Source organism: Bos taurus, chromosome 5, assembly GCF_002263795.3.
Source record: "Bos taurus isolate L1 Dominette 01449 registration number 42190680 breed Hereford chromosome 5, ARS-UCD2.0, whole genome shotgun sequence".
NCBI lineage: Eukaryota > Metazoa > Chordata > Mammalia > Artiodactyla > Bovidae > Bos > Bos taurus.
In genome coordinates this window covers 74,551,763-74,667,685 of record NC_037332.1, presented here as the reverse complement: position 1 = coordinate 74,667,685, position 115,923 = coordinate 74,551,763, and the positions used below count along the sequence as shown (strand labels likewise).

The 115,923-nt window shown below is 46.4% G+C and overlaps 4 protein-coding genes, 1 long non-coding RNA gene and 1 pseudogene across 22 annotated transcripts; 3 read left to right on the top strand and 3 right to left on the bottom strand.

Annotated features, from left to right (window-relative positions):
* Positions 1-1,505: 1,505 nt before the first annotated feature.
* On the bottom strand, positions 1,506-6,941 carry LOC619179 (apolipoprotein L2; the record flags this gene model as incomplete). The annotated part of the gene is given in 3 exon segments (XM_015471192.3): positions 1,506-3,359; positions 3,361-3,666; positions 6,823-6,941. Coding segments are annotated over 3 exon segments (978 nt in total), but the record flags the coding sequence as incomplete, so codon positions are not given.
* LOC101906044 (zeta-crystallin-like) lies at positions 6,939-8,301 on the top strand (annotated as a pseudogene).
* A 19,719-nt stretch (positions 8,302-28,020) lies between these two features.
* Positions 28,021-45,663, top strand: LOC112446726 (apolipoprotein L3). The gene is made up of 2 exons (XM_059887271.1): positions 28,021-28,025; positions 43,339-45,663. The coding sequence occupies exons 1-2, from the start codon at positions 28,021-28,023 to the stop codon at positions 44,144-44,146; spliced, it is 813 nt and encodes a 270-aa protein (XP_059743254.1). The 3' UTR covers positions 44,147-45,663.
* A 6,917-nt stretch (positions 45,664-52,580) lies between these two features.
* LOC132345318 (uncharacterized) lies at positions 52,581-56,073 on the top strand. The gene is made up of 2 exons (XR_009494601.1): positions 52,581-52,755; positions 54,065-56,073. It is a non-coding gene; the product is annotated as an uncharacterized lncRNA (long non-coding RNA).
* LOC505078 (apolipoprotein L, 3) lies at positions 55,216-80,056 on the bottom strand. 17 transcript variants are annotated; one of them, XM_059886160.1, is made up of 13 exons: positions 79,956-80,056; positions 77,967-78,119; positions 77,644-77,767; positions 76,863-76,976; positions 74,450-74,558; positions 73,000-73,126; positions 70,347-70,470; positions 67,518-67,654; positions 67,086-67,185; positions 65,094-67,007; positions 61,708-64,898; positions 60,265-60,391; positions 55,216-57,831 (listed from the first exon to the last, which is right to left on the bottom strand). In XM_059886160.1, the coding sequence occupies exons 11-13, from the start codon at positions 61,736-61,738 to the stop codon at positions 57,003-57,005; spliced, it is 987 nt and encodes a 328-aa protein (XP_059742143.1). In that variant the 5' UTR covers positions 61,739-64,898; positions 65,094-67,007; positions 67,086-67,185; positions 67,518-67,654; positions 70,347-70,470; positions 73,000-73,126; positions 74,450-74,558; positions 76,863-76,976; positions 77,644-77,767; positions 77,967-78,119; positions 79,956-80,056; the 3' UTR covers positions 55,216-57,002. The 17 variants fall into 17 exon arrangements, with proteins under 17 accessions (XP_059742143.1, XP_010803630.1, XP_059742142.1 ...); XM_010805328.3 differs by having other exon boundaries at positions 61,708-61,816; positions 62,812-62,930; positions 64,775-64,898; ... (2 more) ...; positions 67,518-73,126; positions 74,450-76,976; XM_059886159.1 differs by having other exon boundaries at positions 65,094-65,247; positions 67,086-67,188; positions 67,518-70,470.
* Positions 80,057-82,309: 2,253 nt separating this feature from the next.
* Positions 82,310-106,283, bottom strand: LOC510193 (apolipoprotein L, 3-like). 2 transcript variants are annotated; one of them, XM_005206812.5, is made up of 5 exons: positions 106,083-106,283; positions 96,219-96,329; positions 90,522-90,630; positions 88,966-89,092; positions 82,310-85,336 (listed from the first exon to the last, which is right to left on the bottom strand). In XM_005206812.5, exons 3-5 carry the CDS (start codon positions 90,550-90,552, stop codon positions 84,529-84,531), a joined length of 966 nt encoding a protein of 321 aa, XP_005206869.1. In that variant the 5' UTR covers positions 90,553-90,630; positions 96,219-96,329; positions 106,083-106,283; the 3' UTR covers positions 82,310-84,528. The 2 variants fall into 2 exon arrangements, with proteins under 2 accessions (XP_005206869.1, NP_001093803.1); NM_001100333.1 differs by having other exon boundaries at positions 106,193-106,231.
* Positions 106,284-115,923: the final 9,640 nt, after the last annotated feature.

Sequence of the window (115,923 nt, the reverse complement as noted above, 5' to 3'; positions counted from 1 at the left end):
ACCTTCTCTCACACCTGCACACAAGCCCTCTACTCTCAATCACCCTTGAGTGACCCGTGTCCATTCTGGTCCCCGGGGCTGGAGGAGGAGTATCTCCATGCTCAGCCCAAGTCAGACGACACGGGCTCCCCTGGATGTCCCATGGGCTACGTCTGTTTGCCCCAGGCTTGTTGATCTCCTTGACACACCCTGACGTTCCTTGATATGTTTCAGACAACTGGTTTCATTTTTCTTTCTTTCTTTTTTGTTTTTTCCAAATCAACCTCTGTTACTGCACAACGTCTGGAATTTCATGGGAATTTCCAGATCAGCGCACTGATCTCTCAGTGCACTCCGGACCCAAACAGCACCTTGCAGTTTGTTAGATGTTCCATCCACTGTGTTGTCATCACCACTGAGGCCACCACCATTATCCTCACCATCGTCATCAAGAAGTCACTGCCTGAAGATCTACATAGACCATTCTTCGTGAAGACATACAGATGGCCAACAGGAATAGTAAAGATGCTCAACATTGCTAATAATTAGAAAAATGATAATCAAAACTACAATAAGGTATCACCCCCTACCAGTCAGAAGGGCCATTGTCTAAAAGTCTACAAATAAACAATTTTGGAGAATATGTGGAGAAAAGGGAAGCCTCCTGCACTGCTGTTGGGAATGTAAATTGGGGCAGCCGCTATGGAAAACAGTATGGAAGTTTCTTAAAAACTAAAAATAGAACTATCGTGTGATCCAGCAATCCCACTTCAGGGCATATATCTGGAAAAGACAAAAGCTCCAATTCATAAAGATACATGCACCTCAGTGTTCCTCCTCCTGCTGCTGCTGCTGCTGCTAAGTCACGTCAGTCGTGTCTGACTCTGTGCCACCCCATAGATGGCAGCCCACGAGGCTCCCCCATCTCTGGGATTCTCCAGGCAAGAACACTGGAGTGGGTTGCCATTGCCTTGTCCATCAGTGTTCCTAGCAGCACTATATACAGTAGAAAGACATGGTAATAACTCAATCTCTGCCAACAGACATAGGGATAAAGACAATGTGGCATGTACATGCAATGGAATATCGCTCAGCCATAAAAAGAATGAAATAATGCCATTTGTAGTAACATGTACGGATCTAGAGGTGATCATACTAAGTGAAGTAAGTCAGGCAGAGAAGACAGATATATAATATCACTTATATGGAGAACCTGAAAAACAGCACAGGGAGTACCTTGGTGGTCTAGTGTTTAGAATTTGGTGTTTTTACTGCTATGAAATTGAAAGTGAAAGTCGCTTAGTTGTGTCCGACTCTTTTTATCCCATGGACTATATAGTCGGTGGAATTCTCCAAGCCAGAATACTGGAATGGGTAGCCTTTCCCTTGTCCAGGGGATCTTCCCAACCCAGGAATCAAACCCAGGTTTCCCGCATTGCAGGTGGCTTCTTTACCAGCTGAGTCACCAGGGAAGCCCTTTCATTCCCTGGTCAGGGGACTGAGATCCCAAAAGCTGCTTGGCATGGCCAAAAAAAAGAGAAGAAGAATACAAACGAACTTATTAACAAATCAAAACAGACTCAGAGTCACAGAAAACAAATTTATTGTTTCCAAAGGGGGAGGGGGTACATTAGGAGTATAGGATTAAAAGATGCACATAACCATACATAAAATAGATTTTAAAAAACCCTCAAGAACTTAATGTATAGCACAGGGGAAAATATTCAGTATCTTGTAATAATCTGTAATGAAAAAATTAAAAAGAACAGATATATACAGAGATACATGATAACTGAAACATTTTGCTGTATATCTGAAACAAATACAATATTGTAAATCAACTGTACTTCAATTAAAGAAGCAAGCAAAAGAAGTCACTGGCTAATTACGATAAGCTGCTGAGATCAAAGGTGAGTTGAAGCTGGAGAAGTAGGGCTAGAGACCACCACCAGGGGGAGACTCTTCTTGCTGGGGCATCAGACCTTGGTGAGGGTGATAGAGGAGCCCCTGCTACTTCTCCTGGATTCCAACAATCCTGACTCTCTGACTTTCTCTCATCTTCTACCCGTTCATGTTCCTGGTCTTTCATTGCTAGTTCCCCTGCTGCTGCTGCTGCTAAGTCACTTCAGTCATGTCCGACTCTGTGCGACCCCATAGATGGCAGCCCACCAGGCTCGCCCGTCCCTGGGTTTCTCCAGGCAAGAACACTAGACTGGGTTGCCATTTCCTTCTCCAATGCATGAGAGTGAAAAGTGAAAGTGAGGTCGCTCAGTCCTGTCCGACTCCCAGCGACCCCATGGACTGCAGCCTACCAGGCTCCTCCATCCACGGGATTTTCCAGGCAAGAGTACTGGAGTGGGGTCCCTGCCTCTCCCTTTATTCTGCCCCCAGTGACTTCTTTAGTTCAAAATAAGTGGTTTCTGATGGGAAGGGTTTGGGGGGAGAATGGATACATGTATGTGTATGGCTGAGTCCCTTCACTGTTCACCTGAAAGTATCACAACATTGTTGATTGGCTATTCCTCAATACAAAATAACATTTCATAGTATGAAGGAAGAAAGTGGTCTCTCTCCCCCACCCCCCACCCTTCTCTAGTTCCCCCTCTTCCCTCAATCCAGGCTCCAGGCTCCTTCCTTCACTCTCCCTGAGCCATCACCAACATCCAGCCCTCCCCTGCTGTGCTCAGCTGCAGAAACCCTAAATTCCTGATACTCAGCTCCAAAAATTTTCTCTCCCTCTCCTTTTTTTCTCTAACAAGATACCTCTGCACCTTGACCCATGTTTATCCTGGTTCCTGCACTGTCCTCGGGGTGGCTGAGTCAGGCCCTACTGCAGAAGTTCATACATCTTGTTGAGCTCCTGCAAATTCCTCTCCAGCTCCGTGGCCAACTGCCTCAGGTTTTCAGCAGGTTCTGCCTTTGCACCATTACGCAAGTGCATTGACTCCTTCACTAGGAAGCCCACATCCACCAGGAGGAAGACACCTGTGGTGGCTGCACCCATGATCTGGGCTCCTGTGACAGCTGCCGGAGCCATGGTAACGGAACAGGCCTTCTTTACCAGCCGGGTGCCTGGGACTACGATTTTCCCAGGGCCCAAGTAGTCGCCTACATTGGCTGCAAATTCAGGGTTGTCTTTGCCTGTTTCCATGGCACGCATATTTTTTTGAATGTGTCGCACAGCTTTTGCCAATTTCTCTGTTGTATCAACAGTTCAGGGGTTGCTCCTGAGTACCTCTAGGAGCACCTTCCATTTCTTGACGCCAGTTGACATCAGGCTACTGGCTTCAGTTTCGGCTGCTGACCTGCTTGCGTTTTCCTTGTAGCCGGTGGACGCAGTTGTCACGGCAGCTGCTGCTCCCAGCCCTAACCCAGCGGCCGAGAATGCCAGACTGCCCCCCCATCACGGGTGCCAGAGCCAGGCCAAGGAGGGTCCAGGCGCCAGATACAGCGCCAGCGGTGTGGGCCGCCATGTTGGAGACGGTGTGCTCCTTGTGGTTCTTGACAACCTTGTCTGCGAGCTTGTGGAGCTTTCCCATGCGCTCCTCCAGCTGCTGCTTCACCCGAGGAAACTTCTTCAGAAACCGCCTCCTGTCCAGCTGCCATTCTGTGAGCGTTTCCTGGTCCTTCCCTATCAAGTCTCCTTTCAATTCGTTTAGATATTTGTGTAGTGCAACCACGTCTTTCCTATAACAATGAAGGTCAAGGGATTAGAAAGGCAGTTTGCTTGTCTGCAAAATAGGTTCCATAATGTCTATTCTGCATAAATATGGATTTAGCATTATAAATTTATTAGAAAAGAATTTTAAAAATGTAAAATTTTCTCTTTCAACACAGGTTTTGTACCTTTTAGATCCTTCATATACTTATTCAATCCTGAAAAGAAAGAAAGAAAAGAAAGTGAAGTCGTCAGTCGTGTCCGACTCTTTGCGACCCCATGGACTGTGGTCTGCCTGGCTCCTCTGTCCATGGGGTTTCCCAGGCAAGAGTACTGGATACGGTTGCCATTTCCTTCTCCAGGGGATCTTATCGACCCAGGGATTGAACCCAGGTCTCCCGCATTGCGGGCAGACTCTTTACCATCTGAGCCACCAGAGAAGCCCCGTTTAATCCTGGAACAGATAAACAAATGTCACCTTAGGATACTGGTAAGTGAAGAGAGGTATTTGACGGAATTCCCTGGTGGTCCAGAGTTTAGGACTCTGCACCCTTACTGCCCAGGATGTGACTCAATCCCTGATTGTGAAACTAGGATCCCACAAACCATGTGGCTCATCCAAAAAGAAAAAATAGATGGTAAAGACGCCTCAGAGACAGGTCAACATCATCACTTCCAAAGAGTTGGTAAGCTGGGAACTCCACAAATAAAGAAGAGTGGGATTGGAGCAGAAAACTTGTATTCAAGGGCCTCAGTGTATAGTGAGGAGTCAACATTTCTTTGCCCTTGGCTACAGGGAAGTAGTCCCTAAGCCCTAGAATATTCTGGCTGATATGAATGTCCTAGTCTGCCTGGGCCTCTTGCCACTGGACAGTCTGATGAGATGTATGATGGGGCCTCTGGGTCATGTGGTACCAGTTCTGACCTCTGAAGGAGCCGGACTCTAGGAATTAGTCTGACCTCTGGGAGGCTCTGGAGACCACAAGTCAGGATAATTTGTTTTTAAATGGGTGTGTGTCCCTGGCAGGCAGTGTTCCGTGTGACCTGCCACTCACTGAGTTCCAGAACAATGATGCATCCTGGGGACAACTGAAGCTTCGGGTGTGAAATCCACCCAGACTCTGCCCTGTGACTGATGGAAACCCACAGGCTTCCCGTAATACACTGGGATCAGGATGGCTCTCAGTGAGTCCTGTCTGCTCTATAGGGAATTCTCAAACCTGAGGGTGTTTTTTGGGATCCCCTAAATTTACCATTGGTTCAAATGAAAGCATAGTCCTGGGCACTGTGCCCTCACCCTTTGCAGATTGGCTGTCTCTGTGACTTAGAATTTGTAGAAAAAACAACAACAACCCCAAAGTCAGAACTAGAAGGCACCATATCAGTCATGTAGTCTACCATCTGCTGTCTTCTAAGGCTTGTGCCCTTGACCTTACCAGCAGAAGGTCCCTAAGTCCATCCACTGCCCCAACTGCCTGGAAATCAGGAGATGTGTTGCTGGTTCCCCTGGTCTCTGCAGCCCACCTCACTGACTCCTGACCCAGCACCCAGCACCTCTGACCTCTCAGGGGTCATATGTTAATTTGTGACAGCCTAATGAGCCTGCCGGAGAAGGCAATGGCACCCCACTCCAGTACTTTTGCCTAGAAGATCCCATGGACGGAGGAGCCTGGTAGGCTGCAGTCCATGGGGTTGCTAGAATCAGACACGACTAAGCGACTTCACTTTCACTTTTCACTTTCATGCATTGGAGAAGGAAATGGCAACCCACTCCAGTGTTCTTGCCTGGAGAATACCAGGGACGGGGGAGCCTGGTGGGCTGCCATCTATGGGGTCGCACAGAGTCGGACACGACTGAAGTGACTTAGCAATGAGCCTGCACCCCAAGGTCATGTGGAACTTTGTGGATCCTCTAAAGATTCAAGAGACGTGAAGAAACATCCATCTGAATGGCTGAGCCTGAAGAGACCAGTACTTGCACAGCTGGTGGAGGAAGTGTTTTCCTCTTCAGTGGGGATGCATGAGGCTCCTCAGAATTCCTCAAATGACACATAATCACAGCCACTCACTGTGACCCTGGAGGGCTCACTGAGCCATGTGGCCTTCCACTGTCAGGGTGTCTCCATGTAAATTAGAAGAGGGTCCCAGATGGAGTGAGGAGCCAGGTCCCAGGCAGGGTGTGCAGACATAGTCACCCAGGGCTCTCTAGTCCAGCATGAGAGGATCCCGTCAGGGAGGGAAGAAATGCCCCTCCTCCCACTCACGGGACCTCTGTTAGAGTCACAGCCCCTTCAGTTCTGTGTCCTTAGGGCCCACCCTCCTCACTCTAGTCCTGGTCCTGCTGCCCAAGCCTGCCTACTAGTCTTCCAACCTGGACTTTCTGCTCCACCCTGACCCTGGGTCTGATCCTGGTTCAGGCCTCCCTGGTCCTTGCTTCCCCACCTCTGACCCTATAGTTCACTCTGAGGCCATGAACATAGTCCATCAGACTAAATTGCTATTCCCATTGGACAGAGGCAAGTCTGAGACTCTAACATATAAGCACAGAGCCCCAGAGTTGGGCAGCGCTAGATCCAGGATCCCACCAGCTCCAACCAGTTCCTCTCTAGCCTTTCTGCCTTATGGGCCAGCAGGATCCTGCTGATTGGTTTGATACAATTGTTTGGTACAGTTCCTAAGATGGGGAATAGAAAGGCTCTAGGCAGAAGCCTGAGTAATACAAACGATGGCATCAGGATGTTCTGACTTGCCCCAAAGGAAATTCTGCTTGATTTTCATCACCAGAAAGAAGACTCTTGACCCCTGTCTTTTCCCAACAAGTTTTAAAAATGTTAATATTGACCGAACACCTACTCTGTGTCAGTCAGTATGGGATGTTCGTTGCATGCATAATCTCAGTGTCCTCACAATTTAACTGAACAGATGAAGAAACTAAAGCAGAGAGTAGTTCCGTAACACGTCCAAGGTCAATAACCTGCCCCTTCCTTGCAGGTTTCATCTTTTCTCCATTCAAGGTTGTTCACTGCCAGCAAATGACATGGAGGAAACATTCCTCATGAGATGCTGAGAAGGAACGTCCTCAGCCCCACCATATGGTCCTGCTTGGGGAGGTGTGCCTGCCAGGAGGAAACTAGCCTGGTGCTTCGGCGTGTGGGTGACCTTCCTGACACATCTGTGCAGGTTACCTGGACAAACTAGCCTCAGCCTCAATTTTATTCAGGAATTCAGTCAGCAGGAGTAGCAGTTCCTCTCTGCTCAGTTTGTCCCAGAGATACTCAGCGACATACTCAAAAAAGATCTCAGTATCTAGATGAAAGGAAAGGGAATAAGGTTAGAACTTGTGAAGTGAAAAAGGGAAAGCGTTTGTCGCCCAGCGGTCTTTGATTTTTTGGGACCGCGTGGACTGTAGCCCGCCAGGCTCCTCTGTCCATGGAATTCTTCAGGCAAAAATACTGGAGTGGGTATCCATTCCCTCCTCCAGGGGATCTTCCCGACCCAGGGATCAAATACAGGCCTCCTCTGTTGCAGGCAGATTCTTTACTGTCTGAGTCACCAGGAAAGCCCAGAAAAATGTGTGGTGGATAATAAATGGTATTGAGTAGCTTTTTTTTTTTTTTTAACCCTGTGGAATCTGAGGGAGGGCTTGCAGATTTTGATTTTGCAGCCTAGAACAGGTATCTAGATCACTATGGTGACAGGACAGAAGTTGGTGAGAGCTATTTGAGTTTTTGAATTTGGTGGACCCGAAGTGCTGAAACTCCATTTGGATGTTGCTGTATCAATTCTGAAAGACCACCAGGTTCTAACAAAGTCCAAGCATGTGGTATAAACCCAGTGGATGCATATATCCGCTCTGGCACTCACAGTATAAAATTATTTCTACCTTATACTCCTAGCTGAGATGTGGCTGGGATAGTAGAACTGCTGGAGAGAATATATCTGCTTTCAAGAAAGGTGACATTCACTACCAGGACGATCTCTGGGGGCTACACCAAGTTTGCTCTGGCAGCCCATCACACTATTCACACGTTGCCAGAAAAACTGGACTTTAAACAAGAAGCTACCATCAGCATCTCATGTTTTACTGCTATCGAGTCTGCTCCCCAGTGTCCGTGTGAAAGCTGGAGAAAGTGTTCTTGGGCAGGTGGAGGAGCTGGAAGAGCAGCATGGCAAATGGTTAGAGCTTATGGCTTAAAGATTTTGGGCACAGCTACTACTGAGGAAGGACAAAAGATTGCTTTCCAAAATGGAGCCCACGAAGTGTTTAATCACAAAGAAGCTAATAATATTGATAAAACTAAGAAATCTGTTGGTGAAAAAAGAGTTGACGTGATTATTGAAATGTTTGCTAATGTCAAACTTAGTGAAGATTTAAATTTTTTGTCACGTGGAGGACGAGTAATAGTTGTTGGCCGCAGAGGTCCTATTGAAATAAACCCACAGGATCCATGACAAAGGAATATAGCACAAAAGGAGTAACTCTCCATTCATCCTCCAAGGAGGGATGTCAGCAGTTTGCAAGCAGCCCTCCAAGCTGGAATGGAAATTGGTTGGTTGAGACCAGTAATAGGCCTTGGGTATTCACTGGAGAAGGCAGCCCAGGCTCATGAAAATATCATTCATAGCTGTGGGGCTATGGGAAAATGATTCTTCTCTTAAAATGATTAATCCTTGCATTGATTTCCTGTGTAATGAGAGGTTTCTTACCTCAGTTTTGAGTACACTGTGTTTGCTTTGCTTAGCATTCATTTGATTCAGTGAGTTTCTTCTATTTAAAAAAATATTTCTTTTTAGCAATCATAGGCATTGGAGTGTAGTTTATTTTATAGCTGGCAATATTCTTTATGCCTTCGACCTCTCATCAGGGAGTCATCATAGTGGGAAATAGGATGTTAGTGGTCACTTGGCATTGGAGGACATTGCAGAAATTCCTAACCGATGCTTATCATTAATTCCATACTTTTGACTAAAACATGCTAATTTAAAAGAGGACTGCTTGATTTCCAAGCCTACTTCTCCTTATAAAGTTTCTTTAGTCTCTGATTAGCCCACAACTATATTGGACTCTTTGACGATTCTCTGAACTAAATAAGACCTCTTTTCCAAACTAATCTCATCTATAGCTACAAGTCTCTCAGAGGGGCAAGATAAACAATGTCCAGAGAAATCTGTTAGCTTTCCAATTTTCCCCAATATTTTATGCTCTTCACTAGGTTAAGGATTGATTACCAGTGATCCATGTACTCTGTGAGGACAGCAGCCTTATCTCTGGGATGATATGATACTAGGAGCACAGTTGGGCTTCCTAGGTGGCGCTGGTGGTAAAGAACCTGCCTGACAGTGCAGAAGATGTAGGAGATGCGGGTTGGATCCCTGGGTCGGGAAGATCCCCTGGAGAAGGGAATGGCAACCCACTCCAGTATTCTTGCCTGGAGAATTCCATGGGCAGAGGACGCTGATGGGTTATAGTCCATGGGGTCACAAAGAGTGAGACGTGACTGAAAGGACTTAGCACATCCTTTGCATTGTTTCCAAATATATATGTATTGATTGGTTCAAATTCAAAGTAAATTTAAAATTATTTCTTTGTGCGACAGGGACCATATATTTTTGTTTAAATTAATAAACAAATTTGATGCCTTAAGGATGATCTGCTTTGGTTATCATAACATGGTATCTGCAATAAATTCTACAGCACATTAAAAAAAATGGTATTTAGTACATATTAGTTAAAATTCATTTTCTTGAGCAGCGATCACCTGGGCACTCTTGGCAGAGTAACCTGGGGTTATGGATGGAATTGTTTTCCCTCCACCCCCCAATTCATATGTTGAAGATCTAACCCCCTGGTGACTATATTTGAAGACTGGGCCTTTAAGGAGGTAATTATGGTAAAATGAGGTCATAAGTGTGGGGCCCTAATCCAATAAGTTAAATGTCTTTATTAGAAAAGAAGACACCAGAGTCTCTCTCTATTCCTTCCCTCTCCCCCAGAGGAAAGGCCATGTGAGGACAGAGAGAAAAGGCAGTTAGAATTTACACAACAGGTGGAGAGGTCTCACCAGAAACCACCACTACCTTGATTTTGGACTTCCAAACCTCCAGAAATAATGATCTAATCCTGGAATTTAGGTGTCTTCAGGAATCTACAATTTTAAACCTTCAGAAAGAGAAGGAGGGCTTCCCAGGAGATGCAGTGGTAAAAATTCGCCTGCCAATGCAGGAAGGAGATGCAAGAGTCATGCGTTAGATCCTTGGGTTGGAAATATCCTCTGGAGTAGGAGATGGCAACCCACTCCAGCATTCTTGCCTGGAAAATCCCAAGAACAGAGGAGCCTGGCAGACAACAGTCCATGAGGCCATAAAGATTTGGACACAACTGAACAACTGAGCCCCCACACACACACACAAAGAGAAGGAATACAAGGGATGTGTTTTGTTAGTTACTACTTGTAGCAGAGACTGGCAGCACCCATAAATGACTGCTTTCATGTTTTGGCAGTGAAACAAAAGAATATTCACATTAAATGCGATAAAGAATGTAATGACAATAAATAGCTTCAGATCAGTACAGAGCAAGACCACTGCTCAAATGAGTTACCAAAATCCCTGTGTGATTTCAGGGATCAAGAGGTTATGGAATTGCTCAGTGTTAGTTGCTCAGTCCTGTCTAACTCTTTGTGACCCCATGGACAGTAGCCTTCAAGTCTCCCCTATCCCTGAAATTCTCCTGGCAAGAATACTGGAGTGGGTTGCAATTTCCTTCTTCAGAGGATCTTCCCGACCCAGGAATCGAACCTGGGTCTTCTGCATTGCAGGCAGATTCTTTTACAGTCTGAGCCACCACGGAAGCCCAGGGATTATGGAATTGTAGGTAAGACATAGGCAACTAGGATATATATATATATATATATATATATATATATATGGAGGGTGGGGCTGGGTCACAATGTGAGATGTGTTTCCTGGTACATGCACACACAGATACATTATTCTTATTTCACAGATGAGGAAAGTGAGACTCAGACAGGATAAGGGACAGCCCCAGGCCAGTGAGCAGAAAGCTCAGAGGTGGAATCTAAGCTCAAGTATCAGACACTTCTTGGATATGACTTGAATCCTCCTTATTTTAAACTCCTGTGATTTCTTCACTCTACCATACAGTACACCTAGAGGGACTTTTGCGAGTGATTTTTGGTGGTGAGCACACTGCAGCATATACAGAAGTAGAAACATAATGTTGTATACATGAAACTTATAGAATGTTATAGACCAATGCTACTTAATTTTTAAAAAGGTTTGAAGCCACCTGCCGTTGAGTAAGACTACCATGTGAGAGGCTTCATCTTGCTGATCAGAGACACTCAGGATGGGCAGTGAAGGGGTGGAGGCAGATGTGATCCTGTGTAAAACCCCATCACCCCTCCCCTCTTGGTGGGAGGTGGCAAAAGTCAGACTGGGGTTCAGTTCAGTGTCCACTGATCCTTGCAGAGTGGCTGGGCAGGTGGCAGGGCAAGAGCTGGATGGAAGGTGTCTGTGGTGATGCCCCAGGGTCTTGGAGCAGGAGGAGGCTCAAGCCAAGGGAGAGGGCAGGAGGAGCTCCAGGGATGCTGGGGGACCCCCCCTTGCTGCCCTGCCTGGCCTTGGGGACTCCCTCTGCTGTCCCCCTCACCATGGGCTATCCTGGCCTCACTTCTGAGTCACTTGCTAGAGGGCAGTGGGGGAGGAAGTGAGCACCTAGCAAGTGGCTCCCCAAGGAGAGGGCTGGAAAGAGGCTCTGTGGACACACTCCCATTGGGGTACTCCACATGGCCCCCCTGAGGGGCTCCAGGATGCTTATCCATCCTCTTCTTGGTTCTTGATTCCTCTGTAGGTTAACTCTGCCTGGAGGAACCACCCTCAATTCTGGGTCACATGTAGGAACTGGCCAGAAAAGAGGCAGCTGCCTACCTGAGCAGTCTCCGAGGTTTTCTGAGCTCATGATGGCAGCAGCGGGGTCTCAGAGATCTCCTGTCAGCTCCTTGTCTGCATCAGGCTGGAAGGAGGTGTGACCTCACCCTTGGGGAACATAAAACAGATTGTGGGCTCGATCACGAGTCAGCAGTGCCTGCAGGGAGCAGGGGGTGGTGAGGTCTCTGGTGAGTTCCCCTGGGCCGGCCACCAGTGCCACGGGGAGTTTAACGCACTGTGGTTCTCTGTCCCCTGGGCTCTGCAGGTCACTAGTTAAGGAAAGTTACTCATCCCCACCCACACACACTCCCCCCAAGTCAGAGTCCTGCTCTCCTGTTGGGGCACAGGGAGAAGGTAATCAGACAGGGGACACCCATCTGCAAAGTTAGCAGAGCAATAAAACCAGAGACAAGACCAGATAGGAAGGAATAATCTGGAAATTACGTGAGGCCAGGAACACTTGTGTTTACTAATTGGTAATAACTAATATTGATCCATTGTCTAGATTTGCAGGCTCCTGAAGCTCACCTGAACTTACATCAGCCGAAGTTTTCAAGCTGATTCCAGAACCTGGGCTTGTACCCAGTCTTTCTGATCTAAATCCCAGGTTTGTGATGATTATGCTCTACTCCCTTTAATATACAAAGATATTTATTTGTGGATATATGTTTATCAGTTAAATGAGTGCTTTCATTCCAAAATAATGTCTTGCTCTCTGTGCTTAATTCTCTGCCTTGATAAAGTTGCTGGTGATACAGCTCCCACAGTCCACGCCCTCCTTGCTTCTGCAAGAGCCTTTATCCCACAAAGGCCTGGAGTCCCATCGCCCCCACCCCACTTCCTGTATCCCTGCCCTGAGTGGCTGAGGACCCCAATGGTGCTCTGTCCCTCTGCTGTCCTCCCCTGACTACTGGACTTTAGGTTGTTTCTAATTCCTTATGCAAATAATAGTGTAAAGAACATTCTCCTTGTATAAAACTATGTTTGAGACTGTTCCCTTAAGCTATATCTAAGAGTGGGATATAGCTAGATAGCTATCTAGGATGTAGGATATAGAATCTAGGATATAGCTATCTAGGCTAGACCATAAGGCATCAGCACCTAAAAAATATTCATACCTAGAGACACACTGTTATGCAAAGAAATTGCAGCAATTTATGCTCACACTCATGATATATAAGGGCATCCATCCTTTCAGACTTTCCCATTCTCAGTGTTCCTCAAAAAAAAGAGCAGTTCAGATTTTTATATATAAAAAATCTATTTTGGTTCTGCTTGTGATTATCTTGCCATGGGAGATGAGGAAGGAAAGCAAATGTTGATGACATTTAACTACTGTTTGAAGAAAGCAAAAGAGCCTTTGTCAACTACTCCTCCTGAGACCTGCCTGAAATGACAGTAGAGATACTTACAGTTATAATACCAGCTACTGATAAGAGTGATTTGTGTTTGCGGTCTTTGCTTTGCAATGGTATTTGCTCTAAAACTTTACAAATGACAATTTGTATTTTATTCTATTAGCCTTTGAGAGTGTAGCATTATATCCTCATTTACAAATAAGGAAGCTGAAATACAGATGTTACATGACTCACCCAAGGTCTTGCCCCTGGAACAGCTCCACCCGACAATCTGGGCTCAAGAACCCATAGCCTGCCTCTCCTCCCTCTGCTGCTAATAAAAACAAGCATGGGGGCAACGGGAGACCAGAGGCTTCAACAAATGTCTGAAGACTCACTGGACGGAGAAGTGATAGCTGAGTGAAGAGGAGCGCAGTGGAGGGAGAGAAACAGGGAGCGTTCACAGGAGAGAAGAACGGTCTGCTGGGCAAAGCCCCAGAGGGAGCAAGATGAGAGGGAGGAAGAGGGGAGAGCAGGGAGCAAGTTTACCAACATCATGGCCCATCCCATATTCACAGTAGCCTTCACTCTTCACCAGACTTTTCAGAAAGCTACTTGAGAATGAGTTGCAGGAAAAAAATAGATTATGTGCTTGTTTAATTATGGAGGAAGGTAAAGGATACCCATGAGAGAGATTAGACGTGGGATGCAGGAATCAGGAACATCAACCCAGAGGAAAGGGAATCCAAGGATCCCAGCTGGGCACGCAGCAGAACTAGAGAGAAACCAGTCCAGAATGGGATAAAAAGTCCAGAGTCTTTGGGGAAAGGGGACTCAGTATCACATGAGGCACAGTTGGAAAGAAATGGAAAAAATGTTGAAGATAAACAGTACAAGGGGTGAAAATGAAGCCAATTAGAAACATCAGGAAAAACTAAAGCTATGCCAAAAATCATGTGCAGCTATAAGGTACAAGTTAGCTCTAAAAACATACTAAAATAACACAAAAATCTAAATTCTAAACTCATGTCCATTGAGTTGGTGGTGCCATCCAACCATCTCATCCTCCGTCATCCCTTCTTCTCCTGCCCTCAATCTGTCCCAGCATCAGGGTCTTTTCAAATGAGTCAGCTCTCCACATCAGGTGGCCAAAGTATTGGAGTTCCAACTTCAACATCAGTCCTTCCAATGAACACCCAGGACTGATCTCCTTTAGGATGGACTGGTTGGATCTCCTTGCAGTCCTACAGACTCTCAAGAGTCTTCTCCAACATCACAGTTGAAAAGCATCAATTTTTCAGTGCTCAACTTTCTTTACAGTCCAACTCTCACATCCATGCATGACTACTGGAAAAACCATAGCTTTGACTAGACGGACCTTTGTTGGCAAAGTAATGTCTCTGCTTTTTAATATGCTGTCTAGGTTGGTCATAACTTTCCTTCCAAGAAGTAAGCGTCTTTTAATTTCATGGCTGCAATCACCATCTGTAGTGATTTTGGAGCCCAGAAAAATAAAGTCGACCGCAGTTTCCACTGTTTCCCCATCTATTTGCCATGAAGTGATGGGACCAGATGCCATGATCTTAGTTTTCTGAATGTTGAGATTTAAGCCAACTTTTTCACTCTCCTCTTTTACTTTCATCAAAGGTTTTTTAGTTCCTCTTCACTTTCTGCCATAAGGGTGGTGTCATCTGCATATCTGAGGTTATGGATATTTCTCCCAGCAATCTTAATTCAAGCTTGTGCTTCTTCAGCCCAGAATTTCTCATGATGTACTCTGCATAGAAGTTAAATAAGCAGGGTGACAATATACAGCCTTAGTATATTTGTATATCTGAAAAGTACAGCTTTCCGGATTTGGAACCAGTCTGTTGTTTCATGTTAAGTTCTAACTGTTTCTTCCTGACCAGAATTTTCAGGAGGCAGGTCAAGTGGTCTGGTATTCCCATCTCTTGAAGAATTTTCCAGTTTGTTGTGATCCACACAGTCAAAATCTTTGGCATAGTCAATAAAGCAGAAGTAGATGTTTTTCTGGAACTCTCTTGCTTTTTCAATGATCCAACAGATGTTGGCAATTTGATCTCTGGTTTCTCTGCCTTTTCTAAATCCAGCTTGAACATCTGGAGGTTCGTGGTTCATGTACTGTTGAAGCCTGGCTTGGAGAATTTTGAGCGTTGCTTTGCTAGCATGAGAGATGACTGCAATTGTGCGGTAGTTTGAACGTTCCTTTGCATTGCCTTTCTTCGAGATTGCAATGAAAACCGACCTTTTCCAGTCCAGTATGAAAAGGCAAAATATAGGACACTGAAAGGTGAACTCCCCAGGTCGGTAGGTACCCAATATGCTACTGGAGATCAGTGGAGAAATAACTCCAGAAAGAATTAAGAGATGGAGCCAAAGCAACAACACCACCCAGTTGTGGATGTGACGGGTGATGGAAATAAAGTGTGATGCTATAAAGAGCGATATTGAGTAGGAACCTGGAAGTAGGGTTTATGAATCAAGGCACATTGTAAGTGGTCAAACAGGAGATGGCAAGAGTGAATATCTATATTTTATGAATCAGCGAACTAAAATGGACTGGAATGGGTGAATTTAACTCAGAGGACCATTATATCTACTACTGTGGGCAAGAATCCTTTAGAAGAAATGAGTAGCCATCATAGTCCACAAGAGTCTGAAATGCAGTACTCTGCTTTTTAATATGCTGTCTGGTTTGGTCATAACTTTTCTTCCAAGGAGGAAGCGTCTTTTAATTTCATGGCTGCAGTCACCATCTGCAGTGATTTTGGAGCCCAGAAAAATAAAGTCGACCGCAGTTTCCACTGTTTCCCCATCTATTTGCCATGAAGTGATGGGACCAGATGCCATGATCTTAGATTTCTGAATGTTGAGATTTAAGCCAACTTTTTCACTCTCCTCTTTTACTTTCATCAAAGGTTTTTTAGTTCCTCTTCACTTTCTGCCATAAGGGTGGTGTCATCTGCATATCTGAGGCTATTGATATTTCTCCCAGCAATCTTTATTCCAACTGAGCTTTATCCAGCCTAGCATTTCCCATGGTGTACTCTGCTTATAAGTTAAATAAGCAGTTAAATAAAAACTAAAGAGATCTCTTGATGAAAGTGAAAGAGGAGACTGGAAAAGTTGGCTTAAAACTCAACTTTCAGAAAACTAAGATCATGGCATCTGGTCCCATCACTTCATGGCAAGTAGATGGGGAAACAGTGGAAACAGTGACAGATTTCATTTTCTTGGGCTCCAAAATCACTGCAGATGGTGACTGCAGCCATGAAATTAAAAGATGCTTCCTCCTTGGAAGAAAAGTATGACCAAACTAGAAAGCATATTAAAAAGCAGAGACATTACTTTGCCAACAAAGGTCCGTCTAGGCAAAGATATGGTTTTTCCAGTAGTCATGCATGGATGTGAGAGTTGGACTATAAAGAAAGCTGAGCGCTGAAGAACTGATTCTTTTGAACTGTGGTGTTGGAGAAGACTCTTCAGAGTTCGTTGGACTGAAAGGAGATCCAACCAGTCCATGCTAAAGCAAATCAATCCTGATTATTCATTGGAAGGACTGATGCTGAAGCTGAAACTCCAATACTTTGATTACCTGATGCAAAGAACTGATTCATTGGAAAAGATCCTGATTCTGGGAAAGATTGAAGGCAGGAGGAAAAGGGAACGACAGAGGATGAGATGTTTGGATGGCATCACCGACTCAGTGACATGAGTTTGAGTGAACTCTGGGAGTTGGCGATGGACAGGGAGGCCTGGTGTGCTGCAGTCCATGGGGTCGCAAAGAGTTGGACATGACTGAGTGACTGAAGTGAACTGAACTGAAGCAGGGTGACAGTATACAGCCTTAAAGTACTGCTTTCCAATTTTGAACCAGTCCATTGTTCCACGTCCGGTTCTAACTGCTGCTTCTTCACTTGCATACAGGTTTCTCAGGAGGCAGGTAAGGTAATAATAATTTTGAATAATTGAATAATTATTTTTGAATAATCTAAAAATTTTCCACAGATTGCTGTGTTCCACACAGTCAAAGGCTTTAGCATAGTCAATGAAGCAGAAGTAGATGTTTTACTGGAATTCTGGAATTCTCTATGACTTAAAAGATGTTGGTAATTTGATCTCTGGTGCCTCTCTGCCTTTTATAAATCCAGCTTGTACATCTGAAAGTTCTTGGCTCATGTACTGCTGAAGCCTAGCTTGAAGGGTTTGAACATTACCTTGCTAGCATGTGATATGAGTACAGTTATGTAGTCGTTTGAACATTCTTTGACATTGCTCTTCTTTGGGATTGGAATGGAAACTGATCTTTTTCAGTCCTGTGGCTACTGCTGAGTTTTCCAGGTTTGTTGACATATTGAGTACAGCACTTAGCAGCAGCATCTTTTAGGATTTGAACTCGTGAGAGGGTTAACATCAGGTAGGAAGGCCAGGGGTCCCCAAGCAGCAGGAAGAAATAAACTGCAAGTGGCAGATATTTTTTTATTCTTTAACACAAAATTAAAGGAGGCTCCTCTAATCATGTGTTGCCATGAGGACACTTGGTTCTGAACTTAGTGTCAGAACTTAACCTTGGGCTACTAATGGCTCAGCAAGCCAATGCGTTTTTCTCTTGGAAATGTGTTCCTTAAGCTATGCTAACCAAACTATGTATTTGCTTTGGAATCTGCTTTTCTTCACATTGATTCCCCCTAAGACTAACCTTTTCTCAAACTTTGAGCTGATAATGGCTCAGCAAACCAGTATGTCTTACTAATGGCAATATTTTTCTTAAGCTATATTAATGAGACTATGTATTTGCTTGGAAATCTGCCTTTCTTCAAGATGCATGTCAATTGTTTTATGGCTGGAGATGACTCCCCTTGTGCCATCCTATCTCAAAATGTATGTTGTGGGAGAGGAGCCTGGTGCAACACTCTCTGTCTGAGGCATTTCTTTTATCTGATAGCAGCTTGCTATCAGGTACACAATGCCCTGCTAAAAACTAGCAAGGGGTCACTCTTTCTGCCCTTTCTGATGTCTATGTTAGAAGCTTTCTCTATCCCTTTTACATGTTAATAAAACTTTGCTACACAAAAGCTTCAAGTGATCAAGTCTCATCTCTGGCCCTGGATCGAAATCCTCTCCTCCAGAGGCCAAGAAGCTGGGTGTCGTTAAAGGGTCACAGCCACAACCTTTCAATAGCTCAGCTGGAATTCCATCACCTCCACTAACCTTGTTTGTAGTAATGCTTCCTAAGGCCCACTTCACTTCATACTACAGGATGTCCAGCTCTAGGTGAATGATCAAACCATTGTGGTTATCTGGGTTAAGACCTTTTTTGTATAGTTCTTCTGTGTATTCTTTTTTTTTAATTTAATTTAATTAATTTATTATTTTTTTATCTTCTGTGTATTCTTGCAACCTCTTCTTAATATCTTCTGCTGCTGTTAGGACCATACCACTTCTGTCCTTTATTGTGCCCATTTTTGCGTGAAATATTCTCTTTGGTATCTCTAATTTTCTTGCAGAAATCTCTAGTCTTTCCCAGTCTATGTTCTCCTCTTTTTTTTTTTTTGCATGGTTTGTTTAAGAAAGCTTTATATCTCTTTTCTGTTTTTTGGAACTCTGCACTCAGATGGGTGTATCTTTGCTTTTCTCCTTTGTCTTTTGCTTCTCTTCTTTTCACAGCTATTTGTAAGTTCTCCTCAGACAACTAGTTCCCTTTTTTGCATTTCTTTTTCTTGGGGATGGTTTTCATCACTGCCTCCTGTACAATGTTATGAACCTCCATCCATAGCTCTTCAGAGAGTCGTCTATCAGATCTAACCCCTTGAATCTACTTGTCACTTTCACTGTATAATTGTAAGTAAGGGATTTGATTTAGGTCATATCTGAATGGCCTAGTGGTTTTCCCTACTCTTTTCAACTTAAGTCCGAATTTTGCAATAAGGAGCTCGTGATCTGAGCCCCAGTCAGCTCCAGGTCTTGTTTTTGCTGACTGTATAGAGCTTCTCCATCTTCAGCTGCAAAGAATATAATCAATCTGATTTCAGTGAAATGTTACCTGTCCTTGGAGGGCCAGCTCCGAAGCCTTCTTCCTCTACTGCCTCCCCCCACTTTCTCTCCAGGCAAGATTCCCCTGGAATCTTGCACTTCCCTGATTGTGACTCTGTTTGTGTTGAGTTTCTTCAGCTCCCAGCACTGGGCAGGGGCCCTTTCTCTTCTCTGCTCTTCCTCCTGCTCCAGAGCCTCCAGGGCACCCTCCAACCTCCTGAACACAGTCTGGCTAAAACACGAGGTGTGGGACCTGTTACTGGGACATGAAACAACCAGCTTCTTGAAGACACAGCACAACCCTTGTTTTCCCTATGGTGCAGTAATTCTATTTGCTTTCCTTGTCTGTCTGGACGAAAAGCTCTTTCTGACAGACTCTGCTATCAGATTTCTGAGCATTTCCATTTACAGGCATTCCCCTGAAGAAGGAATTCATAAGGCCTGGACTCCATCTTAGGCCTGTTCTCCATCTTAGGCCTGTTCATGCTGAGCATGCTCAGCCACCTTTCCAATGGACTCTGAACTCTGTGTTTAGTGCCTATGAAAACAACAACAGAAGGATAAGACCCCCTCAAGACAGGAGAACCTTGAAGATCATATCTAGGTTACTCATCGCCTAAGAGAAAACATACACGAATCACCCCTTCCTCCAGACAGGCCATAAATTTTTGTGTATCTATCGGAATGTAACCTCGGGTTTATTGATTATTGGCTAATTGTTTGCCTGTTTGAGCACATGAGCACATAGCACGTGAATGATGGGGTTATTGGGATTGTATTTTCCTTGGTTTATGTAAGTCTCAAGGAATTTGGAGTGGTGGGTTCAGACACATACATATGGGGTATAAAAGATTTTCACAAATGCTGGTCGGGGTCCTTGGCTAAAGAGGAGACTTTGCCTTGGGCCCGCCAGTGTAATAAACTGCACTCCGCTATCTGAATTGTCCTTCTGAGTGAGTTTGTTTCCTGGAATGTGTAGCTACAACACCCTAATTTCCAAAACATCACCCTCTGCCAATGAAGTGTGATGTGAGGCCTGTATCCTTTTTCCTCAATGCCATCCTGGTTTAAGAAAAGTTTCCTAGGAACGCTACTTTCAGGTAGCAGGAAACACCTGCATTTCCTCATGTCTCCTTACTCTAGTCATGATAGTTTTCTATAAGAAGAAAGATATGGGTTTCAGCTAAAATCTGAAAGATGCTTTACTGCACTGTAGGCTCCTTTGAAGGCATAGAAGAACAGTGTGTTCCTTTTTGACTGCAGTAGGTACCTGTTAAACATGTTCTCTTTAAGGAGAAGAAGAAGGACATAGGCAGGGGGAGAGGGAGTTCAGGACAGCAGGTGAGTAGGAGGGAAAAAAAGGAAGGAAGGGGAAGATAAAAGAGGGAAGAAATAGAGGATGAAGAAGAAACAAAAAGCTTCTAATCAATCAATCAATGAAACCTGAAGGGATGTAAATGTAAACCCAAAAGAAAAAAGAAAAAACATACTGGGAGAAAGGAAACAAACTGGAAAAATATTGTTAAGGAAAACTTTCTCACCAACACACAAATCCCAGAAACCATTTGACCTCAAAAATCAAAAATGTCAACGGATACCATAAACTAGATCAGAATATAAGATAAGCGACCTGGAGACAAGGTTTGCAATATATTGAGTAGACAAAGGTGAATATTTCTAACACAGAGAGAAACTACAAACCCACATGTGAAGACTGAAACCAGCTTTTAAGAAATGCGTAAGAGATCTGAAAGGGCTTCCCAGATGGCTCAGACAGTAAAGAATCGGCCTGCATTGCAAGAGATGTGGATTGGATCCCTGGGTTGGGAAGATCCCCTGGAGGAGGAAAATGGCAACCCAATCCAGTATTCTTTCCTGAAAAAATCCATGGACAGAGGAGTGTGGCAGGCTAAAATCCATGGGGTCACAAAGAATCTGTCACGACTAAACTCCTAAGCAGTCACGCATGCACGAGATGTAACAAACAATTCCCAGGGAGGTGATTTGTCCAGGGTCATACAGCTCTCAGAGGGCAAGAGGGCAGAGTGGAAGCCAAGACCAGGCCTTCTGACATGGGTATGTAAGTGGGGAATGGGATTTTACTTTATTTAAACTGATCAAAATATACATTCTATTTTAATCTTTTACTTAATTTTTTAACCTTGAATCCCAGTATGTGGGATCTTAGTTTCCCAACCAGGGACTGAACCCACAACCAATTCAATGGAAGTGTTGCAGGAAAGGGGACCCCTTCCAGGACCCAAAACTGGGCTCTTGTCTAACACTCAGAAATGAATTGTCCGAGGAGACACATGTGCTGACAAAGCAAGAGATTTTATTGGGAAAGGGCACCCGGGTGGAGAGCAGTAGGGTAAGGGAACCCAGGAGAACAGCTCTGCCTCGTGGCTCACAGTTTTACGGTGATGGGGTTAGTTTCTGGGTGGTCTTTGGCCAATCACTGTAGTTCAGAATCTTTCCTGGTGGCGCACGCATCGCTCAGGCAAGATGGATGCTAGCGAGAGGGATTCTGGGAAGTGGACCAACACGCGGTGTCTCCTTTCGACCTTTCCCGAACTCTTCCGGTTGGTGGTGGCTTGAAAGTGAAGTCGCTCAGTTGTGTCCAACTCTTTGCCACCCCACGGACTGTAGCCTAACAAGATCCTCTGTCCATGGGATTTTCCAGGCAAGAGTACTGGAGTGGGTTGCCATTTCCTTCTCCAGGGGATCTTCCCAACCCAGGGATCTAACCCGGGTCTCCCACATTGTAGACAGACGCTTTGCTGTCTAAGCCACCAGGGAAGTCCCAGGAATATGCTTTTAATAACCCCAAAGTTTCTAGGTTTGTCTCTGCTTGTTTAAACACATAGATCTAAGGTCATGCCCCTCTTGTTATACTGACATGTCTACAGTTTGGCTTTTTTATCTTAATGTTGCAAACCCAGCATCATCATGTGGACAAAGTACAGTAAGCCCTCTCACTCTATGAGGGCCATGCTTTGTCCCTGTCAGCCTCGGCACAGCACTCTGGGGGAAGCCTCAAGGTGGCCAGGCCACAGGAGGAGAGAGTCTGATCCCACTACCCTCCTCTACCCACTCAGCTTTCTCTAAATTTCCCAAAGGACTGAGCACCCCCAACACCGCCTTCCTTCTGGGGTCACCGGTCACGTCTCAGGAGTCCACATCCTGAGCTGAGCCAATCTGACCAGGTGTCACCCTCCCTCTGCACTGTTCAGGGGACCAGGTGGTGGGAGGAAGCCGTCAGACACATCTGCTTCCACAACCAGGCTCTGCTCCTGCTTAACCTGCTGCCTCAGCCATGACCTCACCTCTCTGAGCTTCCATTTCCTTCTTCTGTCAACCAATCACAATCATCTTTTCTCAGACATTCATCCTGAGGATGGGGAGGGGGGTGGGGGCCCTACCCGCCTGCTTACCCAGGAATCTTCTCTGGCTGAGTGTGAACAAGATCCAGTTGTTCTGAGCTCTGCAGATGCAGCCACCAGCTGTGCATCTCTGCAATAAACCACACACGTTGTGTCGGTCCAGATACACTTGGAGAAGCAAAAGAGAAAGTGAACGCCCTCACATCTGGATTGCTCAGATTAAATAAACACTCTGCCTACCAGGTCCCACCCTGGGCTAAACCCAGACTGTTGACTCCCTTAGCTAAACAAGCCACGCCTGACATGCCAGGTTCTTATTGACTCAGCACACCTTGCCCTGGGCTCTCCGAAGGAAGACCTGCCACCAACACACTGTGAGCCCCTTTTCCAATCCCTCCCCCTTCCCATGGGCTTCTTCCAGTCCCCTCGACCCTTCTATGCACTCACGCTCACCAGCCTGCCTGCTTTATTCATCTTGATGCCACCAGCACGTGGCACAGTCCTGGAACATAGCAGCTGCTCACCATATACTGGTCATATTCTTGCTGAGAGCCATGTCCATGTGGGTTCAGAGTCCACTGTCCCCTGCTCAGCTCCCACAGTACCTGGGAGAGGGGCCTAAGGCCACCCTTCAGCCACTCTATCCATGCCTCTACCCTCAACACTTGTGATCAGATCCTTCTCGACTTGGCCTTGATGAAAGGTATGGTACAAGTGCCTTTTGTCCCAGTGAGCCACAGGAGGAGGGCTGGCCTTGGCGGTCACCGCCATTAGGTGGACGCCTAAGTTTGCAGGAAGGGCTGAGAGCACACTGCTCTTTTCTCCCCTGGCTCATTTCCACCTGACAACAGATATATTTCTCTCCAAATGGAGGACTTTTACAGGAAGGCTAGTGTCCTGGTATCACACAAGTGTATGTTCCTCGGTTCTTTGTCTCGTCACAACAAAGATTTGGAGCGATGGACGTTAAAGCCCTTGGTGTGTCACGGCTCTTGGGTCTTGGACAAATCATGTTATAGCTCTTAGGCAAATCAGTGTTACAGCTCTATTTTATTTAGAAGATAGCAGGAGAATCTATCCTTGAAGTGTGAGGGCATGCCAACCCAAAGACTCAAAGAGAAGAAAGTGGAGGAGAGCGCAGGGGAGGGGAAGAGAGAGAGAGAGAGAGTGAGAGAGGGAGAGAGAGAGAAAGAGCACACACAAGCAGGAGAGAGAGAGAGAAAGCACTTTGGCTCCTCCTTTTATATGTTTTTTCCTCCCCTGGGCCTGCCCTATGCAAATTGGGCTTAGCCAGGAGTGCTGTTTGTTCTACCTGAAGTCTTCACTCTGGTCCTCGGACCTTCCTTTGTTCTATTTTCGCGGGCTTTTCCCTTCCTTCTCTTTTAGCCACCACCATTTTGGACTCCTTTTCCCAATTCTACCTGGCAACTCAGAAAAGTCTACAAGAGAGAGCCAACCCTTTCCCTTTTTAGTTCCTGAGAAGAGACTCATTGTGGGGAGAGGACTGAGCATGTGCCAGGGTCTGTGCTGGCACCATCCTCACATTTCCTATTTAATTCTCACATCATCTCTAGGAACTGTCAGCTCCACTGTACAGATAAAGAAACTGAGAAGCAAAGATCCCACAGCCTGACAGTCCTGCAGCTGGACTGCTAGTGGACTTTTCTGCTTTGTCCCAAGCAGAAGGGGCTGCAGTTTTCCTGGAACCGTGACCCCTCCTGGAGGCCTGCTTGACCTTCCATCAGGGCTGCTTCATCCCAGGAAATGTCCCTGGGCCATCACGGCCACTTCTTCCCTGCTTTTAGGGGAGGGACATAAGAGTGATGAGTATTATTTATGAGGACCACACACTACTGTTTGGTCTTACAATCACCCATAATAAAAACCATGAATTTAATTTGATTTTGCAGACAAGGAAGAGGGGTTGGGGGGAGTGGAGTCGGGGAAGGGAGAGGCAGGGAATTTCTTCCAGCAACTCAGGGACTTCTATTTGGCAGGAGAATGTCAGCAGTTTATGTCTTGCAAAAGTCCATTTGTCCAAACACCACACACTCACGCTCTGTCCACAGAGTTCAGAGTTCAGGCTGGAACAGACACCCCTGAGCACAGACTCAGAGGGGTCAGGGGGTAAACGTTCAGCTGCCCTGCCCACTAACCTGCACAAGTCCGCCCCTGACCCCACAGGAGCTGCCGGGACTCAAGGATGCCTCCTCCCTGGAGCTTGGGATCCTCTGGGAGTGACCCCTACAGAAGGGGCTGTACAGGGAGGAACAGTGGGAGGCAGGGGTTTTCTTGGATGGAAAATCTGAGCGCAGTTGCCGGGGTCCAGCCCCGGCTGATCCAGGATATTCGAAGGAGAGACGGCGTAGGCGAAGATCAGGAAACAATTGCTTAATTAAACGTTAATTAAGGATATAAAGAGTAATAGAATGAGGAGAGCTCAGTGAGGAAATTCAGTGGAGAAAAGAGGCTGAAATAAGGATAGCTCAGTGAGGAAATTCAGTGTAGAAAAGAGGCTGAATAATTCAGCCAGAAGGTAAGAGAAAGAACGACATGGTGAGACCAAGTTTCCATGAACAAGGCCCGCACTTTATTTTTCAAAGTAGTTTTTATACCTTAAGTTATGCATAGAGGATAATGGGGGAAGGGGTAGAGTCATGCAGCAAGCCAGGCTTTCTTCCTGCAAACTTAGCATATGCAAAAGCTTAGGTGATTTGCATCATCTTCTGGCCCGGAGGCCTGTTAACATTTTAAGAAACTTATTTTTCTCTAAAGGTGATTATTCTAAAGTCAGGCGTCAGCCTCCAAAAAGAATTAGATAAAGTTGCATTCCTACAGAGCAAAGGTGTGGTGGGCTATAACAAGAAAAAGAATTAACTCAAGGGTCCAAGGTTACAAACATTAAAGCTACTACTTACACCAATTATATTAATCAATACACTGCCAGGGACACAGCAGGTAAGGGATATGGAAACTTAGCAGCAAACATTGGCCCAACAAGTGAAAATCCCTTCACCAATACAATTTCTAATCAATCTTTTAACTTCTCAAAAGAATCTATGTTTAGACAGTTTAGAACATCTCATGTCTCTCACAGTTGGGAGGCTCTGAACAATCACATGTGGCTGGAAAAACCTATTCAGGCAGGCTAGAGGATTTCCAAAGGAGTTTGTAGGTTAAACACTGTCACACCCAGGAATTATTAACTGGAGCTGTAAGCTAACTCTTTTTTCAGAGAGAGGTAGTGGGGGACAGCCCCCCGTAAAGTCAGAGGTGTAGGTGAAAGCACAAAGCAGAAAGTAGGCAGACTTTGGTTTTGGGGTAGATTGCTCGAGAATTTCCAGGGAGACTCCTGAGGCTTGATCCCGCCTTTGCGTATGCCAAGCCTCCTTCCTCATGACCTTTGCCAGGGATGGAGCTCGCTCCCCGCACGCAGTCACCCTTCCTGCCTGCTCACTTTAAACCTCAGGCAGAAATCCAGGAAGCAAGGGGCAGGGAAAGCACGTGGACCTCCCTGTGGGACACCTGCCGGCATGAGGGTGCCCAGGCCCCACTTCCTCAGTGCCTTCACCACAGGACAGCTGGGGGTCCTGAGCTGTGGGTGGGCATCCCGGGACTTACCTCCTGGCCAGGTAGCTCCTGCAGCAGGCCTGGAAGCCGATTATGACATCCGTGATCTTCAGGTCCTGCTCCTCCTCAAGGTGGGCCAGTACGCCGGCCCAGAAGAAGACCTTGCTCTCGCTGATGCGGTACAGGTTGCTGTCGAGCTCAAGGGCTTCCATCTAGAGGAGGAGAGCCGGCTGCTAGCCCTCTCCAAGAGGCTACCCCTGCCACCAAGGAACCCTGGAACAAGGCCAAAGTCGAGGGAGGGCCTAGAGCTAGGGTTGGGCCTACTGCTGTAGGCAGCCTCACCTGGTACAGGGAAATGAGACTGGAAGGAAGCAGGGAAGTGGGCAGGTGGGGTTCAGCAGCACAGGGCAGATAACAAGTCAGACTTGTAGGGAAAGAAAATCCTCGGCTCTGAAAGGACCTTACGTGCAAACATCTCTGCCCACATGCATTTCTAACCACGGTGGCAATGGACATGGGGGTTCAGGCGGCATTACTTTAGATAAATAGAGGAATGGAGTTTCTTTAAACAGGCATTTTAAAGTCATGAGTGGCTTCAACATCCTAAGGAGCCAGAGGAGTCAAGCACGCAAGGCCAAGCAGTGCAGGGCCATGTGGAGGATGGTGGGCGAGGACCAGAGCTGGCTTGGGAGCAGCACTGTGTCAGTATAAGTCTCTTGTCACCAGTTGTCATCGACGGGGAGACTGAGTACAGCCTGGCTCATCACATATCCGAGAGTAACCAACTGTGAGACATTCTGTACAAACAGCACAACATGCTGAGAAGGACCAGCTTTAGTCTAAGCTTGGACCTCTGCAGACTCAGGACACTCCTGCTCAGTTAGGGCCAAGCCCCAGGAATAAGCCAACTGGGGAAGGTGCGCCAGCTGGTGTGATGGCAGCTCTGCCACTTACTGGCCATACCTTGCAGATGTTTGGGGTGTCTGGAGGCCTTACTGGTTGTTTCAAGTAGGGATTGCGTTACTGACCTGGGTGGGGAGGAGTCAGGGTTGCTGCTAAACATCCTACAATGCACAGGACAGTCCTGGACAGTAACGACTGATCCGGCCTCCACCCCTCAGGAAGGGCAACGTGGAGGCTGAGAGGCCCTGTCGCAGAGTACTGACAGTGCAGTGCTAGGCTTCCCAAGACTATTTAATTCATGTTCTCTGACACAGTGCTGGTCACCTCCATTTTCCATGTGAGGCAACCAAGACTCAGAGAGGTGAATTCTCTGGCCCCAAATAACACAGAGATAGAGCCCCAATACCAACTCCAGGGCCAGCACCTTTAGCACAAATCTCACTTCCTTACCTGGAAAATGCACCTAATAATAATACACAGCCAGAGCACCTCACAGGACCGCTGCAAGCGTCTAACAAAATGGAACATGTGATGATGAGTAAGTACCTCCCACCTGCCCCCACCTCAGGGTTCAAGGTCCTAGAATCTTCTCTGTCTCCCAAGAAGGTCCAGCCGCACCTTCCTTTGTGTGCGCTCCTCACTTTGCCAGTGAAGTGGATGATGCAGAAATCGGCTTTGTCCTTCAGCTGCTTGGGCTTCTGGAACTTGGGGTGGGTGTCCTGCTCCTGCACCACGTTCTCCTCGAAGCTCTTTCCCGTGGCTTTGGGGAACCAGCACTCCTCATCCAGCAGGGCAAGAATGCCAGGGGGCCTGCATTGAGGGGGACACAGTACCCCACAGATGAGCTTGACCTGCAAACCTACCCATTGTCACCAGAAACTCCAGATTTTGACCAGAATGTGGGCAATTCTTCCCTCACCATGGGAGAAAAAAGAAGCATTACTGAAAGCACTCAATTTAAGAGTTCTAGTTTAAAAAGGAACTTCTGGTATCCAGGCTACAGCCGACACAACTGAACCCAATGATCCACGACAGTGGTTCTCCAATGAGTGCACTGGAAATCATCTGGTGGGGTTGACTGGCTGTGAGGACCCCTGACCTATGTCCAGAGGCTGCCCTCAGTTGGTGCTCCAGGCGCTGGAGTTCCTCTCAGACCCCCTGCCACAAGCTCTATGGCTGCACAACTATGCGGTAAGTGGTGACATTAGAACAAAATCTGGAGGAAGTGCCCCCAGAGCCCCAGAACCTTCTGTGCATGGAGTTTACAAGAGACCGACTCAGACAATGTGGGGACTGGCTGACAGGCCACATGGGTTCTTAAAAAGGCTCATCATAGAAGTGAATCATTCCATGTTAGGATTGTGGACAGTTCCAGCCCCACCCTCACCCTTATCCCACCTCAGGTAATGTTACCAAAAGGTATGTATGGGAGGGTCCCTCTGCTCGCCACTCAAAAGCCAGTAAACAGGCAAGTTGGTGGAAAGGAAAGTTTGCTTTATTTCAGATGCTGGCAACTTCAGGGGAGGGTGGTGGACATCTGTCCTGACTCCCCACATCCCCCGGACAAGCAGCGGGTGAGAGCATTTATAGACAGAGTGGAGGAGGTGGTGGGGTTACATGCAGAAACAGCACAGTCATCTCTAACAGTCATCTTCAATTGGTCATCAGTGGTCTGGCTTGCATCATCTTGGTTGTTTTAGGTACAGTTAACCTTCAGTTCCAAGGTGCACTTGTTCCCGTTTCTTTGTGGTCAATTCTCGGAATTGTGGCAGCTCAAGTCCTGGGTATGGCCTGGTCATCATGTAGTTAACTTCTCCACCTGGTGTTTTAGTATCTGTAAGACAGCTCACAGGATAAGGCTTAGAATATTATCTATAGCCCTTCAGAAAGAACTAAGGGTCCTTGAAAATCCTTAATGACTACATTATCTATCTCCTTATTTTGTTTTCCTTTGTTTCAGCATTTCTCACTTCTCTGATGAAATTTATTCTTTGATTAAGTTTTCCACAGGCAAAAGGTAGCAGAGGATATATTGTGGCGTGGGGGTACGGGGAGTGGGGGGCAAGGACCATAGGGTCCTGTGCCACTTAAGTAACACTTCAAAATGCACCAACTCTTCCTAGGCCATCTAATTAACTAACATTCAGTTCAGTTCAATTCAGCTCAGTCGCTCAGTCGTGTCCGACTTTGTGACCCCATGGACTGCAGCACGCCAGGCTCCCCTGTCCATCACCAGCTCCTGGAGTCCACCCAAACTCATGTCCATTGAGTCAGTGATGCCATCCAAACATCTCATCCTATGTCATCCTCTTGTCCTCCTGCCCTCAATCTTTTCCAGCATCAGGGTCTTTTCAAATGAGTCAGCTCTTCGCATCAGGTGGCCAAAGTATAGAGTTCCAGCTTCAGCATCAGTCCTTCCAATGAACACCCAGGACTTACCTCCTTGAGGATGGACTGGTTGGATCTCCTTGCAGTCCTACGGACTCTCAAGAGTCTTCTCCAACACCACAGTTCAAAAGCATCAATTCTTCTGTGCTCAGCTTTCTTTACAGTCCAACTCTCACATCCATACACGACCACTGGAAAAACCATAGCCTTGACCAGACGGACCTTTGTTGGCAAAGTAACGTCTCTGCTTTTGAATATGCTTTCTAGGTTGGCCATAACTTTCCTTCATTGCCTTTCTTTGGAATTGGAATGAAAACTGACCTTTTCCAGTCCTGTGGCCACTGCTGAGTTTTCCAAATTTGCTGGCATATTGAGTGCAGCACCATCTTTTATGATTTGAAATAGCTCAACTGGAATTCTATCACCTCCACTAGCTTTCTTGGTAGTGATGCTTCCTAAGGCCCACCTGACTTCACATTCCAGGATGTCTGGCTCTAGGTGAGTGATCACACCATCTTGATTATCTGGGTTGTACTTTTTGGTACAGTTTTTCTGTGTATTCTTGCCACCTCTTCTTAATATCTTCTGCTTCTGTTAGGTCCATACCATTTCTGTCCTTTATTGAGCTCATCTTTGCATGAAATGTCCCCTTGGTATCTCTAATTTTCTTGAAGAGATCTCTAGTCTTTCCCATTTTATTATTTTCCTCTATTCCTTTGCATGGATCACTGAGGAAGGCTTTCTTATCTCTCCTTGCTATTCTTTGGAACTCTATGTTCAAATAGGTATATCTTTCCTTTTTCCTTTGCTTTGTGCTTCTCTTCTTTTCACAGCTATTTGTAAGGCCTCCTCAGACAGTCGTTGTGCTCTTTTGCATTTCTTTTTCTTGGGGATAGTCTTGATCCCTGCCTCCTGTACAATGTCACAAACCTCAGTCCATAGTTCATCAGGCACTCTATCAGATATAGTCCCTTGATTTATTTCTCACTTCCACTGTATAATCATAAGGGATTTGATTTAGGTCATACTTGAATGGTCTAGTGGTTTTCCCTACTTTCTTCAATTTAAGTCTGAATTAGGCAATAAGGAGTTCGTGGTCAGAGGCACAGTCAGCTCCCGGTCTTGTTTTTGCCGAGTGTATAGAGCTTCCCCACCTTTTGCTGCAAGGAATACAATCAATCTGATTTCGGTGTTGGCCATCTGGTGATGTCCATGTGTAGAATCTTCTCTTGTGTTGTTGAAAGAGGGTGTTTGCTGTGACCGGTGCGTTCTCTTGGCAGAACTCTGTTAGCCTTTGCCCTGCTTCATTCTGTACTCCAAGGCCAAATTTGACTGCTACTCCAGGTGTTTCTTGACTTCTTACTTTTGCATTCCAGTCCCCTATCATGAAAAGGGCATCTTTTTGGGGTGTTAGTTCTAAAAGGTCTTGGAACACAAAGTGATGTTGCTGTCAGGGTTTTCTGACCTGTAGCAAAGGAAGTCTGGCTTGGTTCTTATCTCTAGGGAATGAACTTTGATCCCATCTCTTCACAACAAGTTTTTTAAATTAGCATTAATTGAGCACCTACTCTGTGTCAGCCATCATGTGAAGCACTTTGCATGCATGATCTCAGTTTTCTCCACAATAAAATTGAACAGATGAAGAAACTAAGGCCAAAAGTAGTTCAGTAACTTGTCCAAGGTCACGTAATCTACCCCTTCCAAATGGGTTTCAACTTTTCTCAACCTGAGGCTGTTCACTACCAGCAAATGACATGGAGGAAACATTCCTGATGGGATCTTGAGAAGGAATAACCTCGATCCCAACCTTAGGATCCTGCCTGGAGGAGGTGTGTCTGCCAGGAGAAAGCTAGCCTGGGGAGATCTTCCCAAGAGGATCTGGATAAAATTTCTGGCACAATGTGTGGTTTGCCTGGACAATTTGGCCTCAGCCACAAAACTCTCCCAGGCATTGTCTTCAGTGAGCAGGAACTGCAGTTCTTCCCTGTTTACTCTCTCTGCGAAATGATCACTGACGACGTCAGTAAAGTTTTTGCTCTCTACACAGAAAAAAAGGAAAAAAGATTGCAAGAAATTATGGTGGGACATAAACAGTATTGAGTTTAAAGTAGCTCAGCAATAAAGAATCTGCCTGCAATTCAGGAGACACATGAGACGCGGGTTCCATCCCTGGGTAAGGAGTACCCCTGGAGGAGGAACTGGCAGCCCACTGCAGTGTTCTTGACTGGAGAATCCCATGGAGAGAGGAGCCTGGCAGGCTACAGTCCACGAGGTTGCAAAGTTTGGACACGACTGAGTGACTGAGCAAACAAGAACTCACATAAAGTGGCTCAAGTTCACCTTCCTGAGCAAAAGTCATCTGGGGTACTGTTAATGGATTCACCTGGGCTTACAGGTAGACCGTTCCCCTGCCCCTAATTCATAAGTTGAAATCCTGAGGCATCCTTCCCCCTGCAATGACTGTATTAGGAGATAGGGCCTTTAAGGCAGTAATTAGGTAAAAAGAGACCATAAGCGCAGAGACCTAATCCAATAAGATTGGTGCCCTTATTAGAAGAGACATCAGATTTCTTTCTCTCTCTCTCTACCCCCTCAGCAGGAAGGCTTCTAAATTTTTCCCTTTTTCCTGCATCACTTAGGGAGAAAGGAAACTAGAACTTGCCTGGAGGGAATCCACAGAATTAACTCTGTATTGATTGATGTGGAGGGTGGGGGGGCGGTGGGTGGGGGAAACAATGGAGCTTCTGGGTGTCTGCAGGGGTGCTTGAGATCTATGGGACCAGTATCTGCCTGAGGCAGTCACACCTGGTAAGCAGGTGTTTATATATGGGAGCACTGGGCAAAAGCCCTAACACAGCATGGGAGAGGGGCGATGCTGGAGAAAGAGGTTTCCACCTGAAACTAACACATTCCAGGCAGAGGGGACAGCAGCACACTGGGCAGGACCTACTGTGTGGCAGGCACTGGCCCAGGACATGGACACACATGATATTTCACCCCCATGAACACATAGGGAAACGTTATTTCCATTTTACAGGTGAAGTCAGTTAAGGAGCTCCAGGTCACATAGGTGGGATGCGGCAAAGGCCAGGGGTTTAGTTCAGGGTCCGCTGACCCTCGCAGAGCAGCTGGGTGGACAGCAGAGCAAGAGCTGGAGGAAGCAGCCTCTGTGGTGATGCCCCAGGGCCTGTGAGCAGGAGGAGGCTGAGACCAAGGGAGAGGTCAGGAGAAGTTCTGGGATGCTGGGAGGCCACCTCCCCTGCCCCTCCTGGCCTTGGGGACTCCCCCTGCTGTCCCCCTCCCTGTCCTGCCTGCACTTCTGAGTCAGTTGCTAATGACAGTGGGAGAGGAAGTGAGCACCTTAACTGATGCTCTCTTGAGAGAACCAACCCTATTTCCTTTTAGGTTCCCCAGAAAAGAGTCATCATGGGCAGAGGAAAGAGGGTTGGCCCTCTCTTGTAGATTTTCCTGAGTTACTAAGACTCTGGACTTCCTATAAAGTCCTCCAAAACAGACCTATTGTCAAGTGGAAATAAGTTGAGGTAGAAAAGAGCAGTGTGCTCTCAGCCCTTCCTGTGAACTCTGCATCCATCCAAATGGCCTTGATCACCCAGCCTGGGCCGCTGGGACCAAAGTCACTGGTGTCATTGTTGCCTTCACGGACAAGACTACAGGGACCTAGACATCACCAACTCAATGGACATGAGTTTGAGCAAGCTCCAGGAGTTGGTGCTGGACAGGGAAGCCTGGCGTGCTGCAATCCATGGGACTGCAAAGAGTGGGACACACGACTGAGTGACTGAACTGAACTCAACTGAGACTATAAAGGTTGTAGGTAACATGCTCAGAATGGCTAAGTGGTGGTCTTAGGGCCCTCTCCCAGGTACCATGGGAACAGAGCAGGGGACTTCCTGGGGATTTCTTGGGCAAAGTGTTGCCAGGATTGGGCTTTGAAAGATTAGCATAACTTTGCCATGTGGTAGGAGCAGGTGTTTCTGGAAGAAGGATCTGAGGGAGGAAGCACCTGGAACCCACATGAGTGTGCTCCTCAGCAGCAGGAGTATGACCAGTATGCAGTGAGCAGCTGGTATCTTCTCGGACTGTGCCAAGTGCTGGCTTGTGAGGTTGGAAGGATTGGGTGGAGGGGCTAGGAAGAAGGCCATGGAGTAGACGGAGCACTATTGTCAAGGGCCCTCACAGTCTATTGGTGGCGGATCCTCCTTCACAGAGCCCAAGGCACAATGTACTCAGCCATGAAGGACTCCACAGGACAGGACTGGGTTTGTTCATCTAAGGGAGTCAACAGGGAAGATGGGATTAGCTCAGGGTGGGGCCCGGTGGGCAGGTTGTGGGTTTATCTGAGCAACCCAGATGTAAGGGCGTTCACTTTCCCTTTTGCTTCTCCAGGTATATCTGGGCCCAGAGAGTGTGTGTGGTTTATTGCACAGCTGGTGGCTGCATCTGCAGAGCTGAGAACAACTGGATCTTGTTCACACTCGGCCAGAGGAAGACTCCTGGGTGAGCAGGGGAGTAGGACCCCGCCCATCTCCCCATCCTCAGGACAACTGCCTGAGAAAAGGATGATTGTCACTAGTTGACAGAAGGAAACAGAAGCTCAGAGAGTTGAGGTCATGGCCAGAGGGGCAAGTTAAGCAGGGGCAGAGCCTGGATGTGGGGGCAGGTGTGTCTGAGGGCTTCCTCCCACCCCTGAGGCCCCTAAATGGTGTAGAGGGAGGGCGACACTTGCTCAGGTGGGCTCAGCTCAGGAAGTGGACTCCTGAGATGTGAGCGGTGACCCCAGAAGGAAGGTGGGTGTTGGGGTGCTCAGCCCTTTGGGAAATCTGGAGGAAGCAGATGGGGTAGAGGACAGGAGAATCAAAGCCTCTATTCCTATGGTCTGGCCACCTTGAGGCTGACCCCAGAGTGCTGTGCTGAGGTTGATGGGGGAAAGGGTTCCTTTTGAGATACAAGGATTCCAGGTTCATCAGCAGGCATCTCTGAGTGCCTGCTCAGTGCCAGGTCCTAGAGGGAAACTGAGGCCTGAGAGGGGAGGGGCAGGAGACCAAGTGGGGAAATGCAGGGCATTGCCTTCCTGTGTTCTCTGGGCCCTCAGCTCAGGGCTGCCCATGATGGTTGATCATGTGTGGGAAAGATGGTCCAGATGGAGGAAGTGAGAAGGGCTTACTATGCAATGTCTGCATTATGATCCTGGTTTTGCAATATTAAGATACAAAGTCAAACTGTAGACATGTTAGTGTAACAGGAGGGGTGTAGGGTTAGATCTATGTGTTTAGACAGGCAGAGAGAAACTTAGGAACTTTGGGGTTATTAAAATCATATTCCTGGGACTTCCTTGGTGGTCCAGTGGTTAAGACTACCAGCTTCCACTGAAGGGGTTGTGGGTTCAGTCCCTGGTTGGGGAATTAAGATCCCACATAGTGGGCAGTGCAGCTAAAAAAAGAAAAACAGAGTTTACAATTTGATCAGTTAAAATAAAATCACATTCCCTACTTACATACCAGTGTCAGAAGGCCTGGACTTGGCCTCTACCCTGCCCATGGAGAGCTATGTGACCCTGGACAAGCCACCTCCCCAGGGAGTGTTTGTTCAGTTCTCTTACCCATTTTTAAAAGCTGGTTTCAGTCTGCTCATATGGGTTTGTAGCTCCTCTGTGTGTTGGGGACATTCACCTTTATCCTCTCTAAGTATTGCAGACATTGTCTCCAGATCTCTTGCATTTTGATTTGGTTTATGGTGTCCTTAGCAATTTCTAATTTTTAAGAGATCCAATGGTTTCTGGGATTTGTGTCTTGGTGAGACAGTTTTCCTCAAGTTAGCAGTATTTTTCCAGTATGTTTTGCATAATGTTTTTGTTTCTTCCAGTACGTTTGTAGGTTTTTTTTCATTCTGGTTTACCTTTAGGTCCCTTTAGGTTTCACTAATTGATTAGAGCTTTTTGTTTCTTCTTCTTCCTCCTTTTCTTCTGCCTTCTACCTTCTCCCTCTTTCCTTTTTTCTCCTCCTCCTCTCCTGCTCTCCCAGACTCCCTACCTTCCTTCCTGCATGTCTGCTGCTTTATCTCCTTAAAGCAGGATTTACTTAACAGGTACCTACTGCAATCAAAAAGGAATACACTGCTTTTTTCTGCCTTTAAAGGAGCCTCCAGTGCAGTAAGGCATTATTCAGATTTTAGCAGGAGCCCATGTCTTTCCACAATTCTCTCTTCCTCTTTCTCTTGGTGTAAAAATATCATGGCTGGAGTAAGGAAACATGAGGAAGTACAGGTGTGTCCTGCCACCTGAAAGTACAGTACAGCTTTCCTACAAAAGCTTTCCTAAACCAAGATGGCCTAGTGTGAAGAAGATATAGGTCTCACTTCACAGTTTACTGGCAGAGGGTGATCTTTTGGAAAGCAAGGGACGTCCATAAATGGAAACACTCAGAAATCTGACTGCTCTGTCAGAAAGAGCTTCTATCAAGACAGATAAGGAAAACAAATGGAATTACCCAACTGCAGGTAAAAGAGGTGTGGTGCTGTGTCTTCAAGAAGTTGGTGGTTTCATGTCCCACTAATGGGTTCCACATCTTGTATTTTAGCCATGCTGTGTCTGGGTGGGGGGAGGGAGCCCTGGAGGCCCTGGAGCAGGAGGAGCAACAGAGAAGAGACAGGGCACCTGCCCAGTGCTGGGAGCTGCAGAAACTCCACACAAACAGACCCGCAACCAGGAAAGTGCAAGGTTCCAGAGGGGCCTGGAGAGGAACCGGGGGAGACAGCAGGGGGAGGAGGCTTTGGAGTGGGAACTCTAATTACAGGTAACATTTCACCTGGTGAGGCAGGTGGGGAAAGGCCTTGCAGGGGGAGGGGCACCCTGAGAGAAGGCCTGGAGGCTGGGGGGGTGGGGATCAGAAACCAGGGAGCTGGGAGTCCTCCAGGTCCCTCGACCAGGCCCGTGGAGTCAGGAGGGTGAGGAAGACAAGAGTAGGAGCTTCAGGCGGGCCTGGCGATGGGCTAAGGACTCTGCACTTGATCCTGCCCTAACCCCTCCTTCCCTGCCCAAGGTGGATAACTTGCAGCCACATGGAGCGAGATGTTTGGTGAGAACCTCTGCCCACATGGAGGGGAAGCCTCTGCATCTGGCCATATAGTTAGGTGGGGAGTCTTTTCAGGGTTCTCCTTGCTCCCACTGATAGGATTTTCGGGCAGTGACCAATGAGAGGCTAACAGAGGAGGATGCCCTGGATACTAATCCAGCAGTGGAAGCACTGTCCAGCATCCACACCCAGCTGAGGCCCCAGACAAGGGTCAAGACCAGGACAAGAATGGCAGGGAAGGATGGAAGGATGAGGTGGACGGTCCAAATGCATTTTCAAGTGTTTGGCATCATCCAGGATCAGCCCTTCCTGCCCAAGCTCTCCTCCTCTCTCTGCCTTGGCTCTTGGTCCTTGTGTTTCCCAATTTCAATTGGCTGCCCTGGCTCCTGGGGTCCTACAGCTTCGAGGCAGAGAAGGAGGCAGGGGACCAGCCAGCTCTCCTCTCCCATGTGCCTGGAGACGGGCCTGTCTGTGTAAATTCTCTCCCATCCACACAGTCAGTGCCCACAGCCTCCATCACCAGGCATACTCCCTGGTAATCAAGCTGATGGTTACTATTCTTGAGGGGAACCCTGGGCATTGCAGAGGGAAGGTGATAGAAAGATTCTAGGATCAGGGCTCAGGTTAGGGGGTTTGGGGGAAACTCTAAGGAAGTTGGGCCACTCTAGACTGGATGCTGTAGAGAATGGCAGGGGCAGTTTTACCAATGATTGTCTCAGTAACTCTATCTACTGAGAGGGGAGACCAGAGCAAGGATAAAGGTGCAATTGGTAAATAAAAAGCAGTCATGATTTTCAGCCAAGGCAGGGAGTGTGAAGACTTTGGGTTCCTGTCACCACCACCCCTGCTTTTTAATTCTTATTATTGTTAGCAGCAAAGTGAAAATAAGCCGGGTATGGAATCTTGAGCCCAGAAAGTGGGTGGGATCCAGTTCTCCATGAAGAAGGTTTCTGACCTTGGGCAAATCACAGAACATCTATGCTTCAGCTTCCTTAGCTGTAAATGGGGATACAGTGGTACACACCTCCTGGTTATCAGAACAATATGGATTATAATTTATAAAGTCTTAGAGTAACTACCAGTGCAGAGCAAAATCAGAAATACAAGCCACTCTCAGGAGTAGCTGTTACTGTAACTATAAGGACCTTTACTATCATTTCAGTCAGGTCTCAGCAAGAATACTTAAATAAGTATTCTTTTGCCTTCTTAAAATACTGCCTTAGTATAATTAACACGCTTATTTTCTCATCTCCCAACACAAGATAGTCACAACCGGAACCAAAAGAAGTTCTCTATATAAAGATCTGCTATTTAAAAAAATAACAGCGAACTGGCAAGACAAAGGATGGACACCATCGCATATGAGATGTGTGAATGGAAATTTGTACAGTTTCTTTGCATAACAAAGTAGCTTAAGTGTGAAAAAATGTTAGGTGTTGATACCCTTGGATCCAGTCATTCTACTTCTAGAAATGGCTTAATGAAAGAATCTTAAATGGAGGCAAAGTCTTATGCAAGAAGAGTGTTCTTTGCACTATTACTTACATAAAGAATTAAAAACAGCCTGAAGTCCAACAATCAGGAGTGGACAGCAAAGATGACACCATTCGGGTCCTCAGCTGACCAAGGCAGGGCTGCAGGAATTGGAGTGGGGCTGGTGGGAGTCTAGAAAAAAGGTTTGTGGGATAAAGGCTATTGCAGAAGCGAGGAAGATGTGGGCTGTGGGAGCTACAGCAGCGGGAATGTTATCAAGGCAGAGACTCAAGCACAGGGTGCATGACATCATTTGCAATAAAGAGAGTCATTTTCCAATTAACATGCATCCACAAAGAGACATTTTTGTACATTAAAGCAAGTAGAGCATAGTCATCACACCTGGAATTTGGATCAGAAAGACTTGGGTTCAAGGCTGGGCTCCAGCAGAAATGTGAAAACTTGGACTGACCTAAGTTTACGTGAGTTTCAGGAGCCTGCACGTCATAGACAGTGGATCAATATCACCTATAACCAATTATTAACACAAGCATTCCCAACCTCATGTAATTTCCAGAGGATTCCCTTCCTATCTGTTCTTCTGTCTCTGGTTTTATTGTTCCTATAACTTCGCAGATGGCTGTCTCCTGTCTGATTATACTCTCTTGTACCCCAACAGGAGAGCAGAACTCTGACTGGGGAGGACGAGTAACTTTCCTTAACAAGTGATCTGCAGAGCCCAGGGGACAGAGAACCATGCTGAGTTAAATCCATGGTGGCACTGATGGCTGTCCCAGGGGAAACCACCCAGGACCTCACCCCTCGCTGCCCCCTCAGGCACTGCTCACCCGCGATCAAGCCCACAATCTGTTTTCTCTTCCCCAAGGGTGAAACGACACCTCCTTCCAGCCTGACACAGACGGGTTAGCTGAAGGGAGATTTCTGAGACCCTGCTGATGCCACCATGAGCTCAGAAGATCCCAGGGACTGCTCAGGTAGTCAGCCACCTCGTCTCTGGCAGATTCCTACTTGTGACCCAGAATTGAGGGTGGTGTCTCCAGGCCAAAATAACCTGCCGAGCAACCAAGAACCAAGAAAGGCGTGTATTAGCATCCCTCAGAGAGGCAATGGGGAGTCCTCTAACACTTGGCGGTCTGTCCCCACAGCCTCTTTCCTGGTCCTCTCCTCAGGGAGCCACAGATAAGATGCTAACTTCCTCCCCCTGCCTCCTGACCCCCAGCTAATGACTCAGAAATGCGGCAGGGCAGCCCATGGAGGGGTGTGGGCACAGCAGAGAAGGCAGGACAGGGAGAGGAGGTCCCCTGGAGCATCTCCTGCCCTCTCCCTTGGTCTAAGCCTCCTTCTGCTCCCAGAACCTGGGGTGTCAACACAGAGGCTCTTTCTTCCATCTCTTGCCCTGCTGCCCACCCAGCTGCTCCGTGAGGGTCAGTGGACTCTAATCTGAACCCCAATCTGGCCTTTGCTGGCTCCCACACCTTCTGAGATCTGGAGCACCTTACCTGACCTAACCTGTAAAATGAGAATATTTCCCTATGTTGTGATGAGGACTGAATATAATGTGTGTCTGTGGCCTGGGCCGGGGCCTGCCACATAGTAGGTCCTGCCTAGTGCTGTGCTGTCCCCTCTACCTGGAATGTGTTATTCCAAGTAGAAACCTCTCCCCTTCTCTAGAATCCCCTCTCTCCTGTGCTGTGCTAGGGCACCTGCCCAGTGCTCCCATATATAAACACCTGATTACCAGGTGGCTGCCTCAGGCCGGTACTAGTTCTCTTGTTCTCAAACACCCATGCAGACAACCAGGTGCTCAGTTATTTCCTCCACCCACACCACCCTAATCAGTCACCACACAGATCTAGTGCTGTGGGTTCACTCCATGTGAGCCCTGTTTGTTTCTCCCTTAGTGAGGCATGAGAAAAAGAAAACCTAAGAGCACTTAATTTCAGGGAAGAGAGAGAGAGAGGAAGAGATCTGACATCTCTTCATTTAATATGGACACTGATATTACTGAATTAAGGCCGCACACTTAAGGCCTCATTTCACCTAATTACTGCCTTAAAGCCCCCTATCTTCTAATACAGTCATTGCAGAGTGGGTGGGTCTGGGCGTTAACTTATGAATTGGGGCTGGTGCACACAGTCAACAGCATGCCAGATGAACGCTGCTCAGAAAGGTGAACTTTAGCCACTTATCAGACCAGATCAGATCAGTCCCTCAGTCGTGTCCAACTCTTTGCGACCCCATGAATCGCAGCACGCCAGGCCTCCCTGTCCATCACCAACTCCTGGAGTTCACTCAGACTCACATCCATTGAGTCAGTGATGCCATCCAGCCATCTCATCCTCTGTCATCCCCTTCTCCTCTTGCCCTCAATCCCTCCCAGCATCAGAGTCTTTTCCAATGCGTCAACTCTTCCCATGAGGTGGCCAAAGTACTGGAGTTTCAGCTTTAGCATCATTTCTTCCAAAGAAATCCCAGGGCTGATCTCCTTCAGAATGGACTGGTTGGATCTCCTTGCAGTCCAAGGGACTCTCAAGAGTCTTCTCCAACACCACAGTTTAAAAGCATCAATTCTTCGGCGCTCAGCCTTCTTCACAGTCCAACTCTCACATCCATACATGACCACAGGAAAAACCATAGCCTTGACTAGACGATACTTTGTGGGCAAAGTAATGTCTCTGCTTTTAAATATGCTATCTAGGTTGGTCATAACTTTCCTTCCAAGAACTAAGTGTCTTTTAATTTCATGGCTGCAGTCACCATCTGCAGTGATTTTGGAGCCCAGAAAAATAAAGTCTGACACTGTTTCCACTGTTTCCCCATCTATTTCCCATGAAGTGCATCACACCATAGTTTATTCTAATCTTCAATTTTTATTTTTCTGTCTAGAGAGCCAAAGCTTTTTTGAGGATGTCCTTGAGTATTTCCAGGGGAGTGTGAGATGGGAACAACTGCAATTCCTGCTCACTGAAGACAAACCCTGGGAGAATTTTGTGACCGAGGCTGACTTGTCCAGGTAACCATGCAGGTACCCCAGGAATGTCACCTACATGCCCCCAGGAAGATTATCCCAGGCTAGTTTCCTCCAGGCAGATCCTATGGTTGAGGGCGAGGATGTTTCTCCTCAAGATCCTATGTGGAATGTTTCCTCTGTGTTATTTGTTAGCATTAAATGACATTGGGTTGAGAGGAGACGAAACCTGCAAGGAAGGGCAGGTTATATGACCTTGGACAAGTTACTTAACTACTCTCTGCTTCATCCTCTGTTCAGTTTTATTGTGAGGACACTGAGATCATGCACACAAGTGCTTTTCATGATTGCTGACACAGAGTAGGTGCTCAGTCAATGTTAATTTTAAAATAAGCTTGTTGGGAAGACTCAGGGACCTTCTTCCTGGAGATGATAAACAAGAAGGACATCCTTTAGGTCAAGTCAGAAAATTCTGACCCGAACATCATTTTGTGTTCCTGGGGATTCCGATCAGAACTCTTTCATTCCCCATTTTAGGAATTATACAAACACTGCAGGTTCCTGCTGGCCAATAAGGCAGAGAGGCTGGAGGGGAACTGGTTGGACCTGGTGGGATCCTGAATCTAGCCCTGCCCAACTCTGGGCCTGTGGGTTTAAGACTTTGAGTCTCAGATTTGTTATGTGTTATGTCTCCAGTGGGAATACCAATTTAAACTGATGGACTGTAGTGATGGCCTCAGAGTGAACTGCAGAGTCAGAGGTGGGGAACCAAGTGCAATCATCTCATCGAAAGGCCCAGGGAGGCCTGGATCAGGGTCAGACCTAAGGGTCAGGGTGGAGCAGAGGGTCCAGGTTGGAGGACTAGTAGGCAGGCTTGGGCAGCAGGCCAGGATTAGAGTGAGGAAAGTGGGCCCTGAGGACACAGAACTGAACGGCCTGTGACTCTAACAGAGGTCCTGGGAGTGGGAGAGAGGATATTTCTTCCCTTCCTGATGGGATCCCCTCAAGATGGGCTAGAGGGCCCTGGGTGACCATGTCCTCCACACCCTGCTTGGGACCTGGCTTCTCCCTCCATCTGGGACCCTCTTCTAGTCTACGTGGAGCCGCCCTAACAGTGGGAAGGCCATGTGGCTCAGAGAGCCCTCCAGGGTCATAGTAAGTGGCTGCGATTGTGTGTCATTTGAGCGATTCTGAGGAGCCTCACGCATCCCCACCAAAGATGAAAACACTTCCTCCACCAGCTGTGCAAGTGCCAGTCTCTTCAGACTTAGCCATTCAGATGGGCATTTCCTCAAGTCTCCTGAATCTTTAGAGGTTTCATAATGTTTCACACTGCCTTGGGGTGCAGGCACATGAAGCTGTCACAAATTAACATGTGACCCCTGAGAGGTCAGCGGTGCTGGGTCCTGGGTCAGGAGTCAGTGAGGTGGGCTGGAGGGGCCACGGGGAACAGAGCTCACAGCAAATCTCCTGCTTCCCAGTCAATATGTGCAGTGGACAGACCCAGTGTCTTTCTGCTGAGAAGGCCAAGGGTATCAGGCTTGGGTGAGAGCAGATGCCAGGCAAAATGATCGTTAAGGGTTCTAGCTGAGTTTTGATTAAAAAATAAATAAATAAAATTCTAGATGCACAGTTAGCCAATCTGAAAAGTGTGAGGGCACAGTCCCAGGACTGTCCTTAATTTCCCATCAAGGGCAAATTTGGGGGATCCCACAACCACCCTCAGATTCTAGAACTCCATAGAAGGATGCACAGACTCATTAAAGCTTCAGGATCCCAGTTATGGTTTATTACAGGGAAGGATGCAGTTTCCCATCAGCCACAGGGCAGAGTCTGGGCAGGTTTCACACATGAAGCATACATTGTCCCCAGGATGCATTACTGTCCTGGATCCAGTGTGGCAGGACACATGGAGCACTGCCCGCCAGGGTGCTCACCCTATTTAACAACAAATTACCCTGACCTGTCATCTCCAGCCCCTCCCAGAGCTCAGACTATTGCCCTAGAGCCCAGCTCCTCCAGAGGTCAGAACTGATACCACGTGACCCAGAGGCCCGCCACATGTCAACTTGTCAGACTCTCCAGTGGCCAAAGTCCCAGGCAGATGAGGACATTCTTATGAGCCAGAATATTCTTGGGGCCTAGGGACCACATCCTAGCAGCCACGAGCAAAGAACAAGTAAACTCCTCACTATACACTAAGGTCCTTGAATGAAGGGTTTTCTGCTCTAATCCCAATTCTCTTTGTTTATCAGTGAAGTTCCCATTTTACACACAGTCTGGAAGTGATGGTATTGGTCTGCTTTGAGGTGTCTTTATCAAATATCTCTCTTAAGTTATAGGTATCTGAAGATGGCCTTTGCTTATTTATTCCATGTTTGAATAAGTACATGGAGCACTAACAATATACAAATGAGTGTTTAAGGTTGGAAAAAATTTTACATTAGTAAAATTCTTGTGATTTACAATAAAATCTCTGCGGTTTATGCAGGATAGAGTTTGTTGAGCCTGTTTCTTAGACAAGCAAAGTGTCTTTCTAAGGCCTTAATGTTCATTGTTACAGGGAAGAGGCAGATGTACTCTATGAATGTCTGATCAAGCTGCAAACAGACTTGGCCGGGGAGGACCAAGACAGGCTCCAAAAATACCAGCAGGAAAAGGAGAGGTTTTTGAAGGAGTTTCCTCAGGTAAAAGAAGAGCTGAAGGAGAGCATAAGAAAGCTCCATGAGCTTGCAGACAATGTTGACAAGGTGCACAGCGACTGCACCATCTCCAATGTGGTAGCTTCCTCCACCGGCATTGCGTCTGGCACCCTGAGCATCCTTGGGCTGGTTCTGGCACCCTTTACAGCAGGCCTCAGTCTGGGACTCTCAGCCGCTGGAATAGGGCTGGGAGCAGCAGCTGCTGTAACAGGTTTGTCCACCATGGTGGTGGAAAATGTACACATGTCATCAGCAGAATCCCAGGCCAGTCTCCTTGACATAGCCAAAATAATTTCCTATGTATATGATCTCTACCAAGTTAAAGTCTTTGGGAGCCATATTCGTGCCATCAGGGTGGCCAGAGGCAACCCTCAGTTAGTAGCCACTGCTCAGCGCTACATAACCACTGGGCGAATCTCTCTCCGAAGTGCCCGGCAGGTGAGAAGACATTTCAGAGGCACTGCTCTGGCAATGACTAGAGCAGCCCGTGTCAGGAGAGGAGTCCTGTCAGGTTTATTCATGGGGCTGGACGTGTACTCCCTGGTGAAAGACGCACAGGACGTGCAGGAGGGGGCAAAGACAGCATTGGCTGAGAACATGAGGCAGAAAGCCCGGGAGCTGGAGAAGAAGTTGGAGGAGCTCACCTGGATCTATGAGAGTCTGCAGTAGGGCCCGACTGGGCCACCCCTAGAGCAGTGCAGGGACCAGGGACATGTGCAGGGTCAAGGGGAGAAAGCACTTATTTTGGACTGAAGAAGACACTGAGGGCAGAATAAGGGAGAGACAGGGAGACTAGCAATGAGAAGCCAGGAATAGGGGAGCTTTGAAAATGGGAGAAAGCCAAAGTAATCCAGCACAAGTAGCAGAGCTCCTCTATCGCCCTCCCCAGGGTCTGATATTCCAGCAAGTAGGGTTTCCCCTGGTGAGGGTCTCTAACCCTACTTCTCCAGCATCAACTCACCTTTGAGCTCAGTGGGTAGTGAGTTGCTTGTTCCCATGTTTTATTAAAGTATAGTGGATTTACAATATTGTATTAGCTTCAGGTGTGTAGCAAAGTGTTTCAATTATATGTGTATCTGTGTTCATATTTATCCCTTTTAAATTTTTTGTAAGTTCTTCAGTTCAGTTCAGTCGCTCAGTCATGTCTGACTCTTTGAGACTGCAGGAACCACAGCATGCCAGGCCTCTCTGTCCATCACCAACTTCCAGAATTTACTCAAACTCATATCCATTGAGTCGGTGATGCCGTCCAACCAACTCATCCTCTGTCGTCCCCTTCTCCTCCTGCCTTCAATCTTTCCCAGCATCTGGGTCTTTTCAAATGAGTCAGCTCTTCACATCAGGTGGCCAAGGTATTGGAGTTTCACTTTCAGCATCAGTCCTTCCAATGAATATTCAGGACTGATCTCCTTTAGGATGGATTGCTTGGATCTCCTTGCAGTCCTACAGACTCTCAAGAGTCTTCTACAACACCACAGTTCAAAAGCATCAATTTTTCAATGCCCAGCCTTTCTTATGGTCCAACTGTCACATTCGTACATGACCACTGGAAAAACCAGAGTCTTGACTAGACGGACCTTTGTGGACAAAGTAATGTCTCTGCTTTTTAATATGCTGTCTAGGTTGGTCACAACTTTCCTTCCAAGGAGCTAGGGTCTTTAATTTCATGACTACAATCACCATCTGCAGTGATTTTGGAGCCCAGAAAAATAAAGTCAACCGCAGTTTCCACTGTGTTCCCATCTATTTGCCATGAAGTGATGGGACCGGATGCCATGATCTTAGTTTTCTGAATGTTGAGCTTTAAGCCAACTTTTTCACTCTCCTTTTTCACTTTCATCAAGAGGCTCTTTAGTTCTTCTTCACTTTCTGCCATAAGGTTGGTGTCATCTGCATATATGAGGTTATGGATATTTTCCCAGCAATCTTGATTCCAGCTTATGCTTCTTCCAGCCCAGGGTTTCTCATGATGTACTCTGCATAGAAGTTAAATAAGCAGGGTAACAATATACAGCCTTTGTATATTTGTATATCCCAAAAAGTACTGCTTTCCGGATTTGGAACCAGTCTGTTGTTTCATGTCCAGTTCTAACTGTTTCTTCCTGACCTGCATACAGATTTCTCAGGAGGCACGTCAGGTGTTCTGGTATTCCCATCTCTTGAAGAATTTTCCACAGTTTGTGATGATCCACACAGTCAAAATCTTTGGCATAGTCAATAAAGCAGAAGTAGATGTTTTTCTGGAACTCTCTTGCTTTTTCAATGATCCAACAGATGTTGGCAATTTGATCTCTGGTTCCTCTGCCTTTTCTAAATCCAGCTTGAACATCTGGAAGTTCATGGTTCATGTACTGTTGAAGCCTGGTTTGGAGAATTTTGAGCATTACTTTGCTAGCAGGAGAGATGACTGCAATTGTGTGGTAGTTTGAATGTTCTTTGGTATTGCCTTTCTTTGAGATTGGAATGAAAACAACTTTTTCCAGTCCAGTATGAAAAGGCAAAATATAGGACACTGAAAGTTGAACTCCCCTGGTTGGTAGGTGCCCAATATGCTACTGGAGATCAGTGGAGAAATAACTCCAGAAAGAATGAAAAGGTGGAGCCAAAGCAACAACAACACTCAGTTGTCAATGTGACTGTTGATGCAAATAAAGTCCGATGCTGTAAAGAGCAATATTGCATAGGAACCTGGAATGTTAGGTTTATGAATCAAGGCAAATTGTAAGTGGTCAAACAGGAGATGGCAAGAGTCAATATCGACATTTTATGAATCAGTGAACTAAAATGGACTGGAATGGGTGAATTTAACTCAAATGACCATTATATCTACTACTGTGGGCAAGAATCCTTTAGAATAAATGGAGTAGTCATCATAGTCAACAAGAGTCTGAAATGCAGTACTTGGATACAATCTCAAAAACAGTAGAATGATCTCTCTTCATTTCCAAGGCAAACCATTCACTATCACAGTATCCAAGTCTATGTCCTGACCAGTAATGCTGAAGAAGCTGAAGGTGGTCGGTTCTATGAAGACCTACAAGACCTTCTAGAACTAACACCTAAAAAAGATGTCCTTTTCATTATAGGGGACTGGAATGCAAAAGTAGGAAGTCAAGAAATACCTGGAATAACATGCAAATTTGTCCTTGGAGTACAGAATGAAGCAGGGTGAAGGCTAACAAAGTTTTGCCAAGAGAACACACTGGTTTTAGCAAACACCCTCTTCCAACAACACAAGAGAAGACTTTACACATGGACATCACCAGCTGGTCAATACAGAAATCAGATTGATTATATTCTTTGCAGCCAAAGGAGAAGTTCTGTACAGTCAGCAAAAACAAGACTGTGAGCTGACTATGGCTCAGATCATGAACTCCTTATTGCCAAATTCAGACTTAAATTTGAAGAAAGTAGGGAAAACCACTAGACCATTCAAGTATGACCTAAATCAACCCCCTAACGATTATACAGTGGAAGTGAAAAATAGGTTTAAGGGTCTAGATCTGATAGACTGCCTGATGAACTATGGACAGAGGTTTGTGACATTGTACAGGAGATAGGGATCAAGACCATCCCCAAGGAAAAGAAATGCAAAAAGGGAAAATGGTTGTCTGAGGAGGCCTTACAAATAGCTGTGAAAAGAAGAGAAGCAAAAGGCAAAGGAGAAAAGGAAAGATATTTGAACTCTACATTTGAATGCAGAGTTCCAAAGAATAGCAAGGAGAGATAAAGAAGCCTTCCTCTGTGATCAGTGTACTTGTTAATCAATATAAAAATTAAAATATACTTGTAGAATTTGGGATCTGAAGCACTAAAGGGAGGAGGAGAATTAATATCTCAGTTTACAAAGCTAAGAATCAAGAAATGGTGGGTCCAGTCGAAAGCATAAGAAATGGAGATGTAAATAAGGTGCTTACAAGTACAAAGCTTCCTAATAGGGGATATCAAATTAGTGAAATAATGATATAAACAGACGATGGGGCAAGGTATAAGAAATAGTAAAAAATAAATGAAATCCTTATTTTTCCCAGTCAGAAGTAATTAAATAATATCAAATTTTTAAGTCGAGAAAAAGACAAATGCAATCCTAAATATTGATTAGCTATTGTGGTTGATGACTCCCCACTTTGCACCAGGCACCTTCCCAATTGCATGGTATGCATTCACTTCCTTTTAGTTCTCACAATGATCCTGTAAGAAAATAAACTGAAGCTCAGAGAGGTGAAGCAATTTACTCGAAGCACACAGCTCGTGCTAGAGCCAGACTCCAAGTCCAGGTTCCTGTCTCCTGAGCACACATTCTCACACCATTCCACCTCCCAATGTAGTAATATCATTTAAAGACATTGATTAACTATCTAAGCTTTTCCTTGGGAAGGAAAGAGCAGAACCCTCTGTACAAATTGATCTGTTTTAACCATATGCACTTAGGACTGGATTGTTTTAACTCTAAGACAGCAGCAGTCACTTTATAGCAGTCAGTAACCCACAAAATGGGGTGTTTTCTAGTGCCACCACCCTCAAGATGACGGAAGCGGTTGAATTTAATGCCAACAAGAAATAAGTGTGACTCCTGCTGTGACAGATTTCAGTAAGGGAGACATGTTCGTTTTGATGAAACCAAGTTCTCTAAGAAAGCGAAGGTGAAAGTGGAAGTGTTAGTCACTCAGTCGTGTCTGACTCTGCGACCCCAGGGACTGTAGCCCTCCAAGCTCTTCTGGAGGAAATTCTCCAGGCGAGAATACTGGGGGGCATTACCTCCTCCAGGAGATCTTCCCAACCCAGGGATGGAACCAGGTCTCCTGCATTGCGAGCAGATTCTTTACCTTCTGAGCCATTAAGGAAGCCCTCTAAATTCTCTAAGTAGGGATGGTAACTGGGGTTTAACCAGAATAATCAGAATGAACAGTAACCCTAAACAGACTCACTGTCCAGCAGCATCTTGCCCACCCACATGTGCACCCATGGGCTTCCGTCCACTCACAGGAAGGAAGACCCCTTGCAGGGGAGGTGAATCCCACAGGCTGGCATCTCTGCTCCCGCAAAGGCAAGGATGCTCTTGGATGTGATCAGAGAAGAGGGCAGAAGGGACACCTACATAAATAACAATAATAAAAGATAATGATTACTATAAAGATGTTTCATTGGGCCAAGCTAAGTCTGTGAAAAGCCATGAGTTCAAAACAATATTACATTGAGAGGACTTTAAATAAAGTGTGGTCAAAAAGGGAGACATAAGGGTTAAAAAGTGTGCTAGTGGAAATGCAGGTGACACAAGACTCAAGAGACATGGGTTCAGTCCTGGGGTTGGGAAGATCCCCTGGAGAAGGAAATGGCAACCCACTCCAGTATTCTTGCCTGGGAAATCCAATGGACAGAGGAGCCTGGTGGGCTACAGTCCATGGGGTCACAAAGAGTTGGACACGACTGAGTCGGTATCTTTCTTTTCTTTCTATGTTGCCAAGAAGAGTAAGTATAATGGGAAATATTTCATTGTTAACTAAGTTTAAAAAGAAGATGAGTCTTGAAGTCTGTAGGTATATTCCTTTCTGTTTATTTACATGAATGTTTATACAGGATTGAGAAAGAAAGAACAAGCCCTGACATCTGGAGGCTGGCCTGGTATCACAACAGGGTGCTGTTCTTCTCCCGTTGGATGTAAAGGCTCTCACAGAACTCCAGCCTCACACAGGGTCACCCTGAGAGCAGTCGCGAAGGAGACAGCAAACACCCATCACTGTGCCCCCACCAACACCATGCCCCCTCCCCTGGCTGAAAAGCGGGACTGCTCCTTCTTACCAATCACACCTTCATCTTCGCTCTGGTCTCCATACAGGGAGTTACTGAGACTCACACTGGTAGAACTGACCCCAATTCTCTGCAGCATCCAATCTAGAGTGGCCCCATTTCCTTAGAGTTTCCCTCAAATCCCCTCACCTAAGCCCCATCCTAGCATCTTTCTTCCTAACAGCTTCTCTCTCCGATCCCCAGGGTTGTCCCTCAGGAAGAGTGACAATCAGGTTGCTCACTAGGGAGTGTGCCCAGTGGCAGAGGCTGGAGGCACTGACCATGTGGGTGGGAGAGAATTCACACAGGCAGACCCACCTCCAAGCAGGTAAGAGAGGAGAGCTCACTGGTCTCCTACCTCCTTCTCTGCCTAGAAGCTGCAGGACCCCAGGAGCCAGGGCAGCCAATTGCAATCATGAAACATGAAGATGAAGAGTCAAGTCAGAGAGAAGAGGTGGGCTCGGGCAGAAAGGGCTGATCCTGGATGATGCCAAACACTTAAAAATGCATTTGGACCCTCCACCTCATCCTTCCATCCTTCCCTGCCATTCTTGTCCTGGTCCTGACCCTTGTCTGGGGCCTTAGCTGGGTGGGGTGCTGGACGGTTCTCCCTTCTGCTGGATTACTATCTGGGTGTCCTCCTCTGTTAGCCTCTGATTGGTCACTTCCTGGAAAGGCTGCCAGTGGGAGAGGGGAGAACCCTAGAGAAGCCTGTCCCTGCCCAACTGCATGGCCAGACACAGAGACATTCCCTCCATGTGGGCAGACAGAGATTCTACCAAACCTCTCCCTCCACGTGGTACAGCTCATACTCTATGGGCAGGGACAGGATGGGTAAAGGCAGTGTCAGATTCAAAGTCCTTAGCCCATCGCCAGGCCTTCCTGATGCTTCTACTCCTGTCTTTCACACCCTCCTGACTCCATGGGGCCTGGTCCACCGGCCTGGAGGACTCCCAGCTGCCTGGACTCTGATTCCCACCCAACCTCCAGGCCTTCACTCAGGCTGCCCCTCCAAGGCGTTTCCCTACCTGCCTCACCAGGTGAAATGTTACTTGTCCCCGGAGGCCCATCTCAAAAGCTTCCTCCACCTGCTGTCTTCCTCTAATTCCCTTCCAGTCTCCCTTGGAATCTTGCCCTGTCCTGCCTGTGGGTCTGTTTGTGTGGAGTTTCTGCAGCTCCCAGCACAGGGCGGGGGCTCTGTCTCTTCTCTGCTGCTCCTCCTGCTCCAGGGCTTCTGGGGCTCCCTTCACCCTCCTGGGCACAGCCTGGCTAAAACATGAGGTGTGGGACCTGTTACTGGGGCATGAATCAACCAGATTCTCAAAGACATAGCACTACACCTCTTTTACCTACAGTTAGTAGTTCCATTTATTTTCCTGTCTGTCTTCGTAAAAGCTCTTTCTGATAGTGCCATCAGATATCTGAGCGTTTCCATTTATGGGCATCCCACGCTTTTCCAGAAGATCACCCTCTGCCAGTAAAAGAAGATTTGAGACCTACATGGTCTATGGTCTCCACCATCTTGGTTTAAGAAAGCTTTTGTATGAACACTGTACTCTCAGGTAGCAGGAAACACCTATTTCTTCGTGTCTCTTTACTCCAACCCTGATATTTTTATGAGGAGAAAGAGGAAGAGAGAACTGTGGAAAAACATGAGGCTTACCTAAAACCTCATATCCTATCCTGAGACCTGAAGACTTGAGCAGGACATTCCTAAACCTCCCCTCCCACAGGATGTCCAGTCCAGGTCTGATCTGGGTGTGGGGCCCAGCTTCCTCTAGCCTCTTGCTCTCTGCTCCCAAACTTCTGCCTGGGACTTTGAGGGGAAAAGCGTGGAGTCATTTCCTGACTGCAATGGAGGTAATTTTGAAAGCACAGAAATGGGTGTGCTACTCTTTGACTGAGAAAAGTACCACTTAAACATGTCCTGCTTGAATGAGGAGAAGGACAAGAAGGAAAAAAAGGAAGGGGGGATGAAGAGAAAGAGGAAGAAACAAAAAGATTCTAATCAATCAATCAATCAATTCCAAAGGATCTAAACGAAAATGGAGAAGAAAAAGAACTAGAAACATACTAGAAAAAGTGTTAAAATTAATTTTGAGTTGGGGAAACCATTCTCATCAAGACACAATTTCCGGAGCCATAAGGAAGGTCTGATTTATTTGACCTCTTGAAAACTAAATATTTCAAAAGGATGCCACAAACCAAGTCAGAAAACAATGAGAGACCGGAAGACACTGCAATATTTATAGTAGACAAAGATGAAACATTCCCAACACAGAGAGAGCCTAAAATCCACATGAAAAGACTGAATGCCGTTTTTCACAAATGGATAAGAGATGTGAACGAACAAATCCCAGGGAGGCAACTTGCCCAGGGTCACACAGTTCTCCGTGGACAGAGTGGGGCCAAGTCCAGAACTTCTGACATAGGTATGTGAGGGAGGGGAGTGGAATGTGATTTTAATAACCCATAAATTTCTAGGTTTGTCTCTACCTTTATAAACACATAGGTCTAGTATCATGCCCCTCTTGTTATACTGATATATCTACAGTTTGGCTTCTTGTCTTAAGATCATAAACCCTGTGTCATCATGTGGGTGTTGCACAGCAGGGCCTGCGTCTCCCCACTTGGTCTCCTGTCCTTCCTCTCAGGCCTTCGTTTTTCCCCAGGACCTGGCACTGAGCAGGCACTCAGGACAGGGTGGGTGATGAAAGCTGATGCCTTGTATCTCAGAAGAAACCTTTTGCCCCCATCAGCCCCTGCACAGCACCCAGGGGCAGACTCAAGGCGGCCAGGCCACAAGGAGGAAAGACTCCAGCTCCCTGTACTGCTCCATCCCCTCAGCTTTCTTGAAATTTCCCAAAGGACTGAGCACCCACAACATAAACCTTCCTTCTGGGGTCGCTGCTCATGTCTCAGGGGTCCACATCCCAAGCTGAGACCACCTGAGCAGGCGTCTACCTCCCTCTTCACTGTTCAGGGGTCCCGGGGGTGGGAGGAAGCCATCAGAAACATCTGCTTCCACATCCAGGCTCTGTCCTTCGGGCCATGGTCTCACCTCTCTGAGCTTCCATTTCCTTTCTTTTGTCAACTAGTGACAATCAAGGTTTTCTCAGACAGTCGTCCTGAGGATGGGGAGATGGGCGGGGGTCCTACCTCCTCTACTTACCCAGGAGTCTGCCTCTGACTGAGTGTGAACAAGATCCAGCTGTTCTCAGCTCTGCAGCTGCAGCCGCCTTTTGTGTCTCTGCAATAAACCACGAACACTTTCTGGTCCCAGATATATTCGGAGAACCAAAAGGGAAAGTGAAACCCTCACTTCTGAGTGGCTCAAGTTACCAACACCCTGCCCACCAGGCCCCGCCCAGACCTATTCCCCGCCTCCTGCTGCCCCCTTAGAGAAACAACCCCAGCCCTGACATTTCACATCCTTCTGACACAGCCCACCCTGCCTCGGCTCCTTGAAGGAGACCTGCCACCAACACACCGTGAGTCCCTTGGCCAAACACTCCCCCACCCCATGGCCGACTTTCTAACCCTCGGCCCTCCCCTCCCCGCCCCCTCCGCAACCCACTCACCAGCCTGCCTGCTTTATTCACCTTATGCCACCAGCATGTGGCACAGTTCCAGAACACACCAACTCCTCACCACACACTGGTCATATTGCTGCTGCCGAGGGTCACATCCACGTGGCTTCTAGGGTTTGTTCATGCAGGTCCTTCTGCCAGGGACACCTGCTGCATCGAACCCAGAGAAATCATACTCACTCTGTAAAGCCAAAGTCTGGCATCACCTCCTCTGAGAAGCCCTCCAGGACCTCCCCTGCAGAGTCCCCTGTCCCTGCTCTGCTCCCTTGGCACCTGGGAGAGGGGCCTAAGGCCACCCCTCAGCCTCTCTGTCCACGCCCCACCCAACTCCTTTTGATCAAGTCCTTCTAGACTTGGCCCTGCTGACAGGCACAGAACTAGTGCCTTCAGGTCCTAGCAACTCGCCTGAGGAGGCCCAGCCTTGGCGGTCAAGGTCATTTGGATGGAGGCCAAGTCTGTGGGAAGGGCTGAGAGCCTGCTGTTATTTTCTACCCTGGATTATTTCTAGTTGCACAGTTTCTTTTGTCGAAATGGAGGACCTTTACAGGAAGGCTGGTGATCTGGCAACTCAAAAGTCAACAACAGAAAACAGTCTGATTTTCCGTTTGGTTCCTGAGCAAAGAGCCACAGTGTATGGAGGGCTGAGCATTAGCCACCCTCTGTGCAGGCTCTGTCCATATCTTTCCTGTTGTACTCTCACATCAGCTCTAGGAAGTGTCGGCTCCATTTTTCAGATAAAGAAACAGAAGAAAAGGTCCTAGGCCTGAGAGTCCTGGTGGACTTTTCTTTTTTGCCCCCACCACAAGGGGCAGCAGTGGGGCTGGAACCCCATGGAGGCCCACCTGCCCTTCCGTCAGGGCTGCTTCATCCCAGAAAATGGCCCCAGTCATCATGGTCACCTTCGCCTTCCAGAGGGAGGGACAGAAGAGTGATGGGTGTTACTCCATGAGGACTACTCTCTACAGTTTGGTCTGACAATTACCCTGGAATGCAGATCAGGAATCTGACCTGATTTTTGCAGTAAGGTAGCTGCTGGCAGGGGTGAGGAGGGGGCTTTCTTCCAGCAACTCAGGGGAGGAACCAAGATTCAAACCAAGTTTGTCACTGCCTATTGTAAATCCCACTCCTTGTTTAAAGTTCCTTTTTTTCCCCTTTAAATGATTTTTTTCCCAGTAAACTCCCTCCTACTGATTCTTCTCTCTTCCACTAGCATGAGTTTATCTGGAAGTTAAGCAAAACCACCCTGAGATGCAGAACTCAGCTACTCCAGAGGAACTGTGTCCAGTTGTCATGAAGGTTCTCTGCTGAGAATGCCTAATAGATGCCAGACATCATGGACTCAATAAACACAAGCTCTTGGGAGAGCCACCATGGGAGCTGCAGACTCAAATCAAGGTGAGGATTCAGCAAGACTTAAAACCAGGGACATGAGCTGAGATCACCCCATTTGGAGATCCTAAAGATTCAGTGACGATAAAATTGGGCTCCACTTGACCCCAACATCACAAGAGAAGTACCCCAGGATGGCTACAGTGACCCACCTGCCTGTCCTCATCCCTTTGTATAGGATCAGTGGGAGTGAGTAGGGAGCTTCAGACTGAGCATGTGACCTGAGGGCTTTAGAGTCATCAGAGTTGCTGATGGAGATGGGCACCAGGGGGCAGAGCACAGGGGATCCCCTCCAGGCTGACAGCACAGGTGACCTCAGGGGAACTGGTCTCGGCCACTCTCTGCAGGCTGCTCTCGTCACAATAGCCACAGTGTGGAAGAAAGGAAAATAATATAAGAAAAATCCTGTCTATACATACCACAGACTATTACTCACTTAAAAGAAGAAGAAAGTTCTTTTTTAAAAAATTATTTTAAAAGGAAGAAAATTCAGACTCATGCTATGGACTAGATGCACCTTGAAGACATTGTGTTCAGTGAAATAAAACAGTTACCAAAAACTTATTGTATTTCCTGTTATTATTAGGTTTGCAGAGTAGGCAAATCGATAAAGACAGAAAGCAGGGTGGTGGTCGTCAGGGCCTGTGGGAGGGGGAGAGGAGTTACAGTCCAGCAGAGTCTCAGGTTTCAGGAAGAAAGAATGTGGAGACGCATGGTGGTGATGGCTGCACAATAGATGAATGTGTTCGATACCACTCACCTGTACACTTAAAAATGGTTAAGTGGTCAATTTTAGGTTGTGTGTATTTTACCACAGGAAGTAAAAAAGAAAGAAAAAAAATCCCATCACAAAGGACAAATATTGTATGATTCCAATCACATGAGGTCCTGAGAGGAGGCAAATTCATAAAGATCAGAGGTACACTGGCGCTTGCCAGAGGTGCAGAGGAGGGAGAATGAGGTATTCGTATATAATTGCAACAGAGTTTTATTTTTGATGTAAAACATTCTGTGGATGGATGGTGATGCTGGTTGTACAGTCACGTGAGTTTCCTTAATACCACTGAACTGTACACATAAAAGTGGGTAAAATGGTAAATTTGACAATTTTCAAATATTGAAACAATATTTGTTAAAGCTGAACCTTTGTGGGAAAACATAGCAGCACCTGAACGCTTTACAGTCTGTAAAACACTTTCACACTCAACATCGTGCAAGCTACCACAGCCCTGCGATGGAAGCATTTACTCTCCTAATGGCACCTGGGAAAACTAAGGTTCAGACTGGCCCCCTGTGGGGAAACTGGCAGGTCGTTCTGTTTTCTGGACTATGCCATTTCCTTAGAGGAAGAGAAATCCTTCAACCTTCCAGTAGTCTAAAAATGTACTTTCCTTCCGTAAATGTTCCCTGTTAGCTTGAGATGAGTCATAAACATCAATTACCGCTTGTCCGAAGAAGAGAGCTCAGAGGCCCAAGTCCCTAGGGGCCACAGGGAGCTGAGTCTGGCGGGGCCAATGGGGTCCCTCTGCAACTGGCATCAAGTGTCAACTCCCTTCTGGAACAGCCCCACCTCAGGGGGAAAGCTGCCTGAACTCTTCCTTCACAGAGACTCTGGGTCCCACTCTGCTGTCCACATCTCTCCATCTTCCATGAATGGGGAGAGAATTTGGCATCATGCAACCCTCCTTGATGGGGATAAAATGGAAGCAGTGATAGACTTCATTTTCTTGGGCTCCAAAATCACTGTAGATGGTGACTGCAGGCATAAAATTAAAAGACATTTGCTTCTTGGAAGAAAAGTTATGACCAACCTAGACAACGTATTAAAAAGCAGAGACATCACTTTGCCGACAAAGTTCCCTGTATTCAAAGCTATGATTTTTCCAGTAGTCAAGTTTGGATGTGAGAGTTGGACCATAAAGAAGGCTGAGCACTGAAGAAGTGATGCTTCTGAACTGTGGTGTTGGAGAAGACTCTTGAGAGTCCCTTGGACAGCAAGGAGATCCAACCAGTCCATCCTAAAGGAAATTAGTCCTGAATATTCATTGGAAGGGCTGATGCTGAAGCAGAAACTCCAATACTTTGGCCACCTGATGCGAAGAGCTGACTCATTTGAAAAGACCCTGATGGTGGGAAAGATTGAAGGTGGAAGGAGAAGGAACAACAGAGGATGAGCTGGTTGGATGACATCACCAGCTCAATGGACATGAGTTTGGGTAAACTCCTTGAGTTGGTGATGGACAGGGAGGCCTGGCGTGCTGCAGTTCATGGGGTTGCAAAGAGTCGGACATGACTGAAGGACTAATTGAACTGAGCTGAAGAACTTATAAAAAATTTCAAAAGGATAAATATGTACATAGATACATGTATAATGGAATCACTTTGCTATACACCTGAAGCTAATACAATATTGTAAATCAACTATACTTTAATAAAACATGGAAACAAACAAGTCACTGCCTGCTGAGTTCAAATGTGAGTTGATGCTGGAGAAGTAGAGTTAGAGACCATCACCAGGGGAAACCCTTCTTGCTGGAATATCAGGCCCTGGGGAGGGTGATAGAGGAGCCCCTGCTACTTGTGCTGGATCTCTACAGTCCTAAATCTTTGGCTTTCTTCCATTTTCAAAGCTCCTGTATCCTGGCCTCTCATTGCTAGTCTCCCTTTCTCTCCCTTATTCTTCCCTCAGTGTTTTCTTAAGTCCAAAATAAGTGCTTTCTCCCCTTGATCCTGCACACGTCCCTGGTTCCTGCATTGCTCTAGGGGTGGCCCAGTCGGGCCCTATTGCAGACTTCATAGATACAGGTGAGCTTCTCCAACTTCGTCTCCAGCTCCTGGGCTTTCTGCCTCATCTTCTCAGCCGATGCTGTCTTTGCCCCCTGCTGCAATTCCTGTGCATCTTTCACCAGGCAGTATACGTCCAGCCCCATGAATAAACCTGACACAATTCCTCTCCAGATACGGGCTCCTCTAGTCACTGACAGAGCTGTGCCTTGGAAATGACTTCTCACCTGCCGGGCACTTTGGACAGAGACTCGGCCAGTGGTTATGTAGCGCTGAGCAGTGGCTACTAATCGAGGGTAGCCTCTGGCCACCCTGATGGCACGAATATGCTTCCCAAATTCTTTAACTTTGATGAGATGCCTTTTATAGGATGTTATTTTGGCTCTGTCAAGGAGACTGGCCTGGGATTCTGCTGATGACAGGTTTACCTTTTCCACCACCATGGTGGAAATACCTGTTACAGCAGATGCTGCTCCCAGCCCTATTCCAGTGGCTGAGAGTCCCAGACTGAGGCCTGCTGTAAAGGGTGCCAGAACCACGCCAAGGATGCTCAGGGCACCAGACGCAATGCCGGTGGAGGAAGCTACCACATTGGAGATGGTGCAGTCCCTGTGCACCTTGTCAACATTGTCTGCGAGCTCATGGAGTTTTTTTATGTTCTCCTTCAACTCCTGTTTTACCTGAGGAAACTCCTTCAAAAACCTCTCCTTTTCCTGCTGGCATTTTTGGAGACTGTCTTTGTCCTCCTCGGCCAAGTCTGTTAGCAGCTTGATCAGATATTCATAGAGTACATCTGCCTCTTCCCTGTAACAGAACATTAAAGCCTTAGAAAGACAGTTTGCTTGTCTATGAAACAGGCTCAACAAGCTCTATCCTGCATAAACCATAGAGATTTTATTGTAAATCACAAGAATTATACTAATGTAAAAATATTTCCAACCTTAAACCCTCATTTGGATATTGCTAGTGCTCCATGTACTTATTCAGTCATGGAATAAATAAGCAAAGGTCATCTTAGGAGACCTTTAACTTAAGACAGATATTTGATAAAGACACCTCAAAGGCAGACCAATACCATCACTTCCAGACTGTGTGTAAATTGGGACCTTCACAGATAAACAAAGAGAATTGGGATTAGAGCAGAAAACCCTTCATTCAAGGACCTTAGTGTATAGTGAAGAGTCCACTTGTTCTTTACTCTTGGCTACTAGGATGTGGTCGCTAGGCACCAAGAATATTCTGGCTGATAAGAATGTCCTCGTTTGCCTGGGACTTTGGCCACTGGACTGTCTGGTAAGTTGACATGTGATGGGCCTCTGGGTCACGTGGTATCAGTTCTGACCTCTGGAGGAGCTGGGCTCTAGGGCATTGGTCTGACCTCTGGAAGGGGCTGGAGATGACAGGTCAGGGTAACTTGTTGTTAAATAGGGTGAGCATCTCTGGCAGGCAGTGCTCCATGTGTCCTGCCACACTGGACCTAGGACAGTAATGCATCCTGGGGACAATGGAAGCTTCATGTGTGAAACCTGCCCAGATCTGCCCTGTGGCTGATGGGAAACTGCCCCCTTCCCTGTAATAAATCATAACTGAGATCCTGAAGCTTTAAGTGAGTCTGTGCATCCTTCTAGGGAGTTCTAGAACCTGAGGGTGGTTGTGGGATCCCCCAAATTTTCCCTTGAGGGAAATGTAAGGACAGTCCTGGGACTGTGCCCTCACACTTTTCAGATTGGCTAACTGTGCGCCTAGAATTTTATTTTTTTAAAATCAAAACTCAGCTAGAAGGACCCTTAACGATCATTTTGCTTGCATCTGCTCTCACCCAAGCCTGATACCCTTGGCCTTCTCAGCAGAAGGACACTGGGTCTGTCCACTGCCCATATTGACTGGGAAGCAGGAGATGTGCTGTGAGCCATGTTCCTTGTGGGCCCTCCAGCCCACCTCAATGACTCCTGACCCAGCACCCAGGGCCCCTGACCTCTCAGGGGTCACGTGTTAATTTGTGACAGCTTCATGAGCCTGTGGCCCAAGGCTGTGTGGAACTTTATGGAACGTCTAAAGATTCAAGAGACTTGAGGAAACACCCATCTGAACGGCTGAGACTGAAGAGACCGGTGCTTGCACAGCTGGTGGAGGAAGTGTTTTCCTCTTTGGTGGGGATGCATGAGGCTCCTCAGAATCCCTCAAATGACACACAATCGCAGCCACTTACTATGACCCTGGAGGGCTCCCTGAGCCACACGGCCTTCCCACTGTCAGGGTGGCTCCACGTAGACTAGAAGAGGGTCCCAGATGGAGGGAGATTCCAGGTCCCAGGCAGGGTAGGGAGGACAGGGTCATCCAGGGCCCTGTGCACAGCTTGACGGGATCCCATCAGGAGGGAAGAGATGTCCCTTCCCAATCCCAGGACCTCTGTTAGAGTCACACCCCTTCAGTTCTGTGTCCTTGGGGCCTACTCTCCTCACTCTAGTCCTGGCCCTGCTGCCCAGGCCTGCCTACTAGTCCTCCCACCTGGACCCTCTGCTCCACCTGACCCCTAGGTCTGACCCTCGTTCCCACCTCTGACTCTGCAGTTCACTCTGAGACCATCACTACAATCCATAAGATTGAATTGCTATTCCCACTGGACACTTAACCCATAGCAAATGTGAGACTCAGAGTTGGACAGGGCTAGTTCCAGGATCCTACCAGGTCCAATCAGTTCCCCTCTGGCCTCTCTGCCTTATTGGCCAGCAGGAACCTGCAGTGTTGGTATAATTCCTAAGATGGGGAATGAAAGAATTCTAGTCAGAATCCCCAGAAACACAAAATGATGTTTGGGTCAGGATTTTCCAACTTGACCCAAAGGAAGTCCTCTTTGGTTCTTGTCTCCAGGAAGAAGGTCCCTGATTCTTCCCAACAAGCTTATTTTAAAATTAACATTTACTGAGCACCTACTCTGTATCAGCAATCATGAAAAGCACTTGCGTGCATGATCTCAGAGTCCTCACAATAAAACTGAACAGATGATGAAGCAGAGAGTAGTTCAGTAACTCTTCCAAGGTCATATAACCATCCCTTTCTTGCAGGTTTCATCTCTTCTCAACCCAACATCATTCAATGCCAACAAATAACACGAAGGAAACATTCCACATAGGATCTTGAGGAGGAACATCCTCAGATCCTGCCTGGAGATAACTAGCCTGGGAGAATCTTCCTGGGGGCATGTTGGTGACATTCCTGGTGTATCTGCACGGTTACCTGGACAAATCAGCCTCGGTCACAAAATTCTTCCAGGGTTCATCTTCAGTGAGCAGGAATTGCAGTTCTTCCAAACTCACACTCTTCTGGACATACTCAAAGACATCCTTATAGAAGCTTTGGCTCTCTAGACAGGAAAATAAAAATTGAAGATTCGAATAAACTATGGTGTGATGTAAACGGTATCGAGTATAGTGGTTAAAGTTCACCTTTCAGAGCAGCATTCATCTGGCATGCTGTTGATGGATTTATCTGGGGTCTCAGGTGGACTGTATGCACCAGCCCCAATTCATAAGTTAACGCCCAGACCCACCCACTCTGCAATGACTGTATTAGAAGATTGGGAGCTTTAGGCAGTAATTAGGTGAAATGAGGCCTTAAGTGTGGGCCTTAATTCAGTAATATCAGTGTCCATATTAAATGAAGAGATGTCAGATCTCTTCCTCTCTCTTTCTCTTCCTTGAAATGAAGTGCTCTTAGGTTTTCTTTTTCTCATGCATCACTAAGGGAGAAATGAACAGGGCTCACGTGGAGGAAACCCACAGCACTAGATCTGTGTGTTGACTGATTAAGGTGGTGTGGGTGGAGGAAACAACTGAGCACCTGGGGGTCTGCATGGGCATTTGAGAACAATAGAACTAGTACCTGCCTGAGGCAGTCACCTGGTAATCAGGTGTTTATATATGGCAGCACTGGGCAGGTGCCCTAGCACAGCACAGGAGAGAGGGGATTCTAGAGAAGGGGAGAGGTTTCTACTTGGAACTAACACATTCCAGGTAGAGGGGACAGCACGGCACTAGGCAGGACCTACTATGTGGCAGGCCCTGGCCCAGGCCACAGACACACATTATATTTGGTCCTCATCACAACATAGGGAAATATTCTTCGCATTTTACAGGTTAGGACAGGTAAGGTGCTCCAGGTCACACAGGTGTGGTAGGCAGCAAAGGCCAGATTGGGGTTCAGTTTAGAGTCCGCTGACCACACAGAGCAGCTGGGTGGGCAGCAGGGCAAGGGTGGAGGAAACAGCCTCTGTGTTGACACCCCAGGGTCTGGGAGCAGAAGGAGGCTTGGACCAAGGGAGAGGGCAGGAGAAGCTCCAGGGGACCTCCTCGCCCTGTCCCACTGGCCTTGGGGACTTGCTCTGCTGTGCCCACCCCCCATCATGGGCTGCCCTGCCTCACTTCTGAGTCATTAGCAGGGGGTCAGGAGGCAGGGGGAGGAAGTTAGCATCTAGTCTGTGGCTCCCTGAGGAGAGGACCAGGAAAGAGGCTGTGGGGACAGACCACCAAGTGTTAGGGGACTCCCCATTGCCTCTCTGGGGGATGCTTATCCACGCCTTTCTTGGTTCTTGATTACTGGGCAGGTTGATTTGGCCTGGAGCCACCACCCTCAATTCTGGGTCACAAGTAGGAACCTGCCAGAGATGAGGTGGCTGACTACCTGAGCAGTCCCTGGGATCTTCTGAGCTCATGGTGGCAGCAGCAGGGTCTCAGAGATCTCCCTTCAGCTAACCCGTCTGCGTCAGGCTGGAAGAAGGTGTCGTTTCACCCTTGGGGAAGAGAAAAGAGATTGTGGGCTTGATTGCATGTGAGCAGTGGCTGAGGGAGACGTGAGGGGCGAGGTCTTGGGTGGTTTCCCCTGGACAGCCACCAGTGCCACCTGGGCCTTAACCCAGCATTGTTCTCTGTCCCCTGAGCTCTGCAGATCACTTGTTAAGGAAAGTTACTCATCCTCCCACCGTCCTCCCCAGTCAGAGTTCTGCTCTCCTGTTGGGGTACAAGAGAGGACAATCAGACAGGGGACAGCCATCTGCGAAGTTTTAGGAGCAATAAAACCAGAGACAGAAGAACAGGTAGGAAGGGAATCCTCTGGAAATTACATGACGTTGGGAACGCTTGTGTTACTAATTGGTTATAGGTGATATTGATCCACTGTCTATGATGTGCAGGCCTCTGAAACTCACGTAAACTTAGGTCAGTCCAAGTTTTCCCATTTCTGCTGGAGCCCGGCCTTGAACCCAAGTCTTTCTGATCCAAAGTCCAGGTTTGTGATGACTATGCTCTACTTGCTTTAATGTACAAAATGTCAATTTGTGGATGTATGTTAGTCGGAAAATGACTCTTTTTATTGCAAAATGATGTCATGCACCCTGTGCTCGAGTCTCTGCCTTGATAACATTCCTGGTGCTGTAGCTCCCACGGCCCACATCTTCCTCGCTTCTGCAATAGCCTTTATCCCACAAACCTTTTTTCTGGAGTCCCACCAGCCCCACTCCAATCCCTGCAGCCCTGCCCTGGTCAGCTGAGGACCCGAATGGTGTCATCTTTGCTGTCCACTCCTGATTGTTGGACTTCAGGCTGTTTTTAATTCTTTATGTAAATAGTAGTGCAAAGAACACTCTTCTTGCATAAAACTTTGCCTCCATTTAAGATTCTTTCATTAAGCTATTTCTAGAAGTAGAATGACTGGATCCAAGGGTATCAACACCTAACATTTTTTCACACTTAAGCTACTTTGTTATGCAAAGAAACTGTACAAATTTACATTCACACATATCATATGCGATGGTGTCCATCCTTTGTCTTGCCAGTTCTCTGTTATTTTTTTAAATAGCAGATCTTTATATAGAGAGAATTTCTTTTGGTTCCGGTTGTGACTATCTTCTGTTGGGAGATGAGAAAGGAAGCATGTCAATTACACTTAGGCAGTATTTTAAGAAGGCAAAAGAGTACTTATTTAAGTATTCTTGCTGAGACCTGACTGAAGTGATAGTAAAGGTCCTTATAGTTACAGTAACAGCTACTCGTGAGAGTGGCTTGTATTTCATATTTTGCTCTGCACTGGTAGTTACTCTAAGACTTTATAAATTATAATCCATATTGTTCTGATAACCAGGAGGTGTGTACTACTGTATCCCCTTTTACAGCTAAGGAAGCTGAAGCATAGATGTTCTGTGATTTGCCCAAGGTCAGAAACCTTCTTCCTGGAGAACTGAATCCCACCCCATTCTCTGGGCTCAAGACCCCATACCAGGCTTCTTCTCACTTTTCTGATAATAATAATACATAGAAAGCAAGGATGGTGGTGACAGGAACCCAGAGTGTTCACACTTCCTCCCTTGGCTGAAAATTATGACTGCTTTTTTTTTTTTTTTTTTAACCAATTGCAACTTTTTCCTTGCTCTGGTCTCCCCTCTCAGTAGATAGAGTTACTGAGATAATCACTGGTAAAACTGCTCCTGCCATTCTGTACAGCACCCAGTCTAGAGTGGCCCAACTTCCTTAGACTATCCCCCAAACCCCCTAACCTGAGCCCTGATCCTAGAATCTTTCTATCACCTTCCCTCTGCAATGCCCAGGATTCCCCTCAAGAATAGTAACCATCAGCTTGATTACCAGGGAGTATGCCTGGTGACGGAGGCGGTGGGCACCGACTGTGTGGATGGGAGAGAATTAACACAGACAGGCCCGTCTCCAGGCATGTGGGAGAGGAGAGCTGGCTTGTCCCCTGCCTCCTTCTCTGCCTCGAAGCTGTAGGACCCCAGGAGCCAGGGCAGCCAATTGAAATTGGGAAACACAAGGACCAAGAGCCAAGGCAGAGAGAGGAGGAGGGTGTGGGCAGAAAGGGCTGATCCTGGATGATGCCAAACACTTGAAAATGCATTTGGACCGTCCACCTCATCCTTCCATCCTTCCCTGCCATTCTTGTCCTGGTCCTGACCCTTGTCTGGGGCCTCAGCTGGGTGTGGATGCTGGATGGATCTCCCTTCTGCTGGATTAATATCTGAGTGTCCTCCTCTGTTAGCCTCTGATTGGTCACTTCCTGGAAAGGCTGCCAGTGGGAGAGGGGAGGACCCTAGAGAAGCCTGTCCCTGCCCAACTGCATGGCCAGACACAGAGACATTCCCTCCACGTGGGCAGACAGAGATTCTACCAAACCTCTTCTTCCACGTGGTACAGCTCATACTCTATGGGCAGAGACAGGAGGGGTAAAGGCAGTTTCAAATTCAAAGTCCTTAGCCCATCACCAGGCCCTCCCGATGATCCTACTCCTGTCTTCCTCACCCTCCTGACTCCACAGGGCCTGGACCAGGGGCTTGGAGGACTCCCAGCTGGGGGGACTCTGATTCCCTCCCAGCCTCCAGGCCTTCGCTCGGGCTGCCCCTCCAAGGCGTTTCCCTACCTGCCTCACCAGGTGAAATGTTACTTGTTCCTGGAGGCCCATCTCAAAAGCTTCCTCCGCCTTCTGTCTTCCTCTAATTCCCTTCCAGTCTCCCTTGGAATATTGCCCTTTCCTGCCTGTGGGTCTGTTTGTGTGGAGTTTCTGCAGCTCCCAGCACAGGGCGGGGGCTCTGTCTCTTCTCTGCTGCTCCTCCTGCTCCAGGGCTTCTGGGGCTCCCTCCACCCTCCCGGGCACAGCCTGGCTAAAATACGAGGTGTGGGACCTGTTACTGGGGCATGAATCAACCAGATTCTCAAAGACATAGTACTACACCTCTTTTACTTACAGTTAAGTAATTGCATTTGTTTTCCTTGTCTGTCTTCACAAAAGCTCTTTCTGATAGAGAGTGCCATCAGATTTCTGAGAGTTTCCATATATGGGCATCCCACGCTTTACCAGAAGATCACCCTCTGCCAGTAAAAGAGGACGTGATACCTACATGTTCTATGCTCTCCACCATCTTAGTTTAAGAAAGTTTCTGTATGAACACTGTACTCTCAGGCAGCAGGAAACACCTGCATTTTTCATATCTCCTTACTCCAGCCATGATATTTTTATAAGAAGAGAAAGAGGAAGAGAGAACTGTGGCAAAACATGAGGCTTACCTAAAATCTGATATACTGTCCTGAGCCCCTGAAGACTTGAGCAGGACATTTCTACACCTCCCCTCCCACAGGATGTCCAGTTCAGGTCTGGTCTGGGTGTGGGGCCCAGCTTCCCGCAGCCTCTTGCTCTCTGCTCCCAAACTGCTCCCTGGGACTTTGAGGGGAAAAGTGTAGAGTCATTTCTTGACTGCAATGGAGGCACTTTTGAAAGCACAGAAATGGGTGTGCTACTCTTTGACTGAGAAAAGTACCACATAAACATGTCCTGCTTGAATGAGAATGAGAAGAAGGAAAAAAAGGAAGGGGGAACAAAGAGAAAGAGGAAGAAACAAAAAGATTCTAATCAATCAATCAATCAATTCCAAAGGATCTAAATGAAAATGGAGAAGAAAAAGAACTAGAAACATACTAGAAAAAAATGTTAAAAATAATTTTGAGTTGGACCAACCATTCTCATCAAGACACAATTGCCTGAGTCATAAGGAAGGTCTGATTTATTTGACCTCTTGAAAACTAAATATTTCAAAAGGATGCTACAAACCAAGTCAGAAAAGAATGAGAGACTGGAAGACACTGTTTGCAATATTTATAGTAGACAAAGATGAACATTCCCAACACAGAGAGAGCCTAAAATCCACATGAAAAGACTGAATGCCGTTTTTCACAAATGCGTGAGAGATGTGAACAAACAATTCCTGGGGAGGCAACTTGCCCAGGGTTGCCTCTCCGTGGACAGAGTGGGGCCAAGTCCAGACCTTCTGACATGGGTATGTAAGAGAGGAGAGTGGAATGTTATTTTAATAATCCAGAAATTTCTAGGAATGTCTCTACCTTTATAAACACTTAGATCTAATCTCATGCCCCTCTTGTTATACTGATGTATCTACAGTTTTGTTAGGGGAAGCACACTGATTGAAACCGCCCACCCTGGCCAGGCACCATAGTAACCATTTGCATGAATTGTTTCATGACAGGAGATCCTTATAAGGAACACGGAACTAATAAGCCACCACCAACCGGAAGAGCTTGGGAAAGGTCTAAAGCCGACACCGTGTGTCCGTCCACTTCCCAGAATCCCTCTCGCTAGCATCCATTTTGGCTGAGTGATGCGTGCGCCACCAGGAAAGACTCTGAATTAGAATGATTGGCCAAAACCACCCGGAAACTAATGCCATCACCACAAAAGCCGAGACTGTGAGCCACGTGGCAGAGCAGTTCTCCTGGGTTCCCTTATGGTACTGCTCTCCACCTGGGTGCCTTTTCCCAATAAAATCTCTTACTTTGTCAGCACATGTGTCTCCTTGGACAATTCATTTGTGAGTATTAGACAAGAGTCCAGTTTCGGGCCCTGGAGGGGGTCCTCCTTCCTGCAACAGTTTGGCTTCTTGTCTTAAGATCATAAACCCTGTATCATCATGTGGGCGTTGCACAGCAGGGCCTGCGTCTCCCCACTTGGTCTCCTGTCCTTCCTCTCTCAGGTCTTCATTTTTCCCAGGACCTGGCACCGAGCAGGCACTCAGGACAGCGTGGGTGATGAAACCTGATTCCTTGTATCCCAAAAGAAACCGTTTGCCCCCATCAGTCCCCGCACGGCACCCAGGGGCAGACTCAAGGTGCCCAGGCCACAAGGAGGAAGGACTCTAGCCCCCCTGCCCTCCTCCATCCCCTCAGCTTTCTAGAAATTTCCCAAAGTACTGAGCACCCACAACATAAACCTTCCTTCTGGGGTTGCTGCTCATGTCTCACGGGTCCACATCCCAAGCAGAGACCACCTGTGCAGGCGTCTACCTCCCTCTTCACTGTTCAGGGGTCCCGGGGGTGGGAGGAAGCCATCAGAAACATCTGCTTCCACTTCCAGGCTCTGTCCTTTGGGCCATGGTCTCACTTCTCTGAGCTTCCATTTCCTTTCGTCAACTAGTGACAATCAAGGTTTTCTCAGACAGTGGTCCTGAGGATGGGGAGATGGGCGGGGGTCCTACCTCTTCTACTTACCCAGGAGTCTGCCTCTGACTGAGTGTGAACAAGATCCAGCTGTTCTCAGCTCTGCAGCTGCAGCCGCCTTTCGTGTGTCTCTGCAATAAACCACGCACACCTTCTGGTCCCAGATATATTCGGAGAACCAAAAGGGAAAGTGAAACCCTCACTTCTGAGTGGCTCAAGTTACCAACACCCTGCCCACCAGGCCCCGCCCAGAACTATTTCCCTACTCCTGCTGCCCCCTTAGAGAAACAACCCCAGCCCTGACATCTCACATCCTTCTGACACAGCCCACCCTGCCTCGGCTCCTTGAAGGAGACCTGCCACCAACACACTGTGAGTCCCTTGGCCAACCACTCCCCCACCCCATGGCTGACTTTCCAACCCTCGGCCCTCCCCTCCCCGCCCCCTCCGCAACCCACTCACCAGCCTGCCTGCTTTATTCACCTTATGCCACCAGCACGTGGCATGTTCCAGAACACACCAACTCCTCACCACACACTGGTCATATTGCTGCTGCCGAGGGTCACATCCACGTGGCTTCTAGGGTTTGTTCATGCAGGTCCTTCTGCCAGGGACACCTGCTGCATCGAACCCAGAGAAATCATACTCACTCTGTAAAGCCAAAGTCTGGCATCACCTCCTCTGAGAAGCCCTCCAGGACCTCCCCTGCAGAGTCCCCTGTCCCTGCTCTGCTCCCTTGGCACCTGGGAGAGGGGCCTAAGGCCACCCCTCAGCCTCTCTGTCCACGCCCCACCCAACTCCTTTTGATCAAGTCCTTCTAGACTTGGCCCTGCTGACAGGCACAGAACTAGTGCCTTCAGGTCCTAGCAACTCGCCTGAGGAGGCCCAGCCTTGGCGGTCAAGGTCATTTGGATGGAGGCCAAGTCTGTGGGAAGGGCTGAGAGCCTGCTGTTATTTTCTACCCTGGATTATTTCTAGTTGCACAGTTTCTTTTGTCGAAATGGAGGACCTTTACAGGAAGGCTGGTGATCTGGCAACTCAAAAGTCAACAACAGAAAACAGTCTGATTTTCCGTTTGGTTCCTGAGCAAAGAGCCACAGTGTATGGAGGGCTGAGCATTAGCCACCCTCTGTGCAGGCTCTGTCCATATCTTTCCTGTTGTTCTCTCACATCAGCTCTAGGAAGTGTCGGCTCCATTTTTCAGATAAAGAAACAGAAGAAAAGGTCCTAGGCCTGAGAGTCCTGGTGGACTTCTCTTTTTTGCCCCCACCACAAGGGGCAGCAGTGGGGCTGGAACCCCATGGAGGCCCACCTGCCCTTCCGTCAGGGCTGCTTCATCCCAGAAAATGGCCCCAGTCATCATGGTCACCTTCGCCTTCCAGAGGGAGGGACAGAGGAGTGATGGGTGTTACTCCATGAGGACCACACCCTACAGTTTGGTCTGACAATTACCCTGGAACACAGACCAGGAATCTGACCTGATTTTTGCAGTAAGGTAGCTGCTGGCAGGGGCGAGGAGGGGGCTTTCTTCCAGCAACTCAGGGGAGGAACCAAGATTCAAACCAAGTTTGTCACTGCCTATTGTAAACGCCACTCCTTGTTTAAAGTTCCTTTTTTTTTTCTTTAAATCATTTTTTTCCTCAGTAAACTCCCTCCTACTGATTCTTCTCTCTTCCACTAGCATGAGTTTATCTGGACATAAAGCAAAACCACCCTGAGATGCAGAACTCAGCTAATCCAGAGGAACTATGTCCAGTTGTCATGAAGGTCCTCTGCTGAGAATGCCTAATTGACGCCAGACCATCATGGACTCAATAAACACAAGCTCATGAGAGAGCCACCATGGGAACTGCAGACTCAAATCAAGGTGAGGATTCAGCAAGACTTAAATCCAGGGACGTGAGCTGAGACCACCCCATTTGGAGATCCTAAGGATTCGCCAAGCTAGATATCATATTCAAAAGCAGAGATATTACTTTGCCAACAAAGATCCATCTAGTTAAGGCTGTGGTTTTTCCAGTAGTCATGTATAGATGTGAGAGTTGGACTGTGAAGAAAGCTGAGCGCCGAAGAATTGATGCTTTTGAACTGTGGTATTTGAGAAGACTCTTGAGAGTCCCTTGGACAGCAAGGAGATCCAACCAGTCCATCCTAAAGGAAATCAGTCCTGAATATTCATTGGAAGGACTGATGCTGAAGCTGAAACTCCAATATTTTGGCCACCTGATGTGAAGAGCTGACTCATTTGCAAAGACCCTGATGCTGGGAAAAATTGAAGATGGAAGGAGAAGGGGACGACAGAGGATGAACTGGTTGGATGGCATCACTGGCTCAATGGACATGAGTTTGGGTAAACTCCAGGAATTGCTGATGGACAGGGAGGCCTGGCGTGCTGCAGTTCATGGGGTCACAAAGATTCGGACATGACTGAACGATTAACTGAACTGCACTGAAGAACTTATAAAAAATTTCAAAAGGATAAATATGCACATAGATACATGTTTAATGGAATCACTTTGCTATACACCTGAAGCTAATACAATATTGTAAATCAACTATACTTTAATAAAACATGGAAACAAACAAGTCATTCCCTACTGAGTTCAAAGGTGAGTTGATGCTGGAGAAGTAGGGCTAGAGACTCTCACCAGGGGAAACCCTTCTTACTGGAATATCAGACCCTGGGGAGGGTGATAGAGGAGCCCCTGCTACTTGTGCTGGATCTCTACAATCCTAACTCTTTGGCTTTCTCCCATTTTCAAAGCTCCCCTATTCCTGGCCTCTCATTGCTAGTCTCCCTGCCTCTCCCTTATTCTGCCCTCAGTGTCTTCTTCAGTCCACAGTAAGTGCTTTCTCCCCTCGACCCTGCACGCGTCCCTGGTCCCTGCACTGCTCTAGGGGTGGCCCAGTCGGGCCCTACTGCAGACTCTCATAGATCCTGGTGAGCTTCTCCAAGTTCTTCTCCAGCTCCTGGGCTTTCTGCCTCATGTTCTCAGCCGATGCTGTCTTTGCCCCGTCCTGCACGTCCTGTGCGTCCTTCACCAGGGAGTACAGGTTTACATTTTCCACCACCATGGTGGAATTACCTGTTACAGCAGCTGCTGCTCCCAGCCCTATTCCAGTGGCTGAGAGTCCCAGACTGAGGCCTGCTGTAAAGCATGCCAGAACCATGCCAAGGATGCTCAGGGCACCAGACACAATGCTGGTGGAGGAGGGTACCGCATGGGAGATGGTGCAGTCCCTGTGCACCTTGTCAACATTGTCTGCGAGCTCACGGAGCTTTTTTATGTTCTCTTTCAGCTCCTGTTTTACCTGAGGAAACTCCTTCAAAAACCTCTCCTTTTCCTGCTGGTATTTTTGGACCCTGTCTTGGTCCTCCCTGGACAAGTCTGTTTGCAGCTTGATCAGATATTCACAGAGTACATCTGCCTCTTCCCTGTAACAATGAACATTAAAGCCTTAGAAAGACAGTTTGCTTGTCTATGAAACAGGCTCAACAAGCTCTATCCTGCATAAACCACAGAGATTTATTGTAAATCACAAGAATTATACTAATGTAAAAAAGTTTCCAAGCTTAAACCCTCATTTGGATATTGCTAGTGCTCCATGTACTTATTCAGTCATGGAATAAATAAGCAAAGGTCATCTTAGGAGACCTTTAACTTAAGAGAGATATTTGATATCTCTCTTAAGGCAGACCAATACCATCACTTGCAGACTGTGTGTAAAATGGGAACTTCACAAATAAACAAAGAGAATTGGGATTAGAGCAGAAAACCCTTCATTCAAGGACCTTAGTGTATAGTGAGGAGTCCTCTTTTTCTTTGCTCTTGGCTGCTAGGATGTGGTCACTAGGCCCCAAGAATATTCTGGCTGATAAGAATGTCCTCGTCTGCCTGGGGCTTTGGCCACTGGACAGTCTGATGAGTTGACATGTGATGGGCCTCTGGGTCACGTGGTATCAGTTCTGACCTCTGGAGGAGCTGGGTGCTAGGGCATTAGTCTGAGCTCTGGGAGGGGCTGGAGATGACAGGTCAGGGTAATTTGTTGTTAAATAGGGTGAGCACCCTGGTGGGCAGTGCTCCATGTGTCCTGCCACACTGGACCTAGGACAGTAATGCATCCTGGGGACAATGTAAGCTTCGAGTGTGAAACCTGCCCAGATCTGCCCTGTGGCTGATGGGAAACTGCCCCCTTCCCTGTAATAAATCATAACTGAGATCCTGAAGCTTTAAGTGAGTCTGTGCATCCTTCTAGGGAGTTCTAGAACCTGAGGGTGGTTGTGGGATCCCCCAGTTTTTCCCTGAGGGAAATGTAAGGACAGTCCTGGGACTGTGCCCTCACACTTTTCAGATTGGCTAACTGTGCGCCTAGAATTTTATTTTTTTAAAATCAAAACTCAGCTAGAAGGACCCTTAACGATCATTTTGCTGGCATCTGCTCTCACCCAAGCCTGATACCCTTGGCCTTCTCAGCAGAAGGACACTGGGTCTGTCCACTGCCCATATTGACTGGGAAGCAGGAGATGTGCTGTGAGCCCTGTTCCTCGTGGGCCCTCCAGCCCACCTCAATGACTCCTGACCCGGCACCCAGGGCCCCTGAACAGTCAGGGGTTACATGTTAATTTGTGACAGCTTCATGAATGTCCACCCCAAGGCTGTGTGGAACTTTATGGAACGTCTAAAGATTCAAGAGACTTGAGGAAACACCCATCTGAACGGCTGAGACTGAAGAGACTGGCACTTGCACAGCTGGTGGAGGAAGTGTTTTCCTCTTTGGTGGGGATGCATGAGGCTCCTCAGAATCCCTCAAATGACACACAATCGCAGCCACTTACTATGACCCTGGAGGGCTCCCTGAGCCACACGGCCTTCCCACTGTCAGGGTGGCTCCACGTAGACTAGAAGAGGGTCCCAGATGGAGGGAGATTCCAGGTCCCAGGCAGGTTATGGAGGACACGGTCTGCAGGGCCCTCTAGCCCAGCTTGAGGGGATCCCATCAGGAAGGGAAGAAATGTTCCCTCTCCCACTCCCAGGACCTCTGCTCTGGTCACAGCCCCTTCAGTTCTGTGTCCTTTGGGCCTACTCTCCTCACTCTAGTTCTGGCCCTGCTGCCCAAGCCTGCCTACTAGTCCTCCAACCTGGCCCCTCTGCTCCACCCTGACCCTTAGGTCTGACCTTGGTCTAGGCCTCCCTGGTTCTTTGGACAAGATGACTACACTTGGTTCCCCACCACTGACTCTGCATTTCACTCTGAGGCCATCACTATAATCCATCAGATTGATTTGCTATTCCCACTGGACACTTAACACAACAAATCTGAGACTCAGAGTCTTAAACCCACAGGCCCAGAGTTAGACAGGGCTAGATCCAGGATCCCACCAGGTCCAATCAGTTCCCCTCCAGCCTTTCTGCCTTATTGGGCAGCAGGAACCTGCAGTGTTGGTATAATTCCTAAGACAGAGAATGAAAGAATTCTAGTCGGAATCCCCAGAAACACAAAATGATGTTTGGGTCAGGATTTTCTGACTTGACCCAAAGGAAGTCCTCTTGGTTCTCGTCTCTAGGAAGAAGGTCCCTGATTCTTCCCAACAAACTTATTTTAAAATTAAGATCGAAAAAAAAAATTAATAAAATAAAATTAAGATCGATTGAGCACCTACTCTGTGTCAGCAATCATGAAAAGCACTTGCATGCATGATCTCAGAATACTCACAGTAAAACTGAACAGATGATGAAGCAGAGAGTAGTTCAATAACTCATCCAAGGTCATATAACCTGCCCTTCCTTGCAGGTTTCCTCTCTTCTCAACCCACCATCATTCAATGCCAACAAATAACACGGAGGAAACATTCCACATAGGATCTTGAGGAGGAACATCCTCGGATCCTGCCTGGAGGAAACTAACCTGGGAAAACCTTCCTGGGGGCATGTTGGGGACATTCCTGGTGTACCTGCATGGTTACCTGGACAAATCGGCCTCGGTCACAAAATTCTCCCAGGGTTTGTCTTCAGTGAGCAGGAATTACAGTTCTTCCAAACTCACACTCTACTGGACATACTCAAAGACATCCTTATAAAAGCTTTGGCTCTCTAGACAGGAAAATAAAAATTGAAGTTTCAAGTAAACTATGGTGTGATGTAAACAGTATCGAGTATAAGTGGTTAAAGTTCACCTTTCTGAGCAGCATTCATCTGGCATGCTGTTGATGGATTTATCTGGGGTCTCAGGTGGACTGTATGCACCAGCCCCAATTCATAAGTTAACGCCCAGACCCGCCCACTCTGCAATGACTGTATTAGAAGATAGGGAGCTTTAGGCAGTAATTAGGTGAAATGAGGCCTTAAGTGTGGGGCCTTAATTCAGTAATATCAGTGTCCTTATTAAATGAAGAGACGTCAGCTCTCTTCCTTTCTCTCTCTTCCCTGAAGTATTAAGTGTCCTTAGGTTTTTTCTCATGGATCACTAAGGGAGAAATGTGAGCATCACTCAGGGCTCACATGGAGGGAACCCACAGCACTAGATCTGTGTGTTGACTGACTGGGGTGGTGTGGGTGGAGGAAACAACTGAGCACCTGGGTGTCTGCATGGGCATTTGAGAACAATAGAACTAGTACCGGCCTGAGGCAGTCACCTGGTAATCAGGTGTTTATACATGGGAGCCCTGGGCAGGTGCCCTAGCACAGCACAGGAGAGAGGGGATTCTAGAGAAGGGGAGAGGTTCTACCTGGAACTAACACATTCCAGGTAGAGGGGACAGCACGGCACTAGGCAGGACCTACTATGCGGCAGGCCCTAGCCCAGGCCACCGACACACATTATATTTGATCCTCATCACAACATAGGGAAATATTCTTCTCATTTTACAGCTAGGACAGGTAAGGTGCTCCAGGTCACACAGGTGTGGGAAGAAGCAAAGTCCAGATTGGGGTTCAGTTTAGAGTCCGCTGACCCTCACAGAGCAGCTGGGTGGGCAGCAGGGCAAGGGTGGAGGAAACAGCCTCTGTGTTGACACCCCAGGGTCTGGGAGCAGAAGGAGGCTTGGACCAAGGGAGAGGGCAGGAGAGGCTCCAGGGGACCTCCTCTCTCTGTCCCACCTGGCCTTGGGGACTTGCTCTGCTGTGCCCACCCCATCCATGGGCTGTCCTGGCCTCACTTCTGAGTCATTAGCTGGGGGTCAGGAGGCAGGGGGAGGAAGTTAGCATCTTGTCCGTGGCTCCCTGAGGAAAGGACCAGGGAAGAGGCTGTGGGGACAGACCACGAAGTGTCAGGGGACTCCCCATTGCCTCTCTGGGGGATGCTTATCCACACCTTTCTTGGTTCTTGATTACTGGGCAGGTTAATTTGGCCTGGAGCCACCACCCTCAATTCTGGGTCACAAGTAGGAACCTGCCAGAGAGGTGGTGGCTGACTACCTGAGTGGTCCTTGGGAACTTCTGAGCTCATGGTGGCAGCAGCAGGGTCTCAGAGATCTCCCTTCAGTTCACTGGTCTGTGTCAGGCTGGAAGAAGGTGTCCTTTCACCCTTGGGGAAGAGAAAAGAGATTGTGGGCTTGATTGCACGTGAGCAGTGGCTGAGGGAGCAGCGAGGGGCGAGGTCCTGGGTGGTTTCGCCTGGGACAGCCACCAGTGCCACCATGTGCCGGGAGCCGGTGAGGCATTCCGCTCGTGACAAAGGTCATGAGGAAGGAGGCTCGGCATACGCAAAGGCGGGATCGAGCCTCAGGAGTCCACCCGGATATTCTCGAGCATTCCCCCCCCCCCCCAAAAAAAAAAACCCAGAGTCTGCCTACTTTATTGCTTTGTGCTCTCACCTCTGACTTTACTGGGGGCTGTCCCCTACCACCATCTCACTCTCTCTGTCAGAGTTAACTTACAGCTCCAATTAATAAAGTTCCTGGGCAATTAGGAGTGTTTAAATCCAAACCCCTCAGATGGCTCTCTAACTCGCCTGACAAGTTTACCCGGACTCCTGCAGCTATGCATACGATTGTTTACAGTCTCCCAGCCTCGAGAGGCACGGGAAGCTTAAGATATTCAAATAGCTTAGAGCCTCTCAGAGAGTTAGAAACTGTCAGAATAAACTAGTATAGGATTTCATTGATGAGTCAATGTTTGTTGCCAAGTTTTCACATCCCCTGAATTGTATCCTTGAATATGTATTAATTAATAGTGGGTATGTAGAAAAAATAAGTAGTGGCCTTGGTGTTAGTAACTTTAGACCCTTAAGGTAATAAATTCTTTCCTTTGTTGTAAACCCATTACACATCCGCCCTATAGGAATGCAATTTTATCTTCGGAAGATGGCGCCAAACCTTAAAATAATTACTCTTAGAGAAAATAAGTCTTTGTTGATAAGTGCTTGTCAAGAGTCATAAAATGTTAGTAGGCCTTCTGGCCAGAAGATGATGTAAATCACCTAAACCATTTGTATACGATAAATTTGCAGGAAAGAACCCTGGTTTTTGATAAGAATCAAAGACCTATGACTTTGCATCCCCTATTATCCTCTATGTGTAACTTAGTGTATAAAAGCCCCTGTTAAAAATAAAGCTACGGGCCTTGCTCACCAACGCTTGGTCTCCCCATGTCATTCTTCCCTTTAACTTCCAGCTGAGTCTCCATCTGGAGCACGGAACCCACCACGCTTACTAATTATGCCTGGGGTTCTAAGACCCACTCGAGAAGGTGTCTAGGGTGAGGCACCTTCCGCTATTCGAGAGGGCGCCTGCGGCCTACGTAAGTGGTGCAAACTTCTTGTCTTGAAGTTTTATTGGTCTCCCGCGTAAACCAAGCTACTCAGCTTCTTTTCTCCACTGAATTTTCCTACTGAGCTATCCTCATTCTATTACTCTTTATATCTTTGATAAATAAATAAATAGTCGCCGACGCCGTCTCCCCTTCGAATACCCTGGATCAGCCGGGGCTGGTCCTCGGCAACCATGGATTTAACCTAGTGTGGTTCTCTGTCCCCTGGGCTCTGCAGATCACTTGTTAAGGAAAGTTACTCATCCTACCGCTGTCCTCCCCAGTCAGAGTTTTGCTCTCCTGTTGGGGTACAAGGAGAGGATAATCAGACAGGAGAGAGCCATCTGCGAAGTTATAGGAGCAATAAAACCAGAGACAGAAGATCAGGTAGGAAGGGAATCCCCTGGAAATTACATGAGGTTGGGAATGTTTGTGTTACTAATTGATTATAGGTGATATTGATCCACTGTCTATGATGTGCAGGCCTCTGAAACTCACGTAAACTTAGGTCAGTCCAGGTTTTCCCATTTCTGCTGGAGCCCGGCCTTGAACCCAAGTCTTTCTGATCCAAAGTCCAGGTTTGTGATGACTATGCTCTACTTGCTTTAATGTACAAAAAATGTCAATTTGTGGATGTATGTTAGTCGGAAAATGACTCTTTTTATTGCAAAATGATGTCATGCACCCTGTGCTCGAGTCTCTGCCTTGATAACATTCCTGGTGCTGTAGCTCCCACGGCCCACATCTTCCTCGCTTCTGCAATAGCCTTTATCCCACAAACCTTTTTTCTGGAGTCCCACCAGCCCCACTCCAATCCCTGCAGCCCTGCCCTGGTCAGCTGAGGACCCGAATGGTGTCATCTTTGCTGTCCACTCCTGATTGTTGGACTTCAGGCTGTTTTAAATTCTTTATGTAAGTAATAGTGCAAAGAACACTCTTCTTGCATAAAACTTTGCCTCCTTTTAAGATTCTTTCATTAAGCTATTTCTAGAAGTAGAATGACTGGATCCAAGGGTATCAACATCTAACATTTTTTCACACTTAAGCTACTTTGTTATGCAAATAAACTGTACAAATTTACATTCACACATATCATATGTGATGGTGTCCATCCTTTGTCTTATCTCCATTATTTTTTTAAATAGCAGATCTTCATATAGAGAGCACTTCTTTTGGTTCTGGTTGTGACTATCTTCTGTTGGGAGATGAGAAAAGAAAGCATGTCAATTACACTTAGGCAGTATTTTAAGAAGGCAAAAGAGTACTTATTTAAGTATTCTTGCTGAGACCTGACTGAAATGATAGTAAAGGTCCTTATGGTTATAGTAGCAGCTACTCATGAGAGGCTTGTATTTCTGATTTTGCTGTGCACTGGTAGTTACTCTAAGACTTTATAAATTATAATCCATATTGTTCTGATAACCAGGAGGTGTGTACCGCTGTATCCCCGTTTACAGCTAAGGAAGCTGAAGCATAGATGTTCTGTGATTTGCCCAAAGTCAGAAATCTTCTTCATGGAGAACTGGATCCCACCCCACTCTCTGGGTTCAAGATCCCATACCCAGCTTCTTTTCATTTTGCTGCTAACAACAATAATAAATAAAAAGCAGGGATGGTGGTGACAGGAACCCAGAGTTTTCACACTCCTTCCCTTGGCTGAAAATTATGACTGCTTTTTATTTACCAATTGCACCTTTATCCTTGCTCTGGTCACCCCTCTCAGTAGATAGAGTTACCGAGACAATCTCTGGTAAAACTGCCCCTGCCATTCTCTGCAGCACTCAGTCTAGGTGTGGGACTTGGTACTGGGGCATGAATCAACAAGATTCTCAAAGACATAGCATTACACCTCTTTTACCTACAGTTGAGTAATTCCCTTTGTTTTCCTTGTCTGTCTTCATAAAAGCTCTTTCTGGTAGAGAGTGCCATCAGACTTCTGAGCGTTTCCATTTATGGGCATCCCATGCTTTTCCAGAAGATCATCCTCTGCCAGTAAAAGAAGATGTGAGACCTACATGGTCTATGCTCTCCACCATCTTGGTTTAAGAAAGCTTTTGTATGAACATTGTACTCTCAGGTAGCAGAAAACACCTGCTTTTTTTTTTCAAGTCTCCTTACTCCAGCCATGATATTTTTATAAGAGGAGAAAGAGGAAGAGAGAACTGTGGGAAAACATGAGGCTTACCTGAAATTGGATATCCTATCCTGAGACTTGAAGACTTGAGCAGGACATTCCTAAACCTCCCCTCCCACAGGATGTCCAGTCCAGGTCTGGTCTGGGTGTCGGGCCGAGCTTCCTCTAGCCTCTTGCTCTCTGCTCCCAAACTGCTGCCTGGGACTTTGAGGGGAAAAGCATGGAGTCATTTCCTGACTGCAATGGAGGCACTTTTGAAAGCAGAGAAATGGGTGTGCTACTCTTTGACTGAGAAAAGTACCATTTAAACATGTCCTGCTTGAATCAGGAGAAGGAGAAGGAAAAAAAGGAAGGGGGGATGAAGAGAAAGAGAAAGAAACAAAAAGATTCTAAACAATCAATCAACAAATTCCAAAGGATCTAAATGAAAATGGAGAAGAAAAAGAACTAGAAACATATTATAAAAAATGTTAAAAATAATTTTGGGTTGTGGAAACCATTCTCATCAATTGCTGGAGCCATAAGGAAGGTCTGATTTATTTGACCTCTTGAAAACTAAATATTTCAAAAGGATGCTACAAACCAAGTCAGAAAAGAATGAGAGACTGGAAGACACTGTTTGCAATATTTATAGTAGACAAAGATGAACATTCCCAACACAGAGAGAGCCTAAAATCCACAGGAAAAGACTGAATGCCGTTTTTCACAAATGGGTAAGAGATGTGAACGAACAAATCCCAGGGAGGCAACTTGCCCAGAGTCACACAGCCCTCTGTGGACAGAGTGGGAGCAAGTCCAGACCTTCTGACATGCGTATGTAAGGGAGGGGAGTGAAATGTGATTTTAATAACCCAGAAATTTCTAGGATGCCTCCACCTTTATAAACACTTAGATCTAATCTCATGCCCCTCTTGTTATACTGATGAATCTACAGTTTTGTTAGGGGAAGCACACTGATTGAAACCGCCCACCCTGGCCAGGCACCATAGTAACCATTTGCATGAGTTGTTTTATGACAGGAGATCCTTATAAGGAATATGGAACTAATAAGCCACCACCAACCGGAAGAGCTCGAGAACGCTCTAAAGCAAACACCGCGTGTCCGTCCACTTCCCAGAATCCCTCTCGCTAGCATCCATCTTGGTTGAGCGATGCGTGCGCCACCAGCAAAGACTCTGAATTAGAATGATTGGCCAAAGACCACCCAGAAACTAATCCCATCACCACAAAAGCCGAGACTGTGAGCCACGTGGCAGAGCAGTTCTCCTGGGTTCCCTTACCCTACTGCTCTCCACCCGGGTGCCTTTTCCCAATAAAATCTCTTGCTTTGTCAGCACATGTGTCTGCTCGGAGAATTCATTTCCGAGTGTTAGACAAGAGCCCAGTTTTGGGCCCTGGAAGGGGTCCTTCTTCCTGCAACAGTTTGGCTTCTTGTCTTAAGATCATAAACCCTGTATCATCATGTGGGCGTTGCACAGCAGGGCCTGCGTCTCCCACTTGGTCTCCTGTCCTTCCTCTCTCAGGCCTTCATTTTTCCCCAGGACCTGGCACTGAGCAACACTCAGGGCAGTGTGGGTGATCAAACCTGATTCCTTGTATCACAAAAGAAACCGTTTACCTCATCAGCCCCCGCACAGCACCCAGGGGCAGACTCAAGGCGGCCAGGCCACAAGGAGGAAGGACTCTAGCCCCCCTGCCCTCCTCCATCCTCTCAGCTTTCTTGAAATTTCCGAAAGGACTGAGCACCCACAACATACACCTTCCTTCTGGGGTCGCTGCTCATGTCTCAGGGGTCCACATCCCAAGCTGAGACCACCTGAGCAGGCGTCTACCTCCCTCTTCACTGTTCAGGGGTCCCGGGGGTGGGAGGAAGCCGTCAGAAACACCTGCTTCCACATCCAGGCTCTGTCCTTCGGGCCATGGTCTCACGTCTCTGAGCTTCCATTTCCCTTCTTTTGTCAACTAGTGACAATCAAGGTTTTCTCAGACAGTCCTCCTGAGGATGGGGAGATGGGCGGGGGTCCTACCCACCCTGCTTACCCAGGAGTCTTCCTCTGGCTGAGTGTGGACAAGATCCAGTTCTCAGCCTGTAGATACAGCCACCTTCTGTGTGTCTCTGCAATAAACCACGCACACCTTCTGGTCCCAGATATATTCGGAGAACCAAAAGGGAAAGTGAAACCCTCACTTCTGAGTGCCTCAAGTTACCAACATCCTGCCCACAGGGCCCCACCTAGACCTATTTCACCCTCCTGCTGTCCCCTTAGAGAAACAACCCCAGCCCTGACATCTAACGTCCTTCTGACACAGCCCACCCTGCCTTGGCTCCTTGAAGGAGACCTGCCACCAACACACCATGAGCCCCTTGGCCAACCACTCCTCCACCCCTTGGCCGTCGTTCCACCCCCTCAACCCTCTCCACCCACCCACTCACAAGCCTGCCTGCTTTATTCACCCTCATGCCGCCAGCAAGTGGCACAGTTGCAGAACACACCAGCTCCTCACTGCATACTGGTCATATTGCTGCTGCCGAGGGTCACATCCACGTGGTTTCTAGGGTTTGTTCATGCAGGTCCTTCTGCCAGGGACACCTGCTGCATCGAACCCGGAGAAATCATACTCACCTTGTAAAGCCAAAGTCTGGCATCACCTCCTCTGAGAAGCCCTCCAGGACCTCCCCTGCAGAGACCCCTGTCCCTGCTCTGCTCCCTTGGCACCTGGGAGAGGGGCCTAAGGCCACCCCTCAGCCTCTCTGTCCACGCCCCACCCAACTCCTTTTGATCAAGTCCTTCTAGACTTGGCCCTGCTGACAGGCGCAGAACTAGTGCCTTCAGGTCCCAGCAACTCGCCTGAGGAGGCGCAGCCTTGGTGGTCAAGGTCATTTGGATGGAGGCCAAGTCGGTGGGAAGGGCTGAGAGCATGCTGCTATTTTCTACCCTGGATTATTTCTAGTTGCACAGCTTCTTTTGTCGAAGTGGAGGACCTTTACAGGAAGGCTGGTGATCTGGCAACTCAAAAGTCAACAACAGAAAACAGTCTGATTTTCTGTTTGGTTCCTGAGCAAAGAGCCACAGTGTATGGAGGGCTGAGCATTAGCCACCCTCTGTGCAGGCTCTGTCCATATCTTTCCTGTTGTACTCTCACATCAGCTCTAGGAAGTCTGGGCTCCATTTTTCAGATAAAGAAACAGAAGAAAAGGTCCTACAGCCTGAGAGTCCTGGTGGACTTTTCTTTTTTGCCCCCACCACAAGGGGCAGCAGTGGGGCTGGAACCCCATGGAGGCCCACCTGCCCTTCCATCAGGGCTGCTTCATCCCAGAAAATGGCCCCAGTCATCATGGTCACCTTCGCCTTCCAGAGGGAGGGACAGAGGAGTGATGGGTGTTACTCCATGAGGACCACACTCTACAGTTTGGTCTGACAATTACCCTGGAACACAGACCAGGAATCTGACCTGATTTTTGCAGTAAGGTAGCTGATGGCAGGGGCGAGGAGGGGGCTTTCTTCCAGCAACTCAGGGGAGGAACCAAGATTCAAACCAAGCTTGTCACTGCCTATTGTAAACCCCACTCTTTGTTTAAAGTTCCTTTTTTTTCCCCTTTAAATCATTTTTTTCCCAGTAAACTCCCTCCTACTGATTCTTCTCTCTTCCACTAGCATGAGTTTATCTGGAAGTTAAGCAAAACCACCCTGAGATGCAGAACTCAGCTACTCCAGAGGAACTGTGTCCAGTTATCATGAAGGTCCTCTGCTGAGAATGCCTAATAGATGCCAGACCATCATGGACTCAATAACAAAAGCTCATGGGAGAGCAAGCAGGGGAGCTGCAGACTCAAATCAAGGTGAGGATTCAGCAAGACTTAAATCCAGGGACATGAGCTGAGACCATCCCATTTGGAGATCCTAAAGATTCAATGACAATAAAATTGGGCTCCACTTGACCCCAACATCACAAGAGAATTACCCCAGGATGGATACAGCGACCCACCTGCCTGTCCTCATCCCTTTGTATAGGATCAGTGGGAGTGAGTAGGGAGCTTCAGACTGAGCATGTGACCTGAGGGCTTTAGAGTCATCAGAGTTGCTGATGGATGTGGACACCACGGGGCAGAGCACAGGGGATCCCCTCCAGGCTGACAGCACAGGTGACCTCAGGGGAACTGGTCTCGGCCACTCACTGCCAGGCTGCTCTCATCACAATAGCCAAAGTGTGGAAGAAAGGAAAATAATATAAGAAAAATTCTGTCTATACATACCACAGACTACTACTCACAAAAGGAAGAAAGTTCTTTTTTAAAAAATTATTTTAAAAGGAAGAAAATTCAGACTCATGCTACAGCCTGGATGCGCCTTGAACACAATGTGTTCAGTGAAATAAAACAGTTACAAAAAAACTTACTGATTTTCTGTTTTTAATAGGTTGCAGAGTAGGCAAATCGATAAAGACAGAAAGCAGGGTGGTGGTTGTCAGGGGCTGTGGGAGGGGGAGGGGAGTTGCGGTCCATCGGAGTCTCAGGTTTCAGGAAGAAAGAATGTGGAGATGCATGGTGGTGATGGCTGCACAATAGATGAATGTATTCGATACCACTCACCTGTACACTTAAAAACGGTTAAGTGGTCAATTTTAGGTTGTGTGTATTTTACCACAGGAAGTAAAAAAGAAAGAAAAAAAATCCCATCACAAAGGACAAATACTGTATGACTCCACTCACATGAGGTCCTGAGAGGAGGCAAATTCATAAAGATCAGGGGTACACTGGTGCTTGCCAGGGGTGGAGAGGAGGGAGAATGAGGTATTAGCATATAATTGTGACGGAGTTTTATTTTTGATGTAAAACATTCTGTGGATGGACGGTGATGCTGGTTGTACACTGACGTGAGTGTCCTTAATACCACTGAACTGTACACTTAGAAGTGGGTAAAATGGTAAATTTGATGATTTTCAAAAATTGAAACAAATTGTTAAAAAGCTGAACCTTTATGGGAAAACATAGCAGCACCTAAACGCTTTACAGTCTGTAAAACACTTTCACACTCAACATCGTGCAAGCTACCACAATCCTGCGATGGAAACATTTACTCTCCTAATGGCACCTGGGAAAACTAAGGTTCAGCCTTGCCCCCTGTGGGGAAACTGGCAGGTCATTCTGTTTTCTGGACTATGCCATTTCCTTAGAGGAAGAGAAATCCTTCAACCTTCCAGTAGTCTAAAAATGTACTTTCCTTTCATAAATGCTCCCTGTTAGCTTGAGATGAGTCATAAACATCAATTACCGCTTGTTCAAGAAGTGAGCTCAAGGCCCAAGTCCCTAGGGGCCACAGGGAGCTGAGTCTGGCGGGGCCAACGGGTACCCTCTGCAACTGGCATCAAGTGTCCACTCCCTTCTGGAACAGCCCCACCTCAGGGGGAAAGCTGCCTGAACTCTTCCTTCACAGAGACTCTGGGACCCACTCTGCTGTGTCCACGTCTCTCTGTCTTCCATGAGTGGGGAGAGAATTTGGCATTCTGCAGCCCTCCTTGATGGGTATAAAATGGAAGTAGTGCCAGACTTCATTTTCTTGGGCTCCAAAATCACTGTGGTTGGTGACCGTAGCCATGATATTAAAAGACATTTGCTTCTTGGAAGAAAAGTTATGACCAACCTAGATAGCATATTCAAAAGCAGAGACATCATTTGCTGACAAATTCTGCTATAGTCAAAGCTATGATTTTTCCATTAGTTATTTATGGATGTGAGAGTTGGACCATAAAGAAGGCTGAGTGCTGAAGAAGTGATGCTTCTGAACTGTGGTATTGGCGACGACTCTTGAGAGTCTCTTGGACAGCAAGGAGATCCAACCAGTCCATCCTAAAGGAAATCAGTCGTGGATATTCATTGGAAGGACTGATGCTGAAGCTGAAACTCCAATACTTTGGCCACCTGATGCGAAGAGCTGACTCATTTGAAAAGTCCCTGATGGTGGGAAAGATTGAAGATGGAAGGAGAATGGGACGACAAAGGATGAACTGGTTGGATGGCATCACCGGCTCAATGGACATGAGTTTGGGTAAACTCCAGGAGTTGGTGATGGACCGGGAGGCCTGGCGTGCTGCAGTCCACGGGGTTGCAAAGAGTTGGACATGACTGAACGACTAACTGAACTGAGCTGAAGAACTTATAAAAAATTTCAAAAGGATAAATATGTACATAGATACACGTATAATGGAATCACTTTGCTATATACCTGAAGCTAATACAATATTGTAAATCAACTATACTTTAATAAAACATGGAAACAAACAAGTCACTCCCTGCTAAGTTCAAAGGTGAGTTGATGCTGGAGAAGTAGGGCTAGAGACCATCACCAGGGGAAACCCTTCTTGCTGGAATATCAGATCCGGGGGAGGGCGATAGAGGAGCCCCTGCTACTTGTGCTGGATCTCTACAACCCTAACTCTTTGGCTTTCTCCCATTTTCAAAGCTCCCCTATTCCTGGCCTCTCATTGCTAGTCTCCCTTCCTCTCCCTTATTCTGCCCTCAGTGTCTTCTTCAGTCCACAGTAAGTGCTTTCTCCCCTTGACCCTGCACACGTCCCTGGTCCCTGCACTGCTCTAGGGGTGGCCCAGTCGGGCCCTACTGCAGACTCTCATAGATCCAGGTGAGCTTCTCCAACTCCTTCTCCAGCTCCTGGGCTTTTTGCCTCATGTTCTCAGCCGATGCTGTCTTTGCCCCCTCCTGCAATTCCTGTGCATCTTTCACCAGGGAGTACACGTCCAGCCCCATGGATAAAGCTGACAGAACTCCACCCCCGATGCGGGCTCCTCTAGTCGCTGCCAGAGCTGTGCCTCTGAAATGTGTACTCACCTGCTGGGCACTTTGGACAAGGACTTGCCCAGTGGTTATGCAGTGCTGAGCAGTGGGTAGTAATTCAGGGTTGCCTCTGGCCACCCTGATGGCACGAATATGCCTCCCAAAATCTTTAACTTGGTAGAGATCATTTACATAGCATTTTATTTCAGCTGTGTTAATGTGACCGGCCTGGGTTTCTGCTGATGACAGGTTTACATTTTCCACCACCATGGTGGAAATACCTGTTACAGCAGATGCTGCTCCCAGCCCTATTCCAGCAGCTGAGAGTCCCAGACTGAGGCCTCCTGTAAAGGGTGCCAGAACCAGCCCAAGGATGCTCAGGGTGCCAGACGCAATGCCGGTGGAGGAAGCTACCACATTGGAGATGGTGCAGTCCCTGTGCACCTTGTCAACATTGTCTGCGAGCTCATGGAGCTTTTTTATGCTCTCCTTCAGCTCCTCTTTTACCTGAGGAAACTCCTTCAAAAACCTCTCCTTTTTCTGCTGGTATTTTTGGAGCCTGTCTTGGTCTTCCCCAGCCAAGACTGTTTGCACCTTGGTCAGATATTCACGGAGTACATCTGCCTGTTCCCTGTAACAATGAACATGAAAGCCTTAGAAAGACAGTTTGCTTGTCTATGAAACAGGCTCAACAAGCTCTATCCTGCATAAACCACAGAGATTTTATTATAAATCACAAGAATTTTACTAATGTAAAATTTTTTCCAACCTCCCTTGAATGTGTTGCCATGCCCTTCTCCAATATGCATATGATTATATATGCAAAAAATAAATTATTTTCTAAAGATATGCAGACTAGATTGGAGTTTTTACTTTCAGCTTGTGCTTCTGTTTGAATTTTTTATCATATACCTTTATTTTCAAAACACAAAAGTTCAAACATCTTTTTTTTCAAAATCGAAAACAAACTTTAAAAGATGAGGATCCATTACAATTGATTTGACCATTGGATGAGACCCAGAGAGCTTGTTTAAGTCTGTGACTTTAATTCATAATGTGTTTTTTGGTAAGTCCCTTTCATTTCTCAATTCATAAACTCAAGATAATATAACACAAAAGATAATCTTTGAGGCTTTTGGATGAATAATGACCGATGTATGAGTCTTATACCCCAGAGACTGTTTAAAGCAGTTTGGGAATCCACTGTTTGACTTTCTCAAGGGGAAAATGGAATCTGGCCGTGGAACTTTTAGCTACTGACAGATCTGGTGGACCACGATGTCTATAGGCCAATTCAGAAGTCATAAAATGGCTAGGCACCTTTGTTCTCCAATCGACCAAACAAGCAAAAACCACAGCAAATCTTCCCAAAGTTTCCTTTCTAATTACTCTGAAATATAAAGGGCAGCGTTCCGAAAGAGATTAAAAGCTCTGGCAGTATCATTTTATTTCACAGCAATGACAAACATCACCATGCTCATTGTCATTTCTCATTAATAATGTCAGAATATCATGAAGATATTTTGGGATTTCAACTTTGCTTTTTTTCTATTTTTTTCAAGTAATTACGCAGAACCAGAGTTAGCATTTTTACATAAGTCTATTACTGATTTCAGGAGAAGGCAATGGCACCCCACTCCGGTACTCTTGCCTGGAAAATCCCATGGATGGAGGAGCCTGGAAGGCTGTGGTCCATGGGGTCGCTGGGGGTTGGACATGACTGAGAGACTTCACTTTCACTTTTCACTTTTATGCATTGGAGAAGGAAATGGCAACCCACTCCAGTGTTCTTGCCTGGAAAATCCCATGGACGGCAGAGCCTGGTGGGCTGCCATCTATGGGGTCACAAAGAGTCAGACACGACTGAAGTGACTTAGCAGTAGCAGCAGCAAACCCTCATTTGGATATTTTTAGTGCTCCATGTATTTATTCAATCATGGAATACATAAGCAAAGGTCATCTTAGGATACCTTTAACTTAAGAGAGATATTTGATAAAGACACCTCAAAGGCAGACCAATACCATCACTTCCAGAATGTGTGTAAAATGGGAACTTCACAGATAAACAAAGAGAATTGATTGGGATTAGAGCAGAAAACTCTTCATTCAGGGACCTTAGTGTATAGTGAGGAGTCCTCTTGTTCTTTGCTCTTGGCTGCTAGGATGTGGTAACTAGGCCTCAAGAATATTCTGGCTGATAAGAATGTCCTCGTCTGCCTGGGACTTTGGCAACTGGAGAGTCTGATGAGTTGACATGTGGTGGGCCTCTGGGTCACGTGGTATCTGTTCTGACCTCTGGAGGAGCTGGGCTCTAGGGCAATAGTCTGAGCTCTGGGACAGGCTGGAGATGATGGGTCAGGGTAATTTGTTGTTAAATAGGGTGAGCATCTCTAGTGGGCAGTGCTCCATGTGTCCTGCCATACTGGATCCAGGACAGTAATGCATCCTGGGGACAATGGAAACTTCGTGTGTGAAACCTGCCCAGATCTGCCCTGTGGCTGATGGGAAACTGCATCCTTTCCTGTAATAAATCATAACTGGGATCCTGAAGCTTTAAGTGAGTCTGTGCATCCTTCTATGGAGTTCTAGAATCTGAGGGTGGTTGTGGGAATCCCCAAATTTGCCCTTGATGGGAAAAGTAAGAACAGTCCCAGGACTGAGCCCTCATACTTTTGAGATTGGCTAACTTTGCGCCTAGAATTTTATTTCTTTTCAATCAAAACTCAGCTAGAAGGACCCTTAAGGATCATTTTGCCTGGCATCTGCTCTCACCCAAGCCTGATACCCTTGGCCTTCTCAGCAGAAAGACACTGGGTCTGTCCACTGCCCATATTGACTGGGAAGCTGTGAACCCTGTTCCTTCTGGGCCTTCCAGCCCACATCACTGACTCCTGACCCAGTGCCGAGCACCCCTGACCTCTCAGGGGTTACATGTTAATTTGTGACAGCATCATGAGCCTGCACTCCAAGGCCATGTGCAACTTTATGGAACCTCTAAAGAATCAAGAGACTTGAGGAAACACCCTTCTGAATGGCTGAGCCTGAAGCAGCACTTGCACAGCTGGTGGAGGAAGTGTTTTCCTCTTTGGTGGGGATGCGTGAGGCTCTTCAGAATCACTCAAATGACACACAATCACAGCCACTTACTATGACCCTGGAGGGCTCCCTGAGCCACACGGCCTTCCCAGTGACAGGGCAGCTCCATGTAGACTAGAAGAGGGTCCCAGATGGAGTGAGAATCCAGGTCCCAGGCAGGGTATAGAGGGCAGGGTCACCCAGGGCCCTCTAGCCCAGCTTGAGGGGATCCCGTCAGGAAGGGAAGAAATGTTCCCTCTCCTACTCCCAGGACCTCTGCTTGGGTCACAGCCCCTTCAGTTCTGTGTCCTTAGGGCCCACTCTCCTCACTCTAGTCCTGGCCTGCTGCCCAAGTCTGCCTACTAGTCCTTCAACCTGGACCCTCTGCTCCACCCTGACCCTTAGGTCTGACCCTGGTCCAGGCCTCCCTGGTTCTTTGGACAAGATGATTGCCTTTTGTTCCCCACCACTGACTCTGCAGTTTACTCTGAGGCCATCACTACAATCCATCAGATTGAATTGCTATTCCCATTGGACACATAATACATAACAAATTTGAGACTCAGGGTCTGAAACCCACAGGCCCAGAGTTGGGCAGGGCTAGATTCAGGATCCCACCAGGTCCAACCAGTTCCCCTCCAGCCTCTCTGCCTTATTGGACAGCAGGAACCTGCAGTGTTGGTAGGTATAATTCCTAAGATGGGGAATGAAAGAACTCTAGTCAGAATCCCAGGAACACAAAATGATGTTTGGGTCAAGATTTTCCAACTTGACCCAAAGGAATTCCTTCTTTTTTCTCATCCTCAGGAAGAAGGTCCCTGATTCTTCCCAACAACCTTATTTTAAAATTAAGATTGATTGAGCACCTACTCTGTGTCAGCAATCATGAAAAGCACTTGTGTGCATGATCTCAGTGTCTTCACAGTAAAACTGAACAGGTGATGAAGCAGAGAGTAGTTCAGTAACTTGTCCAAGGTCATATAACCTGCCCTTCCTTGCAGGTTTCGTCTCTTCTCAACCCAACGTCATTTAATGCCAACAAATAGCACGAAGGAAACATTCCACATAGGATCTTGAGGAGGAACATCCTCGGCCCCAACCATAGGATCTTCCTGGAGGAAACTAGCCTAGGAGAATCTTCCTGGGGGCATGTTGGGGACATTCCTGGTGTACCTGAATGGTTACCTGGACAAATTGGCCTCAGTCACAAAATTCTCCCAGGGTTTGTCTTCAGTGAGCAGGAATTGCAGTTGTTCCCATCTCACACTCCCCTGGAAATACTCAAGGACATCATCAAAAAAGCTTTGGCTCTCTAGACAGAAAAATAAAAATTGAAGATTCGAGTAAACTATGGTGTGATGTAAATGGTATCAAGTATAAGTGGTAAAAGTTCACCTTTCACCTTTCCCGCCTGGCCTTGGGGACTTGCTCTGCTGTGCCTGCCCCCCTCCATGGGCTGTCCTGGCCTCACTTCTGAGTCATTAGCTGGGGGTCAGGAGGCAAGGGGAGGAAGTTAGCATGCTGTTGATGGATTTATCTGGGATCTCAGGTGGACTGTATGCACCAGCCCCAATTCATAAGTTAATGCCCAGACCCACCCACTCTGCAATGACTGTATTAGAAGATAGGGGGCTTTAAGGCAGTAGTTAGGTGAAATAAGGCCTTAAGTGTGGGGCCTCAATTCAGTAATATCAGTGTCCTTATTATAAGAGATGTCAGATCTCTTCCTCTCTCTCTTCTCTGAAGTATTAAGTGCTTTAGGTTTTCTTTTTCTCATGCACCACTAAGGGAGAAATGTGAGCATCACTCAGGGCTCACATGGAGGGAACCCACAGCACTAGATCTGTGTGTTGACTGATTAGGGTGGTGTGGATGGAGGAAATAATTGAGCACCTGGGTGTCTGCTTGGGCATTTGAGAACAATAGAACTAGTACGGCCTGAGGCAGTCACCTGGTAATCAGGTGTTTATACATGGGAGCACTGGGCAGGTGCCCTAGCACAGCACAGGAGAGAGGGGATTCTGGAGAAGGGGAGAGGTTTCTACTCAGAACTAACACATTCCAAGTAGAGGGGACAGCACCACACTAGGCAGGACCTACTATGTGGTAGGCCCTGGCCCAGGCCACGGACACACATTATATTTGGTCTTCATCACAACATAGGGAAATATTCTTCTCATTTTACAGGTTAGGTCAGGTAAGGTGCTCCAGATCTGAGAGGCAGGCGTGGGAGGCAGCAAAGGCCAGATTGGGATTCAGTTTAGAGTTCGCTGACCCTCATAGGGCAGCTGGGTGGGCAGCAGGGCAAGAGGTGGAGGAAACAGCCTCTGTGTTGACACCCCAGGATCTGGGAGCAGAAGGAGGCTTGGACCAAGGGAGAGGGCAGGAGAAACTCCAGGGGACCTCCTCTCTCTGTCCCACCTGGCCTTGGGGATTTGCTCTGCTGTGCCTGCCCCCCTCCATGGGCTGTCCTGGCCTCACTTCTGAGTCATTAGCTGGGGGTCAGGAGGCAAGGGGAGGAAGTTAGCATCTTGTCAAGTGGCTCCCTGAGGAGAGGACCAGGAAAGAGGCTGTGGGGACAGACCACGAAGTGTCAGGGGACTCCCCATTGCCTCTCTGGGGGATGCTTATCCACTCCTTTCTTGGTTCTTGATTACTGGGCAGGTTAATTTGGCCTGGAGCCACCACCCTCAATTCTGGGTCATAAGTAGGAATCTGTCAGAGACGAGGTGGCTGACTACCTGAGTGGTCCTTGGGAACTTCTGAGCTCATGGTGGCAGCAGCAAGGTCTCAGAGATCTCCCTTCAGTTCACCCGTCCGTGTCAGGCTGGAAGGAGGTGTCCTTTCACCCTTGGGGAAGAGAAAACAGATTGTGGTCTTGATCACACATGAGCAGTGGCTGAGCGGGCAGCGAGGGGTGAGGTCCTGGGTGGTTTCCCCTGAGACAGCCACCAGTGCCACCTGGACCTTAACCCAGCATGGTTCTCTGTCCCCTGGGCTCTGCAGATCACTTGTTAAGGAAAGTTACTCATCCTCCCGCCGTCCTCCCCAGAGTTCTGCTCTCCTGTTGGGGTACGAGAGAGGATAATCAGACAGGGGAGAGCCATCTGCGAAGTTATAGGAGCAATAAAACCAGACACAGAAGATCAGGTAGGAAGGGAATCCCCTGGAAATTACATGAGGTTGGGAATGCTTGTGTTACTAATTGATTATAGGTGATATTGATCCACTGTCTATGACGTGCAGGCCTCTGAAACTCACGTAAACTTAGGTCAGTCCAAGTTTTCCCATTTCTGCTGGAGCCCGGCCTTGAACCCAAGTCTTTCTGATCCAAAGTCCAGGTTTGTGATGACTATGCTCTACTTGCTTTAATGTACAAAATGTCTATTTGTGGATGCATGTTAATCGGAAAATGACTCTTTTTATTGCAAAATGATGTTATGCACTCTGTGCTCAAGTCTCTGCCTTGATAGTTCCCGGTGCTATAGCTCCCACAGCCCACATCTTCCTCGCTTCTGCAATAGCCTTTATCCCACAAACCTTTTTTCTGGAGTCCCACCAGCCCCACTCCAATCCCTGCAGCCCTGCCCTGGTCAGCTGAGGACCCGAATGGTGTCATTTTTGCTGTCCACTCCTGATTGTTGGACTTCAGGCTGTTTTTAATTCTTTATGTAAATAGTAGTGCAAAGAACACTCTTCTTGCATAAAACTTTGCCTCCATTTAAGATTCTTTCATTAAGCCATTTCTAGAAGTAGAATGACTGGATCCAAGGGTATCAACACCTAACATTTTTTCATACTTAAGCTACTTTGTTATGCAAAGAAACTGTACAAATTTACATTCACACATATCATATGCGATGGTGTCCATCCTTTGTCTTGCCAGTTCTCTGTTATTTTTTTAAATAGCAGATCTTTATATAGAGAGAACTTCTTTTGGTTCCGGTTGTGACTATCTTGTGTTGGGAGATGAGAAAATAAGCGTGTTAATTATACTAAGGCAGTATTTTAAGAAGGCAAAAGAATACTTATTTAAGTATTCTTGCTGAGACCTGACTGAAATGATAGTAAAGGTCCTTATAGTTACAGTAACAGCTACTCCTGAGAGTGGCTTGTATTTCTGATTTTGCTCTGCACTGGTAGTTACTCTAAGACTTTATAAATTATAATCCATATTGTTCTGATAACCAGGAGGTGTGTACCACTGTATCCCCATTTACAGCTAAGGAAGCTGAAGCATAGATGTTCTGTGATTTGCCCAAGGTCAGAAACCTTCTTCATGGAGAACTGGATCCCACCCACTTTCTGGGCTCAAGATCCCATACCCGGCTTCTTTTCACTTTGCTGCTAACAATAATAATAATTAAAAAGCAGGGGTGGTGGTGACAGGAACCCAGAGTCTTCACACTCCTTGCCTTGGCTGAAAATCATGACTGCTTTTTATTTACCAATTGCACCTTTATCCTTGCTCTGGTCTCCCCTCTCAGTAGATAGTTACTGAGACAATCCCTGGTAAAACCGCCCCTGCCATTCTCTACAGCACCCAGTCTAGAGTGGCCCAACTTCCTTAGAGTTTCCCCCAAACCCCCTAACCTGAGTCCTGATCCTAGAATCTTTCTATCACCTTCCCTCTGCAATGCCCAGGATTCCCCTCAAGAATAGTAACCATCAGCTTGATTACTAGGGAGTATGCCTGGTGGCGGAGGCTGTGGGCACTGACTGTGTGGATGGGAGAGAATTTATACAGACAGGCCCATCTCCAGGCACGTGGGAGAGTAGAGCTGGCTGGTCCCCTGCCTCCTTCTCTGCCTCGAAGCTGTAGGACCCCAGGAGCCAGGGCAGCCAATTGAAATTGGGAAACACAAGGACCAAGAGCCAAGGCAGAGAGAGGAGGAGAGCTTGGGCAGGAAGGGCTGATCCTGGATGATGCCAAACACTTGAAAATGCATTTGACCGTCCACCTCATCCTTCCATCCTTCCCTGCCATTCTTGTCCTGGTCCTGACCCTTGTCTGGGGCCTCAGCTGGGTGTGGATGCTGGACAGTGCTTCCACTGCTGGATTAGTATCCAGGGCATCCTCCTCTGTTAGCCTCTGGTAGGTCACTGCCCAAAAAGCCTATCAGTGGGAGTAAGGAGAACCCTGAAAAGACTCCCCACCTAACTATATGGCCAGATGCAGAGGCTTCCCCTCCATGTGGGCAGAGGTTCTCACCAAACATCTCGCTCCATGTGGCTGCAAGTTATCCACCTTGGGCAGGGAAGGAGGGGTTAGGGCAGGATCAAGTGCAGAGTCCTTAGCCCATCGCCAGGCCCGCCTGAAGCTCCTACTCTTGTCTTCCTCACCCTCCTGACTCCACGGGCCTGGTCGAGGGACCTGGAGGACTCCCAGCTCCCTGGTTTCTGATCCCCACCCCCCCAGCCTCCAGGCCTTCTCTCAGGGTGCCCCTCCCCCTGCAAGGCCTTTCCCCACCTGCCTCACCAGGTGAAATGTTACCTGTAATTAGAGTTCCCACTCCAAAGCCTCCTCCCCCTGCTGTCTCCCCCGGTTCCTCTCCAGGCCCCCCTGGAACCTTGCACTTTCCTGGTTGCGGGTCTATTTGTGTGGAGTTTCTGCAGCTCCCAGCACTGGGCAGGTGCCCTGTCTCTTCTCTGCTGCTCCTCCTGCTCCAGGGCCTCCAGGGCTCCCTCCCCCAACCCAGACACAGCATGGCTAAAATACAAGATGTGGAACCCATTAGTGGGACATGAAACCACCAACTTCTTGAAGACACAGCACCACACCTCTTTTACCTGCAGTTGGGTAATTCCATTTGTTTTCCTTATCTGTCTTGATAGAAGCTCTTTCTGACAGAGCCGTTAGATTTCTGAGTGTTTCCATTTATGGACGTCCCTTGCTTTCCAAAAGATCACCCTCTGCCAGCAAACTGTGAAGTGAGGCCTATATCTTCTTCACACTAGGCCATCTTGGTTTAGGAAAGCTTTTGTAGGAAAGCTGTACTGTACTTTCAGGTGGCAGGACACACCTGTACTTCCTCATGTTTCCTTACTCCAGCCATGATATTTTTACAGCAGGAGAAAGAGGAAGAGAGAATTGTGGAAAGACATGGGCTCCTGCTAAAATCTGAATAATGCCTTACTGCACTGGAGGCTCCTTTAAAGGCAGAAAAAAGCAGTGTATTCCTTTTTGATTGCAGTAGGTACCTGTTAAGTAAATCCTGCTTTAAGGAGATAAAGCAGCAGACATGCAGGAAGGAAGGTAGGGAGTCTGGGAGAGCAGGAGAGGAGGAGGAGAAAAAAGGAAAGAGGGAGAAGGTAGAAGGCAGAAGAAAAGGAGGAAGAAGAAGAAACAAAAAGCTCTAATCAATTAGTGAAACCTAAAGGGACCTAAAGGTAAACCAGAATGAAAAAAAACCTACAAACGTACTGGAAGAAACAAAAACGTTATGCAAAACATACTGCAAAAATACTGCTAACTTGAGGAAAACTGTCTCACCAAGACACAAATCCCAGAAACCATTGGACCTCTTAAAAATTAGAAATTGCTAAGGACACCATAAACCAAATCAAAATGCAAGAGACCTGGAGACAATGTCTGCAATACTTAGAGAGGATAAAGGTGAATGTCCCCAACACACAGAGGAGCTACAAACCCATATGAGCAGACTGAAACCAGCTTTTTAAAATGGGTAAGAGAACTGAACAAACACTCCCTGGGGAGGTGGCTTGTCCAGGGTCACACAGCTCTCCACGGGCAGGGTAGAGGCCAAGTCCAGGCCTTCAGACACTGTTATATAAGTAGGGAATGTGATTTTGTTTTATTTTGTTTAAACTGATCAAAATGTACATTCTGTTTTTATTTTTTTATTTTTCTTTTTTTAGCTGCACTGCCCACTATGTGGGATCTTAATTCCCCAACCAGGGACTGAACCCACAACCCCTTCAGTGGAAGCAGGTAGTCTTAACCACTGGACCACCAAGGAAGTCCCGGGAATATGATTTTAATAGCCCCAAAGTTCCTAAGTTTCTCTCTGCCTGTCTAAACACATAGATCTAAGCCTACACCCCTCCTGTTACACTAATGTGTCTACAGTTTGACTTTTATCTTAATATTACAAAACCAGGATCATAATGTAGACATTATGTAGAAACAGTGGAAACAGTGTCAGACTTTATTTTTTGGGGCTCCAAAATCACTGCAGATGGTGACTGCAGCCATGAAAGTAAAAGACGCTTACTCCTTGGAAGGAAAGTTATGACCAACCTAGATAGCACATTCAAAAGCCGAGACATTATTTTGCCAGCAAAGTTCCGTCTCGTCAAGGCTATGGTTTTCCCAGTAGTCATGTATGGATGTGAGAGTTGGACTATGAAGAAAGCTGAGCACCAAGGATTTGATGCTTTTGAACTGTGATGTTGGAGAAGACTCTTGAGAGTCCTTGGACTGCAAGGAGATCCAACCAGTCCATTCTGAAGGAGATCAGCCCTGGGATTTCTTGGAAGGAATGATGATAAGGCTGAAACTCCAGTACTTTGGCCACCTCATGCAAAGAGTTGACTCATTGGAAAAGACTCTGATGCTGGGAGGGATTGGGGGCAGGAGGAGAAGGGGACGACAGAGGATGAGATGGCCAGATGGCATCACTGACTCGATGGACGTGAGTCTGAGTGAACTCTGGGAGTTGGAGATGGACAGGAAGGCCTGGTGTGCTGCGATTCATGGGGTCACAAAGAGTCAGACACGACTGAGTGACTGAAATGAACTGAACTGAACTGAATGTAGACCTTGTGTAGTAAGCCCTTCTCACTTCCTCTATCTGGACCATCTTCCCCACACATGATCAACCACCATGGGCAGCCCTGAGCTGAGGGCCCAGAGAGCACAGGAAGGCAATGCCCTGCATTTACCCAGTTGGTCTCCTGTCCTTCCCCTCTCAGGCCTCAGTTTCCCTCTAGGACCTGGCACTGAGTAGACACTCAGAGACAGGGTGGTGATGAACCTGGAGTCCTTGTACCTCAAAAGGAACCCTTTCCCTACCCTGGGGGCAGCCTCAATGTGGCCAGGCCATAAGAGAAGAAGCTTTGATTCTCCTGTCCTCTACCCATCTGCTTTTTCTAAATTTCCCAAGGGCTGAGCACCCCCAACACCCACCTTCCTTCTGGGGTCACCACTCACGTCTCAGGAGTCCACATCCTGAGCTGAGCCCACCTGAGCAAGTGTCAACCTCCTTCTGCACCGTTTAGAGGTGTTGGGGGTGGGAGGAAGCCCTCAGACACACCTGCCCCCACATCCAGGCTCTGCTCCTGCTTAACCTGCCCCTCTGGCCATGACCTCATCTCTCTGAGGTTCTGTTTCCTTCTGTCAACTAGTGACAATCATCCTTTTCTCAGGCAGTTGTCCTGAGGATGGGGAGATGGGAGGAGTCCTTCCCCATGCTTACCCAGGAGTCTTCCACTGGCCGAATGTGAACAAGATCCAGTTGTTCTCAGCTCTGCAGATGCTGCCACCAGCTGTGCAATAAACCACATATACCCTCTGGGCCCAGATATACCTGGAGAAGCAAAAGGGAAAGTGAATGTCCTTACATCTGGGTTGCTCAGATTAAACAAACACCCTGCCCACCAGGCCCCACCCTGAGCTAATCCCATCCTCCCTGTTGACTCCCTTAGATACACAAGCCCAGTCCTATCCTGTTCAGTCCTTCATGACCAAGTACGTTGTGCCTTGAGCTCTGTGAAGGATGACCCACCACCAACAGACTGTGAGGTCCTTTGCCAATAGTGCTCCGTCTACTCCATGGCCTTCTTCCAGCCCCTCCACCCTCTCCATCCACCCTCACTCGCCAGCCTGCCTGCCTTATTCACCTTCGCACTGCCAGCACTTGGCACAGTCCCAGAAGATACCAGCTGCTCACTGCATACTGGTCATACTCCTGCTGTTAAGGGGCACACTCATTCAGGTTCCAGGCACTTCCTACCTCAGATCCTTCTTCCAGAAACACCTGCTCCTACCATGTGGCAAAGTTATGCTCATCTTTCAAAGCCCAATTCTGGCAACACTTGGTCCGAGAAATCCCCAGGAAGTCCCCTGCTTTGCTCCCATGGTACCTGGGAGAGGGCCCTAAGACCACCACTTAGCCATTCTGAGCATGTTACCTACAACCTTTATAGTCTCAGTTGAGTTCAGTTCAGTCACTCAGTCGTGTGTCCCACTCTTTGCAGTCCCATGGATTGCAGCACGCCAGGCTTCCCTGTCCAGCACCAACTCCTGGAGCTTGCTCAAACTCATGTCCATTGAGTTGGTGATGTCTAGGTCCCTGTAGTCTTGTCCGTGAAGGCAACAATGACACCAGTGACTTTGGTCCCAGCGGCCCAGGCTGGGTGATCAAGGCCATTTGGATGGATGCAGAGTTCACAGGAAGGGCTGAGAGCACACTGCTCTTTTCTACCTCAACTTACTTCCACTTGACAATAGGTCTGTTTTGGAGGACTTTATAGGAAGTCCAGAGTCTTAGTAACTCAGGAAAGTCTACAAGAGAGGGCCAACCCTCTTTCCTCTGCCCATGATGACTCTTTTCTGGGGAACCTAAAAGGAAATAGGGTTGGTTCTCTCAAGAGAGCATCAGTTAAGGTGCTCACTTCCTCTCCCACTGTCATTAGTAACTGACTCAGAAGTGCGGGCAGGACAGGGAGGGGGACAGCAGGGGGAGTCCCCAAGGCCAGGAGGGGCAGGGAAGGTGGCCTCCCAGCATCCCAGAGCTTCTCCTGACCTCTCCCTTGGTCTCAGCCTCCTCCTGCTCGCAGGCCCTGGGGCATCACCACAGAGGCTGCTTCCTCCAGCTCTTGCCCTGCTGTCCATACAGCTGCTCTGCGAGGGTCAGTGGACCCTGAGCTAAACCCCAGTCTGGCCTTTGCCGCATCCCACCTGTGTGAGCTGGAGCTCCTTAACCGACTTCACCTGTAAAATGGAAATAACGTTTCCCTATGTGTTCATGGGGGTGAAATATCATGTGTGTCATGTCCTGGGCCAGTGCCTGCCACACAGTAGGTCCTGCCCAGTGTGCTGCTGTCCCCTCTACCTGGAATGTGTTAGTTTCAGGTGGAAACCTCTTTCTCTAGCATCGGCCCTCCCCCATGCTGTGTTAGGGCATTTGCCCAGTGCTCCCATATATAAACACCTGCTTACCAGGTGTGACTGCCTCAGGCAGATACTGCTCCTACTGATCTCAAGCACCCCTGCAGACACCCAGAAGCTGTACCCAGAAGACTACCTGTAAGCCCAGGTGAATCCATTAACAGTACCCCAGATGACTTTTGCTCAGGAAGGTGAACTTGAGCCACTTTATGTGAGTTCTTGTTTGCTCAGTCACTCAGTCGTGTCCAAACTTTGCAACCTCATGGACCATAGCCTGCCAGGCTCCTCTCTCCATGGGATTCTCCAGTCAAGAATACTGCAGTGGGCTGCCAGTTCCTCCTCCAAGGAATACTCCTGACCTGGGGATGGAACCTGCATCTCATGTGTCTCCTGCATTGCAGGCAGATGCTTTACTGACGAGCCACTTTAAACTCAATACCATTTAGGTTCCACCATACTCTCTTCTAATCTTTTTTCTTTTTTTTATGTGTAGAGAGCAAAACTTTACTGACGTCATCATTGAGTATTTCCCAGAGACAGTAAACAGGGAAGAACTGCAGTTCTTGCTCACTGAAGACAATGCCTGGGAGAGTTTTGTGGCTGAGGCCAAACTGTCCAGGTAAACCACACAAGTGTGCCAGGAATTTTATCCAGATCCTCTTGGGAAGATCCCCCCAGGCTAGCTTTCTCCTGGCAGACACACCTCCTCCAGGCAGGATCCTAAGGTTGTTCCTTCTCAAGATCCCATCAGGAATGTTTCCTCCATGTCATTTGTTGGCAGTGAATGGCCTCAGGTTGAGAAGAGTTGAAACCCATAAGGAAGGGGCAGGTTATGTGACCTTGGACAAGTTACTGAACTACTTTTGGCCTTAGTTTCTTCATCTGTTCAATTTTATTGTGGAGAAAACTGAGATCATGCATGCAAAGTGCTTCACATGATCGCTGACACAGAGTAGGTGCTCAATTAATGCTAACTTTAAAAAAACTTGTTGTGAAGAGATGGGATCAAAGTTCTTTTCCTTAGGGATAAGAACCAAGCTGGACTTCCTTTGGGATAAGTCAGAAAATCCTGACACCAACATCACTTTGTGTTCCAAGACCTTTTAGAACTAATACTAAAAAAGATGTCCATTTCATTGTAGGGGACTGGAATGCAAAGCTAGGAAGTCAAGAAACACCTGGGGTAACAGGAAAATTTGGCCTTGGAGTACAGAATGAAGCAGGGCAAAGGCTAACAGAGTTTTGGCAAGAGAACACACTGGTTATGGCAAACACCTTCTTCCAAAAACACAAGAGAAGACTCTACACATGGACATCACCAGATGGTCAACACCGAAATCAGATTGATTATATTCTTTGTAGCCACAGATGGAGTCGCTCTATACAGTCAGCAAAAACAAGACCAGGAGCTGACTGTGGCTCAGATCATGAACTCCTTATTGCCAAATTCAGACTGAAATTGAAGAAAGTAGGGAAAACCACTAGACCATTCAGGTATGACCTAAATCAAATCCCTTATGATTATACAGTGGAAGTGAAAAATAGATTTAAGGGTGTAGATCTGATAGAGTGCCTGATGAACTATGGACAGAGGTTTGTGACATTGTACAGGAGACAGGGATCAAGACCATCCCCAAGAAAAAGAAATGCAAAAAAGCAAAATGGCTGACTGAGGAGGCCTTACAAATAGCTGTGAAAAGAAGAGAAGTGAAAAGCAAAAGAGAAAAGGAAAGATATACCCATTTGAATGCAGAGTTCCAAAGAATAGCAAGGAGAGATAAGAAAGCCTTCCTCAATACAATATTGTAAAGTAATCAGCCTCCAATTAAAATAAATAAAATTTAAAAAAAGAAAGCCTTCCTCAGTGATCAGTGCAAAGAAATAGAGGAAAACAATAGAATGGGAAAAACTAGAGATCTCTTCATGAAAATTAGAGATACCAAGGGAACATTTCATGCAAAGATGGGCTCAATAAAGGACAGAAATGGTATGGACCTAGCAGAAGCAGAAGATATTAAGAAGAGGTGGCAAGAATACACAAAAGACTGTACAGAAAAAATCTTCACAATCCAGGTAATCATGATGGTGTGATCACTCACCTAGAGCCAGACATCCTAGAATGTGAACTCAAGTGGGCCTTAGGAAGCATCGCTACAAACAAAGCTAGTAGAGGTGATGGAATTCCAGTTGAACTATTTCAAATCCTAAAAGATGATGCTGTGAAAGTGCTGCACTCAATATGTCAGCAAATTTGGAAAACTCAGCAGTGGCTACTGGACTAGAAAAGGTCAGTTTTCATTCCAATCCCAAAGAAAGGCAATGCCAAAGAATGCTCAAATTACCACACAATTGCACTCATCTCACATACTACTTAAGTAATGCTCAAAATTCTCCAAGCCAGGCTTCAACAGTACGTGAACCGTGAACTTCCAAATGTTCAAGCTGGTTTTAGAAAAGGCAGAGGAACCAGAGATCAAAATGCCAACATCTGCTGGATCATGGAAAAAGCAAGAGAGTTCCAGAAAAATATCTATTTCTGCTTTATTGACTATGCCAAAGCCTTTGACTGTGTGGATCACAATAAACTGTGGAAAATTCTGAAAGAGATGGGAATACCAAACCACCTGATCTACCTCTTGAGAAACCTATATGCAGGTAAGGAAGCAACAGTTAGAACTGGACATGGAATAACACACTGGTTCCAAATAGGAAAAAGAGTACCTCAAGGCTGTATATTGTTACCCTGCTTATTTAACTTATCTGCAGAGTACATCATGAGAAACGCTGGGCTGGAGGAAGCACAAGCTGGAATCAAGATTGCCAGGAGAAATACCCATAACCTCAGATATGCAGATGACACCACCCTTATAGCAGAAAGTGAAGAACTAAAGATCCTCTTGATGAAAGTGAAAGAGGAGACTGAAAAAGTTGGCTTAAAGCTCAACATTCAGAAAACTAAGATCATGGCATCCGGTCCCATCACTTCATGGAAATAGATCAGGAAACAGTGGAAACAGTGGCTGACTTTACTTTTTTGGCTCCAAAATCACTGCAGATGGTGATCGCAGCCATGAAATTAAAAGACGCTTACTCCTTGGAAGGAAAGTTGTGACCAACCTAGACAGCATATTAAAAAGCAGAGACATTACTTTGTCAACAAAGTTCCATCTAGTCAAGGCTATGGTTTTTCCAGTGGTCATGTATGGATGTGAGAGTTGGACTATAAAGAAAGCTGAGCTCCAAAGAATTGATGCTTTTGAACTGTGGTGTTGTAGAAGACTCTTGAGAGTCCCTTGGACTGCAAGGAGATCCAACCAGTCCATCCTAAGGAGATCAGTCCTGGGTGTTCATTGGAAGGACTGATGCTGAAGTTGAAACTCCAGTACTTTGACTACCCGATGTGAAGAGCTGACTCATTTGAAAAGACCCTGATGCTGGGGAAGATTGAGGACAGGAGGAGAAGGGGACAACAGTGGATGAGATGGTTGGATGGCATCACTGACTCAATGGACATGAGTTTGGTAAACTCTGGGAATTGATGATGGACAGGGAGGCCTGGCATGCTGTCGTTCATGGGGTCGCAAAGAGTTGGACACAACCGAGCGATTGAACTGAACTGAACTACAACAAGGAGGGAAGATTAGGTAAAATTTATAAACAGTTGTTGTGTATTAAAGTACTCAGATTTATGAATAAGTTTAAAAATTAAGCTATGATGTCTCTACTGTATTGATATAGCATGTCTATGTGTACATTATAAATACTATGTTTTCTTTGGACTATTGTTGTTGTTTAGCTGCTCAGTCATGTCTGACTCTTTGCAGTCCCATGGACTTCAGAACCCTGGGCTTCCCTGTCCTTCACCATTTCCTGGAGTTTGCTCAATCTCATGTCCATCAAGTTGGTGATGACATCCAACCATCTCATCCTCTGTCATCCCCTTCTCTTCCTGCCTTCAGTCTTTCCCAGCATCAGACTCTTTTCTTTGGGCAATTTTTACCAAAATTAACTTTTAAATGAGCTCTGTTTAACTGGTAAAGAAAAGTAAAAGCATGCAAATCAAACATTTTTAAATACAATAGAAACTAATGCAAATGAATTTTAGGTTTTTGTGACCTGAACAATATTCAGGATTAAATTAATCTCTGGTACTAAAGTTAAAGGTTGTGGTTTGTTAATTAATAGACACATCTTTAGAGTCATCAATATTAAGTATAGTACTTCCCCATCAGCATACTTCTGTACTTGTTTCCTATGTCTGATTAATTTTCCCTAAACATGGATAATTAAGCAAATACATACATATAAATAAAAAGTAGGGCTAGCAGCAAGGAATATGATGGACTCATGGAAGGAAGCAACCACTCTGGTAACGAGGAACAAATATATTGATTATCAGTGCTTTCTATGGAAAAATTTGCAATTAAAAGGGCAAAATGATGGGGGAAATGTTCACACACTTAAGTATGGGAAAAACTTTCTGGCTTATACAGAATTTAATTTAAACTTTAGGCTAAACAAAACAACATGCTTATGACCTATTAAACATACATTGTTATATTCTTTAACCATTAAAAGAAAAAAAATACTTTTAAAAATTAAAATGGAGTAACTGTGGTTCAGACATCGAAAATGGAGCTAATGGCCACTGTGAACATGGTTTTAGACATATTATTACTAAGAACTTGAGGTTCCGAAACTGTAACAGATTTAAAGATACCACCATCTGTTCTCAAAACAATATCTGCTAGCAGCTGCCAACTGCAACCTGACAGCCTCAAGATCTCATCTTGTAATTATAAAAACTTTCTCTTACTTTAGCAATGGTAATGGCAAATGAAATATATCAAGCTACTGCCTCCAAGAAGAAGACACTAGATTCTTTAGCCAGAATAGTACAAGATAATAAAATTGATTTAAATTGTATTTTTATTTTTGAAAAAGAGACATGTGGAGTGGCCAATAGCTCCTGTTATAGATGATTAATACCCCTGAAAAAGTTAAAACCAAAATTTAGACTATATGGTTTTTCCAGTGGTCATGTATATGGATGTGAGCGTTGAACTGTGAAGAAAGCTGAGCACCGATTGATGCTTTTGAACTGTGGTGTTGGAGAAGACTCTTGAGAGTCCCTTGGACTGCAAGGAGGTCCAACCAGTCCATCCTAAAAGAGACCAGTCCTGGGTGTTCATTGGAAGGACTGATGCTGAGGCTGAAACTCCAATACTTTGGCCACCTCATGCGAAGAGTTGACTCATTGGAAAAGACCCTGATGCTGGGAGGAATTGGGGGCAGGAGGAGAAGGGGATGACAGAGGATGAGATGGCTGGATGGCATCACCGACTTGATGCTCATGAGTTTGGGTGAACTCCAGGAATTGGTGATGGGCAGGGAGGCCTTGTGTGCTGCGATTCATGGGGTGGCAAAGAGTTGGACATGACTGAGCGACTGAACTGAACTGAACTGAAGATGTTACTTGGTTACTAGAAGGTGCATAAAGAGAAAATACTGAAAAATTACTTTCCTAGTTGACATCTAAAATAGAAGAATAAATTTAGAAAATAACATATAGTGCATTTTGATCATTATCCTTACCTTACCTACTAATTTCCAAATATTTGTTCAGGTGCTATAACAAAGCAATCAAAGAGAAATGTATTTTGTTTTTATGATACAAAATATTGGTGCTAAGCTTGGGTCTAGGGACTATTTCCAATACTGTGTCCATTCCCCAAATTGAGGCAGGACCACACCGCATTTCAGCAGGAAGCAGCCAAAGCAGTCATTGCTTTATTACCTCAAAATTTGGGGAAAGGTGAGAAGAGAATGGAAACTAAAAATGAGTTCCTCTGGCAGGTTTATAATTAACTTCTATTTCTAAAATTTTATTCCCTTTCCTGTCTCATTCCTGTTCCTCCTCACAATTGAGGAGTATTGAAAAAGGGGGCAGGGGACAGAGGGATGTGACCAAGCAGGACCCAAAGACACCTTCCCAGGACAGAACTCTCCTCCACCCTATGTCCTCTGCCTATCTTATTTACCTAAAAAAAATGTTAGCATCCTAGGCCTCCCCCAAGTTCCAAAGAATAAATTAATTCAGAGAAGTGAGAAAATGTAGAAACAAACAAAACAAAAGAGTTAGAAAGACAAAATAATAATTATTTAGCCATTAAACAAATTCAAGAACTTTTATTTCCTTCTCAAGAGCTATGGATAATATTCTGAATCATGTCATTTGACCTGTGTTGCAGATACCAAAAGCACCACCAGATGGAAGAAGTTTACTGCATGTTAACTGCAAGGATGTAGACCCCAGACCAGTTGAAACCAGAAGCTTGATGATTTTGAGCCTGGTTACCTCATCACTTACTCATCAAAAGAATATCCATGAGCTGATCACACACTCACAATGCTCTCCCCTACCCTGTTTCTGAAAACCTTTTTTGGGAAGGTATTCAGGAATTTGGGCTCTTTAAGCACTAGCTACCAGAACTCCTGTGGAAAATTCTTAAAGAGATGGGAATACGAGACCATCTTAACTGCTTCCTAAGAAATCTGTATGCAGGTCAAGAAGCAATAGTTCGAACTGGACATGGCATAGCGGACTGATTCTAAATTGGGAAAGGAATACGTCAAGGCTGTATATTGTCACCTTGCTTATTTAACTTATATGCAGAGTACATCATGCAAAATGCCGAGCTGGATGAAGCACAAGCTGAAATCAAGATTGCCGGGAGAAATATCAATAACCTCAGATATGCAGATGACACCACCCTTATGGCAGAAAGAGAAGAAGAACTAGAGAGCCTCTTGATGAAAGTGAAAGAGGCAAGTTAAAAAGCTGGCTTAAAACTCAACATTCAAAAAACTAATATTGTGGCACCCAGTCCACTCAATTTGCCATCAGTTCATGGCAAATAGATGGGGAAACAATGGAAACAGTGACAGAGTTTATTTTCTTGGGCTCCAAAATCACTGTAGATGGTGACTGCAGCCATGAAATTAAAAGGAGCTTGCTCCTTGGAAGAAAAGCTATGACAAACGTAGACAGCACATTAAAAAGCAGACACATTACTCTGGTGACAGTGGTCCATCTAGTCAAAGCTATGGTTTTTCCAGTAGTCATGTATGGATGTGAGAGTTGGACCATAAAGAAAGCTGAGCTCCAAAGAATTGATAATTTCAAACTGTGGTGCTGGAAAAGACTCTTGAGAATCCCTTGGAAGGAGATCAAACCAGTCAATCCTAAAGGAAATCAGTCCTGAATATTCACAGGAAGGACAAATGCCAAACCTGAAGCTCCAATACTTTGGCCACCTAATGAGAAGAACTGACTCATTTGAAAAGACCCTGATGTTGGGAAAGATTGAAGGCAGGAGGAGAAGGGGATTACAGAGGCTGAGATGGTTGGATGGCATCACCGACTCCATGGACATGAGTTTGAGCAAGCTCCGGGAGTTGGTGATGGACGGGGAAGACTGGTATGCTGCAGTCCATGGGGTCACAAAGGGTCAGACACGACTGAGCTGCTGAACTGAAATGAACTGATAGGACTCCTTGCTTGATGTCCCTCAATAAACTTTGCAGTTTCCTTTACCACAACCCAGTGTCAGTAGGTTGGCTTGAAGGCGCATGGCTGAGAGGACCTAAATTGGCTTGGAAACACTCCATCTGGGTTGTCTTCCCCACATAGGACCTCCCATCACTCAAAACCACATCCTGAGCAGAGGACCCAGCAAGTGTAGAAAGGCAAAGCCCTGCATCTCCCTGCTTGGTCTCGTGTCCTTCTTCAGAGACAGGGTGTGTGAATAAACTGTTATTCCTTGCATCTCAGAAGAAACCCTTTTCCCTGCATCAGCATCAGCACAGCACCCTGAGGGTAGCTTCAAGGTGGCACAGGAAGAGAGGGTGTGACTCCCTCATCCTCCTCTACCTCCTCTACTTTCTCCAAATTCCTAAAGGGCTGAGTACCTGGAACATACACCTTCCTTCTGAGGTTGCCGCTCATGTCTCAGGAGTCCACATCTTGAGCTGAGCCCACCTGAGCAGGTGCCACCCTCCCTCTGCTCTGTTTAGGAGACCCAAAGGCGGGAGGAAGCCCTCAGACACACCTGCCTCCACATCCAGGCTCTGCCCCTGCTTAACCTACTGCCTTGGGCCATGGCCTCACCTCTCTGAGCTTCCAGTTCCTTCTTCTGTCAATTAGCGTCAATCATCCTTTTCTCAGACATTCATCCTGAGGATGGGGAGATGGGTGGGGATCCTATGCCACCTGCTTACCCAGGAAACTTCCTCTGGCTGAGTGTGAACAAGATCCAGTTGTTCTCTCCTCTGCAGATGCAGCCGCCTTCTGTGTGTCTCTGCAATAACCACACACACTCTCTGGGCCCAGATATACCAGAGAAGAATAGGGGGAAGTGAACACCCTCACATCTGAGTCCTCACATCAAACAAACATCCTGCCCACCACGTCCCACCCTGGCCTAATCCCACCCTCCTGCTGGTCCCTTGAGAAACAAGCCTAGCCCTGACACGCCAGATCCTTCCTGGCTCAGCACATCCTGTTTTGGGCTCCTTTGTTAGGAAGCATTTAACAGGAGGCTTCCTGTGTGCTGTTTTGGATCTGTCAGGAATCTCTGTTCCTTATCAATTCCTGAATATTCAGGAATTAAGAAGAGAGGCAAGCCTCTCCTTGGGCTGAAGAATCCAGGCATTTCCTTCATTAGTTTTTCAATACAGTGATAAGTACCCTCTTCCTTCTTATGAACCATATGGTAAAAGTGATTGTTTACAACTCTCTCTCTTTTATATGGATCGCCTATGTTTTGTAAGTCTGGAATTTTAATCTTTAGCTTTGCTGAGAATAACTACCTTGTAAGACAGTATATATGGCCACACCATGTTGATTAAAACACCTTTGCTCCATCAGAGCTTTGGTCCCCGTGTCTTTCTTTCTTGCTCTCTCTCTCTTTTTCAGGCTAATTTCTGGAGTGCAGAAGCTCTCTGGGTTCACTTTCCTGCCTGGGCTTCTAAGAGCCTCTCGAGAAGGCACTCTGCACCCTCACCCCCTCGAGAGGGCGCCTGAGGCCTTTGTGAACAGAGCAAGTCCCGTGTCAGGGACTTTATTGGCTTTCTGAGTAAACCAAGGAATATCACCCCTCTTTCTCTCTCCTTTACTTTCTTATCGTTGACTCCAGACCACCAGGTTCCAGTCCATTAAAGGACCTCAACAAGTGGTGAAAGGTTGTTGTTGAATCATGCGAATACACCGGGATTCTTGGCCCCCGGAGGAGAAGAATTCAATCCGGGGCCAGAGATGAGGCTTGATCGCTCAGAGCTTTTGTGTAGTAAAGTTTTATTAAAGTATAAAGGAGATAGAGAAAGCTTCTGACATAGGCATCAGAAGGGGGCAGAAAGAGTACCCCCCTGCTAGTCTTTAGCTGGATGTTATATAGTCACTAGCAGTCTGTTAATGAAAGAAAGGAATGTCTTAAAATTCAGATGGGCCATAAAATGATTAACTTGAATCTTGAAGAAGGGCAGACCACCATACAAATAGTTTCATTTACATAGATTAGGGGAACAATATCCATACTGGTTTGTCAAGTAGGTTCTGGGCCAAGAGGCGGAACCGACTTGGAGACAGAGTTTGGGGTAAAGGCATAGTACATTAGCATAGCTTAAGACAAACATTTCCATAAGAAAAAGGCATTGGTTATCTCTAGACTCGAGAATAGCTAACTTCAGGCGAAACCGGGTGTCATTATGGCAACACAGTATTTTAAGAGAAACCTCCCTTTAAATTTGTATAGAGAAGGAAAAAATATTGCTAGTTTGTTTCCTCCTGCCGCTTAAGAGAGATAAAAATGTCTGACACTTGCAGGCTATTTCCTCTATTTGGAGACCCCTGGCCTTCCTGCCTGTTACCCTCTCAGTGGCGCCTGAACAGGGACATTTAGAAACTTGCAGCAAGCACCAAAGAACCTGGAACTTGGACCGGACATTTCACAGGGACAATCGTGGTCATAGTATCTATTTCTTTGGCTATAATCAGTCATATTTTATACGGCCCTATGTCCCACTTCCTTTTGTTATAGCCATAGGAAATTTACAATTTAATAACACTTTATGTTCTGTAACTTGTATTAATTGCAAACTATATACTTGTCTTAACTCCTCTATCTCTTTAAGAAATGATTCCTTTTTGATTCTTCAATCTCGATGTAATTTGTGGTTACCAGTAAATCTCCAACGACCCTGGGAAGAAGGTCCCATGGCCAGACTTGCTTCAATTTTGTGTTACTCTTGGTTCATTCTAATCATAGTTCCTACAACTGGAAACAAATCAAATTTCATTTTACAAATGTAATAAAATAGGGGGAATTGTCAGTAAGCATTTAACAGGAGGCTTCCTGTGTGCTGTTTTGGATCTGTCAAGAATCCTCTGTTCCCTTCTCCAGGATAGATCACATCCTGGGCCATAAATCTAGCCTTGGTAAATTCAAAAAAAATGAAATCATTCCAAGCATCTTTTCTGAAATGCAGTAAGATTAGATCTCAATTACAAGAGAAAAACTATTAAAAGTTCCAACATATGGAGGCTGAACAACACGCTGCTGAATAACCAACAAATCACAGAAGAAATCAAAAAAGAAATCAAAATTTGCATAGAAACAAATGAAAATGAAAACACAACAACCCAAAACCTGTGGGACACTGTAAAAGCAATCATAAGGGGAAAGTTCATAGCAATACAGGCATACCTCAAGAAACAAGAAAAAAGTCAAATAAATAACCTAACTCTACACCTAAAGCAACTAGAAAAGGAAGAAATGAAGAACCCCAGGGTTAGTAGAAGGAAAGAAATCTTAAAAATTAGGGCAGAAATAAATGCAAAAGAAACAAAAGAGACCATAGCAAAAATCGACAAAGCCAAAAGCTGGTTCTTTGAAAGGATAAATAAAATTGACAAACCATTAGCCAGACTCATCAAGAAACAAAGGGAGAAAAATCAAATCAATAAAATTAGAAATGAAAATGGAGAGATCTCAACAGACAACACAGAAATACAAAGGATCATAAGAGACTACTCTCAGCAATTATATGCCAATAAAAAGGACAACATGGAAGAAATGGACAAATTAATAGAAAAGTACAACTTTCAAAAACTGAAACCAGGAAGAAATAGAAAATCTTAACAGACACATCACAAGCACAGAAATTGAAACTGTAATCAGAAATCTTCCAGCAAACAAAAGCCCAGGTCCAGACGGCTTCACAGCTGAATTCTACCAAAAATTTAGGGAAGAGCTAGCACCTATCCTACTCAAACTCTTCCAGAAAATTGCAGAGGAAGGTAAACTTCCAAACTCATTCTATGAGGCCACCATCACCCTAATACCAAAACCTGACAAAGATGCCACAAAAAAGGAAAACTACAGGCCAATATCACTGATGAACATAGATGCAAAAATCCTTAACAAAATTCTAGCAATCAGAATCCAACAACACATTAAAAAGATCATACACCATGACCAAGTGGACTTTATCCCAGGGATGCAAGGATTCTTCAATATCCGCAAATCAATCAATGTAATACGCCACATTAACAAATTGAAAAATAAATACCATATGATTATCTCAGTAGATGCAGAGAAAGCCTTCGACAAAATTCAACATCGATTTATGATAAAAACTCTCCAGAAAGCAAGAATAGAAGGAACATACCTCAACATAATAAAAGCTATATATGACAAACCCACAGCAAACATTATCCTCAATGGTGAAAAATTGAAAGCATTTCCCTAAAGTCAGGAACAAGACAAGGGTGCCCACTTTCACCATTACTATTCAACATAGTTCTGGAAGTTTTGGCCACAGCAATCAGAGCAGAAAAAGAAATAAAAGGAATCCAAATTGGAAAAGAAGTAAAACTCTCACTGTTTGCAGATGACAGGATCCTCTACATAGAAAACCCTAAAGGCTCCACCAGAAAATTACTAGAACTAATCAATGAATATAGTAAAGTCGCAGGATATAAAATCAACACACAGAAATCCCTTGCATTCCTATACACTAATAATGAGAAAATAGAAAGAGAAATTAAGGAAACAATTTCATTCACCATTGCAATGAAAAGAATAAAATACTTAGGAATATATCTACCTAAAGAAACTAAAGACCTATATATAGAAAACTATAAAACACTGGTGAAAGAAATCAAAGAGGACACTAATAGATGGAGAAATATACCATGTTCATGGATTGGAAGAATCAATATAGTGAAAATGAGTATACTACCCAAAGCAATTTATAGATTCAATGCAATCCCTATCAAGTTACCAACAGTATTCTTCTCAGAGCTAGAACAAATAATTTCACAATTTGTATGGAAATACAAAAAACCTCGAATAGCCAAAGCTATCTTGAGAAAGAAGAATGGAACTGGAGGAATCAACCTGCCTGACTTCAGGCTCTACTACAAAGCCACAGTCATCAAGACAGTATGGTACAGGCACAAAGACAGAAATATAGATCAATGGAACAAAATAGAAAGACCAGAGATAAATCCACGCACCTATGGACACCTTATCTTTGACAAAGGAGGCAAGAATATACAATGGAGAAAAGACAATCTCTTTAACAAGTGATGCTGGGAAAACTGGTCAACCACTTGTAAAAGAATGAAACTAGAACACTTTCTAACACCATACACAAAAATAAACTCAAAATGGATTAAAGATCTCAATGTAAGACCAGAAACTATAAAACTCCTAGAGGAGAACATAGGCAAAACACTCTCCGACACACATCACAACAGGATCCTCTATGACCCACCTCCCAGAATATTGGAAACAAAAGCAAAAATAAACAAATGGGACATAATTAAACTTAAAAGCTTCTGCACAACAAAGGAAACTATAAGCAAGGTGAAAAGACAGCCTTCAGAATGGGAGAAAATAATAGCAAATGAAGCAACTGACAAACAACTAATCTCAAAAATATACAAGCAACTCCTACAGCTCAATTCCAGAAAAATAAACAACCCAATAAAAAAATGGGCCAAAGAACTAAATAGACATTTCTCCAAAGAAGACATACAGATGGCTAACAAACACATGAAAAGATGCTCAACATCACTCATTATCAGAGAAATGCAAATCAAAACCACTATGAGGTACCATTTCACACCAGTCAGAATGACTGTAATCCGAAAGTCTACAAGCAATAAATGCTGGAGAGGGTGTGGAGAAAAGGGAACTCTCTTGCACTGTTGGTGGGAATGCAAACTAGTACAGCCACTATGGAGAACAGTGTGGAGATTCCTTAAAAAACTGGAAATAGAACTGCCATACGACCCAGCAATCCCACTGTTGGGCATACACACTGAGGAAACCAGAAGGGAAAGAGACACGTGTATCCCAGTATTCATCACAGCACTGTTTATAATAGCCAGGACATGGAAGCAATCTAGATGTCCATCAGCAGACGAATGGATAAGAAAGCTGTGGTATGTATACACAATGGAGTATTACTCAGCCATTAAAAAGAATACATTTGAATCAGTTCTAATGAGGTGGATGAAACTGGAGCCGATTATACAGAGTGAAGTGAGCCAGAAAGAAAAAGACCAATACAGTGTACTAATGCATATATATGGAATTTAGAAAGATGGTAACAATAACCCTATATGCGAGACAGCAAAAGAGACACTGATGTATAGAACAGTCTCTTGGACTCTGTGGGAGAGGGAAAGGGTGGGATGGTTTGGGAGAATGGCATTGAAACATGTATAATATCATATATGAAACGAGTCGCCAGTCCAGGTTCAATGCATGATACAGGATGCTTGAGGCTGGTGCACTGGGACAACCCAGAGGGATGGTACGGGGAGGGAGGAGGGAGGAGGGTTCAGGATGGGGAACACGTGTATACCTGTGGCAGATTCATGTTGATATATGGCAAAACCAATACAATATTGTAAAGTTAAAAAAAAAAAAGAATCCTCTGTTCCTTATCAATTCCTGAATATTTAGGAATTAAGAACAGAGGCAAGCCCCTCTCTTGGGTCTGAGGAATCCAGGCATTTCCTTCGTTAGTTTTTCAATATGGTGATAAGTACCCTCTTCCTTCTTATGAACCGTACAGTAAAAGTGATTGTTTACAACTCTCTCTCTCTCATATGGATTGCCTATGTTTTGTAAGTCTGGAATTTTAATCTTTATCTTTGCTGAGAATAACTACCTTGTAAGACAGTATATATGGCCACACCATGTTGATTAAAACACCTTTGCTCCATCAGAGCTTTGGTCCCCGTGTCTTTCTTTCTCGCTCTCTCTCTCTCTTTTTCAGGCTAATTTCTGGAGTGCAGAAGCTCTCTGGGTTCACTTTCCTGCCTGGGCTTCTAAGAGCCTCTCGAGAAGGCACTCTGCACCCTCACCCCCTCAAGAGGGCGCCTGAGGCCTTTGTGAACAGAGCAAGTCCCGTGTCAGGGACTTTATTGGCTTTCTGAGTAAACCAAGGAATACCAACCTCTTTCTCTCTCCTTTACTTTCTTATCGTTGACTCCAGACCACCAAGTTCAGGTCCATTAAAGGACCTCTACACTCCCTGAACGAAGACCTGTCACCAACACACTGTGAGGCCTTTGACAAATCACTCCCCTACCCCATGAGTGCCTTTCCAGGCCCCTTTGCCCTCTACTCTCATCCTTACTCACCTCCTGCCTGCCTCATTCACCTTTGTGCCACCAGCACATGGCACAGTCCCCAAACATACCAGCTGCTCATTGTGTACTGGTCATACTGCTGCTGCTGAGTGCCATATCCATGCCAGTTCTAGACATTTGCTCACAGAGGTCTTTCTGCCAGAAACACCTGGCCTTACCAGCTGAAAAGTGACACTCATCCTGTAAAGCCCAAATCTGGCATCACCTCCTCTGAGAAGCCCTCCAGGACCCTCCCATGCATAGACCACCATTCCATGCTCTGCTCCCATGGTACCTGGGAGAGGGACCTAAGTTCACCTCTCAGCCACTGTGTCCATGTCCTTCCACTTGTTTTGATCAGATATCTCTAGGCTTGTCCCTTATATCAGGGTCATCAGAACCAGTACCTTCAGGTCCCTGTGACTCACCCGAGGCTCAAATCCTTGGTGGTTAATGCCATTTGGAATTAGAAGCTTGTGGGATAGGCTGACAGCATGCTGTTCTTTTAGACCTTGGTTTATTTTTCCTTGATAACAGATCTCACAGAAAACCTTAAAACAGAAAGTCAGTCCTGTGTGCTGTCTGGTTCCCAAGCAAAAAGCCACCATAAACAGAGGGTTGAGTGTGTGTCAGGGTCTGAGTTGGCACTGTACACACATTTCCTATTTAAGTCTCACATCAGCTCTAGAAATTGTTGTCTTCATATTGCAGTTAAAGAAACTGGGTTAAAAATGTCCATACCTTATAAATCATGCAGGTGGACTGCCATTACTTTCGTGCTTTGCCTCAAAAAGAAGGGGCTGGAGTGGGCCTGGATTCCCATGGAGGTCAACCTGACCTTTCATCAGGGCTGCTTCATTCCAGGACATGACCCTGGGGCATTGTGGCTCCCTCCCATAATGCAGGCCAGGAACCTGATCTGATTTTGCAGATAAGACAGCCGAAAGGAAGGAAGTTGAGAGAGGAGCCAAGATTCATATCAAATTTGACATTGGACATTTAACACGTTGCCAAAGAATGTTCATATAGTCAAAGCTATGTTTTTTCCAGTATTTATGTGTGGATGTGAGAAAGGAGGCTGAGCACCGAAGAATCAATGCTATCAAACTGTGGTGCTTGAGAGTCCCTTGGACAGCAAGGAAATCAAATCAGTCAATTCTAAAGGAAATCAATCCTGAATATTTACTCCAGTGAACTGATACTGAAGCTGAAGCTCCAATACTTGGGCCACCTGATGCGAAGATCCGACTCATTGGAAAAGATCCTGATGCTGGGATCATTGAAGACTGAAGGCAAAAGGAAAAGGTTGCAGTAGAGGATGAGATGGTTAAATAACATCACTGATTCAATGAACATGAACTTGAACAAACTCCAGGAAATAACGAAGGACAGGGAATCCTGGTGTGCTGCAGTTCATGGCATTGCAAGGAGTCGGACACCACTGAAGGACTGAACAACAACCTTTCACCTGGAGAGGCAGGTGGAGAAATGCAATGCAGGGGAGGGGCAGCCTGAGCAAAGACCCGAAGATTGTGGATAGTGATTGCAGCCATGAAATTAACAGATGCTTTGGTGCGGTTACCGCAATGATCTGAAGGGGGTCTTTGGCAATCATGTGGGAGCACAAAAGTGCGGGGAAGAGGAGGGCTGACTGTGAGCCTAGTGGAAGCAGCTGCCCGTCAGAGCTCTTGCCCAAGGGTTCCAGGCTGAGACCCAGTCTTTGCTTTGCTATAAAGAGATTGCTGTGGTGATTTTGGAGCCCAAGAATATAAAGCAAGAAGTCCTCCAGGCCCGTGGATCAGGCCTGAGAAAGCAGGAGGGTGAGGAAGATAGGAGCTGGAGCATCAGGAGGGCCTGGGCCTGGGCATGGTGTTTGCAAGTGTTAGATGTCCAATGTCAGACTTGGTTTGAATCTTGTATTTTTTTTTTTTTTGCAAATTTCTTTCTTTCTAATTTTTCTTCCTAGTTAAAAAAAGATTTTGGATTCTAAAAGACAGGTAATTGAGTAATTGATTTGGATTAGAGGTTTGAAGCTGAAAGGTACTCTGCTAGGTTCTAAAGATATTGCAAACAAGCTTTACCTGGAGAGAGGAAGCAGATTCAAGTCAGCAGATTCCCAACAAGAGGGGTGAGGAGTAATGAGTGGGGGTGGAGCCAGAGCCCCGAAAGCCACACCAGACATCCTGGGACATGTGCCAGGGGGCACAGCCACTTCTGTCCTTCTGGCAATCAGGAGACTAAGGGAATTCTTGTCTGCTGTCACTGTTGTGCTAAGATACGGTCTTAAAAAATAACATCTAGCCACTGTGGAAAACAGGGTGATGGTGCCTTAAAAAATTAAATTTGGTATCAGCCTATGATCCAGCAACTTCAGCGAAAGAACTGAAAAAGGACTCTGGAAGAGATGTTTATACACTCCTGTTCATAGCAGCATTATTCACAATGACCAAAAGGGAGAAGCACCCCAAGCGTCCATCAGTGGGTGAATAGATAAGAAAAAAAGCCACATATACATACAATGGGAAGATCCCCGGGAGAAAAAGACTTCCCACTCCAGTATTCTGGCCTGGAGAATTCCATGGACTGTATAGTCCATGGGGTCACAAACAGTCGGACAATAATGGGCGACTTTCACTTTCAAATACATACAATGGAATTTTAGTCACACTGAAAAAGAAGGAAATTCTGACATGTGCTACAGCATGATGAAATTTTAGGACATTACACTAAGTGAAATGAGACAGTCACAGAATGATAAGCACAGTATGAATCTGCTTATATGAGGTCCCAAGAGTAAGCAGGTCCAAAGAGAAAATTAGTATGGTAACTTCCAGGAGTTGTGGGAAGGGGAAAGAGGGGGTTAATGTTTAATTGGGGCAGTGTTTCCATTCTGCAAAATGTAATATGTTCTGTGGAGGGGTGGTGGGGCTGGTTGCTGAGCTGTATACTTTAAAATGGCTAAAATGGTAAATTTGGTGTTATGTATATTTTATCATAATCAAACTTTAAAAAAAATCCTTGAAAAGACCAACATTTGTGGAAAAATACAACAGCACCTCAACCCTTTACAATTTGCAAAACATTTTCACACACATAACGATATATCGTACAACATCCAGTGGTGGGAGCATTTATTAGTTCTGTGTCACAAGAGAAAACTAAGGTTCAGACTTGACCCAAAGTGGGGAAGCTGGCTGAAATGAAGTGAGTGCAAGTTGCTCAGTCGTGTCTGACTCTTTGTGACCCCATATAGTCCATGGAATTCTCCAGGCCAGAATACTGGAGTGGGTAGCCTTTCCCTTCT

What these genes read in the sequence shown, in the direction of transcription:
- LOC505078 (XM_059886167.1), bottom strand. Translation starts at nt 61,738, where the DNA reads ATGAGCTCAGAAGATCCCAGGGACTGCTCAG. An exon ending in AGATCCCAGGGACTGCTCAG is followed by an intron (nt 60,392 to 61,707) that starts GTAGTCAGCCAC and finishes TTTCCTGTCTAG; the next exon opens with AGAGCCAAAGCTTCTATAAG. An exon ending in ACCGAGGCTGATTTGTCCAG is followed by an intron (nt 57,832 to 60,264) that starts GTAACCGTGCAG and finishes GTTCTGTTACAG; the next exon opens with GGAAGAGGCAGATGTACTCT.
- LOC510193 (XM_005206812.5), bottom strand. Translation starts at nt 90,552, where the DNA reads ATGAGCTCAGAAGTTCCCAAGGACCACTCAG. An exon ending in AGTTCCCAAGGACCACTCAG is followed by an intron (nt 89,093 to 90,521) that starts GTAGTCAGCCAC and finishes TTTTCTGTCTAG; the next exon opens with AGAGCCAAAGCTTTTTTGAT. An exon ending in ACTGAGGCCAATTTGTCCAG is followed by an intron (nt 85,337 to 88,965) that starts GTAACCATTCAG and finishes TCATTGTTACAG; the next exon opens with GGAACAGGCAGATGTACTCC.